The 116,037-nt window shown below is 39.1% G+C and overlaps 2 protein-coding genes and 3 pseudogenes across 2 annotated transcripts; 3 read left to right on the plus strand and 2 right to left on the minus strand.

Annotated features, from left to right (window-relative positions):
* Window positions 1-5,303: 5,303 nt before the first annotated feature.
* LOC150021220 (uncharacterized) lies at window positions 5,304-11,793 on the minus strand (annotated as a pseudogene).
* Window positions 11,794-19,230: 7,437 nt separating this feature from the next.
* On the plus strand, window positions 19,231-46,392 carry SELENOT (selenoprotein T). Its single transcript, XM_090275824.1, has 6 exons — window positions 19,231-19,482; window positions 36,508-36,618; window positions 37,720-37,846; window positions 42,668-42,755; window positions 44,893-45,046; window positions 45,776-46,392. Exons 1-5 carry the CDS (start codon window positions 19,346-19,348, stop codon window positions 45,015-45,017), a joined length of 588 nt encoding a protein of 195 aa, XP_090131950.1. The 5' UTR covers window positions 19,231-19,345; the 3' UTR covers window positions 45,018-45,046; window positions 45,776-46,392.
* Window positions 39,289-42,386, plus strand: LOC150021222 (heat shock factor protein 1 pseudogene; annotated as a pseudogene).
* An 11,917-nt stretch (window positions 46,393-58,309) lies between the features above and the next one.
* LOC150021223 (heterogeneous nuclear ribonucleoprotein A1 pseudogene) lies at window positions 58,310-59,315 on the plus strand (annotated as a pseudogene).
* A 14,136-nt stretch (window positions 59,316-73,451) lies between these two features.
* On the minus strand, window positions 73,452-106,551 carry ERICH6 (glutamate rich 6). Its single transcript, XM_090286480.1, has 14 exons — window positions 106,203-106,551; window positions 105,413-105,470; window positions 101,017-101,108; window positions 96,136-96,198; window positions 95,525-95,580; window positions 95,309-95,425; window positions 92,581-92,694; window positions 91,451-91,608; window positions 90,948-91,018; window positions 89,483-89,628; window positions 83,878-83,963; window positions 82,341-82,496; window positions 79,746-79,974; window positions 73,452-73,715 (listed from the first exon to the last, which is right to left on the minus strand). Exons 1-14 carry the CDS (start codon window positions 106,549-106,551, stop codon window positions 73,452-73,454), a joined length of 1,959 nt encoding a protein of 652 aa, XP_090142606.1.
* Window positions 106,552-116,037: the final 9,486 nt, after the last annotated feature.

Here is a 116,037-nt window from a genome sequence, read left to right on the forward strand (position 1 = left end):
GTGGAATTCTCTGTATCTGTTTTTGACCAATGAGATCTAGGAAAGGTTGTCTGTAAACCAGTTAGCAAAAATTCCGTTTGCCACCTAGGACCCAGGAAAGGTAATTCAGGGCTGCTGAGTGCTGCAGCCTGGGCAAGTGAGCATGTCTCTGCCAAGGGCATGTGTCTCTAGGAGGCCAGTGAACATACTGGAGAGAGAGGGCCTAGCTATCTGTGTTTTGAATTATTGCTCTGTTTATGCTCTGAAAGGAAAAACTGAGGTTTCCCAGGGAAATTTAAAACTTCACATGAAAGAAAGGGAACCAGGGAAAGTGTAAGGTATGTAAATGAAAAGGTTTGTTAGAAGTTTATAAAGGTTTTGAAAAGAAATTGTATGGTTTTAGTAATGGAAGGTGTAATGCATGGAAATGCAGTTTTGAAGGACAAGGATTTTCCTTCACATCTTTATATTTTTCTCCCTAGCTGAACCCTCCAGTATTTGGCATTCTAAAGAAGTAAGAAGTGACATAAGGTTCCTTTGCATGAAACTAATAAGACCAGTTGCTAATGGTGGTTTTGTATCAATTGCTGCTCTTGTTGTGTTTGTGCAAATGAACAGGCTAAATTAAAACTGGACTTAATGCAGTCCCTTTAATGACAAGGAGGGTAATCTTAAGGAAAAAAATCATGATTTGAGGAAAATCACAATGCTCAGTGGTAGACTATAAACTAGTGCAGCTAACTGTGTCTACAAAGTTTATTTTCATTAAAAGTTTGTTTTCATTTGAAAGTTAAACCAGGTCTGTGACATTATCAAAGATGCTTAATTTACAGGCAAGAAGAATGTCAAATGCCTTGCAACTGGATGTCTTCCCAATAAGACAGTCTTGCAAATTTAGAGACTGGTTTGTGAATTGTGTTGTGTGAATTAACATGTGTGTTCTGTTTTCATAGACCATAAAAGCCTGTGATCTCATTACCTGAGTGACTGTCTGTATGTATAGGCCTCACTTAATCCTGTCTGCATTGCTGCCTCCTGAGACTCAACAGTTTGGCTGAATTAAGTGGTTGGGTTGGTGAAGTATGGGTCGGTCTGTGGGCTCACTTTAAAACTGGCCTCTTTTTTGCCTAAAATAACTATAAGCAAAGGAGCTCCTCCCCCAAACTGCCAGCCTCTCCAGTGCAACCCTCTTCTTCTAACACTTAACCATCCACAGGCCTTAAGTCAGGAACCCCATGTGGCTACCAGAGTTTATGGCCTAGGAGCTAATGTATCTGGCATAGATCCAGTAGGGTGGCTAGGTCTTCACTTAGTGACAACTCCTCCTTCCCTAGAAAATCTAACTTCCCCCAGCCGGACCTCAGAATCACCTCAGAAACACCTCAGAAGACCCCAGAATGATCCAGCCAAGATAAAAGTTTTTGAGGTATTAAATCTCAGACAAACCTTGGAGACAGAGACTGGGTACGGGGATGCAAATGCTTGGGTAGAATGGGTCAAGTTTACTGTTAAATCCCTGAATAAAAGCAACTGTTATGCTTGTACCACAGGGAGACCCCAGGCATAGGTCGTACCATTTCCACTAGGCTGGGACTCTGACCCCTCGGGAATGGCCTGTATGCTCGCTCTCTACCAGGATGAGAATGCATGGGGAAATGAGACTTGTAGAATCTTGTCTCTCCTCTTTCCCTCTATGAGGAGTAATGGGACTCAGTCCCTCCTTTCATACTCAGTGGGGCCCATGAATTACTCTTCTTGCCTCTCTAGGTGGGAAGTGAATTTGGGTACCCCTGTGGGAGAACTCCTAACATGCACTCATACCAGAAATGTGAGCCACCTTCGCAGTGGGGCGGGCAACTATATTCCCCTCCGAATCCCCAGAGTAGATGTCTGGTGGTATTGTGGGCAGTGGAGTCTCTGGAAAATCCTACCTGACAGGTGGAGTGGAACCTGTGCCCTGGTTCAATTGGCTATCCCATTTACCCCAGCATTTCCAAAACCGGTCCAGACTGCCCCTGCTAGGAAAAAGAGGTCAATGGTGCCTGGTGGATCCTTCGATCCTCATATCTATATTGATGCCATTGAGGTCCCCAGAGGAATTCTAAATAAGTTTAAAGCTAGAAATCAGATAGCAGCAGGGTTTGAGTCAGTGCTCTTCTGGTGGTCGACCATTAATAAAAATGTTGATTGGATAAATTATATTTATTATAATCAGCAGAGGTTTTTCAATTATACTAGGAATGCTATAGAAGGAATTGCTCAACAATTAGATGCCACCAGTCGAGTGGCTTGGGAGAACAGGATGGTACTGGATATGATGTTGGCAGAAAAGGGAGGTGTATGTGCAATGCTTGGGGGGCAGTGTTGCACCTTTATCCCTAATAATACAGCCCCTGATGGATCTATCACTAAGGCTCTGCAGGGACTAACTCTCTTAGCAAATGAACTAGTGGAAAACTCAGTTATTGACAATCCCATAACAGGATGGTTTGAAAATTGGTTTGGCAACTGGAAAGGAATGATCTCATCAGCTCTGGTATCCCTTGTAGAGGTAGCAGGCATCCTCACAGCTTTAGGTTGCTGTATTCCATGCATCAGAGGTTTAGTTCAGAGACTAATTGAGACTGCACTAACTAAACAAATGCCAGCAACCTTTCATAATCTCCTCCTCCTAGAGGCCAAAGGGAATCATAACTATGAGGAAGAAAGTTGAGAAATCCTCCTTAGATTTGAAGGGATAAATAGAATGGTTTGAGTAGTCAATTTTCCAAAAGAGACGGGGGAATTGTAAGAAACAAGGACATAGTCACTCCCAAAACAGTAGAAAGTCATTAGTAACAAAGGACAAATGTAATTAGAGGATCTTAAGGGACATCCTGAAGGGGGAAAGATAGTCATCACCAGACAAGGGGAAAATGGGAGAAGGTAGTTGACAGTAGTAGCATATTTACAAATCACAATAGGGGCATTTAGATAATCGTATTAGATTGTAACTCTGAAGTAACCAGTAATGGAGAAACAGGGGAGAAGGTGAGGGGAGGGGGAGCTAATTGCGTTAGGGAGGGGGAGCTAATTGCATTACTATAAAACCAGTTTTGTCTACTTGGCGCACACAATCTCCTGGCTAAGGGTGCACCTGACTCTGCAGACTTGTGAATAAAGGCCTCACTTTGCTGCTTAAGTCCTATGTCCCGGTTTTTATTGTGAGCATTTCTCACACCAGGACCAGCTGCAGTGATTAATGGTGCTGACCAATTAGTGAAAACACAACCCTGAAAGAGCACTCCTGGAAACTTGATGAATATGCTTCTGAAATGCTCCTGAGACCTACCCTAAGATTCCCACCTGCAAGAGATAAAAGCCCTCAAGACAAAGGATCCAGCACCTGCTCTTCCTCCTGGGAGCACAACCATTCTATTCCTTTCCCTCTAGTCCCCCAAAAGCATGCATCTCCTAAATTCTAAGGGACCCCACAAGACTTGCAACCAGGGGAGCAATTGGCAGTGACGGCTTGTCCCAGACTAACCTCCTGAACTTGTCTCCAAGGCCCCTTTTCTGTGACTTCCCAGTGAGTCAAAGCAGCCCTGCCTAGGCTCTCCTGTTGCCTCTTCTATGCTAAGCCCTTCCTTGTTTTGCTGTCCCCAGCTTTAATAAATGTACCCTCATGGTCACCTGGACTCATGTTGTGAAATCTTTCCTACATGAAGTCAAGAACACACACACAGTTGGCCTTAGGCAGACCCACTCAGGGCCAAGCCCCCTGTCCAGGAACATCCCCATATACCCCCTGTCCCCACACATGCACAGTCTCCCCAATTATCAACACCCCCCACAGAGTGGTACATTTGTTACAATTGATGGGAAAGCAAAATTCAACCCAGTAAATTTGGAGATCGAACTGGCTTTATTAGATAATTCATGAAGCAGGCAGCACACCATCTAGCAACTAGAAGGGTGCTCCAAGGTTGAGGCAAGGGAGTGATTAACAAAAGAAAAGAAAGGATTATTTGGGGGCTTAAATGCCATTTTTTACAGAAAGAGAAAGAAAAGGGTTTTTATCATGCAGAGTGCCTCTTTCTTTGGGAGTGGTGGATATGGAAAAGGACTGGGTGACAGATTACCTTACTGGTGCTTAACCAGAAAACTCCAGACTAATTATTTAAGATTATAGTTCTGAGAGATCTTAAAAATGCAATTAAATCAGATATTAAATCTAAGTTTGGTATCATGGGCTTTAGCATGAGTGATGCCATTTTGGGCCTGTGGCTTTAACACAGCTGATGCACCTACCTTGACACATCATTATCACCCAACATCCATTCTCATCCAAAGTGAGTGTTCACTCTTGGTGGTATACAATCTATGGGTTTAGACAAATGTATTCATCATTATTCTACAGTGCAGTTTCACCACTCTGAAAATCCTTTGTGCTCTCCCTATTCACCTCCTCACCCCCTCATTCCTAACCCCTGACAACCCTTGAGCTTACCATTTCATGCTTTTGGTTTTCCCAGAATGAATCATGCAGTACGTAGCCTTTTCAGATTGGCTTCTTTCACTCAGTAATATGAATTTAAAGTTCTTTCATTGTCTTTTAATAGTTTGATAGCTCATTTCTTTTTAGTGCTGAATTGTTTCATTGCCTATGTGTACTAGTTTATCCTTTTACCTACTGAAGGACATCTTGGTTGCTTCCAGGTATTAGCAATTGTGAATAAAGCTAATATAAACATCCAGGTTGTTGTGTAAACATAATTTTTATCTTGGGCCTTGAGGGGAGGAAGAGTTTGCCACCACAAAATATGTCTTTTGGTATATTGATTGTTTTAAGCTGGTTATATTTAAGAAACAAAAGACTCATAAAGAAACTTTGACCTTCCCTCTAACTGCCTAAAAGAACTTAGAGGACCTGCTCCAGGAAGGAAGCTATCATCATAGGTAATTGTAGTTTGTTTAATATGAACTGAACGTGATGAAGCAAAACCCAGCAAGACCCATTTGATCGAAGTCCTTCCTGTATCCCATTGTTAAAGATGTCCAGGAAACATTTATTTACCAAACATTTGCTTTTCTATCTCCGTGTGAATTGCCTTCCTGCTCTTAAGTCCAAAACCACAATCCCTCACCCCCTTCTCCTTAGCTCAGGATGGCATATAAGCCATAACTGCCCAATCTGTCTTTGGATCTCATATCCTTATGGAACCCCCATATGTATATATATTATAAATTATATATGATATAATATATAATAAAAATTATACATAAAAATGAAAAATTATATAATTTATATATATTATAAATTATATATAATAAATTTGGTCATTTTCTCTTGTTAATCTGTCTCATGTTGATTTGATTACTAGTACAGCCAGAATAATTTTATAGAAAGACATAAGAAAAATTATTTTTAACTACCCAGCCTTTTATCCTTAGCCTCTTGCTCCAGGTCCTTCCTGAGGTCAGGCCTTGATTCTGAGCTTGCTGACCTGAAGAGCTTGTTGGCCAGGATTACATTGAAACCAGAAAAGTCAGCATTCATGCTGCCTGTCACTACCACACCAGTAAGTAGAGACAAAAATGGAATCTTTATGGGCACTTTATTCAGATGGCTGGTGATCTGAGATGGTGGGTTATGAATCCTAAAAACCATCTTAACATCTCAACTCAAGCTGACCTTTTCATAAGGAGAAGAAAGGTGTTAGTAAGGGGTTTAGAATTCAGGGAAAAGGAGGTAAGGGTTTTAGAATTCAGGGAAAAGTTTAGTCAGATAAAAGTTGCAGTCCAGCTATTTCCCTATCATTCCAGCGATTATCTATTTACAGTCAGGACATTTTCTCTCTGGAGCAAAATGGCTTGGATGCCATCTTGATTGCATTTGCAGTCCTCCTGGGACACAAAGGTTGAATTGGTTGTGTATCTCCTGGAGTCAGGGGAGGTACAGTCTTATGTTCCAATTTCTGGAACAACAGCTTTCTATATGTATTAATCACCAAGCCTATCAACTATATAACTAAAGCTAAAAAATTTTAACTCTTGACTTCCCCTATCATTCCCCACTGTTAGTTCTAAGAGATTAGTTTCATATGGAAGTAATCATTTTGCTGTTGAGCACGTATCTTAGCATTAGAAAGTCTCACAGGAGTTTTGGAATACACTTAATTGCAGGTCCACATAAGGGGGCACATTATATGCAACAACAAGCTGAAAAAGATAAAAAGAATGAAAACAACAAATGCCTTTCTAAGACTGGAAATATTAGGCAGCCAAGTTAGTTTAGACAAATTAATACCAAAGACTCCCTCTCTTTGTTTATCTTGGACACCACTTCATTTACTTGCTTTACTTCATGCTCTATGAGCTATGAACTATCAGGTTGAAACAGTATAGTCCTTTAAATTCTTTACATTCATGATTATGTATTAAAAGAAGGTGGTCTATAGCTGCATGATTTTCTAATACTGCTTCTCTAACTTGTCCTAGTTCTTGACTGATGGCACTAATGGCTTCAGAGGTGGCATTCAAAGCTTTTACCGTTATGCAGGCTAATTTAGGTATTTCTATATTCAAAGAGGTTGCCATGACTGACATTACAATCATAATCAAAGATATATATTCAGTAGGGCTAAAAAGATGCAAATCATTGTTACACTCAGGTTCAAGGGAGAAAGAGTTTCCATCAAGCCTGGGTGATATGGGGCTTCTGAGGCATAAACACTGCCAGTTTTCCTAGAGAGCATGGTCCCCCAGAACTGTTTGCTGGGACGTAGGAGTAAACAGTTCTCCCACATATTAGAAACCATCCTTTAGGCAATTTGAGGTGACCAAAGGGATAAGATACGTTAGTGGTGGTGGTGCAATTCATCTCCACATCTGTTGAAAGAGTAAAACAATTTTTAGTACAGTAGACAAAAATTGCACACTCTCCAGATGGGGAGACATTAGTGGCTTTTAAGGAAAGCATTTTCCCATCCTTTAGAGTTACCACTGGTCCCTAATTATAATATCAGAGTATGTTATGGTCTTATTGATATGCTGAAACAAAGTATAATTTTGAAGGCTTTCCAGGAGAGTAAAAACAGCTACAAGACATGAAGTGAAAATTTGTCTGACATAAATAAGTTCCTCCTGCAAGACAAAATTCAGAAATGTTTAAAACATTTTTTGCTAAATATACCCAAATATTTTCATCTCATTTGAAATGAATAAGTTCTCCATAACATGAGGTTAAATAAAAAGTAATGAAAAAAATATGTCATTATTTTCAAAAGATAACTTTCAGGTCTTCTTGTGGTTCAGTGGTCCATTGTTCTGTTGCTTTCTTTACTCTGGGGTGATGAATCCAAGGTTTAATTCCTGCCAATTTCACCAAAGTTGGGGTGGCAAGGAGGACATCATAAGGTCCAGCCCACTTTTATTCCAGTTGGGTTTCTTGGGATCCTGTCTTCCAAGTCTTGAGTAGCATGTTATCTCTGGGCTCTAAGGAATGTAGTGACTCTGGGAGTGGGGGAGAGACAACTAATACAAATGAGGTAATTAATTATAGCTAAGGTCTGACTTAAATGTTATACATAACTCTTTACCTTCACTTCCTGATCTACATTCATATCTCTCACCCTAATTATAGCCTGAAATGGTCATCCATACACAATTTCATAAGGACTCAATTGAATCTCACTTCAAGGAGTCACTCTTTTTTAAAAAAGAAAAATAATAATAATTTATTTATTTGTTATAGTTTGTCTATATTTTTCTTCAAGTTGTGATTCATCTTCTCTCCCTTCCCAGAAACTTGAGGTCTCCAGGTGGTGTGGAGTTTCCACTTGATTTCTAAAAATTTACTAACCTTCTGAAACAAAAACAGGTCCAAAGCAAGAAATTATTTCCTTCAGCAGGGCTTCCACTATATCTGAGGATTTCTCAGTTCTAGCAGGATAGACTTCTACCCATCCTGAAAAGGTATCAACAAAGACAAACAAATGTTTCCATCCTCAGACCCTCACAAAAAATCATGGGGGAGTTCTTGAAACTGTGTGGTAAGAATGTCCAGCAGTACTGAGTCTTGACCCAAGATCTGGATTCAGAAGCAAACAAAAGTTAAGAATTTTGATTAACAGAAATGCAAAAAACGTCATCTTCTAAGTCCAGTAACAATTACCAGAGGCTGTCCCCAGGTATACTGCTCACTAAAGTATAAGGATTTGGGACAGTGGGGTGAATGTCCTGTACAATGTCATCTATGGCCCTTATATCTTGTACAACTCTATACTCATTTAAGTGGGGTTTCTTTTTTTTTTTTTTTTTTTCCGATTTAATGTGTTTTATTGATTAAAATATTACATTTGTGCCAATTTCCCTTCCCTCTGCTCCCCCCCACCCGGTGGCCCCCTTCCCTCCAGTTGTCCCCCCCTTTTAGATTATGTCCATTAGTTGTGCATACAGTTCCTCCCAATCTCTCTCCGTCTATTCCATTCCCTCCTACCATGATCCCCAATTCCTATATCATCTCCCTCCCTCTCCCCACTCCCCCTCCCTGTTGACCTCCCCCCACTATGCTTCCCTTACCCACAGTTCCTTTTCCACTCTCGTTGCCTGTTTCGTTTGCCTTTGTTTCATCTCCCTAGCTTCTGTTTTTTAAACCAGTCCCTTTAACATCTCATATAACAGTGGTTTGGATCTAATGAACTCTTTCAGTTTTATTTTGTCCTGGAAACACTTTCTCTGTCCTTCTATTCTGAATGACAATTTCGCTGGATAGAGTATTCGTGGTTGTAGGTTTTGGATTTTCATTACTTTGAATATTTCTTGCCAGTCCCTTCTTGCCTGTAGTGTTTCCCTTGAGAAGTCAGCTGATAGTCTAATTGGGACCCCTTTGTACATAATTCTTTTCTTCTCTCTTGCTGCTTTTAAGATTCTCTCTTTATCCTTAATTTTTGACATTTTGATTATAATGTGTCTTGGAGTGGTTCTCCCTGGGTCCAGTCTCTTGGGAACTCTCCTTGCTTCCTGGACCTGCATGTCTATTCCCTTCCCCAAGTCTGGGAAGTTCTCCTTTATTATATTTTCACTCAATTTTTCAAGTTCTAGTTCATCTTCCTCATTCTCTGGCAAACCAATGATTCTTATGTTGGGCCTTTTATAGCTGTCCCAGAGGTTTCTGATCCTCTCATTGTTGCTTCCTATTTCCTCTCGCTGCATTGGTTGACTGCTTGTTCCTTCTCCATATTCCAGTTTGTTGAAATGAACTCTGGATTCCTCACCATCTGTCTCGTATGTGGTTTTGTTCCTTTCGTTATGAAAGTTTTTCGCTTCTTTCATATCTTTTTCCTGCTCTTTTGTGAATTCTGTAAGCCACCTGATAACAATGGCCCAGAACTGAGCCTCTGACAGGTTTCTTATCTGTTCATCTGTCAGGTTCTCTATCTGCTGTCTGGTGAGTTGTGCCACCGGGATCTCTATATTTGTCTGCCACATTTTGACAGATGCGTTTTGTTTTCCTGGGCCGGCTGTCGGGGGCAGTGCCTGTGTACGCGTCACAAATCAGCGACCGGCCGGCGCCTGCCTGTCCGCGACCTATTTCGCAGCCCTGTGGTGCTTTCTGTGGGGGCGGGGGTCCAAGATGGATTCACACAGTTATTCAGCTAGGAGACCGGGATCCGTCCTCCCGCCCCCCTGGGCCTCACTGTTCAAGGCGATGCTGCGGCTGCTCCCCAGCGCCCGGAGTCGAGCACGCCAGGGGCTTGATTGGAGTCGCGCACGCCAGGGGCTTGATTGCCTCCGGGATTTTTCGCCGCCCCGCCCGCCGCTCCGCAATCAGCTTTGCCTTCTTTAACTCTTACCTGCCCAAATGGCACCGCTGGTTTATAACTTCATATGTTGGGCTTCCGTGTAGTTTTATTTTCTGGAATTTCTAGTTATCCTTTGTTTTGAAGTAGTTGTATTCCTCTATAGTTGTAGAGGAAGACCTAGCGTGTCCGTCTAAGCCTCCATCTTGGCCGGAAGTCTCTAAGTGGGGTTTCTTAATAGGCAATATGTCTGTGTTGTGTGGGGAGTGGCAGGGCTTAATGAGTCCATATTCCTGAAACTTGCGAATTATTGTGTGTATTCCTTCTAGGGTCTCTTTCTGCAAGGGATACTGACTCTTACTGGGACTCCACACCCCTGAACTAGTTCCATTTTAATAGGAAAGGCTCATTTAGTCCTTCTTGGCTTTCCAGCAGCCCGCACAATGGGGTTTACCTGATTCTCAATTTCTTCTGGCCAAGGTCACTTTTCTTCTCAAAGTTTCATAAGGAACTGCTCTGAAGGGACCTATAGGTGGAATTGTTGTTTTGGGGAGAAAGTGATCTGAGCATAGTTTGGACAGCAGGTCCCTACCCAGAAGAGGAATTGGACATTCAGGAATATATAAAAATTTATGACTTAAAACCAAATCTCCCACAGCACATGTGAATGGCTTCAAGAAAAATTAGCTTTCAGGGCTTCCAGAAATTCCAGTTGCAGTAACAGCCTGCTGTGAGGACACAGTTAGAGGTCCATTGACTAGCGTGTGTTGCTTCGGTATCAGTCAAGAAGTCTATAATTTGTTCCCCCACTGTTAGTTTTACCTGAGGTTTTTTTTGTTTTGTTTTCCTTTTAGTTACTTTAATAGGTTGTTATAATGAGAGAACCTCTGGGCCCTGTCATTCATCATCAGAGCTATTTCTTTTTCCCAGCATGATTCTCAAGTTCTCAGACTCTGACTTTCTTTTTCCTTGCTTAGGGCACCCATTTTTCCAGTGCCCCTTTCCTTTGCAATATGTGTTTTGATTGGTAGCAAGCATTTTAGATGGGAGTTGGGTGCCTCATGAAATTTTCCTGTAGCCTGTTCCAAGAAAATAGTGGCCACTTAGGCCTTTCTGTACTCTGCTATTATAAACTTTGAAGGCAATGTCTACTAATTGAGAAAGATTTATACCTATTCCTCCCTGAAGTTTCTTTCTGATGTCACGTGCACTTTGAGAGATAAAGGTCATATTCATCATTCTAGTATTCTCAGGGGCTTGTGGATCCAAATCAGTATACTTTCTATACGCCTGGTAGATTCTTTCAAGAAATTCAGAGAAATCCTCTCTGTGCTCTTGTTGTACCATCTGTACCATATTCAGACCTTTCTTCTTAGGAACTCCTTTCTTCAGTCCCTCAAGAATGCATGTCTTATAATGCTCTAATAGAGGAAGGCCATTCTCATCAGGCTCCTAGCTGGGCTTGGTTAAAGTTAGTGCCTTGGTAGGGTTGGCAGTGCCATCTGGATTTTCTTGGTGCAGTCTCCAAGTCTCTTCAACTGCCTATCCAATACCAACCTCTGGGATGGTGGGTGGAAAAAATTGACATAACTTAGTCATTTTAATAGGATCATCCGTATTGGAAGGATTTGAGTTCTTCCAGTTTAACAGATCTGATGTAGAAAATGGAGTACGTGCCCAACAATATCCAGTGGGCTGACCCTCTGGTCATACTCCCACTGGAAGTCTTTGAAAAAGGTATTGCACTCCCTGGTAGGGGCTTGTCCTCCACTGAATTTTGTTCCCTGATGTGTTCAAGATGGGAGACCAGTTCAGACTCACCTCCTCGAGCTCTCTCAGCCAAGTAAGTAGAAAGGCCTCCCAGGGTTGGAGGGACCGTGGGAACCCTGACCATGCTTGTAGCAGCCAAAACATCCTGATCTTCCTGGTCCCTCTCTTCTGAGCTTCTGCTATCTGCCACAGGCAAAGTCCATTTTCTCTGGACTATTAATCTATTTCCTTTTAATCCTGCAGCTTTATTATGTAAAGTCATAAAGGCCTGTACATAAGGTATTTCATTACATTTCCCTGATTTTTGACAAAACAACTCTAGTTGCATATGGTATAGTAATTTAAAGACCTGTTCAGTGGCCAGTGCTATCCTGAGTCCAGATTATACATAAACCAAGCAGTATTACAATAAAAAATCATTTTCTTTTCAGTTATAAGTTTATAAGCATAGGTCAACCAATCAGCCAAAATTTACTCTGAAGGACTGTTTCCTGGAATAGAGGCTCTCCCTGCACCACTTCTACCAGACAGAGCTATGTAATATCATACAAAACAAACCAGAAGGCACCTTAACTCCTGACGACTGATCTAAATTGTAACCCAGGACTGTAATCCTGAACCAGAAAGTGCAGCAATTCAATGGAAAGTGAAGACGACAGAGTGTGCCAAGAGTCAGAGAAGGAGAGCCCCCAAGTGAAATCACTTGGCAGCTACTTGGGAGTCCCCAAATCTGCACCCTGGGGTTCCCAGTCCAGGCAGCCAATGGGACTCCCTGCCAAATATACATACTTAATGGAGAGTCCTAAGGCTGCCCCAGAAGGAGTTGCCAGAATATGAAACTGGAAGCGTCAGTGTTTATGCTGCCTGTCACTACCAAAACCAATAAGTAGAGACAAAAGTTGAATCTTTATGGGTGTTTTATTCAGATCTTGGCAACCTGAGACAACAGTGTGTTAGGCATCCTATAAACCATCTTAACATCACATCTCAAGCCAACCTTTTTAAAAGGGGAAGAAAAGTGTAAGTAAGAGGTTTAGAATTCAGGGGGAAAGGCTGGTCAGATGAAAGTTGCAGTCTGACCATTTTCCTAGTATCCTAGTGATTCTTTATCTGTATCTGGACATTTTCTCCCTGGAGCACAATGGCTCAGATACCATCCTGATCTCTTGCAGTCCTCCTGGGGCACAAAGGTCGAATTGCTTGTGGTCCTCCTGGAGTCAGGGTAGGTCTAGTCACACATTCCAGTTCCTGGAACAACAGCTTTCTATATGTATTAAACACCAAGCCTATTAACTATATAACTAAAGCTAAAAAATTTTAACCCTTGAGTTCCCCCATCAATATCATTTATATAACGGCCTCCCAGACACTGACTGTTTACTCCAAACTTCCAAGTATTATGTGTTTATAATTCTCTGTTTAAGAGTTGGGGATGGGAGTGGCAACAGTTCAAAAACCTAAGCTGGGCTTAAGGAAAGAAGGAAGATACATGGTTCTAAGTCAGTGTTCTTGGTTTGCAGCAACAGAAATGGACACCTTCTAACTTAAAGGGAAAAGGTAGTTTCAAATGCTATAGCTCACAGATTTCAATGAAAAGAAAAAGTATGAGGTCCTGGAGATGATAGAAACCATAGTAGTCTGCAGTCTAGGACTCTCCTCAGGGTTCTTCTACCAGAACTAATCATTTCAAAGGCTTTTGCTTTGGACAGAGGTACAGCTCAAGCTGGGAAAGCTTTTGGCACCTCAACCAACAGTCGCACCAAGACTGTGTGCAATGGGGTCTGGCCAGTCCTCTGAAGAGATGCTTAGGTGAATGAAATTACCAGACTTAGGCGTCAATGCTGGGGACCATGTCAACAACATATATTCACTTTATTAATTTTTTGAAGAAGTTCACACAAAACAACTTGTTGATCAATCAAATTTTGTCCAGGGTACTATATTTCTTACTTAACTATGATTCTAAAATAGATACATTTGGTTTTAGTTTTTCCATATAGGCTCTGCGCTTTTGATATTGTTTTTGAATTCAATGTTAGCTCACTATAACTCAGACAAGAAAAAGCTAGTTTATCACCACCACACCAATATTTCAAGAAATGTTAAAGGGACTTTTTTAAGAAGAAGAAGGGGAAAAAAAAGAACATAGATATGAATAATAAAATGGCAATAACTACATACCTTTCAATAATCACCTTAAATGTAAATGGATTAAATGCTGTAATAAAAAACAAGACTCATACATATGCTGTCTATAAGAGACCCACTTTTGATTGAAAGACACACAGAGACTGAAAGTAAAGGGGTACAATACTTATATCAGATAAAACAGGCTCTAAAACAAAGGCTATAATAAGAGACAAAGAAGGACATTTTATAATGATAAAAGGATCCATACAACAAGAGGATATAACCCTTGTAAACATTTATACACCCCAAACAGGAGTACCTAAATATATAAAGTAAATATTGACAGAAAAAGGGAGAGGTCAACAGTAATATAGTTGTAGTAGGAGACTTTTAACACTCTATTGACATCAATGGATAGATCTTCCACACCGAAAATCAGCCACACACACACACAAAAAAGCAAATAAACAACAACCAAAAGAACCGTGGCCTTAATTGACACATTAAACCAGATAAATTTAATTGATATTTTTAGAGCCTTTCACCCCAAAGTAGCAGGATCTACATTTTTTTTTAGTGCATTGTTTACAATAGCCAAGACATGAAAACAACCTAAGTGCCCACCACTGGACAATAGGATAAAGATGTGGTACATATATACCATAGTATTTTACTTGGTCATAAAAAGGAATGAAATCTTAACCATTTGCGACACATGGATGGACCTACAGGGTATCATGCTAAATGAAATAAGTCAGGCAGAGAAAGACAAGTACCACATGATTTCACTTATATGTGGAATCTAAAGAACAAAACAAATGAAAAAACAAAACAGAAACAGGCTCATAGATACAGAGAACAAACTGATGGTTGCCAAATGGAAGGAAGACAGGGGGTGCTGGGTGAAAAATGTGAAGGGATTAAGAAGTAGAAATTGGTAATTACAAAATAGCCATGGGTATGTAAAATACAGCATAGTGAAAATAGATAATAATATTTTAATGCCTATGAATGTTGCCAGGTGGGTACAAGACTAACTACTATACTGTACACCTGAAACTAATATAAAATAATATTGAATGTCACTGATATTTAAAAAATTTTTAAAGAAATTAGCTGGTTATATTAGTTTATTCTGCATTTAGTGCTTTTGATTAAGGCTTCAAGAAAATTATATGTTAACTACTCTGGGAAGAAAAGGGGTTCTGTGGAACCCCACAGGATGATTTAATCATAAATTTCTAACTGGGCAGGTCATGATGGGTAGTCACGCCCCAGACATAATCTTTTTTTTTTTTAGTAAGGCTTATTTTTCCCTTAAGCAAGCCCTCTTCATTGTTTATGTGTATCTAGGTTAACACACCTTTAAAATACCCTATCTTAGACCCATCCTTCTAAATAAAGCATGATCACCCTCAGGAGAATACATAATTTTTTTTTTTTTTTTTGAGAGCACATAATCTTAACTATCCTGAAATCCAATCCCTGTTTTGCTTTAAAAAACTGCAAAACTGTTATTCTCTGGAGCCTTTAAGATCTTGCTCCCCAGCATATTTCATCAGCTTAGATCAAATAAACCCTTAAAATAGGTTTGAAAATTTGTTAAGTTCACATTTACTTGGTGTAATGCAGTAGAATTCCAAGAAGCCCACCCAGGACCACCCTGCAGACCCTGACTTGGCGCTATGTATAAGCAAGAGCCCATTGTACCCCACAAGCTCCCCAGTTTGCACTGGGTGAACTTGAGTCTTTTCTTGGAATTGTGGGCCTTCTTGCTTTAAATAGCAGGCCATGACGTTATTTAAATTGTTCTTAGAAAATCATCCAGGTGGATAAATGTTGAGATAACCAGGGAAAAGGAAACAAAATTGGGTTTCTACTTTTAATTTTAGCTTTTTAATTGAATCGCTTACTGAAAGGCTAAACAAAATCTTTTGTGGGTTAAATGAGAGACCCAACTCTCTTTAGCTTTGAAAGAGACAGAACTTCTCCAACTCAAATGGCCAGTGGGGTGATGACAGTTGTTTCAGATCCTTGAATATGGAGTGGCAGAAATGGGAACCACAAGGCAACCAGTGGGGTAATGCAGTCAATTCTGGGTAAGCTGGTAGACCCCTGGGAAAAGGGCAGGGATCCTTAGAATGGGTTCACTCTGACAGAGAGACTTTGCCTTGGAAAGCATCATGGTTCTGGTGGCATCTTTTAAGCTATTGCTGGTCCTTTCTCATATATCTTTAGGTGACTAAGGTTCTTTGTGGGGTTGTATGAGGAAAAGTTTCCTCTGGGGTGTGAAGTATTCACGGGGACATTCATGACATTTGGCTCATCTGGAGACATGCATGTAAAGGCTGGTTTTCCCTAGAGGTTTGTTCAGACTCCACACATCTCAAAATTAACATGGGGAATTGTGCCTGCAAGGCACCAAGCCCCACAACAGTCTCCAATTAATACTAAGATGACCAAGAGAGGATCCTTTGATACTTCTAAATTAATCGTTTGCACACAAAATTAGAAAGAAAAAACAGCTAAATAAAAAGAGAAAAGAAAAAAAAAAAAAAAGCCAGCTATAAAATTAGGTGAACTGAATGGAAAACATTTAATTGGTTTCTCAAACCTTCAAAAAAAAAGATTTATTTTTTTAAAAGATATTTATTTATTTATTCTTAGAGGAGAAGGAGAGGAACAGAAATATTAATACTAGAGAGAAACATCGATTGGACTGACCAGGACCGAACCCGGAAATGTGCCCTGACTGGGAATTGAACCAGCAACCTTTTGCTTTGTGGGATGATGCCCAAACAACTAAGCCACACTAGTCAGGCCTCAAAAAAAAAAAAAAAAAAGAAAGAAAGGATTTAGATAAATGGATCAACCTATGATGTCATTTAGGTGTCAACCCAATTTTTTTAGGTATTAAAAATGGCTGTTCTTATTTCAGAAGGGGGATGTTCATTTGAAACTTGGACAGATAAAAATTTCAAATGCCTCCAAAACAAAATTTGAATACAACTGTTCTTTTACAAATGAGTGAGTTCTTCTCATGGCTAAAAGGTCTCTGTTGATTCTTTGTGTATCTATATATGTATGTTGTAAAAGTGAGATAATTTTCTATCTCTGCATGGTATTATTAAAATGAATTTAAAGGCAAGCACTTGTAAGGATTGGGCATTCTAAAATTCTCAGAAAAATGGAAACTAACCAAAATGCTTTTCAAGTTCACATGATCTAAGATTAATCTTTAGTAAATAAAAGCTAGTTTAAGTTTGTTAGTTTAAATAAAACAGACATGTCTTTTGAGTTACTGATATGAAATATAATATTTACATTTTACCTGGGTTTTACAAAAATAAGTTCATATTAATAATTGACTTTGCTTTCTATGAACTAGGCTTATAGAAGTTATAAAATGAAAGTGTCATGTAAAGCATTGTAAAATAAGTAATGAAAAAATTTCTAGGATATATTATATGGGTAAATAATGATTGTAAATTAAACTGATAGCTGGGGATATGGGAAAGACGAGATGGTGAGTTGGTTCTTTCTATCTCTGTGCCATCATTACAGTACCTTTAAGCTAAACTTAGATGAATTTATGAACTGACATTATTAAAAGGAGACCTCTTATGGTATTGCAAAGGTTTGATAAAGTCACTTCAAGAAAATGCCAAATAGTTTCTTCCTTTCACGGCGAGCTCCCAGGAGACAAAGACTTTAAAGATCATTGACTGCCACCTGGAGAGCTGGGGAATTTTGGAAAGGACACCTCTCCAACCCTGTTGGAAGGGACTTTCTCAGGAGCCTAACCTTGAACGGACATCTATCCCTATCTCTGACACTCACCCCCACCTACAATGGTCATTAAAGACTCTGCTAGGATGAGAAGCTGCTGACATCAAGTAGACAGCTATCCAAGATATCAACAAGGCCTGTATACCTATGGAACTCAGAATCCATTTTGTTTGATTGTCTTTATCTGTCTGCTAATGATATTAGTTATAACAATAATTACATTTTCCCTTTGGGTTTTTCTATATAGTCCAACTGTTTATGAATACTGAACATGTATAAAAGAACTATTAATGCTCTCTTAATGGCTTATGTATGTTATACTAAATGCCAAATACAGAAAAATAAGACTGATAGCAAAACTTGGATCATGGTAGTTCAAAGGATAGAAATAATCCAGAGAGGTTTTTTTTTTCCCAATGAAGGCCAAAAAACTTGAATGCCTTCCATTTACTTGTTCTTCCCTTATCAGTCTCAACAGATATCCCATAATCACTGTCCCATCCCCAAGGGCTCACCATTTCAACAACATGATGTCACTAGTAATAAGCCTTCCTAAAGCTGTGAGACCACACTAATCTGACCAAAAGGTTGATCATTAATGCATCCTTCAAATTGATTTATGACCAAAAGGGAGAATTGTGGACCAACCAAATTTAATTATGTATGTATATATGGGAACCCCATATACAGGGGAGAGAGTCAGATTCCTTATTGAGAACTTCCTATTCAACTGTTTCTCCAATCCATTTCTGATGCATTTAATGACTGCAACACCGGGGCTAAGTGAACCAGAATTGCTGATACTTATTAATGCTGAGAATTTATTTTAAAGGTATGACCAATTTTTCCATTGCCACCCCAAACACTCTTCCCAAATTATCCAATCAAAGCCCAGATACCATAATAATCTTACATTCCCCTTGGTTTCTCAGCTGTGTGTTCTCCTTTGCTGCAATAAATAATAAAAGAAACTTTTTCAATTCCTACTGTATTATTGGCCTTAAAGGCTTTGACAGAACCAAAAGACCTATCAACTAATGGCAATAGTTTAATTTTACTTTGGTCCTGATTTGAATAAATGAACAGTAGAAAAACAAATATTTACTAAAACAGGAGAAATCTGAACACTGAATATTTGAGCAGTAACTTTTTTAAAGGTGGGATAATGGTATCATGGTCAGATTTTTGTTTTTAAAGAATAGTTATTTTTTAGAAGTGCATATTTAAATAGCTACAGATGAGATCACGTGATGTCTCATATTTACTTCCCTAGGGGAGAAGAATTATAGACAATCAAGATAGAATAAAATAATTGTTCAAGGTCATTAATGGGTAATGTATTATGTTTTTGTATGAGTGTAAATTTCTAAAGGTCTTCTTAAAAAAAAATCTTTCATGACAGAGCAAAATTATAAGATCAAATGTATGTTCATAACAAGGCATCTCAAAAGAGTTATACATTCCACTTAGGAGGGCCTGGGCTTTCTCTTTTCTTTCCCACACCTGAATCAATACTGTTTAGCAGGTGTTCCTAAGTGTCTCAGGCAGATAAATGTCTGAATTAATGAAATTATATGTAGAACCCAGGTGTGCCCGGAGCTACAATTAATTGGCTACTCTGATATCCTACCAGCTGCTTCTTTTCCAACCATCTTCTCTCTTTCCACTCCAGTCTCTGCACACATCCAAGATGGTGTGTCAGGAGAGAGAAGTAGGTCACTCTCCCTCCCGGAGCAGGCTTGCGCAGGCAGCGGGGTGCGCAGGCGCGTTCCGCCTTCCTCGCCGACCTTGGCAGGTCGCGCCTGCGCTGTGGAGAGCAGCTCAAAGGCCTTGCTGAGCCTTGGGCTGGATGCAGTCTTAGTTTGAGTGCGGCTGAAGTGGCTAGTTTGAATAAGATGAGGCTTTTGCTACTGCTCCTGGTGGCGGCGTCTGCGTTGGCCCGGAGCGATTCCTCGGCCAACCTGGGCGGTGTGCCTAGCAAGAGATTAAAGATGCAGTACGCTACGGGGCCGCTGCTCAAGTTCCAGATTTGGTGAGTCAGGGCGCCGTGCTGCGCCGCTGTCGGTACGCAGCGACTCCGCTCAGTGCCTCTCGCTACGCGAGGCCCCGGTTTTGCGGCCTAGCGGTCTTAACCTCACCCTGCCCGGAAGAACGGCGCCAGCAGCCTTCCGCAGCCTGCCTTCTCCCGGTCCCTTCCCAGGAGGGCCAGGCTTCCCTCCTTTCCTCCAAGCACAACTGCTCGCTTTTGGGGTTCCTAGAATGGTGGGAAATGGGGAAGGGGAGGGCATGAGAAGGTTAAATACTGAAAGGCGAGGACCTGGGGACACTTGTCACTACTACGGACCGGTCGGCAGTGTTACGCCATGGCTACCCTTGTTGCCTGTGGAGCTGGGCGGGAGTCGCCGCAGCGTTGGCGGAGGATCTCTCAGCGTTTGCCACCCAATTCACTTACCTTCTCCCTTTCCCCAGGGATATGCCAGGCAGTCTAGTCACCGCCCCGCTAGGTGAAGGTGAATTCGGGTCGCGAATGATAGACGCCTTTTTCTCCAGGACCTACCTGCTGGGTGACTGCGGAATGTGGGAGTAGTGCTCCTAACAGGCCGAGTGCGCGGAGAGGACTGGGGAAGCTGATTCTCAGTTTGCAATTTCCAGAGTGTCTTTGCAAAAGGAGTACACTGCTCTTCTGACAACCGTTCCCTCTGGGACAACTGGATCTTCTCCCCCATTCTCTCTACACCCATCTCCGGGAGGTTGACTGCCCTGGCGTCTCTTTGTACCTTTCAGATTTCCTCTTCCGCATGCAGAGAAATAGAAAAAAAACCCATTAGTTTTCGACTTCGTACTTTAAATGATTTTGTTGTTACCTAGCTAAGTATTAGAACAATTATACATTGTAATAAGGTAAGTGGGTTAGGGGAAAGTTTGAAAGACTCAGATTTAAAATAAATTTTAAAAAGGTAAAATCGCAGAAATTAGAATTATGTATCGCAAAAGGTGACTTTTTTTTTTTTAAAGAAAGGATGGTCATATTAGTAAATATTCAGATTCCTCATACTTTGGAATATTGGTGTTAGCCAGAATGCATTTCAAGTCATCTTTTTCAAACTTCATGTAGTAATTAAGGGTACTAGAAGTTTAGGTTTTCTACTTACCAAACTAGCTTTTTGCTTCATCTTTATAAAGACTAAGCAAATCTTTAAAAATAAAACCAGTAAGTGACCTTTACGAGTCAGAAGATAAGATGGTGAGACTTTATTTTTGGAGTGAAAACTAAAATACTTGCAATTTTTGTGATTAAAAAAAAAAGCTCTCTGTACTGTTTACTATGTGCCTGACATATATCATCTTTCATATTATACTGCAAATGCGAGATACGGCTTGAGCATTTATATACTTTTTTAATAAGAAGCTGACTGTCATATTTTAGGAACCTATAAATGTAATATTGTTAAGGTTTAAATGTGATACTTTTGGATTTAAGTAGTTTTTAAAAAGACTGCAATTTCCACATTATGTAATTTTTCTATTTTCTACCTTTGTATCTCTTGGTTTCACATGTGCTTTTCACAAAATACTCTTCTTTTATGGTTGCTTACGTTGGAATAATTGTCACAGTAACAAGTGTACCTTCCAGTAAGGATATTCATAACAACTATTTAAAATATGTAAAAGAAATGTAGGGAAGAGCTTTAGTCTTTCAAATTAAACTTTAAAAAATCTTAAGTAATGTATTGACAGTTGAACTTTTGATACTTAGTTTTTGTTTCTTTTTTTTTTCCTTGTTCTTTTTCTTTTTTCCTTTAAGGACACACTTGTCCCAAAAGCCTAACAAGAGTTTTCTTTTGCAGTCGCTCTGAGCATGCAGAAGTGCTTTAGATTTTCGTTTGTTCTTTTTTTAATCTGTAGATGAGAAATAACTTTATTAACAGACCTACCAAATACAGGTAAATTTAGCTTTTTTATTACTTTTTCCCATAGAAATTAATTTTTATATAGTAAGGTAAATATTGGGTTTCTGGTTTTGGTAGAAACCCTGGGACGTTTACTTGCAAGATTGTTTGGGAATGGAGAGGAAGCTAAGACAATTGAGGATGAATACAGTACATGAAAATTCTTTTAATTGTATTTGAAGTCTAAGTGCTGTAAATGCAGTTTTTCATTAATTACCACTGTTAGTAAAGGAGGGTACTATTTTTATTTTCTTTCGATTGCTTTTGTCCCTTATTTTATATTTCTTATGAGTACTCTAACTTTAGCTTAATAGATTATTTGATAGTGTACCACTTTCGTAATTGCTAATAGAACAAACAATTAACGACACACAAATGGAATTGGAGGGAGCGCAGGCGTGCAAAATAGCTTAAAACAAATTTGATTATTCTACATTCATGTAAATATTCATTCAATAATTGCTTGGTCCAGGAACTAAAGATACTATGGTGAACAAGACAGATATGGCTCCTCATGAAGCCTACAAAAATGACACAGTATTACTTTTTACATACCTGAGTGTTTGGTTTATTATGTCAGTTGAGTGAGCAATCCAGTTGGGTAAGTTTGAGGACACTGATTTCATATTTGAGGGAAAAGTTTATCCTGCTTATTTGGATGTTTAAACATTGAACATAAAAAAGGAAGTTCTCTACTCAGAACTTAAAATAAAGTTCCCTTCTCATATTTTCCTGTCTTGTTATTTTTATGTGTAAATGTATTCTGACAGGTAATGTTTGGCATGCTGTTTGTATGCATGCTTTAATTTCCCCATATATGTGATTTAACATGTAATCATATCTACAGTATTTAGTTGTTGCAATTTAAACTACAATTAATACTTATTTGGATATGTGACAGTTGGTTTACTAAGAATAGTAGATAAAATAAAGATTTCAAAACATAAGTAGAATATAGGAGAACTTTCCAGTTTTTTGTTAATTTAAGGGTCCATTGCTATATTTTTAGGACAACCAAATTATAAGTGGAGTCTTAAGACATAAATGAAGTGACTAATAAAAGAAAAGAGCTTATTTTAAATTTATGCCTGCTCAGCTTTTGCTTTCATGGTATGGAGGTAAGAAAATAAAGACTGATTTAGATGTTGATACTGATCAAGATAGTAAAATGCTGAATTGAAGAAATCTGAGAAGTTGTGAGTTGTAGAGATCAGGTTAGTTACTGTAGACTTGGTAGTTGCATGTTCAACAAATATTTGAGCGTCTACTTTGTGTAGGCACTTCGCTTGATGCTGGGAATTCAATTCAGTGCTGTCATAGATGTTACAGGCAAAAGTGGAAAGCAGTCATTAATCCATGGACAACACATTTAAATTACAGTTCTGTTAAATGCTGTGAAGGAAAGTTATAGTGTGGCTTGTAAGAGGCCTAGTTAGCAGATCAGAGAAGGTTTCCATGAGGAAATGAACTTTAAACTGACATTTGAAGGGTAAAATTTATTTAGAGAGAGCTTTCAAGGAAGGGAATAACATGTTTAGTGGCCTTGTAAGTGGGAGAGAACATAATTTCTTAAGGAGGCTAAAGTGGTGAGGACCCTGGACCATTTGGCAGGCCATGTTGAGGGAAGATAAGCTAGGATCTCTGTGGAAAAGGCATTACAGGGGACAAAGAGTAGATGTGGGAAAACGTTTGGGGGACTGTTGGAGTGACCCAAGCAAGAAATAATGGAGCTTGAAATAGAATGGTGGTAGCAGAAGTAGACAGTAAAGGGTTCAAAGATCTTTAGGAGATAAACTTGAAACTTGGTGGTTCTAGATGATGGATTACATATTTGAGGAACACAGGAGTGTCAGAGATGACTCCTGAGTTCTGGAGCAATGCTGTGTCATTCACTGGAATGATAAAGGAGACAGATTTTATAGATTTTTTTGTGGGGGGATGGGGAGGGAAAAGGAGGAATCCTGAATTTTTAAGACTGAAAACACAGGGGAAAATTCTACAGAATAATTTCCATTTTTCCCAGATAGCCACAGTAACTGAAACTAAAAACTTAAATAACAGTTACTGTGTTTCACCAAACTTAAGATATGTAAAAGACACCATTTATTTTATATACCACCCAGAAGAAGAAATACTGCCATTTAAACTGTGACACACTAATAATTATAAGATAAATCCTGATTATATATTTATTTATTAAATATTTTATTGATTTATTTTTAAAGAGGGGGAGCGAGGGAGAAAGAGGAAGAGAAACATCGATGTATGAAAGGTACATAGATCGATTGCCTCTCATACACCTCCAACTGGGTACCTGGCCTGCAGCCCAGGCATGTGCCCTGATTACGAATTGAACCAGTGACCTTTCAGTTCACAGGCAGGTACTCAAGCCACTGAACTACACCAGCCAGGGCAAGGCCTGATTTTTTAAAAAGATACTAAATAGAGGGAAAGTATTTGGAATCAATGAAATAAATGAGTAATAAATAAGTTAATTCCGATAATAGAGTGATAGTGTTAAGAGAGAACAAATAAATTGTGGCTACTACAACTACCACTACATTAAATTTTGAAAGTTCTGTAATGTTTACATGGAATTTTAATGCCATTTTGTTTTACCATTTTAAACAACAAATAACTGCAGTATGTAACTGAATACTGTGCACATAATAGTTGTTCCTATTTAATAATGAACGAAGTATTTTAGTTCAAAGCTTTTAGATGTAGGTAATGGTTTTAAAGGGTTTAATCTGTTACAGAAAACTGAAATTTGTTTACAGTTTCCCATTACAGTAAGTGGTAGAATTCAAATTGAATGTACCACTTAGAAATACCAATATAACCTCATAAGTTTTGAATTAGGATAGTTACTGAGAAATTGTGCATTTATTGAACCCGTAGTTTGGAGTTCCAGGTTCTTATTTTATCTGCCTCGTATCTTCTGAATGACTTTCAGGAAAAGATTTAATCTCTGTAACTTTCAACTTGTTCATATGTAGAATCAGGATGTTGGTTGCATTCCAGTTACTTCTAGTATCCTATTCTATTTTGTACTGTTAGGAAGCTTAAAAGAAAAACCCGAAAGCATGCATATGTGTTTCATTTATTTTTTTGTCACTTAAAAATTGTTGTTGGAGCTCTCGTGTTCCTCTAGTAGTCACCTTCCATGCTTTCCAAAAAGGAAGTTTTCTTTTTATGTATATGGGGCCTGTCCAGAAGGTATCAGTCATATAATATGAAAAATAAGAGGTTTATTGAAGAAGATACAAAATACAAGAAGCATTGTGCATAGGAAAATGATGCCTCAGTCACCTTCAAAGCAGTCAACTAGGGACCTTACACAGTTCTCCCAATCGCCATCAGCTGCCCTGTTGTATTTTTGTGAATCTCATCAACAGTCTGAAATATCTTCCCTTTCAAAGATGATTTTAGTTTTGGGAAAAGCCAGAAGTCACAGGGCACCAAACTGGGCTGTAGGGGGGCTGAGTCACCTGGGTGATTTTATGTTTCACAAAAAAAAGCTACACAAGCCATTATGCATTGTCATGGTGATGCTGCAAGTCACTGGTTGCCCATAGCTGTGGCCTTCTGAATCATCGCATAATTTCCATGGAGGAATGTTCAAGCTTACCATAAAATTTGATGCAGATTCATTGCTCTACTCGCTCAGTCATTTTGAATGTGACAGCCACACAGTACATACACTCACTCAACAAGTCCACCGCTCCCACTGTGAACGCAAGTGCATTCCAGTCCACTCTCCCTGGCTGCCAGGTTACATAGATGTCATGCAAACCGGTCTCGTATTGACAGTGGCTTTTTCTGGACAGACCTTGTATACCTTACATTGATTGGAGTGTAGCCTGGGATTGGTAAGGAAGAAAGCTTCCACATAGGTTTTAGCAGGAACTGCTGATAACCAAGTCCTCGTTTTTATGCCCCCCTTTTTTTCATGCCACTTTTCCCCCTCTTTTGTTCAATTTCCAGGAAGTTATGAATTTATTTACCGTAATAGTTGGAAACCAGTTTGCTGGGAGAGAGAGCAATACAGTAGAATGTTCTGTTCTAAAACAGGGCGCAATAGAGGACTTTAAAATCCAGAGAATAGAAAGATTGCCTATTCAGGGGAGTTGGAAGGCTTTGCAGAGGAGGAAATGAAATCTTGAATGGTATGGGGAACTTTGTAAGCTAAGGGAAGAATATATGCAAATGAAGCCTTACTCAGCATAGAGGAGAGGAGGGGACAGAAAATGAGGAAAGCTGGAGTCAGGTAATCAGTTAAAAACAGCCAGGATAGTGTACATCCTACCATTTATCAAGTGCTCATTATTGTAATTTATTATTTGTGTTGTCTGATACTGTTATGAGAACTTAGTTAAATAAACTTTTGAAACTTTATTCTGACTTTCAGCTTAAAAAATGCAAATGGCTTTCTAGCTATGAAAAATAATACATGTTTATTGTATGTGAGCACTCCTGTTTGTAATTTTTTTTAAAAGCATTTATGAGAGGTGCAGGTGTAGTATAGAAAAGGGGAAAAAGCATGCTGGCTGGCATCATTAATTAGACTGAAAACATGAGGGACTTTAAAAAACACAATCTATTTGGAATAGTTAGCGTGGACAGAGGATTTTTCTGTATTTCCTAAATTTCCTTTCTATTCATTATACATAAACTATCTAATTTATATGCAAAGGCTTTTAGAAAAGTATTGTGTGAAAAATATTTAAATCAAGCAATTGCAGAAGTTGACTACTAAGATATTTCTGTATTACTAGAATACTAGAAAGAGATTTGCAATGTGATTAGAACTTAAATTTAAGATTTCAAGCTTTAAATTTACTTCTTAAGGAACTTTGATCCAGGAACAGAAGGAACAGGCAGCTGCTGCAACGTATTTTTAGCATGTTTAGGTATTTGTTGAAGGTATACTGTAAGTCATAGTTTTATTCACTGACCCAGAAAAAATGGAATACCTTGAAAGAGGTAGGTGTGGTGGTAGAGGTAGAATGATTACTGGCTCCTTACCATGTATGTGTGCCTTTAACATTTTGCCCACCTCGATTAAACACTAGGTGTGTTTTATTTTCTGTCAGCAGTATTGATTGCTGTTTTAAACAGAAAAATTGTTTTGGGAAAAAAGTTATATAGGAAAAAAATTCCTTGGTTTTTCTTTACGAGTCTGGAGGCAACTATAAAGAAGTTTACTTACATATAAATAAACTTGTCTAAAGATATGTTTTTTGTGTGTCTCGTAAACTGCTTGCTTTTTCAGAAATAAGAAAGGTACAGTTTTAAAGTCTTTTGGGCCAATTCTATTTGGAGTTCGGTGCAAAGATCTGAGACTCAATTGAAGATACAGGACTGGAAGAACTGAGGATAGAATTAGGTTTCTAAGCACTGTAGCCAGAAAAGTGGGTGACTGCGAGGAATCTGACCAATAGTGTTGTCTACACATCAACACACCTCAAGCTAGAGCTCTTAGAGCTTTCCTGGGTGAAGGATTGAAACTCCCAGAGCAAATGTGAGGGACTTCTCAGGACCCACAGTCTTAGATCTCCTTCAGGGAGAATCTATGTCCTCATCATGGAAGAATCTCAGAGATCTCTGTGACCAGGAGGCCAACTGTATGGGCAATTGATTATGGCATTATAGACAAAGAGAACATACTTCCTGAACACTTCCTGGAGTCTGATGGAAGGGGCCTAGGATTTCACATCACAAAGTCTGTGTTCTAGTCTCACCCCGGACTAATGTCACTCACCTCTACATACCCACTGCCTAATAAAATGTTTGACACATGGTAGGCATTCACTAAATATTTGAGTGAATTAATAAATGATACATGAATATATAACCATGGAAAAGTCGCTTGATCTCTCCATGCTTCATGGTTTTCTGTTCATCTATAAAAAAAGAAGTTTCAACTCAATTAACTAGGTCTCTAGTTCTGAAAATACTGCCTTAAAGGTTAGATACTATCATTTTATTTTTTATTTTCATTTATTTTTTTATTTTTTAAGTATATTTTATTATGTTCTTACAGTAGTCCCAGTTTTTTTCCCCATTGCTCCCCTCTGCCCAGTACCTCACTTCTCTCCAGCAATCCCACGCCCCTTAGTTCATGTCCGTGGGTCGTGCATATTAAGTTCTTTGGCTTCACCCTTTCCTATATTATTCTTAACTCCCCCCTGTCTATTTGATACCAACCAATTATGCTTCTTAATCCTGCACCATTTCTCCATTTCTCCCCCTCCCCCCTCCCAGCTGATAACCCTCCAAATGCTCCCCATTCCTATGATTCTGTTCCTATTCTGGTTTGCTTAGTTGGATTTTGTTTTTATTTTTTAGATTCAGTTGTTGATAATTGTGAGTTTGTTGTCATTTTAGTGTTCATAGTTTTGATCTTTTTCTTAAGTAAGTCTCTTTGACATTTCATATGATAATGGCTTGGTGATGATGACCTCTGTTAACCTTTACCTTGTCTGGGAAGCACTTTATCTGCCCTTCCATTCTAAATGATAGCTTTGCTGGATAGAGTAGTCTTGGTTGTAGGTCCTTGCTTTTCATCACCTTGAATACCTCTTGCCTGCAAAGTTTCTTTTGGGAAATCAGCTAATAGTCTTATAGACACCCCTTTGTAGGTAACTCTCTGCTTTTCTCTTGCTGCTTTTAAAAATCTCTATCTGTAATCTTTGGCATTTTAATTATGTGTCTTGGTGTGGTCCTTTTTGGGTCTAGCTTATTTGAGACTCTCTGTGCTTTCTGGACTTGTATGTCTGTTTCCTTCGCCAAATTTGGGAAGTTTTCCTTCATTATTTTTTCATATAACCTTTCCATTTCTTGCTCTTCCTCTTCTCCTGGCACCCCTGTGATTTGGATGTTGGCAAGTTTAAAGTTGTTCCAGAGGTTCCTAAGCCTCTCCTCATTTTTTTTAATTGTTTCCTCATTCTGTACTGGTTGACTGTTTATTTCTTCCTCATGTTTCGAATCGTTGATTTGAACCCTAGTTTCCTTCCCTTCACCATTGGTTTTTGTGGATTATGCTTTGTTTCATTTAGCATAGCCTTCACTTCTTCCCTTATGTGTTTGCCATACTCAAGCATATCTGTCAAGCCTGTGAGCATCTTTATCACCAGTGTTTTGAACTCTTCATCTGTAAGGTTGGCTGTCTCCCTGTCACTTAATTCTCCCACTGGAACCTTGATCCGTTCCCTTTTTTGGGCCATACTTCTCTGTCTCCTCATCTTGACAGGCTCCTGTGTTTGTTTGCCTCTGTGTCTTAGGTAAACTGTCGCTCCTGTTATGTTGTAAAGTGTGGAGCCTTAGGTACTCGTTAGTACAGGGTGACCTGTTTCACCACGTTGTGGCGTTGTAAGGGGGGGGTCTGAGAGGGAACAATTTTGCTTGTTCAGCACTCGCCCCTTTTCCAGGCACTTTTCCCATTTCCATATGGTACTGATGCCTCTCTAGCTGTTGCCCTGGCCATCGTTCCCAGAGTGGGTGGGTCTGTGGACATTTTAGGACCACGGGGGCCCTTTAAACAAGCAGACTCTGCTGAGAGACCGGCAGTTTTTTCCTCTGCCCCATCCCCTACTGGTTTGCACCGTCAGAACCAATGAGGCTTGATTTTCCCTGGTGCTGGGACCATGAGCTGCGTGGTCTGGTGAGGAGCTGGGAACGCTCCCCAGGTGTCCCTATCGACTTTTTAAAACGTGTGATTGTGTTTTCTGCTGGCCTGCCACTGTTGTCGCTGCTACCACCACTATACCGCGTCCTCTTTGCCCTGGCTCCGCCCCTCCTACCTGTCTGGATGAATATTTCTTCTTTATATCTTTGTTTATTGGACTTCCATGCAGCTCAATTTTTGGAACTTCTGGTTGTCTCTAGTTTTGAGGTAATTGTATTCCTTCTTAGCTGTGCAGGGAGACGCAGCATATTTGTCTACCCCTCCATCTTGGCCAGAAGTCGATAGTATCATTTTGAATAATCAACTTCATTGTAAACACCAGTCCAAACTTGGGCATTGAAATCAGGTGGCATTTCTTTGTTTCAAGGTAGGTTGGGACATAGAGGATCTAGATTATTTTTATAATAGGAGCATCACTAAGAATTTTTTATAGAAAAAGTACTTGTGGCAACATATAAATACTTGATGAGTCTAACAATGGTAATGATGAAATATTGGATAAGTTAAATATTGGATAAGTTTAGAAAGATAAGGTGTCTAGAGATTTATAAGTTCTTTTATTTAATTGTTCTATTTCAGTTGTCTCATCTTTCCCCCATTGCTCTCCCCTGCCCCACCCACCTCCTCCCTTTCCCATAGTCAGTCCCTATCCTGTTGTCCATGTCCATGAGTCATTTACATTAGTTCCTTGACTAGACCCTTCCTCTTCTTTACCCACTTCTCCCCTCCCCCCCCACCCCTCTTGTCACTATTAGTCTGTTCTTGTTTCCATGCCTCTGGTTCTATTTTGCACGGTTGTTTTGTTCATTAGGTTCCTGTATTGGGTGAGATCATATGGTATTGTTCTTTCACCGCATGGCTTATTTCACTAAGCATAATACTATCCAGTTCCATCCATGGTGTTGCAAAAGATAGGAGTTCATTCTTTCTGCTGCATATTATTTCATCATGTAAATGTGTACCACAGTTTTTTGATCCAGTCATCCACTGATGGGCACTTAGGCTGTTGCCGGCATTTAGTTATTGTAAATAGTGCTGCTATGAACATAGGGGTGCATAGGTTCTTCTGAATTGGTGTTTCAGGATTCTTTGGGTATAATCCCAGCAGTGGAATCACTGGTACAAAAGGCAGTTACATTTTTAATTTTTTGAGGAAATTCCATACTGTTTTCCACAGTGGCTGCACTAGTATGCATTCCCACCAACAGTGCATTAGGCTTCCCTTTTCTCCACATCCTTGTCAGCACTTGTTTGTTGATTTGTTTATGATGGCCATTCTGACCGGTATGAGGTGGTATCTCATTGTGGTTTTAATTTGCATCTCTCTGATGGCTAGTGATGTTGAGCATTTTTTCATATGCTATGGGCCCTCTGTATATCCTCCGTGGAGAAGTGTCTGTTCAGGTCCTTTGCCCATTTTTTAATTGGACTGTGTGTCTTCTTGCTGTTGAATTGTGTAAGTTCTTTGTACATTTTGGGGATCAAACCCTTGTTCAAGGTATCATTGGCAAATATGTTTTCCCTTTTCAACTTGCTGATGTTTTGTTTCACTGAGCAGGAACTCTTTAATTTGATGTAGTCCCATTTGTTTATTCTTTCCTTTATTTACCTTGCCCTTGAGATATATCAGCAAAAATATTGCTGCGTGGGATATCCGAGATTTTACTGCCTATGTTTTCTTTTATGACTTTTATGGTGTCACAACTTACATTAAAGTCTTTTATCCATCTTGAGTTTTTCTGGAGTATGGCATAAGTTGGTGTTCTAGTTTCATTTTTTTTTGCATGTTCCTATCCAGTTCTCCCAGCACCATTTATTGAAGAGGCTCTTTTCACTCCATTTTATGTTCCTTACCCCTTTGTCAAATATTAGTTGACCATAGAGACCTGGGTTTATTTCTGGGCTCTCTATTCCATTCCATTGATCTATATGTCTTTTTATGCCAGTACGAGACTGTGTTAATTACAGTGGCCTTGTAGTATAGTTTCACATCAGGTATTGTGATTCCTCCAATTGTGTTCTTCTTCCTCAAGATTGCTGTGGCTATTTGGGCTCTTTTTTGGTTCCATATAAATTTTTGAAATATTCTAGGTCTGTGAAATATGTCATTGGTATTTTAATAGGGACTCTGTTGAATCTATAGATTGCTTTGAGTAGTATGGACATTTTAATGGTATTGATCCCATCCATGAACATGGTATATGCTTCCATGTATTTGTATCTTTCTTAATTTCTTTCTTCAGTGTTATGTAGTTTTCTGAGTACAGGTCTTTTACCTCCTTGGTTAACTTTATTCCTAGGTACTTTATTTTTCTTGTTGCTATAGTAAATGGGAATTTTTTCTAGTTTCTATATCTCTTGATACTTTATTGTTGGTGTACAGCAATGCCTTTGATTTCTGAATATTGACTTTGTACCCTGTTACTGTATTTTGCTAAATTCACTTAATAGGTTGAGTAGTTTTTTAGTAGAGTCTGTAGGGTACACTATCATGTCATCTGCAAATAATGACAGTTTTACTTCCTCTTTTCCAATCAGGATGCCTTTTATCACTTTTTCTTGTCTTGTTTGCTGTGGCTATAACTTCCTAGACTATGTTGAATAAAAGTGGAGAAAGTAGACATCCTTGTCTTGTTCCTGATCTTAGGGGGAATGCTTTTAGTTTTTGCCCATTGAGTATGATGTTGGCTTCAGGTTTCTCATATATGGCCTTTATTATATTGAGGTATGCTCCCTCTATTCCCATTTTGCTGAGTGTCTTCATCATAAATGGGTGTTGTACTTTATCAAATGCTTTTTCAGCATCTACTGATACGATAATGTGATTTTTGTCTTTATTTTGTTTATATGGTGTATTACATTTATTGATTTGCAAATATTATACCATCCTTGCATCCCTGGGATAAGTCCCACTTAATTGTGGTGTATGATCTTTTTAATGTGTTGCTGAATCTGGTTTGCCAATATTTTGTTGAGGATTTTAGCATCTATGTTCATCAGCGATATTGGCCTGTAATTTTCTTTCTTTGTTGTGTCTTGATCTGGCTTTGGAATTAGGATCATACTGGCCTCATAGAAAGAGTCGGGGGGTCTTTCCTCTTCTTGGATATTTTGGAATAGTTTGTGAAGGATAGGATTTACTTCTTCCCTAAATGTTTTGTAAAATTCCCCTGTGAAGCCACGGAGTCCAGGGCTTTTGTGTGCCAGGAGTTTTTTTGATTACTGCTTCAGTTTCACTAGTTGTTAGCGGTTTATTGGTTTTCTGCTTCTTCTTCATTCAGTTTTGGGAGACTATATGTTTCCAGAAATTTGTGCATTTCACCCAGGTTGTCAAATTTCTTGTCATATAGTTGTTTGTAATTTCTCACAGTCCTTTGTATTCCTGTGGTATCGGTTGTGATTTCTCCTCTTTTGTTTATGATTTTTTTTTGTTTGGGCCTTCTCTCTTTTTTTCTTTTTTCTTTTTTAAGTATATTATATTGATTATATTGTTACAATAGTTCCAATTCTTTTTCCTCTCTTTTTTTCTTGATGTGTCTGGTTAAAGACTTGTCAATTTTATTTATCTTTTAAAAGAACCAGCTACTGGTTTTATCATCCTTTGACTTGTTCTTTTAGTCTCTATGTCATTTAATTCTGCCCTGATCTTGATTATTTCCTGCGTTGTACTCGCTCTGGGCTTTGTTTGTTGTTGTTCCTCTAGTTCTTGTAGATGTAGGGTTAGGCTGTTTGTTTGAGATTCTTCTACCCTTTTTAGATAGGCCTGTATTGCTATGAACTTCTCTTTCAGAACTGTGTTTGCTGTGTCCCATAGGTTTTGGCCTGTTGTGTGTTCATTTTCATTTGTTTCCAGAAACTTTTTGATTTCTTCCTCGTTGTCATTGTTAACCCAGTCATTATTAAATAGCATGTTATTCAGTTCCATGACTTCGAATGTTTTTGAGTTTTTTTCTTGAGGTTGTTTCCTAGTTTCAAGCCATTGTGATCTAAGAGGATGCTTGATATAATTTCAGTTTCCTTGAATTTGTTGAGGATTGTTTTGTGTCCTACCATGTGGTCTGTCTTTGAAAATATTCCATGTGCATTTGAAAGGAATGTATATTTTGCTTCTTTGGGGTGAAAGGTTCTGTATATACAGTTGAGTCCATTTGACCTAGAGTGTTGTTCAGTGCCACAATATCCTTGGTGTTTCTTTGCTTGAAAGATCTGTCCATTGTTGACAATGGGGTGTTAAAGTTTCCTACTATGAGTGTGTTGCTGTTGATATCCTTCTTGAAGTTCTCCAAGATTTTCCGTATATATTTGTGTGCTTCTATGTTGGGTGCATATATGTTTACAAGGGTTATATCTTCTTGATGGATTGTTCCCTTAGGTATTATGAGGTGTCCTTCTTTGTCTTATTATGGCCTTTGTTGTGAAATCTGTTTTGTATAAGTATTGCTTCCCCAGCTATTTTTTTCATGTCCATTTGCTTGAAATATTTTTTCCATCCCTTCACTTTCAGTCTATGTAGATCTTTTGTTCTGAGGTGGTCTCTCGTAGATAGCATATATGTGGTTCATGTTTTCTTATCCATTCAGCTACCCTATGTCGTTTGATTGGTGCATTTAATCCATTTACCTTTAAAGTTATTATTGATTTGTACTTATTCATTGTCATTTTTCCCCTTTGTACCTGTATTCCTCTGCTTCTTTATCTTCTTAAAGCAGACCCTTTAGTATCTCTTGCAATTCTGGTTTGGTAGAGATGTATTCTTTTATCCTTCTTTTCTGGGAAAGTCCTTATTTCACCTTCCATTTTGAGTGAGAATCTTGCTGGGTAGAGTAGTCTTGGTTGCAGGCCTTTGTGTTTCATTGCTTGGAATATCTTTTGCCATTCATTCCCTTTTGGCTTGTAGTGTTTCTGTTGAGAAATCTGATGATAGCCTTACCGGTGCTCCCTTGTATGTTATTAGCTGTTTATCTCTTGCTGCTTTTAGGATTCTCTCTCTTTGAATTTTGCCATTTTAATTATGATGTGTCTTGGAGTGGGCCTCTTTGGGTGCATATTCATTGGGGCCCTCTGTGCTTCCTGTACTTGTCTGACTTTTTCTTTCATCAAGTTAGGGAAGTTTACTGTCATTACTTTTTCAGACAGGTTTTCTGTCCCTTGCTCCTCTTCTTCTTTTTCTGGTATTCCTGTGATATGGATATTATTATGTTTCGTGTTGTCCTGCAGCTCTCTTAAAACCTCTTCGTTCATTTTCAGCCTTTTTTCATTTTTTTGCAGTGTCTGGGGATTTTTTTCTATGTTGTTCTCCAGCTCACTGATCCAATCTTCTGCTTCATTTAGCCTGCTTTTGATTCCTTCTGCCATGTTCTTCAATTCAAAAACTGTATTCTTCATTTCCTCCTGGCTCTTATCAATAGTTTCTATGTCCTTTTTAATGCTGGTGTAGTTCTCAGTCTGGCTGGTTTGGCTCAGTGGATTGAGCGTCGGCCTGCGAGCTAAGTGTCGCTGGTTCGATCTTCCAGTCAGGGCACATCAGAGAAGGAAAACTCTGACTCCAAAAAACCTCCGCTGCCTTGCGGCATACCTCTTCAGGGGAAAGGCTAAGGGAGTAAACCCCGACAGAAAATCCGGAGCCGGAGTCCCTAAGGCGGTTTGACGTTGTAGTCAACACCGGCGACTCCTGCGGCGCACCTGAAGCCAAGCTGTATTGACTCGTCTTTCCCTTGGACCCTTCAGCTGCGAAGAGAGGGGGGTCTGCTGCATGGGCAACAGCAGACCCTCCATATCACCCTGCCCAAGCTCTGTAGCTTCAGCTTCACTGGAGAGGACACTCCAGCGTCATCGCAAGATGTCGATTCAACACGGGAGGAGACAGATACCGTGTCACTCCCGAGTCGGACTGCACAACCATTCTCGGCGGTGCAGATAGACTCTTAAGAAGCTACACCATCGTCTCTCAAGACGGACAGCTGCTGATACCGATAGTTCTCAGTAAGTTCCTTGTAGCCTGCCTGGAGTTCTTTGTAGTTCCCCTGGAGTTCTTTGTCGTTTTTTTTTTTTAACTTGCTGAGTCATTGAGCTTCCCTATAATCATTATTTTGAATTCCATGCCTGATAGTTTGCTTTCCTCTATTTCGTTTAGCAGTCTTTCTGGGGATTCCTCTTTTTCTTTTCATGGGGGAGTTCTTTGTCTCCCCATTTCTGTGACTCTTCTTGTTTGTTTCTGCTTCTTAGATTGATCTCCTTTGACTTCCTGTTTTCATGTTGTGACCTTCTGTTGTAGGAGACCTGTGGGATTCAGTGATGCAGTCTCCTTGATCTCCTGACTTTGATGCTCTTGGGATGCCCTTTATGCTATTTATTTGGGTTGTCTGGTTGTACTTTGATTTTGGTTATTGTTGTGTTGCTCTTTGGTAGGTCTTTCCCTCCAGCTTGCCGACTGAGAGTCACTCCTCCCACCACATCTTGTACACTGTTGTAGGGATGCACTTTCTTTGCTTCCTGGATCTGCCCCTGGTAGCGTCAGTTCGTGCCCCACTCTGGGCCTAGGCAGCCTGTTTGAAACTACCAGAGATCTGCCTTTGTCTCCTTTAGCTGTTAATCTATCAATATTAATGCTTCTGATTCATGAACATAATATCTTTTTGAGTCTTCTTCAATTGTTTTGATCAGTGTACTTTTTTCTTTCTCATATATGCACTCTAATAGTATTTTCCCCCTTTACTTTTTGGAGCAGTGTACATCATATCTTCATAGTCTAGCTGTTCAGAGATTTTAATGAAAATTATTGGATGCTGTTGACTTAATTTTTGGAATAATGGTATGGATTACTGTCATTACTGAAAATTGTCTTTACAATCTTTGTGTTCCTTTGCAAAGTAGAATCACATTTTAGAGTTAAAAGGGATATAAAAGTTATTTAAGTTCCTCTTACTGTGATTAAGCAGGTGTGTTTGCCAAATTAGGGCAGAGTAGGAATAAGAACTCAAGTTTCATGTCAAATGCCTTGGTATTTTTTTAAGCTTCTTGTGCCCGTTTTGAAATTACCTATTTCAGATGAATAAGAGTTGTTTTCATTTCAGTAATTATGTAGTCATTGATTTTTTTAAAAGGGAAATTGATTTGTAAGTGCAAAATACATTGACATATGTGAATAGATACTTGCTGTTGTCCAACAATAACTCAAATCAATAAAGCTTAATATTCTAATGGAAGGATTTACTTGAGGGTGAGGTAACTTAAATATTTGAAATTTGTGGGGGGAAAAAAACCTCCTTATGCCTGACATCCAGCTTAGTCATTATTAATTGCTACTGTTCTTAAGAAACACTTTTAATTTTGGTAATTTTTAGGCTTTCCCTAACTGTAGAAGTAAATCTAGGCATATTCTAAACCACTTATGGGAAGCTCTTTTGTTTTTCTGCAGTGTTTCCTGAGGGTATAGGCGGGTGTTTGAGGAGTACATGCGGGTTATTAGCCAGCGGTACCCAGACATCCGCATTGAAGGAGAGAATTACCTTCCTCAACCAATATATAGGTAAGTAAATTTTAGTAACTTAAAAGGAAAATACTTTGTCTTTATAAACTTTTGTGAATTAGTTTAATTAACTTTCCTTAGTTATTATAGTTTCTTAGCTGGTTGTAATAACATACAGAGACCACTGTTTCATAAATAGCAAATATAGAAGAATTTTTCTGTAAAAAGAAAAAGAGTATCATTTTCTAGATGAAAACCCTTCAGAAGATAGGTTTTTTTTCTGTAATTGTTATTGACTACGAATTCCCAAGTTTTTATAGTCAATGGTATAAAATTCTGTACTGTTAGTAGTATTTTTTAAAGGTTAATGCTATATACTCTAACATATAATTTTATGTTAGCCCTGGCTGGTTTGGCTCAGTGGATTGAGCGTCGGCCTGCGAGCTAAGTGTCGCTGGTTCGATCTTCCAGTCAGGGCACATCAGAGAAGGAAAACTCTGACTCCAAAAAACCTCCGCTGCCTTGCGGCATACCTCTTCAGGGGAAAGGCTAAGGGAGTAAACCCCGACAGAAAATCCGGAGCCGGAGTCCCTAAGGCGGTTTGACGTTGTAGTCAACACCGGCAACTCCTGCAGCGCACCTGAAGCCAAGCTGTATTGACTCCGTCTTTCCCTTGGACCCTTCAGCTGCGAAGAGAGGGGGGGTCTGCTGCATGGGCAACAGCAGACCCTCCATATCACCCTGCCCAGGCTCTGTAGCTTCAGCTTCACTGGAGAGGACACTCCAGCGTCATCACAAGATGTCGATTCAACACGGGAGGAGACAGATACCGTGTCACTCCCGAGTCGGACTGCACAGCCATTCTCAGCGGTGCAGATAGACTCTTAAGAAGCTACACCATCGTCTCTCGAGACGGACGGCTGCCGATACGATACGATACGATACGATACGATAATTTTATGTTAATTTTTAATTGATTTAAAATATATAAAATATTTTTATTTTAAAACTGTACAATAAACTAGTTACTCTCTTTTTCATTAGTTACAATTAATAACTTCTAGATTTGGTGTCTAGAAAATGTCTGTACATACACACTTGAGTTGTGTTAAGTAAATGAGTAATTGTGGCTTCTGATGAATTTTTCTTTTCTTTTGATAGACACATAGCATCTTTCCTGTCAGTCTTCAAACTAGTATTAATAGGCTTAATAATTGTTGGCAAGGATCCTTTTGCTTTCTTTGGCATGCAAGCTCCTAGCATCTGGCAGTGGGGCCAAGAAAATAAGGTATGTAACTTAATAGCTTTAGCAGCTCTTAAGTTTTTAGGTTGTCAATGAATAAATTTTAATTAATTTTTAAAAGTACTTGTTGCTGATTCACCTGTTTACATATATGTATATATATTTTAACCTAAACCACTTTTTGTTTCTGGGCAAGGCACTTACCCTCCCTTGGCCTTAGTTTTCATATTTCTTTAAGAATGATTAGATTTTAGTTTTTATTATTTGAAAGATGGGGACGTGTTACTTTAGTGGAACTTGGGCACAAAATAATTGAATACCTGATTTTGATTATTGTTATTAGGCCTGATCATATCTAGCAAAACATAATATATACATAATGTAGGTCTTTTATACCAACTGATACAGGTATTAATGGGTTTGCTCACGTTAAAAATAGGATTTCCACTGAATTGTTCTTATCAAAACATAAACACACACTCTGTTTTTATTGTTTATCTTTTGACCCGTTTATGGTAAATCTGTTCAGCAAATTACCTGAAATGATCAATACATACATAAGACTTTTGTACTATTTTTTTTTTTTTTTTTTTTTGCTAGGGTCCTGTTGCAGCATACATTCTTTCTAGATCTCTTTTTCATCTGTTTTACCTAAAATCTTCTTTTTTTGGAGGGTCTATCTTTCTGCTGTAAGAAATGGAACTAGTTTTTATTTCCCTTTTTATGAGATTGCCCAGGTTTTCCTTCTAAGAAGGAGCCCTGTGTGGCCTTGTCCTTCAGTTCTAGGCTGAGACTACCTTTAGATGACTCCTACATAGCTGTACTTCTTTTTCTTAGGGAACCACTTATTTCTCTTAGGCAAAGCTTCTTAAGAAAAACATCCTCAGGTGGTGCTACCTCTAACTGAAGTGTATTTCTAGCCTGTTAGTAACAAAACTTTGGTTTTTGTAGGATTAAGAATTAGAAGTACTTATAATTTTTTAAAATACTCTATTGATTTCAAAACATCTTTAATGCATTTTACGTATGTAGACACAAAAAACTGTTGATTTGCTGTGGAAGATGAATGTACTTGAAAGAGTAGCTTACACGACACTTCTTATGTCCGTGAAAGTAGACATATTCCAAAACGCTAGGGTAACCTCTGTGAAATCAAAGCCCACCTAGCTCAAGGGCAAGGTGGGCAGGGAAGCCTCTTTCTCATCCGTTTTGGGCATTTTAATTTACTTTTCTTTAACACCTTTCTGTGAGTTGCCATTCTCACTACATCCTATTTTTAGTCAGGTGATTTTGTGAAATTAAAACCTCTCTGGGGTGCAGGCGTGAGCTCGGGGTCGCAAGATGGCGTTCGTGGTGTTGGGCTCTGGGGCTGCAGTAGTGCAGCCTGTCCTGCTTGGCCCGCCCCGCCTTGCGCACCACGCCACGCTGCCGTAGTGTCGGCACGCTGCCGCAGTGTCGGCACGCTGCGGCACCGAGCCGTGCCCCGCCCCACAGCGCCGCCCCATGCTCCACCCCGCCAACACAGCGGCTGCGCCAGCCCGCCCTGGCTTCTCTTTGTGGTCGGCTTCTCCTTGCGGTCGGCTTCTCTTTGCGGTCGGTTTCTCCTTGCGGTCGGCTTCTCCTTGCGGTCGGCTTCTCCTTGCGGTCGGCTTCTCCTTGCGGTCGCTAGTTCCACCTGTTGCTTCTCGCCTCCTTGCCTCGTTGCCTTGCCGGGTATGGATCTGCCTGTGGGCCCCCGCGCTGCGCCGTCCAGCAATGTCCCGGCCTTCCTGACCAAGCTGTGGACCCTTGTGAGCGACCCAGACACCGATGCGCTTATCTGTTGGAGCCCGAGTGGGAGCAGCTTCCACGTGTTTGACCAAGACCAGTTTGCCAGAGAGGTGCTGCCCAGGTACTTTAAGCACAACAACATAGCCAGCTTCATGCGGCAGCTCTACATGTACAGCTTCCGAAAGGTGGTCCACAATGAGCAGGGCAGCCTGGGCAAGCCAGAGAGGGACGACTCCGAGTTCCAGCACCCATGTTTCCTCCGCGGCCAGGAGAAGCTCCTTGAGAACATCAAGAGGAAAGCGACTAGCGTGGCTACAATAAAGAGCGAGGACATAAAGATTCACCAGGACAGTCTCACCAAGCTGCTGATCGACATGCAGGTGATGAAGGGGAGGCAGGAGAGCATGGACTCCAAGCTCCTGACCGTGAAGCGTGAGGAGAAGGCCCTGGGGCAGGAGGTGGCAAGCCTGCGGCAGGAGCACGCCCAGCAGCAGAAAGTTGTCAACAAGCTTATCCAGTTCTTTACCTTGCCGGTGCAGTCTGACCAGATCCTGGCGGTGGGAAAGATGCCCCTGATGCTGAACAACCGCGGCTCGTCACATTCCTTGCCCAAGTATGGCCGGCAGTACTCCCTGGAGCCCACCTGCACCTCCGGCCCCGACCCCTGCTCAGCTCCGGCCCCGGCCTACAGCGGCTCCAGCTTCTACTCCTCAGATGCTGTTTCCGGCTCCGGATCCATCATCTCGGACATCACTGAGGTGACTCCCGGCAGCCCCTTGCCCTCCCCCAGCAGGAGCATAGATGAGGAGTGGAAACCTTGTCACTTCTCTGGCGGTCAGAAGAGGGCTGGGGCCACAGAGGTGCCTGCTGATGTGTGTGCCCCGACCTGTAGGTCCCTGTTGAGTAGCCCCATGGTGCAAGTTGAGGAGGACCACCCCAGCCCTTCTAAGAGCCCCCAGGTGGAGGAGGCGAGTCCCAGGCACCTGTTCTCTTTTGTGGGGAGCCCCCTGCCCTCCACTGCCAGCATGGACTCCATTCTGCAGGAGAGTGAGCCTGTCCCTGCAGCCTCAGCCACACCCCTCACAGATGTGGGGGCCCAGCCCCCGTCAACCCTGCTGCCTTGGTGCCCTGAGAAGTGCCTCAGCGTAGCCTGCCTGGACAAGGCTGAGCTCAGTGAGCACTTGGACACCGTGGACTCCAACGTGGACAACTTGCAGACCATGCTGATAGATCGTGGCTTCAGCGTGGACAACATTGCCCCGCTGGATCTGTTCAGCCCCTTGGTGCTGGACATGAACATGTCCAACCAGGCCAGCAACCTGGCCAATATCCAGGACTTCCTGGCTCCCCAGGAACCCCCCAATCCTCTTGAGTCAGAGGACAGTAGTCTCGACTCAGGAAAGCAGACAGTGCACTACACAGAGCAACACCTGTTCCTGATGGAGCCAGGTTCCATGGATACGGGGAGCAGCGACCTACCTGTGCTCTTTGATCTGGGGGAGGGCTCCTACTTCTCAGAGGGAGACAACTATGCAGATGACCCCACCAACTCCCTGCTGACGGGCTCCCAGCCTGGCTTGCCATGACTTGCTATGACTTGCTTGGGGCTCCACAGCCACACTGGGCTGACGAGTACTGTGGGTATTTATAGTCAAATTGTATTTTGGGTTTTTACATGAGTCCTTTCCCCTTCTATAGAAATATACAGGTATATACATGGACGAGTGGACAAGACAGGCAGAGATCTCTAAAGGAAAGGCTCTACAAAAACAAACAAAAAAATCCTCTGTCCATCAGGGAGCTACTAGTGTCTTTTGGGAGGGTATAGATTTGCATTCAAAGGTGAATGAATATAATTTAATGTGCCAGAACTTTCTAACCTACTTTTTTCCTTAGTTTGTCTTTTGGGTTCCTGGACCCAATTTAAATGTGTATGTGTGTTCCCACCACACCAGCAATTACTGCACATTAGCAGGGTGTCTGAGAGTTCAACTCAATTCTTACGCTTATCTACCTGGAGATAGCATCAGATTCCACAGGTTACGAATTCAGTCCTATAAGACACACACCCCTACGCACCCCCATTCAGATGCCAGTTGGAAGCTCAAATTGTTGTGCTAAAGATTAGAGGTTCCCACAGCCTACTCCATGGGTTTAATTTGCTAGAGTGGCTCACAGAAGAGCTCAGGAAAAATATTTTACTTACTAGATTACTAGTTTATTGTGTAAAAGGATATAACTCAGAAATAGCCACATGGAAGAGATACATAGGGCAAGGTATGTGGGAAGATAGCTTCCATGCCCTCTCCAAACATACCATTCTCCTTGCATCTTTATATAAAGATTGACCAACCTGGAAACTCTTTAGTCTCAGTCCTTTTGGGTTTTTGTGGAGACTTCGTTACATAAGTATGATCAATTAAATCATTGACCATTGGCAACTAATTTAACCTCCAACTCCTCCTCCCTTCCTTTAAACTGAAATGTCCACCGCTGTAATTACATGGTTGACTTTCCTGGCAACCAGCTCCATCATTAGGCATGGTTCAAAAATCATGTCGTTAAGATAACAAAAGACTATCCATTACCATCACTTAGGGAATTCCAAGGATTTTAGGTCCTTTGTGCTAGAAATTGAGAGGAAGACCAAATATGTATTTCACAGTTTGATTTAAAATGACTTGTTTGGAACATGGACAGGTTGTATTGAATATATGGAGTTGCTGATAGTTGCATCAGTAGTCTCTTGTGAATTCATTATGTTATAAAAATAGTAAAATGAACCCTTCTTCTGGCGTTCTTTCATTAAACTTAATAAGGCTATTAAGAGATATCTAGAAATTCTCTACATCATGAATATTATGTAAGTTCTTCAGCATGTATAGAGCTGTGGATTAATGTTGTATTTTTGTTTTTCTGTGTGTTACTGAACATATGGAACAGCAGTAATAGTTTGTATAGAAACTTTCAAAGTAGAATTAAAAAGCAATTGCCAAATAAAATGAGACTGTTTAAAGGTTACTGTATCTCTAGTTGTCATATTGCTTTGATTTAAAAATGACTTTGCCTATTATACTTAACTATATTTTCTTTTAGGTCTATGCATGTATGATGGTTTTCTTCTTGAGCAACATGATTGAGAACCAGTGTATGTCAACAGGTGCATTTGAGATAACTTTGAATGGTGGGTTCTGAATAGTTTTCATTCTGTAATAAATTTTAAGTGACTTATAATGAGCATTAGGCTTTTCTATTTTTCATAATATACTAAATTATCTCTTTATATGATCTTTATATGTACAGTTCTGGAGAGCTCTAGATATGTATTCTAGGTGCTATACCCAGGAATCTTAAATTCCTGCTCCCGAACTGTTGATTACCTCTTCTTCTTGTATACTTCAGTGCTTCTTGTATACTCCAATTTGCTCCTTACCTGCAATTTCTCATTTTATTTAATGGCACCATTATCATTCTACCCTGTTGCCCATGTTAGAAACCTAGGGTAACATCACTTTCTCCCTTACTCTTTCTACCTGATGGATTACCAAGTCTTCTCAATTCCACCTTTTACATTTTTCAAAAACTATTCTTTATTCTTCATTGGCACCACCCTAGTCTAAGCTGCAATTATCTTGTTGCCCTTTAATACATTCCTTAAACCAGAGGTTGGCAAATATGGCCTATGAGATAACAATAGTTTTTACATTTTTAGAAAGATTTTATTTATTTTTAGAGAGAGGGGAAAGGGGGGAGAAAGGAAGGGAGAGAAACATCGATGTGCAAGAGGTACATAAATCAGTTGCCTCGTGCACGCCCCCAAACAGGGTACCCAGCCCACAACCCAGGCATGTGTCCTGACTGGGAATTGAACCAGCAACCTTTCAGTTCACAGGCCGGCCCTCAATCCACTGAGCCACACCAGCCAGGGCTACATTTTTTTAATTGTTAAAAAAACAGTTATATGAAATTTAAATTTTAGTGTTTATACTTGAAGTATTGAGCCCATCAATGAAAAAACTAAATTTAAATTTATTTCTCTAGTTGTATACCTATATGATATACAGAAAGCCTAAAATATTTACTCTTTGTCTTCTTACAAAAGCAGTTTGCTGACACATGCTCCAAAGAGAGTAATTTTTAAAAATGCACATTTCAGCCCTGGCTCTTAAAGCTCTGGTGATTGGAGTGTTGTCCCATAACCCGTAGGGTCGTGGGTTCTGTTCCTGGTCAGAGTGCATGCCTAGGTTGTGGGTTTGGTCCCCATTCAGGGCACTTATGGGAGGCAACAGATCAATGTTTTTCTCTCACATTAATGTTTCTCTCACTGCCTGTCTCCCTCCCTCTCCTCTCTAAAATCAATAAGCACGTCCTTGGGTAAGGATAAGAGGAAAATAAATAAACATGTAAAATGCACATCTCATCATTTTGCTTCAGTACCTAAAATTTATTAAATGTCTTTGCCTTGTTCTTAAGGTAAAGACCAGAATGTTTAACATGGCCAAAAGGCCATGTATGACATAGCCCAGAGATCAGCAAAACCTGGCCTTGTGGACCATGACTCATGTTGTATGTTTTGTAAATAAAGTTTTATTGGAGCACAGCCATGCCCCTTCATTTATGTATTGCCTGTTGCTACTTCCAGGCTACAATGAGAGTTGAGTAGCTGTGACAGATTGTATATCTGTTCAAAATGAAAATACTTGCTTGCTATCTGTCCTTTTAGTTTGTTGACCCTGATCTAGTCCCTGCCTACCTCTATCATACGACTCTTCTATATTTCAGCTATCTCTCACTTTTAATTATAATCTTTCACTTTTTATTTTTAAAAATTTAAATATATTTTATTGATTTTTTTTTTAATGGAGGAATGGGGGAAGGGTGGAGAGAGAGAATCGTCCATTTATTGTTCCACTTATTTATGCATTCATTAGTTGATCCTTTTATGTACCCTGGCTGGCGATTGATCCCACAGCCTTGGCATATTGGGACAGTACTCTAACCATTGAGCTACCTGGCCAGGGCTAATTTCTCACTTTTAATGATAGTAAATGCCATGACTCCTTTCCAGCCTCTTGTGTCTCCCTCTCATAGTAACTTGTAGTTTTAATTCTTAGTACACAATTGTGATTTTGTAGCTTTTTGTAAAAATGGTTCTTTTTATATTCTCTCACTAGAGTGTAAACTCCATTAAGAGCAAGAAGGTTAATTCTTTTGCTCACTTTTGTATCCCCAGCTGTGTACATACAATAAATATTTGTGAAAAGAATGTTCATTACAGAATCATCATTAATTGGGGATGCTGGTACTATTTATTTTTATAGATGTACCTGTGTGGTCTAAGCTGGAATCTGGCCACCTTCCATCCATGCAACAGCTTGTTCAAATTCTTGACAATGAAATGAAGCTCAATGTGCATATGGATTCAATCCCACATCATCGATCATAGCCCCACCTATCAGCACTGAAAACTCTTTGGTAAGTTGTTAAAAATATAAGAATTATGTATAGATACCAGTTCATTCTCATCACAAATCAGCAAGATACTAGATATTTGATATATTACCACTTGAGTTTCCAACTTGGAATTTAAGGGATGGATCTTTACTTCATTAAAGTTTAGAAGAGATCAAGAGAATTTGGGTCTGCCAAAATAAAGTTGTACTAAATTATTTTCAGACTTAATAATTGGACTTGTAACATAATTTTTTGACTACAAAATTCTAATGACCAGAATTGATATATTATTTTTTAAATGATTTTTTTTCTTTAGATTTTATTTATTTTTAGAGAGAGGGGAAGGAAGGGAGAAAGGGAGCGAAACATCCATTGGTTGCCTCTCACATGCCCCTTACTGGGGACCTGGCCTGCAGTGCAGACGTGTGCCCTGACTGGAGGTCAACTGGCGACCTTTCAGTTCGCAGGCTGGCACTCAACCCACTGAGCCACACCAGCCGGGGCCAGAATTGATATATATAATACTAGGATGTTTATATATATATTTTCTTCTTGGCTTCAAATAACTAGTTCCTAAGAGTACGCAAATTCTTTTAACATCCTCAAGCTAGAGAATTTATAAGCAAATATGTATGAATGTGGAGAGATAAGTGTTAACTTTTGAGAGATGTTCTCAGGTCCTCTTGATCAAGGAGTTGATTTTATAAAAGTGAAGTTTGAAATAAAATACTATTTTTCTGTGTTTTTCAGACATTAAGGGATTTTTGCAAGAGCAGCGTGACTGACTTTATGAAGGCCTGTACTGAAGACAGCAAACTGTTAGTACAGACCAGATGCTTTCTCGGCAGGCTCGTTGTACCTCTTGGAAAACCTCAATGCAAGACTGTTTTTCAGTGCTGCCACATTTTGGAATTCTGCACATTCGTGGAGTGCAATAATACTGTATAGTTATTTTTTCTCCCCCAAATCCACTCAGTTAATAGTTTTTTAAAAATGTAAACATTACTTCTTGTACCTTTTTTTCCTTAGTCATATTGAAAAAGTAGCAAAATGAGTTGGAATTTTTTTTCAAAGAGGTCTGTTAAATCTGTTGCGATTTTATATGAATTTTCCTTTTTTATAGTTTAGAATTGATCTTTTTGGGAATATAGTTGTAGTTCTCAAATACTTTATAAGAGTTTGTCAGACATCTCTAATTTGGTCATGCCCAATTTATATAGGTTTCAAAATACTGCAGATTATGAACAATGCATTATACAAGATTATGGGGGGGCGCCCTGTATGCAGAGTACTCTACCATTTGTGTGTCATGTGTGTGGGGGTGAGTGATTATCAAAGAACTACTAAAAGACCAATTGCTTTTTAAATCCTGTTCAAGTGTTTGCCTTGACCAATCTAATGAGTTAATTAACTGGGCCTTTATACTTAACTCAATAAAAAACTAAGTGGATATAAATTAAATAAAAACTTGAATTTATTGCCCAGTGTACCTGTTAACATATTTAACAGTCGTCTGCTTAAGTTTTTTTTTTGACTTACAGGTAATTTCATAAGGGAGACACTTTAGATTCATACACAATAATAGATAATTTACCATTGAAGCTCACCTCACTAAAGAAAATTTAATTGACCTTCTTCATAACAGTAATATTAGATGAAAAAAAATCACTTGTCTAATTTAACTTGCCTAACATATCAGAATTTTATTGTATTTGACTAACAGAATTAAAAAATATTTATTCAGTGAATTTAATATTTTTTCAGAGTTCTAAAAAGACTATAAGAGTAATTTAGCAGAAATAAGATCATAATGTAGACAAATAGTTATATAACACAGTCATAACATTGGCCTCCGTATAGGAATAGAAGTGGTAGGTCCAAATTTGTTAGCGGAAGTAAAGGGATTTATGGGAAAGTTATGAGATAATTCAGCATTTGGTCCACCAAACACTTAGCACAACCATAAGCTTTGTTATTGAATATTTGTTAAATGCATGGAACATACCGTAATCTCTGGCTGACAAGAAGTTTGTCTGCAGAAAATTGATTAAAATGGCTTATCTTTTTAATTAAGACTGAAGAATTGTTAACCTAAGTTTGTTTGTGGCAAAAGTCAATACAATTTAAGCTGGGAAGTTACTTACAGGAAATTATTATTAAGGTATAATAACATTTTGTTAATCTTTGACTAGGGCTAAAACGTGGTTAATTTGATTTGTACCAGCTCATACTTACCTTCTGTAAGTTGAACACACTCCTGAATATGTCTAGGGTCTTTTTTCAGCTGATGGACATTCCACTAGTGACAGTTAACCTTTTAGTCTTTAGACTTTCAGCCTCGGATACTCCCATGTATCTGTCAGGTCGGCCATGAAGAACCTAAAATTTGAGTCTAACTTTTTCCCTGTTTGCCTTGGGTGAATAAATTGTCTTTTAGAGACTAGCTTTAGGTAGCTTAGACTCTGATAAAACTCAGCTATTTTGTTGATACCCATTTCAATGTTGTTTTATCTTTGGCCATATTTAAATCTAGGATTTAATGGAGTTTAGTGAAAAATTAGCATGAATATAAAAAAAATTTAAGGGAAAGTTTAAATGAAGCTGTTTAGAATATAGTTTTATTCCTAACAATTCAGAATTTATTAGTTGCTTACAAATTTGTGTGTCTCTGTAGTTTATAAATGTCTATGTACTATATTAGAAGACCATAAAACATGACAGCAGGTTGGCTAATGTTATTGAGGTTTTTACCACAGTTGCTATAGTGGAATAAATTATTTGTTAGATTAATAAAAATATGTTGGCAAAACATGGCTTTATACCTCAGTATTAAGATGTGCAGGATAAATATGCTTTCAGAATATAAATACATTATTTACTTATGGTACTTAACATTAACAACAGCAGTTGATGAGCCTTTACCACTATCAAAGTATAGTGGGATCCCAATGATGATTCTTATTTTGAATGTTTTTAGTTTGGGACTTTGTTGGCATTTTATCATTGTCATAATTTTAAATAATTCTGATTTTTAAAATAGCCTACAGAATTTTTAAGCATGATTTGATATTTAATATTAAAGCTTTTAAAAAATCTTTTGAGAAAAATGTGAGGGATTGTAAAGTTTGAGGCTTACCTCTAGCATTGTGAAAATAAACTTTTATTAAGCTCATGTGAAAGGAGCCCCTTTGTTGTGGAGTTAAATCTATGCTAGAGCACTTTATATGTTAACTGCATATGGAAAATAACAATTTGTTTCCTCAGTGTTTACTTTATAATGGCTTCTTAAACCAACCAGTGCTAACACAAAGTCTGGCTCTTAAGTCTTACCACTCTTGGACCTTAAACTACTTCTCCAGTCCACAGTACTCTCGTGAGACAGTGTTGCTGAGCTGTCATCAGCTCTGTGATGGCTTCTGTGCTGGGAGTAGGACAAAAAGGAACAGTTTACATCATTATTCATCTTTACCCCCAAACTCCATAATTCCTGAGAAAATCATACTATCACCTCTAAATCACCTCTAAATCTGGAGAAAGAAAATGAGGGTGTTTTCCTCCTGATTGGTGTAGACAGTTGAACAGTTTCAGAAGAGAGTGCAAAGTTCTGATATTTTTTAAAAATTCAACTGAGGCTTTTTCTTCAGAGAAACTGGCTCCTTTTCCCTACCTAGGCTACAGAAAAGCAAATAGAACTAGACCTAGCTCTGGAAAGGATCCTGAAGAAAGATATAAACTGTTCTCATCGTCTGTGGGATGAGTGTAAGTTGCCCACTCTCAAGACTACAGAATGTCTTCTGTTGCTTTAATTAAGCATGAATAACATAAAAAGAAACGTGATGACTAAACATACTACAGCAAGCAGTGGTTTTAAAACTTAAGTATGTCTAAGAATCATTGGTGGAAATCCCTAGATCTCATCCTTAGAGATGCCAATTCAGTTTGTCTGAAATGGGACTTGTTAATTTGCATTTCAACCAAGCTTCCTGATAATGCTAATTCTCTTAGTCTGTGGTTCACACTGAAGATACATAACACAAGACTTAGGGACTCAACTTGGAAGAAAATGTAGCTCATAGAACAAAAGAAAGTTTTGCACATATGCTTCATGTTTATAGAATGATAGAATGACAGTATGAACAAAAAATCAGTAAAATAGGAACTCGGAAGAGAAAGTGAGATGAGAGGAAGTTTATATATCTTTTTAAAAATTTTCAATTACTGTTGACATTCAATATTTAGTTCAGGTAAGATTTTGTTTCTAAGGAAACAAGTTGAGGACTTAATTTAATAATGCTACTTTTTTTAAAACCTTTGTTCGGTTAGTATTTTAAATATTTTTGAATGGATGTTTTAGGAAGAAATGTTAAATCTTGGAGTGTAAAACAACTGATTTGAATTGCTACATTTTCTTAGAGTAAAGCAGGCAGCATGCTTGCGTTATTCTTACATTTTATAGTGACAGCTGATCTTTATATTCACATAAAACAAATCTTAAATTTTTATAGTTTTATGTAGAAAAATTGCATACTTTTTACTTTATTGTAGTAATCACAATAGAGCTCTTTAAATTACTAGGGAAACCCAATCTGAGCTTACTTAAGCCCTGTCATTCCCTCCCGCCGCCCCTCCCCCCACACCCCCCCACCCACCAATAAAGGATTTATTGCTTCATGTCACTAAAAAAATCCAATGCAGAGTTGGCCTCAGAGAGTCAAATGTGATTATCAAAACTCTTCATCTAAGTTGGCCTCATTTCTCCATGAGCCTCCACCGTAATTGGGGAAAAGATTGTGTGGGGCTAGGGAGGGTGGGGGAAAAATAAGAAATAAAAGTCCCATTAATGTCCTGTGGTACAACTTGGGTCACATTTCCATCTTTAGATTCTACCTCTCATTTGATACCCATTCAGAAGATTTTGTCATCTATTAACTCCTCTATTTACTCCCTCCACTCAGTCTCCTTAATCATAATTAAGACAAGTTTATAGCTTTGTGGTTATAAGCTGCTCAGATCAAGTTCTTTGCTATTTGGGAATTACTTGGAATGGGTGGAGCTAGCATTGGGTTACTTGGCTTGGTTAATAATAAAATCATTAGAACCTGGTTGGCAGGTTGCTACCAGCATTCCCTTGGGCTACTGGCTATACTCATTTAGTTTGTGTACTAGCAATTCCTATTAGAGAAAAAAAGCAATTACCACTTTGTTTATTGATACTCTTGAGTTGCTAACAGCAGGTCTGTTTGCAGGGTAATGTACTGATGACATTTTTTCTCTCCTAAACGTTAAAAATATATGTATTAGAAAGTACTGCTATATTACATCTTTTAATAGCCTGTAGGATTTAGAGATGAGACATTATTTTTAAGGTATTAATATACAGATTGTTTTTACATACCTGTGCACTGCTGGGGCACAGTCCGTTTCTCCATCAGGAAGGACGTTGGTGTTGAGGAGACTATAACTACCATGCTTTTCAAGTACTTTGATGAAACCTCAGATGTTTGGCCTTTGGCCAAAGGTCTTTGATTTCATATTGTTGGAGGGATCATTGTATCCACAGGGGTTGCAACTTTCGATAAGATTTCTGTGATTGAACCAAGAAAGGCATACACAGATTTCTACAGAAATTACAATTCTGATACTGGACCGGTTTCGAGCCAGGGGCTGACCCCCTAGCACAGTCTGGGATCTTTCGTGTGTCAGGCGACCACCAGGTTCTTGACTTGTGCAGGAAAAAATTTCAAGAAAGAATCAGAGTAAGAACAAAAGCAAGTTTTATTCAGGTAGAGACAGAGAGAGGCCAGGATGCAAGCCAACTTAGAGTAGTGCATATGGTCAATTTTGGGGTTTTACATGTTCCAGTTTTTAAATTTTGTGGTTCCAAGTTATGACTCCTCCTCTGGTTGGGCGGGTGCATTTTTCCTAATATGGTCTCTTCCAGAAACGTCATGGCATTTGCTCCCCCTCAGCACCCCTTCTACTTGTGGTGGCAGGATAGTAAGAAGCTAGGAAAATGCCTTGGCAAATGGAATGAGGGAATCTGAGGCAAAATAGTTAAATAAGGCTGAGCAATTAACAGCCTGCTAATAAATCACAAGATCTTACCTTAAACAAGGACACTTGGGAGCAGGTTTATACCTCTCCTCCCCAACCAGAGAGTGAGTAGCTTAAATCACCCTGGTGAGGGAGATAGAAAACAGGGACCCAGTTGATGCCACCAGTGCCAGCCAAGCTCCAGAACAGATGAAGTCGGGGAAAGAAATAACAAAAAACTCCAAGTAGAGTCAGACAAATCCAAGATAAAAGTAAAACAGTGAAACTGACCAGAGAATGATCCCAAACTCCCATATCTATACTATATGTTCATTTTGATGCATCAGCATATTAAAGTATATACCTGGAAAGCTGTTGACTATTCTGTTGACACCCTCCCCTGAAACTCCCACCTTTATAAAACATAAAAACTCAAGGTAAAGGATCCAGTGTGCACTCTCTTGAGCATGCCTGAGCCTTCCCTTTTGTCAGGTATTTATTTTTGCTTTCTTCAAAATTCTAAGGGCCCCCATGAGACTTGCAACCTGGGGAGCAGCAGGCAGTGGCAGCTCATCTGGGACATTAGTCCCTGAACCTATCTAGAAGGACTCTCCTTTTGCCTCTGTAACTTGTTTCCTGAATCCGTGCAGCTCAGTGTGGCTCACCTCTTTTGCCTCTGTAATTTCTTAGTTCTTGAGTCCATGCAGTGCAGTGTGACTCACTACTGTTGGTGTGCCTTTCTCTCCGGCATCTAGGCTGCCCATACTAGGGTCACTCCTGTTGCTGGGATCTTGCCTCTTCTATCTTAAGCCTTTCCTTTGTTTCACTGTCCCTACCTTTAATAAACTTACTCTCAAAATCACCTGGACTCATGCTGTGAAATCTTTCCTAGATGAAGAAAAGAAGCCACACATTTCAGACCCTGACGGTCCTGTTCTCTCTCAGATGACAGTGTCAGTTTTCATTATAATGATGGTATAATGAGCTTTGGTGTTAGTCTCTGGTCAATTTTTCCTCCATCTTGGAATGACCTGGTTTTAGCCAGTCATTGTTGACTTCTGTGATCACAGAGGGGCTTTCTTTCATAAACTGTTTTCTTTGATCGTGTGTGGAGGTGGAGGCTCTAGTGAGAGGACCTTAGTGGCTTATGGGCCTGTAATGTCTGCTCTTCTTTATTCCACTTGTTGGTATTTCCTCTGACTTCTTTCTATTCTCCCTCAATTCCATGAAAGATTTGGAGGAGGTGAGGTAGGCTGGTATATCTTTCAGAGTGCAAAGTTATTTTGGAATGTAAAGAACTTTGGGTTGAGTTTCATGGATGTTCGTCACTGACTTTTGTTCCTGAACTATGAAACATGAATATTTGGACTAAGGAATAGTTTCTCATGGTTAAAAAAATTAACAAATGCTGTGGACCTTAAAAAATATTTCTATAAAATGCATTTAAACAGTACGTTACTTATAAATGTGATTCTGTCAGTAAAATTCTATAACGTATTATATAGATATTTGGTAATTTGATGTTGTGAAAGATTTTAAGACCTACTTAAATACTCTAAGAAAAGACCAAGAGAGTGAGGTTATTTTGCTCCTATTCTACAGCTTGTGGAAGTGCTAAAAAAAAGTTACAAAATAAAAACAGGTAAAACCTGCACAACTGGCGGAGCTTGGGTGTCAGAAATTACTCAAGGTGTAGAGAAGAACCAGTAACAAAGCAATCTTAAACTGTCAATTTCACTTTATAACTGTATTTACTTTTACTTGAGCTAAGATGGACTATACATTTTTCAAATCAACTAAACTTAAAAAAACAAAGCCAAACCAAAAGGCCCTAGCCGGGTAGCTCAGTTGGTTGAAGTGTCGCCCTGATGAGCCAGGGTTGCAGGTTTGGTTTCTGGTTGGGGGCACATGAAAGAAGCAGCCAATGAATGCATGGGTGGGTGGAGCAGCAGATCGTTTCTTTCTCTCTCTCTTTGTCTTACTCAAATCAATTAAAAAACAAACAAAAGAAACTGGGGCATACAAGAGATACCAGCATAAGAGAAGGCAAGTTTACATGATAAATTTTTGTCCTAACATATTTTAAGTTCAAAGTACAGATTGGCGTAGGCTATTTCTCTTCCCAAAAATGGTTTTACAGATTGCAGTTTTTCTGACCACTTATTTCCCTTACTGTCCACGATGAGAATTGCACAAGCACACAGATATATTACCAGTTACATGTCCTAGACAGAACAATTATTTAATAAAGTTCAAAATACCACACCTGCCTCTAAGCTGGTATGTGAATCTTATGTTCTCTCAAAATTTCTTCAGTTTTAATTCAATGAAGATGCTCCATTTTATTAAACTAGGACCTCTCAACACTTCTGCTGAAACACGGGTCAGCCTGGGACCATGGCTTGCTGTGACCCATTGCAAAACACAATTTTGTTAATGTCTCATTTTTAAATTCATACAAAAATTTATTTCACTTCCAATTGTTCATGTTGGTTTTACCATAAAAATTTTGCTTTATTCTTATTAACTCCCTAAATCTTCAAGCCAAATTTATATTCCAGGAAATGGTGTTTCTCCTGATGCCGTGTGTCATCGTAGCTCCATTGCATCTTACTCCTCTTGTGTTGGGGTGTGTGTGTGTGCACGCACCATCTTAGGAAACAAAGTATATTATAGAGTCATTTTCTTCAAATATATAAAAACTTTATAAAATCTGCAGTAAAGCACAGTAACTGAAGAGGATGTGTTCCTGGAAATTTGTATACAGAAGGTGCATATGCACAGATAATATGAGAAGTATAACTATTAACTTTTTAAATGTATAAAAAGAGTTGCAATACCAAAAACTAATTAAATACTGTACAGAGTAATGACAAACATGCTGAAAACAAGCCTCTGAAAGTTTTGAGGAAGACTAAAATGGTGGTCCTATAAATGTTACTTATCAATGGATGGATGGATGAATGAATGGGTTTGGTGATTCTCAACTGGGAGTTTTACTCTGTAGGTAGCGTTGGTGATAAGACATTTTTATGGTCATGACTGGGAGGGAGGGGTGCATTGCTTCTGGCATCTAGTGAAATGACCTACAGCTTCCCACAATAAAGACTAATCTACTGCAATATGTCAGTAGGGCCACTGTTGAGAGCCCTGGGTTAAGGCTGAGAGAGGAGGTGGCCGGCAAAGGAGAAGAAAAAGACAAGACAGAAACCAAGTCAATGAAGACATGCTTATGCCGTGTTCTTGGGGGTTCCAGAATGGAGACTTGTAACCACAGCCTTTAGCTGGAACCTGGGGGGAAGAGCCTTAGCCTGATCAACTGCTTTGGGTGGGAGAGGACAGCTCTTCTTTTCTAGCCAAGCCTAAAAGGGATTTGCTATAAGGGGGCTCATTATGGTTTCAAAGGGTCTCTATTGCCTCCCTCACTAGTTTTTCCATAGGATACCTTTCAGTTTAATTAATGAAATAAAAGACTAAATTGAGGCTGAGAAACATTTTATGGGAAAGACTGTCAAATATAACAGTCCAACAAAGAGAAATGGCTCTTGTTAAATCCTTTTTTTTTTTTTTTTTTTTTGATTAGGAAATAAAAAAAATAGAACTTGGAGGGCTTGAAGTTGGTAGTAGGTTACTTCAGGACAGAAAGGAGTACAGAAGAGGTATTAGCGCTGGTTGGTGTGACTCAGAGTGAATTGAGCGCTGGCTTGTGAACCAAAGGTTGCCAGTTCAATTCCCAGTCAGGCAGGGTACATGCCTGGTTTGTGGGCCAAGTCCCCAGTTGAGGGCATGCAAGAGACAACCACACAATGATGTTTCTCTCCCTCTCTCCCTCCCTTCCCCTCTCCCTAAAAATAAATAAATAAAATCTTAAAAAAAGAGTAGGGGAGCAAAGCAAAAAATTGGGACAACTTACAGCATAATCAATAAAATATACTTTAAAAAAAGTATGCCATTTTCTAGGGAAGTGCATGTTTCTTTGGAATTTGTGTGGGAAAGAAGCTATGATCAGAATCAGCTTTGAAATATGTAACTTAAGTACTGCTTTGGTTTAGGAGTCTCCCCACCCACCAGCTGCCCCAACACTCTCAAGACATTTGTATTAATGAGTTGGATGGTAAGTGATTAACATTTCAGACCAGTAGAGTTCAGACATGTCTTCCAGTTAGAATAATGTGTTTTAATCCTCTGAGCTTCTACCTTTCCTTAGGTTGATTGAGTGGGGGAAATAGCTTTGGCGTCTGCAGTGAGAGGCAAGCAAATCACAACTTAAAACCAAGCCTATTCTTGGAATTTTACAACTTCAAATTCATGTTCCTATTTAGCACCATAAAAGCATAGTTTATGGGGTTTCTGTGACAGATAATGGAGGATAGCTATTGTGAAGACACATAATACAATTCCTGCATTCGAGAAGCTTATAGCAAAAGAGAACCTCACAAAAATGTTAACCTCAGCAAAACATTGTAAGTCCTGAAAAGGAAGGCTAACATGAGGGCTACAGGAACAGAGGTATATGGGGCATTGGGTCTAAACCCTTGAAGATGGAATTTTCACTAAATTGTATTGGGGTTGGGGCAGGCAGAAGGAACAGAATTTTAAAAATGAGAAATCACAGAGGCACCGGGTCTTTGTGATAAAATCTGCAGGGGAAGGGGGCTGGACCATAGAGAATGGGGAGGAGAGGTACAAGTAGAGGGATGGGTGATGTGGTAAGAAATAGGCTGGAAAGGAAGGTTGGGGAAAGGTGGGTGGATGAGGGCATTGAGAGCTAAGGACCTGGGGGGCATTTTGTGGAAGTTAGCCAAGGAAGGTTTTTGTGCAGATGAGCAATAGGATTAGATCTGGGTTGTGAGAGGTGATTCTGGCTCTAGTGAGGATTTGAGGACATGGGGGGAGTGGGAGTGGAGTAGAAAACAGAGGAGATAAGAGGTGGCCAGAGGCTCTCATTCTTCAGACATCTTTGACCTTGGAGATTATATATATATTTGATTTTATTTGAATTTATTTGATTAAAATCAGTGTCACCTTTTGTGGTCACAGTTTCTTTGTATTCTGGAGGATTTTTTTATTTCTAAACTCTAGAGTTTAGTGTCATGCTGAAACTTATACTCCTTTATAATTATCCTCCCTAAATCTAAAGTCTCATGTTTATAATTTGGCTTTAACCCTTGGGTATCATTTAAATTCCTCTTGGTATCTATTTTCTGCTGCTTGGATATGGAGTGTCTCTCTTGCTCTGAGAGCATGAAATTTACTGTAATTAAAATGCCTAGTGGTTTCATGTGATGCTTCATTTTTGTTTTTCTGAGAAGTCATTTTTGCCCTTTGTGGCCCTGCCCAGGATATAATTTGGGCTTTAATTTCCAGGGATAATACAGTGCATGTCCTGTGAGTACTGATTTCAGAAAGAAGACTGAGCCTCGATATTCACTTAGAGGATTAATTTTTTTTATTAATTCCAAGGAAAATTGATAGAAATTAAACTGATTACCCTCTTGAACTGAAGAACTCCATGTCGATACAAGTATGGGTAGAACCTAGAAGTCTTTATTTTACAGAAATCTGAAATCTTGCTTAGACCTATGCTAGACTGCCTAATACATATAGGATCCTCACTCCCATCCCAGTCAAGATGGCATAATGCACTTGTTTTCTTTTCTGAAGAATTGGCAGAGAGGATTTCTCAAGGATACCTCGTGATGGGGTTGTGACTCCATCTTTTCCCCTTCTCAGAAATTTCTGAAAACCATTTAGTTAAAAGATAACAAGCATGTTGCAGTGGGACTTGTGCTTTTGGCCATGATGGAGTAACTGGGACCCAGTTAACCTTCCTGAATAGACAACTAGAAGCAAATGAAATATGTGAAACAACTACTTTTAGAAGTCAGGTGGTGCAGGCTTTGATCCCCAAGAGAAAGGAAAATAGCAAAGAACTACATACTTGGAGGTTGTATTAGCTCAGACTGTCATAACAAAAACCCTCACACTGGCCCTGACTGGTGTTACTCAGTTGGGCATTGTTTCTCAAAGCGAAAGGTTGTGCTTCGATTCCCAGTTGGGGCAAGTGCCTGGGTTGTAGGCTCAGTTTCCAGTTGGCATGCATATGGGAGGCAACCAGTCAATGTTTCTTACGTTGATGTTTCTCTCCCTCTCTTTCTCCCTCCCTTCCCCTCTCTCTAAGTAAATCTTTTTAAAAAATACTACGGACAGGTGGTTTAAACAACAGAAACTTATGTTCTCACAGTCCTGGAGACATAGAAAGACGAAATCAAGGCACACTCAAGATTGGCTGCTGGTGAGGCCTCTTTTCCTGGCTTATGGATGGATTGTACCCACACATGACCTTTCTTCTGTGCCAGAGAGAAGAGAGAGAGAGATTATCTGGGATCACTTCTTATAAGGACACTACTAGTCTTATGGCATTAGTATAGGATATGTCCCACCTTTATGGCCTTATTTAATTTGAATGACCTTCATAAAGGCCCTGTCTCCAATCACAGTCACATTGACGGTTAGGGCTTCAACATAATGAATTTGGAAGAACACAGTTCAGTTCGTATAACAGGCACTTTTCAGACTGAGGTGCAGAGAGTGGAATTCCAAGCAGAGCACAGTCATCTTACTAAGTTGAGATGGCAGATTGGAGTTCAGGGAGGTGGCTAGACTTTGTAAGGCAGAAAACCATAGAGGAAGGAGCTATGCGAAGACCCTCAGAAGATTCCTTAGGAGTTCCTTTGCATGTATTGCTGAAACCCATGAGGCTGGATAAAAAGTGGGAAGTTATAAGATGAATAATTCCCAGAGTTCAAAAGGTCTGGGAAACGTAGATGTTCTGAACTACGAGAATGGAGAGTTACACATTTAGGGCATTTATTCAAGACCTTAGAAGGGATACTCCTTGGCAGTAAGGCTAAAGTAGCCCAAAGTAAAGACTACTACAACTCACATCTATAAGCTTAATAACAAGCCTTGAATGACTCAACATGTTCCCAGAGTCTTACACCCTTTGAAGGAAACAACAAAATTGAACACTTGCCAATATAGAGCTAGCAATATCAACCCAATAAATTACTACAGGTGGAAAGAAACAGGAAAATGTGAGCCATAGCTAGAAGAACCAATAATTAAAAACCATCCAGAAATGACTAAATTGATGGAATTAGCAAACAAAGATTTTAAAAGTCTCTATACCTTTCTGCCAATGTACACTGCTGAGTAAGCATCGTTGAAGTCTCCTCTCCTGCAGTCGTCATGCCTGAGTCAGAGTCTCCCAAAGTGCCAGAACAACTACAGGAGCTGTTTATCGGAGGTGTGAGCTTTGAAACAACAGAAGAGAGTCTGAGGAGCCGTTTTGAGCAATGGGGAACGCTCACAGACTGTGTGGTGATGAGAGATCTGAATACCAAGTGCTCCAGAGGCTTCAGGTTTGTCACATACGCCACTGTGGAGCAGGTGGATGCAGCCATGAATGCAAGGCCACACAAGGTGGACAGAAGAGTTGTGGAACCAAGGAGGGCTGTCTCAAGAGAAGATTCTCAAAGACCTGGTGCCCACTTAACTGTGAAAAAGATTTTTGTTGGTGGAACTAAAGAAGAAACTGAAGAACATCAGCTAAGAGATTATTTTGAATAGTATGGAAAAACTGAAGTGATTGAAATCATAACTGACCGAGGCAGTGGCAAGAAAAGAGGCTTCGCTTTTGTAGCCTTTGATGACCATGACTCTCTAGACAAGACTGTCATTCAGAAATACCCTAATGTAAATGCCACAACTGTGAAGTAAGGAAAGCCCTATCTAGGAAAAGATGACTAGTGCTTCATCCAGCCAAAGAGGTTGAAGTGGTTCTGGAAACTTCAGAGGTGGTCATGGAGGTGGTTTTGATGAGAATGATAACTTTGGTTGTGGAGGAAACTTCAATGGTCAAGGTGGCTTTGGTAGCAGGCATGGTGGGGGTAGATATGGTGGCAGTGGGGATGGCTATAATGTATTTGGTAATGGTGGAAGCAATTTTGGAGGTGGCAGAAGCTACAATGATTTTGGCAATTACTACAGTCAATCTTCAAATTTTGGGCCCATGAAAGAAGAAACTTTGGAGGCAGATGCTCTGGCCCGTATGATGGTAGAGGCCAATACTTTGCCAAAGCACAAAATCAAGGTGGCTATGGAAGTTCCAGCAGCAGCAGTAGCTATGGCAGTGGCAGGTTTTAATTACTGCCAGGAAACAAGGCTTAGCAGGAGAGGAGAGCCAGAGAAGTGACAGGGAAGCCATAGGTTACAACAGATTTGTGAACTCAGCCAAGCACAGTGGTGGCAGGACCTAGCTAATACACTGAAGACATGCTTTAGACAATACTCATGTGAATGAGAAAAAAAACTCGAGGACTGTATCCATGACTAATTGTATAACAGGTTATTTTAGTTTCTGATCTGTGGGAAGTGTAAAGCATTCCAACAAAGGGTTTTAAATGTAGTTTTCCTTTTTTTTTTTTTTATCCATGCTGTTGATTGCTAAATGTAATAGTCTGATCACAACACTGAACAAATGTGTCTTTAAAAAAAAAAAGTATTTATACATATGTTGAAATATTTAAATAAAAACATGAATACAATAATGAGAGAAATTGAAGGTATAAAAAGGAGCCAAATGGAACTTCTAGCAATAAAACAAAACAGAACCTTATATGAATAATTCACTGGAGGGCTTAAGAGAAGATTAGGCACTAGTGAAAAGATCACTAAACTTGAAGATGTAGCAAAAGAAACTAAACTGAAGAAAGAGAAAAAGACTGAAAAAATCAATACAGCATCAATGACCTGTGGGACAATATTCGGAGATATAATTTTTGAGTAACTAGAATATCAAATGGTGCAGGGAGAAGAAAATATTTGAAAAATAATAGTAAAAATGTTCCAATTTTTTATAAAAATTTGAGATATAATTTATATACCATACAATTTACCCATTTAAATTACACAACTTGATGTTTTTTAGTGATATTCACAGACTTGTGAAAACATCATTACAACCTAATTTTAGAATATTTTTGTCCTTCCTAAAACAAACCCCTCCAATCACCAGCAGTCAATTGTAGAACAATTTTTAAAACTTTTTAAAAAGTATATTTTATTGATTATGTTGTTACAGTAATTCCAATATTTTTCCCCTTTGCTCCCCTCTGCCCAGTACCCCACTTCCATCCAGCAATCCCACCCCACTTAGTTCATGTCCATGGCTCATGCATATAAGTTCTTTGGCTTCATCCTTTCCTATATTATTATTAACATCCCCCTGTCTATTTGGTACTAACCAATTATGCTTCTTAGTCCCTGCACCATTTCCCCATTTCTCCCCCTCCCCCTTCCCAGATGATAACCCTCCAAATGATCCCCATACCTATGATTCTGTTCCTGGTCTGGTTTGCTTTGTTGGATTTTGCTTTTATTTTTTAGATTCAGTTGTTGATAGTTGTGAGTTTTTGTCATTTTAGTGTTCATAGATTTAATCTTTTTAAGTAAGTCCTTTGACATTTCATATAATAATGGCTTGGTGATGATGAACTCCTTTAGCTTCACCTTGTCTGGGAAGCACTTCATCTGCCCTTCCATTCCAAATGATAGCTTTGCTAGATAGAGTAGTCTTGGTTGTAGTGCAGAACATTTTTATCACCTCAAAACAAAGAACAACAAAAAAAGCCCGTACCCTCTAGCTATCACTTTCCTATTTTGGCATCCCCCAACCCTGAATAACCACTAATCTAAGTTCTGTCTCTATAGATTTTTCTATTCTGGACAATTTATATAAGTGAAATCATATACTATATGGTATTTTGTGACTAGTTTTTTTGTTTTTGCTTTTTTTTTTTAGCACACTTTTTAAGGTTCATTCACGTTGTAACATGAGTCAGCATTTTATCAGTTGATGGACATTTGGGTTATTTCCTTTTGGCTATTGAGAATAATATCACTGTAAACATTTGTGTATAATTTCTTTGTATGAGAATTCTCTTGGCTGAATTTTAATTCTCTTGGATGAATTTCAACCATGAGTGAAATTACTGGGTCATGCGGCAATTTTATCTTTAATATTTTGAGGAATTGACAGACTTTTTCAAAGTGGCTATACCATTTTACATTCCGGCGAGCACTGTATACATGTTCCAATTTCTCTACATATTCACCAACACTTTTTGTTTCACCTGACTTTTTGATTATAGCCATCCTAGTAGTTGTGAAGTGGTATTTCATTTTGGTTTTTATTTGCATTTTTTTAAAAGATTTTATTTATTTATTTTTAGAGAGAGGGAAAGGGAGGAAGAAAGAGAGAGAAACATCAGTGTGTGGTTGCCTCTCATACGCCCCCAACTAGGGATCTGGCCAGCAACCCAAGAATGTGCACTGACTGGGAATCGAACCAGTGACACTTTGGTTTGCAAGCTGGCACTCAATCCACTGAGCCACATCAGCCAAGGCTCTTTGTATTTTTTTGGTAGCTAACGATGTTGGACATCTTTTCACATGTTTATTGGTGATTTCTATATCTACCTTAGAGAATATCTACTCAGATCTTTTGCTCATTTTTAACTGGGTTATTTGTCTTGCTATTTATTGAGTTATTCTGCATACTAGACTTTTATCAGATATACAAATATTCTCTCCTGTGAGTTGCCCTTTTACTTTTTAATGCTGCTCTTTGAAGCACAAAACTTTTTAGTATTGATGAAGTCCAATTTAGTGATATGCTTTTGATATTATATCTGAGAAACCATTGCCTAATTCAAGGTCATCAAGATTTATTATGCTTATATTTTCTTCTAAGAGTTTTATAGTTTTAGTTCTTAAAGTTAAGTCTTTGATCCATTTTACATTAATTTTTTATATGGTATGAAGAGGTATCCAACTTCATTTTTTAAGTTTATTTTATTGATTATGTTGTTACAGTAGTCCCAATTTTTCTTCCCTTTGCTCCCCTCAGCCCAGTACCCACCTTCCCTCCAGCAAACCCACCTCCTTTAGTTCATGTCCATGGGTCATGCATATAAGTTCTTTGGCTTCACCCTTTCCTATATTATTCTTAACTTCCCCCTGTCTATTTTGTTCCAACCGATTATGCTTCTTAGTCCCCGCACCATTTCCCCATTTCTCCCCCTTCCCCCTCTCAGCTGATAGCCCTGCAAATGATCCCCGTACCTATGATTCTGTTCCTATTCTGGTTTGCTTAGTTGGGCTTTGTTTTTATTTTTTAGATTCAGTTGTTGATAGTTGTGAGTTTGTTGTTATTTTAATGTTCATAGTTTTGATCTTCTTTTTCTTAAGTAAGTCGCTTTGACATTTCATATAATAATAGCTTGGTGATGAACTCTTTTAGCTTTACTTTGTTTGGGAAGCACTTCATCTTCCCTTCCATTCTAAATGATAGCTTTGCTGGATAGAGTAGTCTTGGTTGTAGGTCCTTGCTTTTCATTACATTGAATACTTCTTGCCAGTCCCTTCTTGCCTGCAAAGTTTCTTTTGAGAAATCAGCTGATCATCTTATAAGGACCCCTTTGTAGGTAACTCTCTGCTTTTCTCTTGCTGCTTTTAAGGTTCTCTCTTTATCTTTCACCTTTGGCACTTTAATTATGATGTGTCTTGGTGTGGTTCCTTTTGGGTCTAGCTTGTTTGGGACTCTCTGTGCTTCCTGGACTTCTATGCCTATTTTCTTCACCAAATTTGGGAAGTTTTCCTTCATTATTTTTTTCAAATAAGCTTTCCATTTCTTGCTCTTCCTCTTCGCCTTCTGGCACCCCTCTGATTCGAATGTTGGCGCGTTTAAAGTTGTCCCAGAGGTTCCTAAGCCTCTCCTCATTTTTTTCAATTCTTGTTTCCTCATTCTGTACCGGTTGACTTTTTTGTCTTCCTTATATTCCAAATCATTGATTTGAACCCTGGTTTCCTTCTCTTCACCATTGGTTTTGTGTGAATTTTCCTTTGTTTCACTTAGCATAGCCTTCACTTCTTCCCTTATGCATTTGCCATACTCAAGCATGTCTGTCAAGCCTGTGAGCATCTTTATCACCAGTGTTTCGAATTCTTCATCTGTTATGTTGGCTATCTCCTCGTCACTTGATTCTGCCACTGGAAACTTGATGCGTTTCTTCTTTTGGGCAACACTTCTCTGTCCCTTCATTTTGACAGGTTCCTGTGTTTGTTTGCCTCTGTGTCTTAGGTAGAGCTGCTGCTGTTACATTTAAGGGGCGGAGCCTTAGGTATTTGTCAGTATAGGGCAACCCGTGGTGCTGTGGGGGTGTGGGGGGTCCAAGAGAGAACAATGCCACCCGCTCAGCACTGGCCCCTCTTCTAGGTGCCTCTCCCACCTCCGTATGGGACTGGTGCCTCTCTAGCTGTTGCCTTGGCTGTCGTTCCCAGAGTGCGTGGGTCTGTGGACGTTCTAGGACCATGAGGGCCCTTTAAACAAGTGGACTCTGCTCAGAGACTGGCAGTTTCTTCCTCCGCCCCAACCCCCACTGGTTTGCATAGTCAGAAACAATGAGGCTCTGTTTTCCCTGGTGCTGGGATCGTTAGCTATGTGGTCTGGTCTGGTGCTGGGAACGCTCCCCAGGTGTCCCTCCTGACTTTTTAAAACGTGTGACTGCACTTTCCGCTGACCTGCCGCTGCCACTGCCATTGCCACCACCACTGCTGTTGCATCTGCTGCTACCACCACACCATGTCCTCTCTGCCCCAGTTCCACCCCTCCTACCTGTCTGGATGAGTATTACTTCTTTATATCTTTGTTTGATGGACTATCATGAAGCTCAGTTTCCTGGAAGTTCTGGTTGTCTCCAGTTTTGAGATAGTTGTATTCCTTCTTAGTTGTGGAGGGAGATGCAGCATGTCTGTCTACAACTCCATCTTGACTTGAAGTCCCTTCATTTTTTGCATGTGTATATTCAGTTTTCCCAACGCCACTTGTTGAAAAGATTATTATGTCCTCATTGGATTGTGTTGTCACCTTGTCAAAAATCAATTGACGATAAATGTAAGGGTTTATATTTGGATATTCAATTTTTCACTGATCTGTATGAGTATGTGCTCTGCAATATAGGCCTTTAGTTTCTTTTCTTGTTCTATCTTTGTCTGATTTGGTATCAAGGTAATATTGGCCTCATTTTAGAAAGGGTTGATTTGTGCTTACTTCTCTTGTATTTTTTGGAACAATTTGTGAAGAAGTAATATTAATTCTTCTCTGAATGTTTGGTAAAATTCACCAGTGTTGCCATCTAGGACTGGGCTTTTCTTTGTGGAAGTTTTAAAATTACTAATTTGATCTCTTTACTTACAGGCCAAATACATTTTTAAAAATTTCTTCTTTTGTGCGTTTTAGTAACTGTGTACTCCTGAGAATTTTCCCATTTCACTTAAATTATCTAATTTGTTAATATACAGTTGTTCACAGTATTTTTTTATAATCCTTTTTATTTCTGTAAGTTTGGTAATGAGGTCCACTTTTTAATTTCTGTTTTAAGTAATTTGAGTCTTCTATCTTTTTTTCCTTTGCCAGTTTAGCTAAAGGCTTGTCAATTTTGTTGATCTTTTTAGGGAATCAACTTTTGGTTGTTTTGTTTAGTTTTTTCCCTATTGTTTTTCTACCCTGTGAAACCAAAAAGAAAAAGAAAAAATTTTAAAACAGCCAGAGGAAAATAAGACATATTACTTATAGAGGAACAGAAAGCTCTGCAATACAGAAGATAATGGAATGCTGCTGCTCTTAAAATTAATGCATAGATTCTTTAAAAAAAGGTTGATTTTTAAAAAGCACATTTTCTTTCAGTTTAATTCTGTCAGTTTGATTTCTGCATGAGACAATCTGCTCATCCAGGGAGAACCAACCCTTTTCCAGTCCTCAAATTTCCAGACAACCATGACGTCCCAGAGATTTTCATAGTAGAGGTGATGGTATTTCCTTCAAGCACAAAGAGAAAAATAAAATAAAATAGGCCCTGCTGACATCACACACAGTGATGGTCCAGTGTAGGCAGGACCCTACACCAGTTATGCTTTTAGGGAGATATTTTTTCTACCTTATTTTAGCTCTAATCCAGTCATTATCAACCTCGTCTGCACTTTACAATCAGCTGTGTGGAGCTTTAAAAAGCTCCTGAAACCCATCTACATCCCAGGTCAATTCAAGTTTAGAATCCATTGGTGGAACCAGGCCATCCAAGTACATGTGTGTATAAATATATGTGTGTATATATGTATGTATAAGTATGTTGGTTTTTTTTTAACTTATGTAGAAATTTTAAAATACACAGCAAAGTGGAGAGAATAGTGATCTTCAAACGGGGTATGAGGACTCCCAGGGGTGAAGGCTTCTTCAGGGGATCAACTTTAGCTGAATATCCAGAGTACAGTTAACACCCCAAATGTGCTTTATACAATTTCCCCACCCATGTGAGGTACAAAATGGGAGTGGTTCTTGGCCATGAATACCAAGATACCATTAAACACACACACAACACTGTTGTGAGAAAAACTTTTCCTCTACCAACTTAGGTACTAGTGGTTGGGGGCCTGCAAATTAATTGACAACTGCCAGCTTGAAAATGACTGTGAAGTGATTTGCAATTCTTCGCTTTTCACCAAATTTTAAAATGGTGAGTCATAAATTTTCATTGAAATTTTACTTTGAATTTATCAAAATTCATCATGTTGTTTTGATCAATTATGTGCTACTAATAATTGTGATATTAATCAAAAGAAATTTTGAACACTTAGAGCCTTAAGGTTATAGGAAATAAAGTTTAAATTTTTACAATTAATATATACTTTAGTTCTCAAGAAGTATAAGCAGATAATCAGTAATAGATCTTCAAGCATGAAAATATATCACAGTCCAATAAACTTCTTTGGAGGAAGTAGAATAAAAGTGTAAGTTCAAAAAGAAAAAAATAGAATATCGTTATATGTATATATATAGTTCATATATTTTTTCAGTGGCTAATGGTAGGTATTTAGATTCCACTGGATTCATTTTATAATATAATGTCAAGATTGGAAATTGAAAATTAAATTCTTCACAACTGCTTATACTTATGATGAATCATTCTAGATGTCAACTGAAAATATGCAAGGGAGAACATACATTTAAAATTATTTTTTCAGTTTTTAAGGGCATGAGAAAGGAGAAGTTTGAAGATCCCTGGTATAGATGGTTTGCTTTGTTTTCTTCTGGAGGGCCAAGGGCTATTTATACAATGTAATTTATCTTAAATATTGTCCTTGTAGTTTAATGAAGCAGAAATTGGTCCATATGTACTACTTCATGTGTTTTAGGATTGATAAGCAATAAACGCTGGAAAAACTTACATGTGTGGATGTGTTTTGTTTAGCACTCTTTAAAATCTATACTCTGTTGGTAAAGGAGAAACAAAATGTTGGTATGGAACAAAGTCAACTTTACTATTTTTAATATTTTTTAATATAGCTTATTTTATAGTAATAAGTCATTCCATTTAGACACTAGTTTGCAGTTCCTATTGATTATTTAATCTAATTATCTAATAACCTAACTTTATAATTTATTTCTATCCCCACAGGAAAGGTGATTCCATTTCCTGGGTTGGTCAGGACTGTGTGAATGAGAGGCTGGGCTCTCTCCACAAGCTTTACCAGCCTCTGTAATAATCACAGTGGTTCCCATCACTGGGTATAGCTTGCCACATGCCAGGCAGAGCACATGTTTTCTCTCTAATAGTAACTACAACCCTGGGAAGTTGGTTTTATCTTTTTCAGTTTACAGAGAGAGAACTGAGGCACATGGAGGTTAAGCAACTGTTGTATAGATTAGGGTGAATGTAGAGAATCCTCATAGTATCCTAAATAGATACTTTGTCCAGTGCTATCTATCTCCTTCTGAGCTGTCCCAAGATCTCATGCACTGACTCTCTCCACAGGTGAACTTTCCTCTTTGGACTGAAGCCAGCTCATACCCTTCTACCCTCCATGCCTGGAATGACACCTGTGACCCTCTGCCTTTCTCTCTTTATTTTTCTGGAGGCCTTTGGCTTCTGTAAGTGCTTAGTCAAGAATGAGATGTGCTTGAGTCATCTCCAGCCTTTTCTTGCTCACCTGATGGTGTGGGAAACTGCAAGGAGCTGAGCATATGCCCATTTACTCATCATGTAGGCATTTGTGATTTGTGGGCATCATTTGAATCACTTGTGATTCCTGCATCCAGTCCCCCCACTAAAGGATTACTTGTTTCTTCTGGGAGAAAATCCTGATTATTTTGAGACTGGTCAGTTGATTCACCTCCTCCCTCTACCCACATGACCTCTGGTGCCCAGGTTGGGTTAGATGTTCTGTTTTTGTGCTCCCTGTGCTTCTATCACTGCCCTTACCTTGTTGTTTTGTCATGGTCTCTTTGCATCTCTTTTTCCTTAAAAAGAGGGAAATATGATTTTTCGCTTTGCATCACTAGTGCTTGGTACACAGTAGGCATTAAACAAATGTTTATCAAACAGTGAATAAATGTTTATCAAACAGATGAGGAAATGATTGGGGTGAACCTAGAATAAAAACATGGTTTATTCACACATTCAATTTATATGCAGAGAAGGCCAGCCATGTTTGTTTTTTAATAGAAATTTATAATCAGTGACAGCTCAGCTCCAGAAAAACCAGGTTTTCCACAGATGGATAGGTGGGAACTCAGCTTTGCGATGAGTCACTTTTAGTGTATTCACACCCTGCACAAAGAAGCCCAAACAGAGCAACAAAGAGACACCCAGAACTTTGTTCCATGGCCATCTACATCCTTGATAGAGATTTCACTACATTTATTCATTCAATATTTGTCAGGTGATATGTTTTCACATGTAAAGAAAGTGAGCAGTTGATTGGTTTTTTCAGTATGTTGTCACATTGCTTAATAGTTTAACACAGAAGGACGCTTTGTGGTATTTGGGAAGTGACATGACCTCTGAAGTCTGGATGATGTTACACTGTCATTTTCATTTCCTGGTGCCAGTCCTGTAGAGAGTAAAAGGTGGATGCGAACAGCAGAGCTGTTTTCTCGCTAGACTCCTCTGAGCATTGACATACTGGGTCACCAAAAGGTGTGATAGAGAAACTTCAGTGTTTCTCTTCCTGGCTGTGGACACATATAGTCTTTTTATCACCTATTTTTGACTTGCAAATTTGTTTCATACCAAGGTATTCCTTTTTCCTTTTATTGAATTTATTGGGGTGAAACTGGTTAACAAAATTATACAGGTTTCAGGTATACAAGACCACAACACATCATCTGTACCCTGTATTGTGTGTTCATCACCCCAAGTCTTCTTTCATCACTGTTTATTCCCCACCTCTTCTATCCTCCACCCACCCCTATCCCCCAGCGATTACCACACTGTTGCCTGTGTCCATGAGGTTTTTCTCTACTCTTTTTTCGCTCAATCCCTCCACCACCCTCCACTCAGATGCCCCACCATCTGTCAGCCTGATCTCTATCTATGAGTCAGTCTCTATTTTGCTTGTTAGTTTATTAGATTCCACATATGAGTGAAATCATATGGTACTTGTCTTTCTCTGACTGCCTCACAAGGTACGTTCAGAAGGTATCTAGCTATGTAATGTGAACAATAGAGACATTTACTGAGGAAGATACAAGATACAAGGAACATTGTACAGAGAACCATGATGCCCCAGTCTCCTCCAAAGGAGGCCCCTTGGGACCTCACACAGTTCTCAAAATTGCCTTCAGCTGCCCCATCATATTTTCCTGAATCTCATCGATGGTCTGAAACCTGTTCCCTTTCAAAGGTGATTTTAGTTTTGGGAAAAGCCAGAAGTGGCAGGGTGCCTAATCTGGGTTGTAGTGGGGCTGAGTCACCTGGTGATTTGATGTTTTGCAAAAAACTGCACGAGATGTGGAGCATGGGTGAGCATGTTGTTGTGATCAAGCTGCCAATCACCAGTTGCCCATTACCGTGGTCTTCTGAGTCATCTGCATAGTTTCCGTGGAGGAATGTTCAAGCTTAACATAAAATTTTATACAGATTCGTCGCTCTACTCGCTCAGTCATTTTGAATGCGATGGTCACAGAGTACACATGCTCACTCAATGGCATCTACTGCCCCTACTGAGTGCATTCCAGTTCACTCTCCTTGGCTACTAAGTTATATCGATGTTGCACCAATTGTTCTCATTATATTAACAATGGCTGGACGTTTTCTGGACAGACTTCATATTGTACTTAGCATAATGCTCTCCAGGTCCATCCATGCTGTCACAAAGAGTAAGACTTCCTTTTTTTTTTTTTTTATGGCCAAATAGTATTCCATTGCATAAATGTACCATAGCATTTTAACTTTTTTAAAAGATTTTATTTATTTTTAGAGAGGGGAATAGAGGGAGAAAGAGAGGAAGAGAAACATCCATCAGTTTCCTCTTGCACACCCCCAACTGGGGACCTGGCCTGCAACCCAGGCATGTGCCCTGACAAGAAATTGAACCAATGACCTTTTGGTTCACAGTCTGGCACTAAATCCACTGAGCCACACCAGCCAGGGCTACCATAGCATTTTTATACACTCATCTACTGATGAGCACTTGGGCCATTTCTAAATCTTGGTTATTGTAAATAATGCTTCAATGAACACAGGGGTGCATACATTCTTTCAAATTAATGTTTTAGGTTTTTTTGAATAAATTCCTAGAAGTGGAATTGCTGGGTGATAAAGCAGTTCCATTTTTAAGTTTTTGAGGTATCTCCAAACTGCTACCCACAGTGGCTGCACCAGTCTGCATTCACATCTATAGTACAAAAGCATTCCCCTTTCTCTGCATCCTCTCCAGCACTTGCTGTTGATTTATTGATGATGGCCATTCTGACAGGTGTGAGGTGATATCTCATTGTGGTTTTCATTTGCATTTCTCTGGATGTCCTCTTTGGAGAAGTGTCTGTTCAAGTCCTTTGCCCATTTTTTAATTGCAATATGTGTTTTTTTGATGTGAGATGTATAAGTTCTTTATAAATGTTGGATATTAAGCCCTTATTAGATGTATTGGGGAACATGTTCTCTCATTCAGTGGGTTGTCTTTTTATTTTGTTGGTTTTCTTTGCTGTGCAAAAAGTTTTTAGTTTGATGCAGTTCTGTCTATTTATTTATTTTTTGTTTCCCTTGCCCAAGGAGACATCAGGAAAACTATTGCTACAAAAAATACCTGAGATTTTCTTGCCTATGTTTTCTTCTAGGATTTTTTATGGTTTTGAGTCTAACATTTAAGTCTTTAATCCATTTTTAATTCATTCTTGTGAATTTTTGAGAAGGTGGTCGAGTTTCATTTTTTGCGTGTATCTGTCAAACCAAGGTAGTCTTAATTCCTGGACTTAACTCTGTGTCATAGGGGGAAAACAGATACAGACACTTCCTTAAAAGGGAACTGTGTCATTCAAGGAGGCTTCACTAGTGTGCTGCCTATCTTTTCATTAAAGCTTGTCTTACGTCAAGGGATTAGACATCGTGGGATGCTTTTTGGAAACATTTTATTCCTCATTTCATATTATTTTCTTATCACCTCAGTTATCTTCCCTATTTTAAAATTATTTTGTTCATATTGAATATAATCCTAAAAGATTCTTTACATTGTTTCTAGAATAGGGTAGGGTATAAACCTTCATGCACTGTTGGTGGGAATGCAGACTGATGCAGCCACTATGGAAAACAGTATGGAGATTCCTCAAAAAAAATTAAAAATGGAACTTCCAATGACCCAGTGATTCCACTTCTGGGAATATATCTCAAGAAACCTAAAACACTAATTCAAAAGAATATATGCACCCCTATGTTCATTGAAGCATTATTTACAATAGCCAAGTTATGGAAGCAACCCAAGTGCCCATAAATAGATGAGTGGATAAAGAAGAGATGGTACAAATATACAATGGAATATTACTTGGCTATGAAAAAGAATGAAATCTTACCATTTGTGACAACATGAATGGACCTGGAGGTTATTATACTAAGTGAAAAAAGTCAGACAAATACCATATGATTTCACTTATATGTGGAATCTAAAGAACAAAATAAACAAAATAGAAACAGACTCACTGATACAAAGAACAGATGAATGATTGACACAGAGCAGGAAGAGAGGTTGGGGGGGATGGATGAAAAAGTTGAAAGGATTAAGAACTACAAATTGGTAGTCACAAAATAGTTAAAAAGATATAAAATATAGCATAGGTAATATAGTCAATAATATTGTAATAACTACGTATGATGCCAGATGGGTACTTGAAATATCAGGGGGAACACTTCGTAAAGTATATGATTGTCTAACTACTATGCTGTACACCTGAAACTACTACTACAAAATAAATAAATAAAAAGATGTTATCTCATTATCCTGCTTATCTCCAATTAATCAAGGCCTTATGCAGTGTCTACTACACCCTTAGCACTCCTAAAGTAGTTTTTACTGATGTACAAAAACAGATTCAGTTAAGGCTTTGTGTGATTGTTACTTGTACTGTCATGTGCTGTTTTTCAGAGATATGCTTATACATATTAGCTCAACTAATTTAATATTTCTATCTCACTTTATAGAAACTAAAATTTTACTTATCAATGAAAAGAAAGACAAAAATCAAAAAGAGTGTTTAGTATTGATCAAGATGTGAGTCTAGGAACCTCTTTTTCAGAAAGACAGCAGTGGAGGTTAGCAAGAGTGGAAATGAAAAAATGATAGGCTTGCATTTTCAATGTTAACAGTTTCTGTAAAGCAAGCCAACCAAAGGCAACAACAACATAAGAGGTGGTGAATGGGTAAGTACCAAGAATTAGGCAGCCCCATCACCTGGTGGCTCAGCTACTTCCTGCTGCACAGTATTCAGACTTCCCCAGAATACCCCTTCTTTTCACTTCTTTCCCTTCCATTCCTTCCTTGCACTCTGTCAGATGGCTCTTCATAGGAAAACAGTGTGATTTAGTACTTCACACTAAGTGGTAAATGGTTGAGAGGCTTAACACTCTGGTGTGTTAGAACCAAATTTGGAATTCACTATGAGAAATGGCCCCTCGCCCTGGCTGGTGTGGCTCAGTGGGTTGAATGCCAGCCTGGAAACCAAAGGGTCGCTGGTTCGATTCCCAGTCAGGGCACATGCTTGTGTTGTGGGCCAGGTCCCCAGTTGGGGGGTGTGCAATAGGCAAAAACACATTGATGTTTCTCTGCCTCTCTTTCTCCCTCCCTTCCCTTCTCTCTAAAAAAATAAAAAATAAAAAAATAAAGAAAGGGCCCCTCAAACTACATTTTGTCCCTGTCCCAGAGAACAGGGCATTGAGCAGAAAAGGAGTAGGGGATTAAAACATACGAACTTAACATAAATAACATACATCATGGGGATGTACTCTAAAGCACAGGGGACAAAGTCAATTGTGGTGATCACTTTGCAAGGTGTGTTAATGTCAAATCACTATATTGTACACCTGAAACTAATATAATATTGTATGCCAACTATAATTAAAAATAAATTTAAAAAGTAAAAAGTGAGTGGTAGTTTTAGGCTCTATGTGGCCATTCCATTCCAATAAAACTAGTATTATAAATAAAAATTTTTAAAAGAGAACAAAATAAAGAACAGGGAACTGAGAAGTCTAGGGAAGTTCAAGGAGAGGCAGGGTTTGGGTGCTCCAAAGCCAGCTCTAGCTCTCAACTTTGCTTTCTGCTCTGAAGCAACTGTATCACTGAGAAGACACTGCGCCTGTGCTGGGCTGTCCCTGCAGATTCGGCACATCCCTCCTCTCTGGCCTGGAGGGGGAGATATATAACGTTCCAGAATCCTTTGCCAGTAGCTCCAATTATGACACCCAGGAAGAGGCGCTTGACTGAGGTCTGCCAGCTGGGAGAGAAGAAGCGGCTGCCATTCATCCCTGGCGGGAGGGGTGGCCATTCAGGCAGATGGACAGTTATTCCTGCACTCTAAGGTGAGGTGGCAGGTCTTCCAGAGGAGCTCCTGCCACTCTCTCATGTCTATGCTGTTGGCTTCCTGGCTTCCTGAGATCCTCTCACTTACAGATTTCCTGAAAGCCAGCAGGGTTTTCCTTGACCTTCCCTTCCCCAGCCTTTAGGATAATTTTGGAAGCGTCTACTCTCTCCCTGCTTTCCATTTTCCTGATAGAATTGATTTGGACATGTTTGCTGATTTGCTCATTATCCTGTGTCCTGAAAGTGAGTTGTTTTTCCCCCAACCAAGAATGTAAACCAGTGATGACTCGGGATTTGTTCTAAATCTATAGTAAAGCATATTTATTGGTCTTTTCTAGTCATTTTATACACTTTTCTTGAAATCTCCCACACCCTTTCCTAAAAAAATCAACAAAGCAAATGAAAGCACCATCATTTTTAGTTAAACTTTTTCATTTATTATAGCTGCTATTGCTGTTATTGTATCTTGCTTTATACCGGAATTGTGACAAAGGGCCATTAGTTTTACAGAAAGTGAAGAAAGGTAGGAAGGTTGCTTAAATTTTTCCCAAACTTGGCCAGAGGGAAAATTCACACATCCTTCAAGTTTATGAAACAGGCGTCGAATCTTTATTAAGTTGGCCAGCAGAAGAAGGTCATCCCCGTTCACGTAGCGGAGAACTGGAATCTCTTCAGGGTTCATTAGCTTTTCAGCAAAGAGAAAGGGAAGGGAAACTGAGGCTCTGAAGGCAGAGGCCAGTGGTGGCACTAATTTGGGGTTGGATGCCTTCTTGAGTCTAATTATAAACAGGGGCAGTAGTGTTCCTCTAACCCGAACGGGGAATGAGCTGAAATGCTGTGGAGATCTGAGACAAAAGTAGGCAACAGCAAATAATTTGGATATTTTCAAATGCTTACAATTTATTCATGTAATTTAACCAGCGTATACTGAGAGGAGCACAAAGATGCTGCAAACACAGTTCCTTCCCTGGGAAATGCCAAGTAGGGGCCAGTGTTGTGAGCACTGGCTTGGAGGCTGAGAGAGCATTGAGGGGGTCACCTTCTTCACAGAAGGTGGCACCTGAGCTGGGTTTTCAAGAAGGACTGGAATGACTAAAATTCCTTTCCTTCTCCTAAAACGTGCCCCTACCTCCAGGAGGCCATTCCACATTAACCTCTCTGTGACCTTCCTCCGCCACTGCTCTCCCCACTTCCTCACAGCCTTTCATTCAGGCTGATGTCTGCTTGCAGCTGCAGGAAGGTGAATGGACCTGCTAGCACAGCCTTGCCTGAGAAGTTTCCAGTCTGCAGTTTCAGGACCAGCCTACGGGGAGCATTTAGTGGGGCAGGCTAAATATAAGCTGAATTACTGCCCTCTGCAAGCTGAGTGACCACTTACCTGCAAAAAACACAAGAACTCACAATATCTTTCTGCATTCCCGTCTCTCCCACCCAAGGAAAGAAAGGAAAGAAGGGAGGAAGGGTGAGAAGGAGAAGGAGTATAAGAAGGATGAGTAACAATGAATCAGCATTTTTAACTTCCCTTCAATTCCAAATCCCAATGTATCAGAAGATATTTTTTAGAGATCAATAACAGTTCTAGGAAATAGAAAAAATTTTCATCAGCAGAAATAATCTTCAGGAATTCTTAAAAATCAAACAAGCAGATGGGGCCATATCCAGAGTTAGATAAACGACCAAATGAAACCAGTAACCCAAAACACAGACATTTTGAGCTTAAAATCAATAGAAATGAGAAGCAGGAGAGGCTCTGAGGTAAATATTGGAGTGATCGGTTGGGAGGTAACCCTCGTCCTCACCCCATGTTGAGCCTGACACTGGGGCTGGACTTCAATCCCTCAGCAGCCCATCCAACTTCTCCACAGTTATGAGAAGCAAACTTCAGTAGGCAGAACATAAAGGAAAATAGGGATTCTTAACCACAAAAATAAACACACAACCCAGAATCACCAAACATTTTGGGAATTTTGAGGCCATGACAGAGAGGCACCAGATTTACCTATCAGAGATGCTTATATTCAAGGAAACAGAATTAGTAGCCAGAGGAAGACTTTAGAATATATATAGTTAATATTTTCTGAAGGATTTGAGAGGATTATTGTTGTCAATGAAAAGAAATAACTGGAGACCTGAAAGTTAATTCTATACATATAAAATACATAGTTAACAATTTTAGCGTGACCATTAAAATAGAACATATTAAAAGATTGATTCTGGTAGGTTGGGGAAAGCAACAAAATCCATCTTTATGCTATTTACAAGAGACACATCCAACTCAAAACTAGATTAAAAGGTTGAAAATCTAAGGGTGAAAACAATGCACCAAGCAAATGCTAACTAACTAAACTAAAGCAGGTGTAGAAATTTAACATCAGATGGAGTAGCATTTAAGCCAAAGATCATTAAAAGGGAAATTGGGAATAATACACATTGATAATATTAAAATTTTTTTTCAAAATATCCCACCAAACCCCTTCACAGATACACTGAGTCACATAATGGGCATAGCTGAAGAGCAAATAAGTGAGCTGGAAGCTGGCACAGGAGTGAGGGGTACCACTCACCAAGAAGGTATTCAACCTCTTTTTTATTTTTTAATTATTTGTTTATTTATTTTATTTTTAGAGAGAAGGGAAAGGAGAAAGAGAGGGAGAGAAACATCACTGTGTAGTTGCCTCTCACTTGCGCCCCCAACTGGGGACCTGAGGTGCAACCTAGTCATGTGCCCTGACTGGGAATCGAACCAGTGACACTTGGCTCACAGGCCAACGCTCTATCCACTGAGCTGTCACAGCAGCCAGGGCTTCAACATCTTTAATTTCTCAATCACAGGGTTTCAAGATATACAAAGAAAACTTAGAAATAGTAGGAAAAATAGACAAATTCACAACAATATTGGGAGACTTTCATACATTTCTTAGAAATAAATCAACACTATAAAAAGAAAAGAAATACAGAGATGTGTGGATACAACATTAGACATGTACAGTTTTGTGCTGAAAGTACTGCATGGGGGGTGTCATATATGCAATGCATAAACATGATGCAATCAACCACAAAGAAAATACCAATACATTTTAAACAGCAGAAAAAAATGCAAGCCATGTTCTCTGACCATTTAGACATTAACAAGAAAAGGATAATAATTTGTTTTTATCTATTTGAAAACTCGATAACTATGGAGTTGAAGTAATCAAAATAGAAATTATAAACTTGTTAGAAAGAAAGAAAATCAGAGCACCACATATTAAAACTTGTGGCATATGACCAAAGAGGCATTCAGAGTGCCAGGGTGGAGGTGGGGATGGGGTGCTGCTAATTTAGATAAGGTGGTCAGGAAAGGACTCCCCAAGCAGAAACCTGAAAGAAGGAAGGCAGCAGCTACAAGCTAAATGTAGGAGGAACATTTAGGTTGAAGGAATAGCAAGTGCAAAAGTCCTGTAGCAGGGACATGCTTGGTATTATCTAGGAGAGCAAAAAAGGGCAGGATGAGTTAGAAGAGGGCTTCTTAAAATAAGGAAGTCCAAGTCAGGTACAGTATTGTAGGTCTTTTATAGGACCCTGCCTTACTCTGAGTAAGATTAGAAGCCACTGGATGGTTTTGACCAGACTTATGTTTTCAAAGTATCACTCCAACTATCGTGTTGGAATATACTTGTGGAAGACCGGAAGCAGGGAGACTTATTAGGAGACTCTAATACTTTAAACAAGAGACAGATTAGGTAGAAGAGACAGACAAGAGTGATAGTATTGGAGGACATGGGAAGTCTCAGAGGCTGGAGACAGGGTTATAGGACTTGCGGTTAGTAGATGTGGGGCTGTGAAACAGAGAGGAGGATAACTACTTCAAAGCCTTTGGCCTGAGCAGCTGAAAGAATGTGTTGTCATTTTTGGAGATAGAAAAGACAGAGGGTGGAGCAAGCTTTCAAATCTGATTTTGCTATGTTAAGTTTTCAATGCCCTCTTAGGCCCCCCAAATGGGTGTGCAGGTTGGAATCAGAGATGTGCAAGTCTTGAGTTCATGGGAGGGCCCCCTGGAGATAAAACAAAAAGGTGCCATGGCTGGGTGGCTCGGTCGGCTGGAGCATTGTGCCGGTGCACCAAAAAGATTTTGGGTTCAATTACCAGTCGGGGCACATTTGGGCAGCAATGGATCGATGATTCTCTCTCACATCAGTGTTTCTTTTTCTCCCTCTCTTTCCCTCTCCCCCACCCCCCCTTCCTCTTTCTCTAAAATCAATAAACATATCCTCAGGTGGAACTCAATGAAATCACCCAATGAGTGAGTCTAGCTAGAGAAAAGAGAAGCCCAAGGGCAGCCCTGGAAGCCCTCAACATTCAGAAAAAAAGAGGGGAAGAAAATCAGCAAAGAAAAATTAGAAGGAAGCAAAATCAAGGGAGAGTAGTAACCTAGATCCAATAGAAGAAATGTTTCCAGGAGGAAAAGTGAGAAACTGTGTGAGCTGCTGAGAGGTCATTAGATTTAGCAGCAATCAACTATAGTACATATGACATATTATGTAGCAATTAAAAATAAAATAGACAAATGTGTTTGGAAATACAAACATGGGAAAACCTTTAATACTTGTTAAGTGGAAAACAAAAATAAATAGAACCCCGTAACAATATAATCTGTATAGTATAATCCAATTTTTATTTCTAAAAGATATATATAAATAAGTTATAAATATATAGAAAAGAAATACACACCAAATTTTTGGTGGTCGTTACCTTTGGGAAAGGGGTTAGAATTAAGAAAGGATAAAGGGGAAATCTCATTTTTTTTTGTATACTTCTGTATTATTTGAATCTTCAAATATGAGAATGTATTCACATGTCCCTTTTGCATTTTTTTAAATCCAAAGGGTGGTCATGAGGACAATGAGAAAAGTAAAAACTTTTAACATCGAATTCATTTTTTTGCATCAAGGTGACTTTTTCTGATTAAAATTCACTTCTAAGGGGGGTGGAGAAGAAAGAGAGAGCACATATTTTGTACATTTTTGGTAAGAATGCACTTATTATGAATATAATGTACCAAAAGAAGGCTATGTTGTAAATTTCTATGGTTGGAGTCCAAACCGCTGACTGTAATAGCTAGACTGACTGACGGTAGCTAGACTAATTCTTAGCACATTGTAGACCCTCACTCAATGTTGGTTGAATCTGAAGTTTCCCTCTTGTTTGTGTTTATGAGAGATTCCTGCTTGTGCTGAATATTGAGGTCATACTTCCACTTATTTAAAAGTATAGACCTTTTAGAGGTTGAAGGGACCTTTTGTGTTTTGGAGTTTAAGAGGCTTGTTCAAAGACACACACTTCATATGCTATATGTTTATATACATACACATAGATCTCTGCTTATATTTATTTCTACATCTATGTATATTTCAGCTTTACTGAGGTATAATTGGTAAACTCTACATGCATATTTCACTATCATTGACTGAGTACTTAGCCGATGACAAGCACCATGCATAGTACTTTGCATTTTAATGGAATCCTTACAACAATCTATAAAGTAGGAATCATTATCCCCATTTTGTAGATGAGGTACAGAGGATAGATTGCTCCATGACTTGACTGCTTCCAGACCCGTGAGCTAGACCTGGGCCAGAGCAGAGACTGCTTCCCGTAAGGCCCTCTGAGGCTGTCTGACTGGAATTGACACTGTCTTCTGACACAAAGCATACCTCTCCCTTATGCTCCATGGTGTGCTGGTTCCTGGGACGGCCCCTGTCCTGACCTGGGCATTTTCCTTCCCCTGTTCTGTAAAATTTCTTGGCGCCTTTCAAGCAGTGTGGAGGATATCCACTTCGTCTGCCCAAGGTGGGCCTTGTATGTAAGTTTCCCTTAATAAACTCTGTTAACTGCCAGACTGGAGTGGCCTGCCTTTTTCTTCAGCCTTTTCCTGCCCATCACTTACAAAAGTAGATTTCCAGTCTTGGGGCTTTTTCCTGGGTCTGCATGTACTAACATGAGGGAACTGAAGTTCAAGTTCACCCACTTAGATAAATGGCAGAGTTGAGGTTTGAAACTACATCTTCTGTAACCTGAAGTCCATGTTCTTAACCATTGCACAGTATGTATTGTGAGTTACTGAGAGTGCACTCAGGGCGGTGCCCAGGGTGGTATAGAGGGATCAGTAAGATAGAGATTTTGTAATTCAGGAGCTCACCATCCAGTAGGAAAGGTAGCCATGAGGGCAATTAAAGAAGCATGATTCAGCAAGCACAGGGACAGAGGTGAGTACGAGGACAGACCAGAGAAGGACATGACTGTCCCTCATTGGGCCAAGGGCTAGGCAGTCTGAAGTGTCTCCAAGAAAATTGGGCTTATGCTTGGTCTTGAACATGGTTAGAACCCAGGTCTCCTGACTTAGCTCAGAGCTTTCTACTATAGTAGAAAAACAAACACAATACAAAATCCTAAAACCAAACCCTCAAAGCAGCACTAGACAGTCACAGAGGAAATACTCAGTAAATGTTGCTTGGATCTAAGTCTGAACTAGAAGGAATTTTTGAGGATAAAGAAACAATTTCTAAGACTCCCCCAACTCCATATGAAACTTTCACTATGTGTTTTTTATTAAATTCCAACATTCTTAGTGGATGGTAGATTACACAGGAATATAATTTATCAGTAATAACACTAACAAAAGTTACTTTACTCTTATTATTCTAAATGCTTTAACTGTTTTAAAAAATGTACCTACTTTCACTTTGGTTCCAACACTGATTCTTGCCTGCTGACCCATTGCTAGGAAAGTGATTGAAATCTTGTCTTGTTCTATGATGCGAACTCCAATATGATGATTCAAAGCCAGGAAGACAGGTTTAAATGAAACAAAGGATGATGAAGCAACAGAACTTGACCAATTCCAAGCCCTTACTCTGTTGCCAGCTTGATCTGAATATTGGCCTCCCAAGATATTGATGTATATCCTGGGCAGAAAGGAAATTAACAATCACACGTAGAAACATTACAATTCAACTCTGAAATTCACCCTGATATTTGCAAACCGAGGGGAGTAGTAGTCTATGCTAGTTAATAAAATATAAATGGTGGAAAACCTCAGGTGATAAGACTGTGACTGAACTCTGTACTAATTTGAAGTAGTGAGTTTAATTCAAGACCTACTGATAAACCAAAATGGGTCTAATGATGGAACCAGGATGGTAAAGGGATATGGAAAATGATGGGCTCGGAAGAAGGATGAAGCAGGAGTTTAGTCTGGATAAGAAGAAAAACAGGGGAGTAGGCTATACCTGAAAGACAGGGGAAGACCAGTGCTTAGATTTTCCCCAGGCCAAAATGAAGACCAGGGGATGTAGACTCTGGGGAAGACCAATCTGGCCTCAGTACAACAGTGTTTTCTAACAGCATCAGCACCTGGGAGCCAGGAGTCCTAGAAGGCCTCTCATCAGGGCCAGGTGTGGGCAGAAGAGCTCAGGGCTGTGGTGGAGAAGGGGTCTGTAACAGAGCAGAAGGAACTTAGACCAGCTGGGCCCCCCAGTCTCTTAGTGTCACTAATGCCACATTTTACTGCATACATGCAAATTTAACCCTGCACAGGCTGCAAGCTAGTGGCACTAATGACTCCTATTCTACTTAGTTATCTCCTTCTCATACTCTCTCACCTTCTTCCAACTTGGATCACCATCTCTTTCTTGAGGGGACAGGATATGTAGAGTTCTGGGTACTTAGAAAATTGACTTAATTTAATAATGAATTATTTTTTTAAAAACTAGATGAATCAGCATTGAGTGACCTTTAGTAAAATCACTAACACTTTATTTCCCTACTGGTTAATGGTTATTCCCTACTGATTAATGGTAGTAACCTAATAGTAAAAGTACAAATGAGAAATTGAGGTGATTAGTTTATTGTAGCTGGGAAGTGGGATACAAAATTATCTGTATAATTTATTTAATAAACATTCTTTGAGTCTATACCATGTACAGATACATGCTATGTAATGGCAAAGATCCAGGCTCTGCGTTCTAGGATCTTCACTACAGCAGGGAGATGGGCTTGTTTCACAAGCGGCAGTTAGAAGAAGTTAGGAGCATATCAAGGAATCATGTCAGAGGGCCCAAGAACTGTGTTGGTGGTTCAGAGGGCTTCAGTGGCAAGGGAAAGTCCTAGAAACTAATGGATATCTGGTGACAATTAATGTAGTGTCCCAACAAACATAATACAGAGTTGATAATCAGCTCTGAAGGATAAATACAAATTACCCAATATACAAGGAAGTAATGGATTAATTACTGAGTTGAACAAAAAACACAAATAGCTTTCTGTGTCCTAACTCTCTCAAGTTCTGACAGGGTCCAAACTTTGTCAATCATGGGCAGAATTTCTCAAGATGAGACTGTTTATACCTTTAAATAATTTAAAGGGAGAGAATATATCTTTCTGAAAAGCTCAAAAAGTTTAAATTGTATTTGAAGTAAGAACCTAAATTTCACTTGCTCAGGCTGAATGAAATAATATGAGATCAGAGTATATAAGTTAGTAGATAAAATTGGGATCAAAATCTTAATTTCTCTAGAGATTTTGTTTGTATGTTATTGTTGTTGGTTGTAGCTATAGGAAACTTATTAGTTAGAAATATAACTCAAACAATAACAACCCAATGTAGCACCTGTCCTTTGTAAATCATTTCCTTAGAGGATGCAGTGTAACATTATTAGGGTGCAGATTTCTAGAGACACTATCTGAATTCATATTCCAAATCCCTCGGGTGACCATATAATTTATGTAAAGTTTTTATAATACTGAGATTGTGTACTTTAAATTTTCTGTTTATAGAAAGAACATGATGAGCTTTGTTTTACGAATTTGCCTAGGATTTTTCTGAGAAGCATATGGAAAGGCATAAGCCAAATATTTCTCTGAGTTGTAAATTACTATCTAAAGACTACTCACTTCAATAAATTTTCTTAAAACCATTTTACCATTTAAAAGAAAAAATAAAACTTCTAGTTATAAGATGAATAAATTCTGGTGATCTAATGTACAGTAATTATACTTAATAATCCTGTGTTATATATGTAAAAGTTGCTAACAGAGTACATATTAAATGTTCTCAATACAAAAAAATGGTAGTTAGGAGGCATGATGCAGATGTTAGCTATGGAGGTAATCACTTTGCAGTTTTTAAGTGGATAAAATCAACATGGTTGTACACCTTGAAATTACACAATGTTATATGTCAATTATATCTCAATAAATTTGGAAAATATAAAAAGAAAAATTTCACAAACTCAAAAAACACAATGGCAGCAGGAGGAAACTAGAAGCCTACCAGACATTTCCATTGGGATGATAGCAGGAACTTCTGCCAGAAGAATCCAGCACTGCCAGGATGGCAGGGTTAGTGGGCATGTCTTCTTGGACTATACAAGTGAAACCATTTATCTTGTTGGGCACTCGGATGATGGCTAGGTTTCCAGATGGGTAGCTTAGATCAGATAAGGTCATTGTTCTAATGGTCCTTGACTATTCTGGGAATAAATTCAACTTACATGAAAGCCCTTTGAAAATGTAAAGCATTCTGAAAATAGGAGGTACTGTTTTTATTTTTTAATGTTATTTTTTTAAGTATATTTTATTGATTATATTGTTACAACAGTTCCATTTTTTTCCCCTTTGCTCCCCTCTGCCCAGCACCACCCCTTGCCCAGCAACCCCACCCCCCTAAAATGTTATGCTTTTTATGTGGATCAAAACATATTTATAAGACATACATGCAAAAGAATCCCCTCACCATAATAGTAGCAAATGGAATCTAGCATCATATAAAAAGGATTACATACCATAACAAAATGGAATTTATACCAGGAATGCAAGATTGGTTTAACAAATGAAAATCAATTAATGAAATATACTATATTGACAGAATAAAGAGTAAATAAGAACGCATAATAAAGCCCTAACCAGTGTGGCTCAGTTGGTTGAGTGTCATCCCCCAAAGTGAAATGTTGCTGGTTTAATTCCTGGTCAGGGCACATGCCTGGGTTGCAAGCTTGGTCTGCAGCTGGGGCATGTGTGAGAGGTAACTGATTGATGTTTCTCACCTTCTCTTTCTCCCTCCCTTCCCCTTCTCTCTAAAAATAAATAAATAAAATCTCAAAAAAAAAAAAAAAAGAAAAAGAAAAGAAAAGAAAAGAAAACATAAAGACTGAGTGTTTTCCCTTTGAGATCAGGCAGGAACTAAACAAAAATGTCACTCTTTTCCCTTCTATTCAACATTGCACTGGAGGTTCTAGTCAGGGAAATGTTATCCAAGAGAATAAATGAAAGACATCCAGATTGAAAATGGAGGAAGTAAAACGATCCCTATTTTCAGAAGACATACTGTTATACACAGAAAATCCTAAGAAATCCACAAAACAATCTATTAGAAGTAACAAATGATTTTAGAAGGGTTCTTGGCTACAAGATCAATATACAAAAAAACTGAAACCACCTTTGTTCAGTAACAGGAGACAGGTTAAATGAATTATAGTACATTTCTATAATGAAATACCATGTGGCTATAAAATGGTATTGTATCTCTGTATTTACTGCACATTACATACCCATAACATTATCTATTGTATAATATATGTAAAGGGGGCAAGTTGTAAAATAATGAATAGTTGAAAAATGGATTTAAAAAATTATATGCCCATAGAAAAAAGTAAGAAAACATACATGAAAAGATGCTAACAGTTTTCCTTTGGGTAGTAGAATTTGGGGATAATATCTATTTTAAAAATATTTTCTATGTAATTTTTCTTTATCTGTCTTTTTGTGAAGAAATAAAGCCAATAAAAGTAATTGGTTGCTAGAAAGGATACAATATTTGTGTTGTTCCATCTGGAAATGAAGTCAGAAACTTGCTCCCATGTTTATAGTGCTTCTCCAAGAGCTCATTTCTCACAATCTATAAATCACACAAAATAAAAGGACACAGAACTGTTAATTGTTCAAGACAGAATGCAATTAACTAACAAAAGAAGTCCTTTGCTTGCTAGTCAGTGATACAAACAATTTCTTAATTTAAAATTTTGGCTGTGCTTCAGTGACAGGGAACAATCCTTAGAGATTATTAAAGATTGTCCCTAAACCCTGTAGATAAATTGATAAAACCTTCGGGCAAAAATCTGACATTACATGTTTGTTTGAAGGGTTTTTGTTTTACTTTACACACATATTACTATAAAAACAAAACAAAACGGCAGATAAAAACCAGCCATACTACAAGGAAAATATTCTATATCCTGATTATAGTGGTGGTTACATACTGAAAATTCATAGAGCGGTACCTCCAAAGAAGGTAAATTTTTCTCTATGTAAATTATACTTCATTTCAGTAAACTGACTGTATAACCCAGTAGCAGCTGCAGATCTGGTGTTCCTTCAAGATTGACCTTGAAGTTCTTTTGAGCAAAATGCTAGTGGAGTATCAAAAGATGAAGAAAGAAATATTGGGAGCTGTTCCTTATTTTATCTCCAAGTTGGACTCTTTTATAGGTAATACTCCATAGTGAGATGAATTTATCCCCAACAATATTTTATAATAAAATAAAGATTCAACTTGATTCTATTTATTTGTAATCTTGAATTGTGATAAAATCGATACAAGAATTCCTAGGGCTACACAGTGAAAGAACCTAAATTTTAATGTAAATGTTGCCATTTATTTTAGAAGGTAATACATTTTTCACTTTTAAAAATTCCAAAATATGAAATACATTAAGTGCTAAAATGTGTTATTTTGTTAATCAATAATTATAAAGTAACACCTGTGTTGTCCCCACCCAAGTCAAGAAAGAGAACAATGCTTATACTTTAGAAGCCCCTAGTGTGTCCATTCCAAAGTCAATATTCTTCCTAGACATAACCACTCGTCTGATTTCAAAGTAATTTCTTTGTTTTCATAATTTCTGAACAATATAGTTTAACTTTTCTCATTTTGAATTTTACACAAATGGAATCATACATTATATATTTTTAATATTTTACTTTTCTGTCAACATCGTTTGTAAGATTCATACATGAACAGGTGTGAAGCTGTAGTCCAATACTTTCATTTGTATGTTATAAATAGTGATACTATGAACATTCTTTTTTTTTTTCAGATTTAATGTGTTTTATTGATTAAAATATTACATTTGTGCCAATTTCCCTTCCCTCTGCTCCCCCCCACCCGGTGGCCCCCCTCCCTCCAGTTGTCCCCCCCTTTTAGATTATGTCCATTAGTTGTGCATACAGTTCCTCCCAACCTCTCTCCGTCTATTCCATTCCCTCCTACCATGATCCCCAATTCCTATATCATCTCCCTCCCTCTCCCCACTCCCCCTCCCTGTTGACCTCCCCCCAATATGCTTCCCGTACCCACAGTTCCTTTTCCACTCTCGTTGCCTGTTTAGTTTGCCTTTGTTTCATCTCCCTAGCTTCTGTTTTTTAAACCAGTCCCTTTAACATCTCATATAACAGTGGTTTGGATCTAATGAACTCTTTCAGTTTTATTTTGTCCTGGAAACACTTTCTCTGTCCTTCTATTCTGAATGACAGTTTCGCTGGATAGAGTATTCGTGGTTGTAGGTTTTGGATTTTCATTACTTTGAATATTTCTTGCCAGTCCCTTCTTGTCTGTAGGGTCTCCCTTGAGAAGTCAGCTGATAGTCTAATTGGGACCCCTTTGTACATAATTCTTTTCTTCTCTCTTGCTGCTTTTAAGATTCTCTCTTTATCTTTAATTTTTGACATTTTGATTATAATGTGTCTTGGAGTGGTTCTCCCTGGGTCCAGTCTCTTGGGAACTCTCCTTGCTTCCTGGACCTGCAAGTCTATTCCCTTCCCCAAGTCTGGGAAGTTCTCCTTTATTATATTTTCACTCAATTTTTCAAGTTCTAGTTCATCTTCCTCACTCTCTGGCAAACCAATGATTCTTATGTTGGGCCTTTTATAGCTGTCCCAGAGGTTTCTGATCCTCTCATTGTTGCTTCCCATTTCCTCTCGCTGCATTGGTTGACTGCTTGTTCCTTCTCCATATTCCAGTTTGTTGAAATGAACTCTGGATTTTTTTTCCTCACCATCTGTCTCGTATGTGGTTTTGTTCCTTTCGTTATGAATGTTTTTCGCTTCTTTCATATCTTTTTCCTGCTCTTTTGTGAATTCTGTAAGCCACCTGATAACAATGGCCCAGAACTGAGCCTCTGACAGGTTTCTTATCTGTTCATCTGTCAGGTTCTCTATCTGTTGCCTGGTGAGCTGTGTCACCGGGATTTCTATAGTTGTCTGCCTCATTTTGACAGATGCGTTTTGTTTTCTTGGGCCGGCTGTAGGGGGCAGTGCCTGTGTACGCGTCACAAATCAGCGACCGGCGTCTGCCTGTCTGCGACCTATTTCGCAGCCCTGTGGTGCTTTCTTTGGGGGCGGGGGTCCAAGGTGGATTCACACAGTTATTCAGCTAGGAGACCGGGTTCCGTCCTCCCGCCCCCCTGGGCCTCACTGTTCAAGGCGATGCGGTGGCTGTTTTCCCCAGCGCTGGGGTCGCGCACTGCCAGGGGCTTGACTGCCTCCGGGCTTTTTCGCTGCCCTGCCGCTGACCGCAAACAGCGCTGCCCTCTTTAACTCTTACCTGCCCAAATGGCACCGCTGGTTTATAACTTCATATGTTGGGCTTCCGTGTAGTTTTATTTTCTGGAATTTCTAGTTATCCTTTGTTTTGAAGTAGTTGTATTCCTCTCTAGTTGTAGAGGGAGACCTAGCGTGTCCGTCTAAGCCTCCATCTTGGCCGGAAGTCTCGACTATGAACATTCTTATGCATGAATGCTGGTACTCAGTTCCCTTTGGATATTACACACAGAGGTGGAATTGCTAAATTCCAAGATAATGCCAACATGATTTCCAAGTTGTACCAATTTACATCCCCACCAGAGGCAAATAAAAGCGATTGTTGCTCTATATCATTTCCAACACAGTTTTATCAGACTTTACTTTTTTTTTTTTTTGCAAATATGATAGACATGTACTGATTTCTAATTGTGGTTTTAATTTTCCTTTCCCAGGTTACTAATGAGGTTGAGCTCCTTTACATATGTTTATAGATTATTTGAATTTTCTCCTTTCAGAAGTATGAAAGATTTTTGAGCCCATTTTTTTCCATGTCATTTTTACGTTAGGATAAAAGCTCTTTGTATGTCACGTGCTGCAAATATTTACCCATTCTTGGCTTGTCTTTCACAATTTTAATTTGATAATATGTGTCAACTGTAATTGAAAAACAATAACAGAAGCAGAGAGTATAACACTCCAGCTAGTAGAGGTAGAGCAAAAAATAGAATATTTTAAGTATCCCCAAAGACAAGAAAGGATAAGAGAAAAGAAAAACAGATGATAAGGGGCAAATAGAAAACATCGAGGAATGTCAGTAATTATATTACGTGTAAATAGACTAAATACTCTAGTTATTAGGCAAAGACTCAATTTTTTAAAAAAGAAAAATTTCAACTATTTACTGTTTATAAAAGATACAGCTAAAAAGGATAAAAAAGATTAAATATAATAAATAAAAATGATATTTCATGAAAATATTAAAGAGCATTACTTTCTTTGTTCTTCATCTTTCTTGAATATCAGACTATCCAATGACACAAAGAACATTCTTTAGAATTTTCTTTAATGAGGGACTATTAGTGACAAGCTCTCTTTGCTTTTGCCAAACAATGTCTTTTGGGGGCACATTTTCTTGACCTGTACGTATAGACAGAAGGGATTGACAACAAATATTCAAAGTGATGAAAATCAAGGACCTACAACCAAGATTATTCTATCCAGCAAAGGTATTATTGAGAATCAAAGGAAAGATAAAGAGCTTCCCAAGCAAGAAAAATCTAAAGGAGTTCATCACCATTAAACTAGTATTATATGAAATGTTAAAGGGTCTTCTTTAAAAAGAAGAATAAAAATAGATTAAAAATATGAACAATAAAATTGGTAATAAATACATATCTACAACAATTGAATCTACATAACTAAATAAATAAACACGCAGAATAGAAACAGATACATAGATACAGAAAACATTTTTACAGTTGCCAGATGGGAGTGGGGGTCAGGGTGATGGAAGAAAAAGATGAAGGGATTAAGAAGTACTAATTGGTTGTTACAAAATAGTCATGGGCATGTAAAATACAGCATAGGGAATATAGTCAATAATGTTCTAATAACTATGTATGGTGTCAGATGAGTGAGATCTATTGAGATGATCACTTAGTAAGTTATGTAATGATTAATCACTGGGATGTACACCTGAAACTAATATGATAATATGTGTCAACTGTAATTGAAAAACAATAACAAAAAGTTAGATTACTTCAGTTTCCAAAGTCTTTGGAGGTCTTTTCTTGTGGGATATTATTTCTCTGGATTTTTTTTTATTGTGGTATGGAGTTTCCTTGTGTTCTTGATTCTTTTACATGTGTGCTGGTAATCAAATTTGAAGACTAATTTAGAGGAATAATTTGAGGGCTGGATGAGTGATCTTCCACCAGATAATATTTGGATTTGGTTTTGTCAGGCACCTCAGTTCACTGCCATCCCTTAAATTATATGTCACGCAAGAGAAACAAAACTGGTCTCAGTAATATAATTTCTAGGAACCTATTCTGAGGATATATACTTATATAAAAATTAAATTTATACACAAAGATATTCAAAGCAATGTTATTTAGTTTAGCAAAGAATTGATATAACATGTATATCCAATAATAGGGCAATGGTTAAACTATTTGAAAAAGCACATGGATATTAATGTTAATATAAGCTACACAATAACATGGAAAATATTTTTATAACTGAGTTTAAAAAGAGGTAATAATTTCATGTGCAATAATAATTACAAGTATATTAACAAAAACCTATGCATAAAAATGTCTAGAACTTTTGTTGACCATAAAAATGTTCTATAGATGCCTTGCAATATGGCAACCATTGGTTACACACAACTATTTAACACTTGACATGTGGCTAGTGCAACTAAAAATTACATTTTAAATTTTATTTAATTTTAATTATTTTAAATTTAGCCATATGGAACAGTTGATACTATAATACATTGGCTAGTGCAGGTCTAGAAAATATTGAAATAGTAATAATGATTTTTGGTGATTTTTTTTCCTTTTCTTTTTAGTTTTCAAAGGGTTCCAAATGTTCTTTAATGTATAATGATCACATTTTAAACTAAAAAGGCTTTAACCAAACTAGTCTGCCATAAAACATATGTAAAATATTGTTGTAAAGTCTGGTAAAAATTAAAAGGCCAGGTCTATACCAATTCTTTTTGACAACTAGTTCAATGTGCCATGTACACAAGCTGCCATATTCATCTTTTATAATTTTAGGTAAAATAATTTTTAAAGAGTGGCAAGTAAAAAAAAATTACAAGCTAATTACCTTTCCACATGCTGTCCTAGAATCACAGCAAGCAATGGATATGTTCTTTTCTTCTAATTGAAAATCAAATCGTCTGTCATCACTTATCTCTTTTTTTGGAATATCCACAGAAAGTTGATAAGAAATTGTTTTAAAGTGTTTTGAATCTAATGGGGAAAGAATCACATGAAAGTACATATATGTTTTAAATTTTCCAAAATCTCTATTCTAAAATGAAATTTTAAATTCTATTACAAATGCATTGATTTATCAGACATTTTTAATGCAATAAAAATGAAGACCTTCATTTAATTAAAGTGAAGACCTTCTTTTAATAATGAGACCATTTCTTTGTTAAAAGAAGAAAAATGATCATTTTCATTAAGTGCAATTTTCTGACCTTAGATTTAGTAGGAACAGTTGCTTATCAAGAAACTTGATACTAGAGCTTTAGTTGAAAAAAACAAAAAAATATATCTTCTTTAAGTATCTTTTCTTATTTTCTATTTTCTTTTTTATTGTTTATTCTATTACAGTTGTCCCAATTTTTTTCTTTTGCCCCCTCCTCTAAGTAGCTTTTCAACAGTACTGAGTTGTAGAGGAGGAGCTGATATTCAGAAAGATTAAGTAATTTACCCCAAAGCCTATAACTAGAAAAGCAAGGCTATAAATTCAGAACTTCTGGAGCTGGAGACTATTATACTAAGTGAAATAAGCTAGTCACTGAAAGACAAATACTATATGATCTCACTTTTAAGAGGATTCTAATGAACAAATAAACTAATGAGCAAAACAGAATCAGAGACATGGAAACATGGAACAGACTGACAGCTGCCAGAGGAAAGGGTGGGAGATAGAGTAAAGATGGAGAAGGGATTAATCAAAGTTCATGTATGAGTGACCCATGGACATGGACAACAGTGTGGGAATTGACTGTAGGAGTGGGGGTAGGGAATGGGCAGAGAAAGGCAAAGGGATAAAAATTGGGACAACTGTAACAGAATAAACGAGAATTTTTTTTTTAAGTGAAATTTAAAAAAAAAAACAAAACAAAAGGCAGTGCCCTCAGTGGGGTGGCAGGCGTGGGTGGGGGGAACTTCTGATTCTAAAGCCAGTGCTCCTTCAGTTGAATCAGCACTATTACTATGCTAGCCAGTACCCATGTATGAAGAAAGTAATCTAATAAATTTCTTACATATTTTCCATATCCTAACTTGAAAACAAAATGAGATGTATGCTTAATAAAACAAGAGACAAGGAACTCAGAAGCTCTTGGTGCTAATTTATTTTATTCAATAACAACAAAATGAAGACTAAAAACTTAAAAAGCCAATGAAACACCAGATTTTGAGCCATTTTGACTAATTCACCGCCTGTAATGAGAACTTTAACTAGTGCTTTTAAATATGCCAGTTTTAGCCCTTGATCAAATGTATGAGCTTTCTGACGTACAATTGATGTATACCATGAACACTGACGAACTCACCTTCTTCAGAGAAATTAGTATGTTCATTTGTTTTTACTGCCAGATATTTGGCCATTTTTTGCTCCTGTTTTCTACAAAATAAAATAAGATGCATAAATATGAAATGTGTTTCCAGCTTAAACCAGTATACTACCAATTGTAACTGTTTAAATGTCATCCCTTGTGATATTTATTTGTTATTACTTGTGAATCCAGTCATTTAATCAGAATACATGGGTCTCTTTCTGTTTAGTGGACAAATATCTCCAATATAGAAATTCTGAATTACCCCAAGAGTTTGGGTTGGTAAATTTCTACTTTAAATCAGTGAGTTCACTGAGTTTTGGGGAGTTTCTGAATCTCATAACATTCACCAGAAATTGTAATTGGTTTGCTTTGGCCAATTTTATTTCTTTACTGAAAATATATCTTCGAAATTATATATTTTGAAAAACAACGTTCATTTTACAAAAAGCTCTCTAAATGGACCTCTCTGACTTTCAATATCAAAGGCTCAATGTTACCTCCGCAGGGCTTTTTCCTTTGCTTTGAGTCTATCAATTTCAGTGCCATGGGCTGCATGAGGGTTGATACAAATTAATTCAGCTTTAGAGCTTTGGATTTTTAGTTTTTTCTCATAGATGCAGTCAATCAGATTTTGGAAATAACTACAACAGAGGGCCTGCAAAACAAAGAAGTAATTTTCACCTCATTAGTGCTAGAGGAAGATAATTAGAGGGGGTAAAAACCAAACATGGCTAATGGGTTTGAATTATAATCTATCATAACTTTTTTGGTAACAAACTAACAAAATAATTCATATACGATACAATTAATTCACCCATTTAAAGTATGCAATTCAATAATTTTTAGTATGTACGGAGCTGTGTAACCATCATCACAATCAATTTTAGAACATGAAAACTGTATACCCATTAACAGTCACCCCATCTCCTCCTGTCCTCTCAGCCCCTGGAAACCACTAATTTATTTTCTGTCTCTACATATTATCTGCTCTGTACAATGTATGTAAGTGGAATCATACAATATGTGGTACTTTGCGATTGGCTTTTACTTAGCACAATGTTTTCAAGGTGCGTCTATGTTGTAGCATGTATTAGTACTTCATTTCTTCTTATGGCTGAATAATATTTGATTTTATGAATACACCATATTTGCCCATTCATCAGAGGAAGGGCATTGGATTGTTTTCACCCTTTCTAACACCCTTTGGCTGTTAGAAATTATGCTGCTGTGAACATTTGTATACAAGTTTTTGTGTGGACATATGTTGCCAGTTTTCTTGGGTATGGAATTTTCTGGGAATGGAATTGCTGTGTTATATGGTATTTATATGTTTAATTTTTTGAGGAACAACCAGACTTTTCTCCCCAACATGGCTGCACCATTTTATATTCCACTTTCTCTGCATCCTTGCCAAAACTTATTATTATCTGTCTTTTCTATTATAGTCACCCTAGTGGGTGTGAAATGGTATCTCATTGTGGTTATGATTTGTGTTTCCCCAACAGCTAACACAAAACTGTTAAGAATGGCAATACAGGGAAAAGGTGCAGGAGAAAACACTATGTATACTTAAAAGTGGTATTTAAAAATAACACAATTTCCTCAGTAAATTTGTTTTAGAACTTACATGTTCTATTGGTTTACAGCTACTGTTGTCAGAATAAACATCCACAATGGAAAGAAATGTTCTTAGATCACTCCCACAGAATTCACACTTGAGCAATATCTCCTCCTCTTCTTCCTTCAGAGAGGAAGAAAAAATAAAAGAAGACCAGCCCATAAGAGTCTCTGAGAGCAGCCAGAGCCAGGACTCTAGGCAGGGCCAGCGAGTGTCCAGTAGGATAGCAGGAGCGGTGGGGATGTGCAAACCTACTTGATAACTCCTGTCAGACACCCGGAAGACTCCCAGAAATAGTTGGTAGGAAACTTTCAGGAGGCTGAGATCCTATACTAGAAGGCATCAAGTCAGCAAAATCTGTATATTCCAGAATGGAACATGACTTCTGTTTAAGAGTGAGGACTGGGGACACTGAGGTGGTGCCTTGAGGGCCTCTGTCTAGTGCAGTCCACAGAGCATTGCTAAGCGCATCAGGAGCTGTGTGGGTCCTTCGGATGCCTCCTTAGTGTAAGAGGAAAGTTGCAGAAATGATTGTTGACATAAGAGTCCCTTGTTGGCGAGGGGGATGTACAGTGTGTAACTAGATGCAAGAGACAGAGATAACACATACCAGATTTTAGGCAAATGGTCTAAGAAATTTGAATACCATCTTTCAAGAAGTGTCAGGTTTAAAAAAAAGTGTTGATATTACTATGTAGGCCACCATTTACAGTGATCAACTTTCTAAATTAAAGTTCTTTCTCAAGGGGAAGCCCAGGTTGAGGCTCTGAGTTCTCCTGTCTGGGCTGTGACGGTAATTCAGGAGGAGGACAGGCAGACCAGGGAAAGCGAAAAAGAGATCTGGAGTTAGAAGTTCACATGTCTCAGTGAAGCGTTATTGCACTACAGCCATGTTGGTGATCTGAGGGCATGACAGTGAGCAGGTAAGCCTCAGCACAGGCCTCCAAGAAGTGACTGAGATCATCACGTATAGGTCATGAACACCACCAGAGCATCTGCAGTTGCCACAGAAACAATTCTCTGGGACTGGCAAAGTGGCCATTGTGGGGTCAAAGTGCAACTGAGGTACCAGTGCTGTCAGGGATTTACTACCCTAGAGCTCTGTCCAATACCTTTAGGCCACTAAAACTGCAAAGTAATATAGTCGAAAGCAGAAGACTTAGGGAGACATGTGGCAAAGCCTTGTAATAGAGAGATGGTGGTGTAAAATCTAGGATGGCCACCAAGCGATGGAGCAGGGCAGAGGAGAGCTTGACAAAGCCAGGCCATCTACAGCCTGTTCCATACAAGGGTCTGGGTAGGGAACTCCTCTGCCCGAGGTCCCTTTACCCCTTCACCTGAGGTGAAGCAAGGTAGATGCTTCAAAAGACCATGAGTGGGATTGTAATCTGCACTTGAAAAAGGTATGGCTGGAGAGGAAGGCAGGCAAGCCAGCTCCTGCTGCCCCTGTACTAGACTAGTGTTAAAGTCACATTGCAGAGGACTTGGAAGGTCTGTCAGTCAGCCCGCCCATGTGCTAGTGCAGGGACAGCTACCTGGAGGAAAGGCCACAAAGCCTTCCTGATGTTCAGGCCCATCTCTGGGTATCAGGGGGAGAAAGCTCAAGAACTTCCCTGGACACAGGCCTTTGTGGTTCAGAAGGAAGGTGCTATGTTTGAATAAACAATTTCAACCGGAAGACCAAAATGTTTAGAGGCCTGGGCTAAATAAACACAGTCAGTGTTGATGATATGAAATGACATAATATATTTAACATGTTGCCCCTCACTAGAGTTGCACAGTTCAATGTGCTGCACAAGACGGCAGTGAGCACCACACCAGGGTGTCCATGTGGCATTCCCATCAACTCCCCCACATGCCTTGGCAATGTGCTGTCTCACATGACTGGTCTCTTGTTTTCTGTGAAAAAGCCTGCACCGTTAGTGCACGCAGGAGCAGAAATCAAAGGGGGTCCGATTTGGGGGCTGAGCAGCTCTCTCCACATGGCCATCACACCCAAGTTTGGAACTAATCATTCCCACTAGTCAGTACCTCACCACCCTGGTGAAGCGGGGTCATGTGCCATCCTGCTGGAATTACTAAGGTGACCTTTTCTTTGCCCATCAAGCACAGGCATTAATTGGTCACTTAATATGATCAAATATGGCAAACCTATATTTTACCTATGTTTCCAGACTTTATGGCCACTGTTTTAGCTTGAATTGCGTCCTCCTGAAAGACATATTGAGGTCCTAACTCCTGATATCTGTGAATGTGGCCTTATTTAGAAATGGGGTCTTTGCAGATGTAATCAAGTTTAGATGGGGTCATTAGGGTGTGCTCTAATCCAATATGACCAGTATTCTTCGAGAAGAGCGACATGTGGATGCAGACACACTCGGAACACCAGGACAACTTTGATGGAGCCTGGAGTGATGCAGCTACAAGCCAAGGAATAAGGACTGACGACCACAACCAGAAGGTAGGAGGAGGCAAGAAAGGATTCTCTCCTATAGGCTGGACTTGTTTACTCCTTGATTTTGAACTTCTAACCTTCAGAACTATGAAACAATATATTTTTCTCATTTGACAGCAACCCTAGGAAACTAATACAGCCATCCTAGGTGCTCTTTCAAGTAAATGGGTTCTTTGCCTGTTTTTTAAATTATGTTCACTGTCTTTTGTGCAAATCATCATGTGGCTTTTCACATCACTATTACAGTAAAGAAAACAAAAAACAAAAAATAATTAAAATCACCTGGAAGTCAGTGCCTAAGTTGGAACTCTCTTGTTTGAATGCCAGAAAGGATGGTGGCCCGATGCTGGATAATGTTCTCAGAGAAGGCTCAAACAGTGTTATGAAGTCTTCCTTAAACTAAATTTTAGAGAGAGACAGAAAGAGAAAATTGAAGATTGACTAAGTGATCTTTACCATGAGCACAGTTTACTAGTTTGACTGATAAACATCTCTTACCTCCAGCTCACACAAAATACTCAATTTTGACTCTTCTGGATTAATTACCCATTTTTCTGAAGAGAAAAGGATAGATTTAGAAGTTTAAAGCCTTTGTGCAGTATATCCCATTTTTTCTAATTTGGAGATCCTAGCCCACCTCTCTCTCTCTCTCTCTCTCTCTCTCTCTGACACACACACACACACACACACACACACAGTTTAAATGCCCTGAAACCCTACATTTTCAACACCTTCTTGTATATATTCTTAGGGGAGGGTTTTTTTTTTTTAAATATTTTATTTATTTACTTTTAGAGAGAAGGGATGGAGAAAGAGAGGGAGAGAAACACCAATGTGAGAGAGAAACACCAATGTGAGAGAGAAACATTGATCGGTCAGCTCTCATACACATTTCCTGACCAGGGATGGAACCCAAAACCCAGGCCTGTGGCCTGACCAGGAATCTAACCAGCAACTTTTGACTTTTTGGGTTCCGACCAACTGTGCCACACTGGTCAGGGTGGGGAAGGGCTTTTCTAAAGGGTGTGGGCACTGTCCAAGTTAAGGTTGGTTCCCTAATGGCAGTTTGCCTTTGCCAGCAGAGGGGATGACTCCAAACATCCATTCACCTCTTAACTTAGCAGCTGCATTTTCACATTCAGTTCCTTTTGTTATAGAGGGTGTTTTCATTCCTGCAAAAAGAGTATATATTTATCATTAATCATGACAAAGTAGGAAAGAAGTCTAATATAAAAGAAAATATGTCTCTTAGAAAAATAAGTAGTCTTATTTTGCTTATGTTTCAATTTTTTTTTTTTTTTGCTTTTCTCCAAATAACATTTTATTAACAATAAGAAACAAAGAGAGAAAAGCCACCACTCTAATGTCTCACATTTAAAAAATGTTTCTGTTCCTTTCTAGTACCAGAATACTACTTGGATGCATATTTTACTTGATTATAATCATGTTTTGCAGACCCTATTATTTTCTGCTTCTCTTAAGTACTATTCTGTCTACTTTATGTCTGCTATTCTATAAAAGAGTTTTCAGGTAGGCAGGTGCTGGGAGAGGGGTGGGATTCAAGTTCAACATAGTGAACTGAACCACCAGGATTATTTCCTTCACAGATTCCAGGGCAGTACTGGAAATGGGGAAGGCAGCTATCAACATACCAGTGACTTTGAGTAAATCTAGAAGTTTAAGCATATAGTATTGGAATGTTGAAAAACCAATCAGAACAACCTACAATCACTCAGAGGTAAAGGGAGGAGGCTGACCCATTTGGCCACAGAGCCTGGAAGGGCAACGACTGCTGCTGGAGAAAGGGACAGGCTTCAGAAGATGACACACTTTCTATGTGGAGTATCTGGAAAAACTTTGAATATGTTATAGGTATTTTGTCCAACAGAATTGCAAGCTCTGGTACAGTAAGATCTTAAATGTCATCAACAGGTTCTGCAGCTGTAAGTGAAATGACCTGTAACAAAGTTGATTTTATCATTGGCTAATTGGTACATAAGAACTAAGTTCCTATGTTATCTCCTCAACGTTATAATAAAATGACATTATTCAAGGACCTGCTATATAAAAAAAATTAATGCACAAAGAGTTTCATTAAGACATTATTTGCTATGGGAAGAGCTCAAAGAACCAAACCAAGCCAACACTAAAATATGTAGCAATCAGATATATTACATAAGTCACAATAACATATACGGGAATACTTATGAAAATATTAAATAAGAAATACAACTGTTGTTATTCACAGGAAATATATTATCTAATAGACTTTTAGGTGACAAACTGTTAAAATTAATAAGAGGGTCAGAGATACAAGATTAATACATAGAAATCAACAATCTTCCTATACAGTGGCATAATCAATTAGAAAATATAATAGGAAAAAATTATAATCATTACATCAATAAAAAAGACTAAAAGGTACCTAGGAATAAACTAATAAGAACTGCCTATGAGTCCTCTATGGAAAAAAAAAAAAAAAACTACAAGAGAATATTCATTTAAAAAATATAAGTGACTTCCGACCAAGATGGAGACCTAGACAGATGCACTGTGTCTCCCTCCACAACTAAGAAGGGATACAACTACTTCAAAACTAGAGACAATCAGAAGTTCCAGAAAATCGAGCTGAATGGAAGTCCAGCAAACAAGGATATAAAGAAGAAATACTCATCCAGATAGGTAGGAGGGGTGGAGCTGGGGCAGAGAGGATGCAGTGTGGTGGTGGCAGCAGTAGGCCAGCAGAAAGAACAGTCACACCTTTTAAAAAGTGGGGAGGGACACCTAGGGAGTACTCCCAGCACCAGATCAGACAGCACAGCTCACAGTTCTAGTGCTGGGAAAAATAAAGCCTCATTGCTTCTGACTGTGAAAACCAGTGGAGGTTGGGGTGGGGGAAGAAACTGCCAGTCTCTTAGCAGAGTCTGCTTGTTTAAAGGGCCCCGATGGTCCTAGAATGTCCACAGACCCACCCACTCTGGAAACGATGGCCAGGGCAACAGCTAGAGAGGCGCCAGTTCCATACAGAAGTGGGAGAAGTACCTGGAAAAGGGGAAAGTGCTGAGCAAGCAGCATTGTTCCCTCCCAGACCTTTCCCTCACATACAGCACCATAATGTGTTGATACGGGTCACCCTGTACTGATGAATACCTAAGGTTCCGCCCCTTAAATGTAACAGGTGTGACAGCTCTACCTAAGACACAGAGGCAAACAAACACAGGAGCTTGTTAAGATGAGGAGACAGAGAAGTATGGCCCCAAAGAGGGAACGAATCAAGGTTCCAGCGGGAGAACTAAGCGACGAGGAGATAGCCAACCTGACAGATATAGAGTTCAAAACACTGGTGATAAAGATGCTCACAGGCTTGACAGATATGCTTAAGTAGAGCAAACACATAAGAGAATAAGTGAAGGCTATGCTAAACGAAACAAAGGAAAATCCACACAAAACCATTAGTGAAGGGAAGGAAATGGGGGTTCAAATCAATGATTTGGAACATAAAATAGAAAAAAACAGTCAACCAGTACAGAATGAGGAAACAAGAATTGAAAAAAATGAGGAGAGGCTTAGGAACCTCTGGAACAACTTTAAATGTGACAACATCCGTATCATAGGGGTGCCAGAAGGAGAAAAGGAAGAGCAAGAAATTGAAATCTTATGTGAAAAAATAATGAAGGAAAACTTCCCAAATTAGATGAAGGAAATAGTCATGCAAGTCCAGGAAGCAGAGAGAGTCCCAAACAAGCTAGACTCAAAGAGGACCACACCAAGACACATCATAATTAAAATGCCAAAGGTGAAAGATAAAGAGAGAATCCTAAAAGCAGCAAGAGAAAAAGCAAAGAATTACCTACAAAGGGGTGTCTATAAGACTATCAGGTGATTTCTTAAAAGAAACTTTTCAGGCAAGAAGGGACTGGCAAGAAGTATTCAATGTGATGAAAAGCAAGGACCTACAACCAAGACTACTCTATCCAGCAAAGCTATCATTTAGAATGGAAGGGCAGATAAAGTGCTTCCAAGACAAGGTAAAGCTAAAAGGAGTTCATCCTCACCAAGCCATTATTATATGAAATGTTAAAGGGACTTACTTAAGAAAAAGAAGATCAAAACTATGAACACTAAAATGACAATAAACTCACAACTATCAACAACTGAATCTAAAAAATAAAAACAAAATCCAACTAAGCAAGCCAGAATAGGAACAGAATCATAGGTATGAGGATCTTTTGGAAGATTATCAGCTGGGAGGGGGAAGGGAGAGAAATGGGGAAATGGTTCAGGGATTAAGAAGCGTAATTGTTTGGTACAAAATAGACAGGGGGAAGTTAAGAATAATATAGGAAAGGGTGAAGCCAAAGAACTTATATACACGAACCATGGACATGAACTAAGGGGGGTGGGATTGCTGGAGGGAAAGGTGGTACTGGGTGGAGGGGAGCAAAGGGAAAAAAAATTGGGACTACTGTAACAACATAATCAATAAAATATACTTAAAAAGTGGACAGGGATACTAAGTTCTTGCTGTTTAAATAATCAGACAAGAAGCTCATTAAAGGCAGCTCCAATGCCTTGGTGTCCTATGTAAGCAAACTGAAACCTAAGCCAGAGTCAGTTCCTGTAAATGCTTCAGAGTTAAGAAGAAGAGCCAATCACAAACAGCCAATTAGGCTTCCCAAAATAATGTAACCACTGAAGCTCTAGCCTATCAAATACATTCCTTGCTTTGGTACCATTTCCTTCTCTATAAAAACCCCTCCCAAAGCTCTTGTGAGTGGAGTGCTCCTAAATACTTCCAGCCTGATGTTGCACAATTGGAATGAATGTTTGCTCAAATAAACTCTTAAACATTTGAAAATGCCTCAGTCTGTCTTTTAATACTGCCAAACAAGATAGAAGAATCAATTTTTCAAATTCTAATGAAAAATCTGATCAGAATCACATTGACTATAGAGATTAATTTGGTAATAATGAACATCTTTTAAATATTTAGTCCATTTTTATGCTAGATTGTGTCACTCCTTTGTGCAACCCTCCAGTGACTTCCCACTTCATTCCCCCTGAAAAAGATTTGATCCTCATTGTCTCTTTGACCTTGTTCCCTAAGAGTCTCCTCTTTACTTACTCCACTGCAGCCACTCAGGATGCCTCCTTGTTCTAGAAGGAGGCACTTGCTACCTCCTATGCCTGGAACACTCTTCCCCCAGAGATCATCGTGGCTCACTCTCTAACCTCTTTGAGACCTGCTCAAATATTTCAGCTTCTTGGGGAAGATTTCCCTGAGTTCCCTGAATAAGCTTGTATCCCTCCAGCCCAACATTCTCTATCCCTTTACTTGCTTGATTTTTCTCCTTTGCACTTACATCACCTAATGTATTCTATATTTACTTATTTTGTGTGTTATTTATCTCACTATTACTTCCAATTTCCACACTTCAACAGAAGATTATTGAAGCAGAGGTTGTGCTTGTTTTGTTCACTGCTGTTTCCCTGGAACAGAGTTTGGCCTATGATAGGCACTTTGGCATATGGTAGGTGCTCAATAAGCACCTGATGAATAAGTGATATCACACAAGACAAATATAAAACTTGAAAGGAAAAGCTATTCATAAAGATTATTTCTAAGGAGTTTATTGGGATAAGTTAAAATTTAAGTTTTTACATTATATATTTCTTAATGGTTTGACATTGTAAAAATAGCATGCACGTTACTTTTATAATAATAAAGATATGTATCAAAATATAATGGCAGGTGTTTTCTTGATGTGAACATAAACACTACTATTTATTAAAGATTAACTGCCTATCCTGTGACAGCAGTAATATTATTGCCAACATATGACAAAACAGACTGAATGAGGTTAACTAACTTGCTCAGTCATTACAATGTTAGTATTGGGGCTGGGAGTCACACCTAGATTGCCTACAATGTGCTCCTTCCGATGTGCCATCCCATCACCCAGCAAAAACTAAGGCATCAAACCACTCACCAAGCTTCTTTTTGCTGGACAAGTCTTGAAGCCAACTTTTTTCTGTTTGGACTGATATTGGGATTCCTAAATATGAACTGTGATAGGTTGTCCTAAAATTTAGGCAAAACATTATTTTTTGAGTATATCTATATAGCTGTTAGCAGTTCTTCTAAATATAGTACATTTAACAATCAAATAACAGAAGTACATAGAAGATTCTGAATTCTATTATTTTTGAAATATTTTCTACCATTTTTATCTCTTCAGTAAAGTCAGGCACAGTGTATTTTCATCACCTCTGTTCTTTAGAAAGTACATCTTTCTAAATTCTGGACGCTCCCAGTGCCATATTATTTCCATCAAGGACTAAACTACTACCATCTTATCTCTCTCTGCATGTGTGCTGCTAGTGCTGTGTGTGTTTAAACATTTCCTTGAATTCAAATTTAAATGAGAACCTAGTGTTCATTTTAAATAGCTTAAAAATAATCCAAACTTTTTTTAAAAGCTGAAGTGAAATGCATGTAATTAAACAATCTGCTTTCTACAAGTAGTTTAATCAATTACTTGTGTTATCTTTGACATGATAGGTAGACAGGAATTTATTGACTTTTACTAGTTAGAATGACTGCTAGTGGTAACAAGTAAACAATAATTATTGTTTTTCAAGTTCCTTTGCCTCTTTGAATTTCATTTTTTGTAATAATTTGGGGCATCTTCCAAAATTATCAAGCAAAATTTTTCCAAAAAATTTAGTGCATTTTAGGATTGTCTCTCTTTCATGTTTCTCTGTTCTCTTATGTCTCTACCTTCCTTTTTTGATGCTTTGTCCCTTGGCACATTGCATCAGTGGGGTGCTTTGTTTTAATTCTGAAATGACTCTGTCCTGTAATGGGTAAGGGACCTCTGCTGAAGCCAACTGTACAAGTCTCTGGGGGAGCTCTATTTACCTCACCTCCTCAGGAAACAAGTTGTAAAGATTAAGAGTACAAGCACATTGAAGATCAATCTCTAGACAACATTTAATATTTGTATTTTTTCCAGCGCAACAGTTAACAAAATCAATACATACTTCACCGAGGTCTCTTTGCCTGCCTTAAACCAACACCAAAGATTGGTTCTGAAATCCTGTGTCAAGATGGAAGACCACCGAAGGTAATATTAAAATTAACATTTTCTGAGAACTTACTGTGACCACATACATAGTAATTGCTTTCTCGCATTAATTCACTTATCTTTGCAAAAACCAATCAAAGCAGGTATTAATATCCTTTTCTACAGGCAAGGAAACCGAGGCTCTAGGGACCCTCTAAGAAATTATGTGTGGTAGAGACAGATGAGGACCCAGACCGGTTTGTCTCCCAAGCTTGTGATACTCCACATTTATCTGCTCCTAAAGTTTGCCCCATTCTTAACCTTAATAGTAATAGGGCCATTAAAAATAAAAGTTGAGTCAATATTGGTGGCATTTTTATGGCTTTTTAGGACAGGTTGTCTTAAAAACACAGTTTCCCCAAATTCACCAGAGAATGCTTTGAAATATTAAAGGAGCATTTTCATAGGAAGATTTATGAGAGGGAATTAAGATTTGATCTGGAAAAGAGAGCTTCCCACATAGTAAGTCCAGGTCAAGATGGCACCTGAGTGCACAATTCTGCCCCTCCCTTCTGAGATAAATACTTAAAAATAAACAAAAAATAGCCTTGGAAAACAAGAAAGTTGTCATCAGTAGACAAGTAACATTGAAGAAGTCCTTATAAGAAAGAAAATTAGTGGACTCAGGTTGATGGAAAACCAGAGCAGAGAACACCACAACTCAAGACAAGAGAGATAAGTTCTTCTAAAGGAATTCCCAAGAAGCTCCCATCCCAAACTCAGCCAAATGAGAAGAGGGGGCATGGGGCCTGCCATTAAAGTTCAAGGAGTGACCTTGGAAGAACTGGCCAGGCAGACTCCTTCTCTCCCCTTATAAAGAGCATTTGGCAAAAGTTGCTTAAATTTCCAGATGAACCCCAGAGAACTACTTTCTAAAAAATAATGAGCAGCCTGCCTGAGGGGGTTTTAGGCCTGAAAGAGAAGCAGAGCACAGTATGAGGTTGCTTAGGACCTGCTCAACAGGCTTGGGTGAAGGGACAGGCACATTCTACCCAGGAAGAACTCCAGTCACACAGTAAAGTGTCCTTATCCTAACTCTAGTAACAGTGGGGTTGCCCATCTTGCCTGCTCCCTGCCGACACCCCACAGGAAGCTGGCTCTGACATACATCACCCACCTACATAGGACTCACAGTCAAACTTCCTGCTGTACTCCCTGTTAGAAAACAGAACTACTTGCTGTAGAACTCCATTTTAGCTACCTAACAGTTAGTAATTGATAAATACAAATGTATAACCAAGGATTACCAGTCACTTAAGGACAATCAGTAGCATGAAAGAGGAAGGACCAAGATATACAAACAGAACAGATCCTGAAAGAAAAAAAAGATGAAATACAAACAAACAAACAAACAAACCAAAAAAGAAAAAGAAGAAAGAACTTCAGTGACTTATAAGAGTACTCTTAAATACATTAAAAAAACTTACACACAACTATTTGAACACCAACAGAGAACAAGAACCAGTTCTTGGAAATTACCAGTATGTATCTGAAATCAATTCTATACAAGGGCTGCATAGTAGTAGCATGTAAACACCTGAAATCTTGAAGCTATTCAAGAAGCCCAGAAGCCATTCTATAGGAGTTGTGAAAGAGAGAACAGAGGCAGTGAAGGGGAGGAAATAAGCAAGTATCAGAAGGGTTTGAGAATCACTGATCAGCAACACTGGATACTAGACTGCAATGAAGCAATCAATGTCTGTAGAGTGCTGAGAGAAGTTGGTTTTAAATTATTGTTTTATGCCAGGTTGTCTGATTAATAAAGTATGAGGCACAATGAATAAATTTCAAGACAGGTAAAAAATCAGAAATTTTATTTCCCATGAGATCTATATGAAATAATTACCTGTGGAGTTCCTCCAGTAAAAAGAAAAAGAATAACAGAAAGAAAGCAACATGAGAATCACAAAGTGTGGCCATTGAGCTCAACTAAGAAAAACTGAAGACAGCTAAACACACCTGAGGGTTGAAAAGTTCACCTTTTAGGAGTTAAATTTTATAAATATAGGATTTCATTATCTCGTGCATAAATCCAGTCACATTATTGGGTCTTAGCATGAAATTATCAGTTTGTTTATTGATTTTCAATGTTTAGAATCAACCTGTACCCAAAGCACTAAGAGTTCATTATAATTACAGAACAGGATACAAATATAATAAAGGTTGGCAAAGCAATATGACTTTATATAAATATATAGATTTTAATATAGTTTGTTATATAATTTGTTGTTAACTGAGAGAGGAAAGGGTGAGAGATGAGATAGAAGGAAGTAAGTGTGCATTAATGTGTTAATTTTTTGTAAGTTAATAGTCACTAAAAGTGACAAATCAAGAAGGAGAGGTTTAAATACTGTAAAGCCCCAAAGGTTAGAAAAGCTAAAAATAATATAACTACCAAAAATAAGAGAGGAGGTAAGTAGTATAAGTTACATTTGTCATCTTTCATGATGGGAAGTCATTAGTTATAAGATAAATCAAGAAATAGAAGTATGCTACTTAAAATTATACTGTAAACAAAACAAACTGTTAACAGTTTGTTAATTCTGATGAGGGGGAGTGAGGGGTTGAAGAAGGGTATGAAGATTTTTAATTTTGTACTGTTGTATACTTTAATATTTTAACTATGTATATATATTATCTTTTATTAAAATGTTGAAATAAGAAGATAAATAGAAACATGTAGTTGAAATGGAACTGTTCTCCTTATGCTTAAGAACTTAAAAGTTGCTTGTCAAAGCAAAATTTAGGAGAATAGTAATTCAAGACTGTTTACTCAGATTTTGTATGAGATTTCAGGGGAAGATTTATAAGGATGTACTAAAAGGTGTCTCTCTGGTTTCTTCTTATTATAAAGTACTCAAAAGCTAATAGCAACAACAAGAAGAAAAAGAGAAGATCATATGTTCACTCTCCTCCACAGGTGTCCCTGATCACTCTCAAATTTACCCAATAGCAACTTAATGTCTTAAACATTCATAGCATTTACACATGGCATACAGTTATTATTTCAAGTTATATTAAGAAATTCATATGTCATCTCTATGGGTAGGTGGCAAGTTGGAGATGGGCAGGGACCTTGTATATTTCCTCCAAAGTGTCTAACAGGGTAGACATTAAAAAAGAAAAAAAAAAACCACCTGTTTGAATAAATTAGTTGTAAATGCCATGGATGATTTTACTCCACTTTCTGGCATATTTATCAAAAAATTAAATATGATCAGCTTCAAAAATAATATGAAAACTGAAAACATTCTCTTACCTATCTGAAGTTATTTCAGATGTGTCTTTCCTAAATGTCTGAAATATCTTAGGAAAACCTGTTGAATAAAACATTAAAAAATTTAGCCATTCCTTCTAAGCCATTGGTTCTCAGAGACAATTTTGCCCTCCAGGAAGCACTTAGCAACATCTGAAGACGTGTTTGGTTGTCACGAAGTCACGAAATGGGGTAAGAGATAATGGCATAGCCAGGGCTAGAGGCCAGGGATACTGCTAAACATCCTATCCCTGTCCCCTCCTCCTGCCCCAGCCAAGAATCATCCTGACCAAAATGTATCTAAAGGAAATGAGTGGACTGGTTTCAGTACAGGAAATCAAACACAAAGGTGAGTTTTTTGCAGGACTGTTTTTAATAACACAGCACCCTTAAGGCACTACTCCTTCTCCAAGAGTGGTACGTGCTTGTGTGTGTGTGTGTGTGTGTGTGTGTGTGTGTGTAGAGAGAGAGAGAGAGACAGAGACAGAGGAGATATGACAGGATCATTGTGTGTGTGCACGCCCGCGTGCAGCGCAGAAGCCGCGCTCCCTACAGCTCTGCCTTAGTTTCGACTTTTACAAGGCGGTCCCCTATATCCTATATTGTGTAAGATCCGCTCAGCCAAGATTTCAGTGCCTTTGACAAAAGGGGCTGAGATGGACTCGGGTGTGTGTGGAGTGATGCCTATATTTAGAAATCAGACACGCAGGTGGACGAAGGCCCTGAAGTCTTTGGATCGGCTACCCACTAGGGCCAGGGAACCCTTCCTGGAAAGGACAGGCAGGGACAGTACTTTTCTGGGAGGAGACACTGGAGGGCGAGCTGCTGCTGTGGTTGCTCGGGGTCTGGCTGAGCGTTGCAGGAGTCTCGCTGGGCGTCTGCGTCGGGCTCAGGCTGGGGCTCGAGATGCTGGTGAAGCGGAGACGTAATGCCTTGGGATCGTCATCAGTGCTGTCACTGAGGTCTATAATTTTCCGTAAGTCCTCATCGCCAAACGTCTCATGGACCTCTACGCCCGTCTCCTCCTCCCCTGCCGCCTTCTCCTCCTCCACTCCCAGCTCCACCTCCTTCTCCTCTTCCTCCTTCTTGCCCTCCTCCTTCTCTGGATTCCTGAATCTGAGATGCCAGTGCAAGTTAGCCATGGCACAAGGGAAGCGGGATCACGGCTAGGCTTGCGCAGCTGCCTTAGTGATGAGTCCAGGCAGGGGACTGCGCTCTGTTGTGTGTCGGTTTCCCTGGGCAACTGCCTGTGGCGCGGCGGAACTAAGGAGACTTAAAGCCGTAAAACCCCTAATGCACGTGGCAGGGCAGTGCCTAGAGAGGGACCGTCGTGCCAGGAGCTGCTAAGGGGAGCTGGGGCCATTGCAAACTCTTACATTAAGTGACTAGCATTAGGCCTACAAGTCCCTTTGTATGATCTCTACTAATAATCACCTGACCTCCTTCATCCTGTTTCTCTGGGTATTGATAACGGAAAAGATAAAATAAAATTAAATATACATTGCTAAGAGAGTAAGTTAAAATAAGAGTCAAGAGGCTATTAGGGAAGTGCAGCCTCTGTGGATCTTGTGCCTCAGTTCTCAGAGCTATTAAGTTGCTAAACCTGTTGGCTAGGCTTGAAAGCGGAAAAGCTGGTGTTCATGCTGCCTGCCACTACCAGACCCAATAAATAGAGACAAGGATTGACTCTTTATGGGCCCTTTATTCAGAGGGCAAGCGATCTGAGAAGACAGAAGACGGCAGGTTATGTGTTATGTACTCTATAACTAGAGTCCCCAACTCTTGAGCTGTCTGTGGTCTGTTAGGTTTTGGGCCACACAGCAGGAGGTAAGCAGTGGTGGAGCTAAGCAAAACTTCACTGGCATTACCTACCACCTGAGCTCTGCCTCCTTTCCCCCACCCCACGCCCAACCCCACCCCCTCCACCCTACCATCCATGGAAAAATTGTCTTCCATGAAACTGGTCCCTGGTGCCAAAAAGGTTGGAGACTGCTGTCCTAAAAGGCCATCTTCCTGCCCTGAAAGACCATCTTATATTTCCTTTCAAGTCAACCTTTCTTCATAAGGATGAAAAGAAAGTATAGGTAAGGGATTTGGAATTCAGGAAAGAGGTTAATCAGATAAAAGCTGCAGTCCAGCAATTTCCCTAACATCCTTTCATCTGCGGTGATCCTTTATCTGAGTCCTGTGTCCCATGTTCTGGGTGATTTTGTTTATTTGTGTCCTGGGCAGCAGAATGCCTCTCCCTGGAACACAATGGCTCAGACACCATCTTATGGTCTCTTCTGGAGCACAAAAGTCAAGTTGCCTGTGGTCTACTGGAGTCAGGACGGGCCATCCCTTCAGTTCCTGAAATAACTTTTTACATGCATTAACTACTAGGCTTATTAACTATTACCTAAAACTAATTTTACAACTCTTGAGTTCCCCCATCAAACTGGTCTTAAACATCCTGAAACAAACAACTGCTGCATGGACATTGTGGACTTGACCTCCTCCTTGTAGTTTCACCCCACCCCCTTGTTTGCATATTGGAACTAACCATTGCCTGTTAACCTAGCAAGCAATCCTTTATTTGAATGAAAGAATTAGATTTTGTGGTTTTTATCTTTATAAACCAAGCCTTTCTTTGTTCTCTCCAGAGCACAGTTTGGGTTGCTACCTGAATCTGCATCTATCACATTGCAATCTTTTGCTCAAATAAATGCTTTTTTTTTTCTGCATTTAAAAATTTTTTATTGTTGTTTAATTACAGTTGTACCAATTTTTCCCCCATTGCCCTCCCCTGCTCTGCCCACCACCCCACTCCCACAGTCAATCCCCACCCTGCTGTACATGTCCATGGGTCCTTTATACTAGTTCCTTGACTAGACCCTTCCGCTTCTTTCCCTATTATCCCCCTCCCCCCTCCCCTCTGGTCACTGCCAGTTTGTTCCTTATTTTCATGTCTCTGGTTCTATTTTGTTCATTTGTTTGTACATTAAAAAAGATCATACACCATAATCAAATGGAATTTATCCCAGGGATGCAAGGAGGGTACAATATTCATAAATCAATAAATGTAATCCATCACATAAAAGGACAAAAATTACATGATCATATCAATAGATACTGAAAAAGCATTTGATAAAGTACAGCACCCATTTATGATAAAAAACACTTAGCAAAGTGGGAATAGAGGGAGCGTACTTCAACATAATGAAGGCCATATACAGGAAATCTACAGCCAACATCATGCTCAATGGGAAAAAACTAAAAGCTTTCCCCGTAAGATCAGGAATAAGACAAGGGTGTCTGCTTTCACTACTTCTATTTGATATAGTATTGGAAGTTCTAGCCACATCCAAATTGGAAAAGAGGAAGTAAAACTGCATTATTTGCAGATGACATGATTGTGTACATAGAAAATCCTATAAGCTCCACCAAAAAACTATTCAACCTAATAAGTGAATTTGGCAAAATAGCGAGATACAAAGTCAATATTCAGAAATCGAAGGCATTTTTGTACACCAACAATGAAATATCAGAAATGGAAACTAGGAAAAAGATCCCATTTACTATAGCAACAAGAAAAATAAAGTACCTAGGAATAAACTTAACCAAGGAGATAAAAGACCTGTACTCAGAAAACTGCAGAACACTGAAGAAAGAAATTAAGGAAGACACAAATAAATGGAAATATATACCGTGTTCATAGATCTTTTTGTTATTTAGTACAGCCAGAATCTTTTCTTCCATTAACAGTATAAATGGGAATAATATTACTTATCCCTAAGATTTTTGTGGATATCAATGAATGTGAAATGACTGCCTATTAGTGACAGTGTGAAATGCAATAAAGCAAAGCACAATAAAACAAGGTATGCCTGAATATTTAGTTATTTTATATCTTGTATGTACAGCTCTGTATCATGCTTTTTAAAATTTAACATAACATCATAAACATTCTAATTTTATTAATTTTTGTAATATATCAAGTAGCCGTATCTCAGTTTATTCAATTATCAAAAGGATATTCAATATTGCTTTCAGTCAATGACAGAGTAAGTAAATGCTGTACTCACCTCCTCACATGATCACATCAAAAGTACAGCTAAATTATAGAACAATCACCATTGAGAACCACCTGAAGTCTAGCTAAACAGAACTCCCATAACTAAGGACCTCAAGAAAAAGCCAGGTGAGACTGGTAGGAAAGGTAGAGATACAAATAGACTGGTCCCAGATCCACCTGTGACAGTTAAGAATTGGGAGGGATATCTCAGCTTCAGAGATCTCCACTGAGGAGTGAGGGGTCCCAACCCCACACCAGGCTCCCCCACCCAGAGCACCGGTGCCAGCTAGAGGAGTCCTCACAACACCTGGCTGTGAAAATCAGCAGGAACTCAGCTTGGGTGAGACTAAGCACAGCTGTAGACTCAGGCAATCTCTTAAAGGGCCCAAGCACAGACTTACAAACATTTGCTGTAAACTCCAGTGAAGAGACAGCAGATCAAGAAGTTTCCGGGACAGCACACTCTTCCTCTCGGGAGCATGGCCAACCTTTCCCTTCCCCCTCTTCTTCACCCTCAGGCGCGTTACCTTGCCTTTCTATCTTCTAAGCTTCAAGGGCCTTTCTTTTGCTTCTGTAACTTGTTACCTGAAGCTCACATAGCCCAGTGAGCTCACTTCTACAACCTCTGTAACTCTAAATAAACTTTCTCTTATAATTTGAAAAAAGAAAATGCCAGGGACATATGGGGAAGAACTGAATTGTCTAGCTTCAGGATGAGGACTGGAGGGCAGCTCTCTCCCAGACAGAACTGCTGACAAAGGCTATCGTTCCTTTGCTGAGCCCTTCCTCCCATACAGGGAGTACCATATCTGAGTCTCCTTGCTTCATAACATTCAGTGATTCTGTGAGACCCCACCACACGCAACATGAGCCAGCTTGAACCTTTTCAACAGCCATTCCGAACCAGCTGCCAGCCTATGCCCATGCTTCAGACTTTTACTAATATCTCTCAAAGCTCTACAAACCCCAGACAAACAGCTTCTAGCCTTAGTGTGCCCTGTATCACTTGCAAAACAGCCCCCAGGCCAACACTAGTAGCAAACAATCTTGGTTCAAAGTGTAGCATCACCCAGCTGCTTCCAACTCCAGCATAGGCTGCTACCAAGCACAGATCACTTTGTAGCTCCTACCAAGTGGCCCCAGGCTGAGTGCAGGCAATGGTAGAGTTGGATCTGCACCAAAGCCCTTCCCAAGAGACCCCAGAACCAACACCTAATGGCTGGCTTCAGACCACACCAAAGCACCACCCAGTGAGCTCCACAAACAACACACCCAAAGGATGGACTGGGCAGGCATCAGAACTCCACTAAAGTGAATCCTGCTCTGTGGGGTCACCCTGGCTTGCAGATGGCTACCTTCTCATTGTGACCTCAACTGGCTTTTCCTTGCTGTGTGAGCATGGTGAGGGGTGAGTGGGTGGGGTGAGAAGGAGAGAGAAGGGAGAAGGTGAGGGGGGGAGAGGTAGAGAAAATTAGAGTACTCACTCTCTAGGGTTCTCTTTTTATAAAGACACTAATCCTTTCTGGTTAGGGCCCCACCCTTATAACCTCATTTCACCCTAATTACTTCCTTAGAGGCTCTATCTCTGAGTAAAACCACCCTCCGGGTTAGGTCTTCCACTTTTGGATTGGGGGGGGGAGGTCCATAACACTCACCCTGAGGAAAGCAAAGAAGTCAAGGCTTCAAGTGAGCCATTAAGCCAGAATGGTGGCCAAGGCCCAAGAAAAGACTACTGAACCTTGGTGACTGAGTTACTGCTGTTTGTAAGAACATTTTCAATGAATGGGCAGAAGTCTATCCATCCTTTAAAATCTTTGGGTTCTCCAAAAACGCTGGCCAGGCAATTCAGTTTGTTAGAATATTGTATTGATAAGCTAAGGTTGTAGGTTCGATTGCCGGCCAGGGCATATGCAAGAGTCAACCAAAAAGTAAACACCAAGATGGGGAAAACACCTGTAGCTTTGCTCTTAAAATTGCATTGCCGGTCTGAGGTCTGTGGAGGAGAGGGGGAAGGAAGAAAGAAGGAACAAAAGAAGGAAGAAAGGGAAAGAAAGAAAGAAAAGAGGAAAGAAGAAAGAAGGGAAGGAAGAGTGTAAGCAAGCAGTCCAGTTTGGGGAAGCTGTTAAGGGAGACCCTGAGCCAAAGTTGTCTGTCAGGGGAGTGCATCTTGCAGGAACGCACCTGTCTTGGTCTCCCTGCTGTGCTAAGTCATTGGCTGGGAGTTATACTGGGAAACATGGCCATATGGTCGGTGCACATGGTGAGGGAGTCAGAGGGCTGCAGCTGGAGCTATCAGTCAGTTACACTTCACTCACTCCCCACCCCCACCCCCAGCAGCAGAAGATGAACAGGGTGTTTTCATAGTGGCTACAACCTGCTCTGTCTGCTCAAGTCTGCCTTCCCCCTTGCAATCTCCCCTCACTCCTCTCTTCAAACTTAGTTACAGTCTTCCCAGAGTACTCTTTGTTGCTTAATCAGAGTACTTAGCAGGCGGCATTACTGACAACAATAAAATCGTTAAGAGCATGGATTCGAGGAGGAGCAAGACTATTTGGGTTTAAATCCTGGGTTCAAAATTCAACAGCTGTGTGGCCCAGCTAAGATACCCAGCTTCTCTGTGCCTCATTCTCCACATTTGTACTATGGGAAAGTACTCCTCCTGACAAGCTTATGAAGTGGCCTAACAGCCATGAGTTTTATAGGCTGACCATGAGTGTTCAATGAGTTAATTTATATGACTTAGAACATTTTTTGGCACGTTATAAATATTGTATTATCTATTTATATTTTTAATTGTCCATTCTTGCAATTAGAATGTAATAAAAGTTTGTGAATGGAGGCAGCCATGTAGATGCTTCTTTGAAATCTTGTCAGTGATCAAAAAAAATAAGTTGAGAAGGTTAAGGAAAGAGAGATTTAATGGACAGAGATATAAACACCCAAGTGTTTTAATTTTATTATTTTATTTTTTTATCCTGACCCAAGGACATTTTCATTTGATTTTTTAGAGAGAAAGAGAAAGGGAGAGAGGAAAAGAGAGAGAGAAACATTGAAGTGAGAGAGAAGCATTGATTGGTTGCCTCTGTACACACCTAGACTGGGCATCCATGTTGGGACCAGGGATGGTACACATCCCAACTGGGGATGAACCTGCAGCTTAGGTATGTGCCCAGGAATTGAACCTGCTCCAACCACAGACAACAAGTCAGGGCCCAAGTGCTTTATAGGCTGCAAAGGAAGTAGCACCATGATTGTAAACTGTTATCTTGATTGGACTCTCCTGTGCTTGTTAGCTCCCTCTTATCCCAGCAGTTTTTAGCAAATAAGCTGACCCTATATAAATGTTATGTGTGGGAAAAGTGCACAGCACATTTATGAGGTGGGGAGATAGCATTATCTTCCTCTTTACTCTATTTTATGAGTTTTATTTCATCCTTTGACTCAAGTAAGTATTGATAGTGCCAGGCCTTGGACATGCAAAAGCAGCTTGCCATGGGGTTAAAAATCTTGCTTTATTTCCCACCATGGGTTTAATGAGGACTGTAGGGATATGGCCTATTAATACAGGACAGGCCCTTTGAGTGTGTTTCAGGAGCCTGATGGTGTTTCCATGTTTACCCTGTCCTATTAATGATTTCTATTGGTGAACAGGTTAGCCAGGGCTCAGGTGTAGCTGATTTAATAAGCTGCTGACCCATACTTCTCCAGCTATGCCTGGCAAGACTCTTACCCACTCCTGTGTTCAGGTCCTACTGAAAGTCTTTGCATTCCTTGAATCCACCATGCCATCACTCCAGTTGAGGCTTGTGACATGTAATTTAATATGACACTCACTTCACAGTTGAAGCACTCTGGCTCAGAGATGCTTGCTGGTTTGTCTCAGCCTAGAACTAGTTAGTGGCAGCATGGGGACTAGAACCCTTGTCACCTAGTTCCCGGGGCAATGCTATCTTCACACCACAAAAACTGCATGTTCTTGGCACTATTGTGATCAACTTAGGGCAATTTTTAAAAATGCAAACTTTTCATTCTAATATAGATATGGGAAAGTGTACAAACTATATGTATACAGCTTGGCAAATTTCATGAAGTAAACACAGAACAAGTTTGAATGATTAAATGTTAACTAAAATATGCATAATTAATATAAACTCCATAAACTTGGTGTGAAAATAGTGACAATCATTTTATTCTCCCAATTAATCATTTAAGTCCTTAAGTTAACTGCACTGCAGAGGCTGCCATCCTGGGATTTCCAGGGAGGATAATGTGCTCACGTTGCTAAGCCCCTCACTTGGGTTCATAAAGATGCAGCTCTTAGCCTCTTCTGTTCCCATCATAGCTGCCCCAGACCAGGTCCCAGTATCCACCACTTAGAAGACTTATTAAAATACATACTGCTGAGTCTCACTCCTGCCTCCAGAGTTTTGATTCTGTGGGTCTGAGATGGTTCTGAAATTTTTGTGTCTAACAATTTTCTGCATGGTGCCAATGTCACTGGTTCAGGGATCAAAATTTGAGAACCCTATTATCAGCGCCAACTACCTTGGATTGGCTTTGTTTCTAGGAGTTGATAAGGAGGGGGTACAGAGGAGTGTGAATAATAATAATAGAGCCCTATCTTTTCAGCTGTGAAGTTCTGGAATCCTTCATCATCGTGTTGCTGAGGGGATAATAATCTAGACTAGCTAAACGTGTTAACATAGATCAGCATAACCACTTTACTTTTGATTTCCTAATACTCAGCTCCTCTCTCCCTGCTAAGTCCAGTAGAATGTCCTGGAAAGCTGTTTAAAGCTCTTCACTTGAAGCATCTCTGATAAGCAGATTTCACTATGTTCACCTTACGAAGATATGTGCAGCATATTATTTTTATAGATTTTTATTTATATTTTAACGAGAATTTTATGAATATAGGTCTTCGTTCTTCAGAACAAAATGGAGCACAATATATTTAGCTGCTTTCTCTCCATTCACAAAAAATTAGGAAAGATATTAAATTTACTAAGTGAGGTTACTGAATTTCCATATGCTAATTTATAGAATAGAATTGAAAATGAAGACAGATCAGTTTGAAAATAATTGTTTCAAATGATCAGTTTGGATGGCATCTATTTATTGACCTCATTTTTCATTACTGATATCTGCAACTTAGCTGACTTTGGGTTTCTTTATTTCCAATTCTGATTGGCGTTCAGTGGGCAGGTGGAGAAAAGAGAGAGGGCGATCTTTAACCCTGCAGTATCACAGCTGGCCTGAGCCCAACATGAGGGGACCTAAGTGGAAAAATGGGCAGGAGCTCAAGTATAAAGAGAACAAGAAATGTGAGACGAGCAGGGACAGAGCCAGGCCCAGGGAAGAGGCCACCATTCAGGCAAAGTCCCAGCAGGGTACATGTGGGCAACCGCTCATCGTGGTTTAAGGAATTGTAGACCCGGCCTGAGCATGGCGAGCCGCCAGCTTTCTGGCTGCACTTGCCTCTAAGTCTCAACATAAGGCTGCGTGCGGAACATGACTGACAACCACTCAGAGGGTTGTCATGGGAATTAGATCAAAGAGCGCTCATTATGCTCATTATGCTTTAGAACTTGCTCTGCTTTTCTTATCAATAATGTAACATAAACAATCTTTAGCAAGAAGTATATGAAACCTTGCACCTGGTCCAGATGTTTTATGGACACTGACACAGACTGGTCACTGCGACCCCTATACTGGTATGTGTAATCTGTTACTGTCAAACACCTAATGACTATTGATGATTTATGAATTTTAGCCTTGTATATCTCGCATGTACTCTCCTCAATAAAAGGCATAAAGGATGAAGGTTTGGCTGCTGGTCTCCACTAGAGAGGCAGTCACCTTCCTTCCCCCAGACATAATAAAGTGTCCTGGGTAAAAGTTTGTTCCGCCGTGGTCACAAAGCCTCTGCTGGACAGAGCAACTTCCAACCGAGCCTAGGGTGTGTGTGGCACCTCCACCATAGGTGCAGCTTACCCAGTGCCAATCACAGAGAATCCATGGTAGAACCTAGCTGAAGGTACAGTTTCAAAGCAAATGGTAAGTGCCTTGATATTGGCTTCAGAACTAGGTCATGCAACCATTTTGTCAGAAATCCAGGCAAAGACTCTGAATGGAGAGAGAAATAAGGTCAAGGGACCCAGGAAAGAGAAGGCCAGGTTGGACTATGGCTGTCACCCAACATTGAAGCATTCAAGGATTTAGATATCAGATGAGAAGTAACTGATGCTCCACTAGTTTTCTGGTCAAGCATGCTGTAGAGAGGGTCAGGGCAGCTTCTTGGAATTAGATGCTGTTTCAAATAAGCAGTTGACACTGCCTGGACTGACAAAGTGAGTCTCCCTGGGCTGAGGTTTTTTGGACACCCAGGATGAGTCAGATAGATGCTTAAAAAAAAAAAAAAAAGAAAGAAAAAAGCTATCCCTCCAGAAGGTCTTGAGTAAATAAAAGACTTCAAATCCTAAGAATAAACAGGTGTCTTTGCTCTGAAAGATAGTGCCTCTTAAGTACCTTTGATAGAGTCTGGGGTTATTATCTTTGTAGGAAAAATGCAAAA

The sequence above is a fragment of the Furipterus horrens genome, unplaced genomic scaffold (genome assembly GCF_987537825.1).
Source record: "Furipterus horrens unplaced genomic scaffold, mFurHor1.1.pri manual_scaffold_1, whole genome shotgun sequence".
NCBI lineage: Eukaryota > Metazoa > Chordata > Mammalia > Chiroptera > Furipteridae > Furipterus > Furipterus horrens.

What these genes read in the sequence shown, in the direction of transcription:
- ERICH6 (XM_090286480.1), bottom strand. Translation starts at nt 106,551, where the DNA reads ATGGCTAACTTGCACTGGCATCTCAGATTCAGGAATCCAGAGAAGGAG. An exon ending in TGCAGCTGCTAAGTTAAGAG is followed by an intron (nt 95,581 to 96,135) that starts GTGAATGGATGT and finishes TTTTCTCTTCAG; the next exon opens with AAAAATGGGTAATTAATCCA. An exon ending in ACTTAGGCACTGACTTCCAG is followed by an intron (nt 92,695 to 95,308) that starts GTGATTTTAATT and finishes TCCTCTCTGAAG; the next exon opens with GAAGAAGAGGAGGAGATATT.